At 50.5% G+C, this 138,348-nt stretch overlaps 6 protein-coding genes across 13 annotated transcripts; 5 read left to right on the top strand and 1 right to left on the bottom strand.

Moving 5' to 3' along the window:
- Positions 1–3,721: 3,721 nt before the first annotated feature.
- DYNLL2 (dynein light chain LC8-type 2) lies at positions 3,722–10,312 on the top strand (the record flags this gene model as incomplete). 2 transcript variants are annotated; one of them, XM_082776682.1, is made up of 3 exons in its annotated part: positions 3,722–3,877; positions 6,646–6,784; positions 8,456–10,312. In XM_082776682.1, the coding sequence occupies 2 exons, from the start codon at positions 6,653–6,655 to the stop codon at positions 8,591–8,593; spliced, it is 270 nt and encodes an 89-aa protein (XP_082632808.1). In that variant the 3' UTR covers positions 8,594–10,312. The 2 variants fall into 2 exon arrangements, with proteins under 2 accessions (XP_082632808.1, XP_082632807.1); XM_082776681.1 differs by lacking the exon at positions 3,722–3,877 and having other exon boundaries at positions 6,632–6,784.
- Positions 10,313–18,271: 7,959 nt separating this feature from the next.
- Positions 18,272–34,336, top strand: HEATR6 (HEAT repeat containing 6). Its single transcript, XM_082776671.1, has 20 exons — positions 18,272–18,520; positions 18,827–18,934; positions 19,327–19,467; positions 20,473–20,588; positions 21,295–21,409; positions 21,675–21,776; positions 22,129–22,266; positions 23,438–23,730; positions 24,118–24,295; positions 24,480–24,686; positions 25,242–25,341; positions 25,552–25,907; positions 26,847–26,969; positions 27,440–27,526; positions 28,339–28,473; positions 29,633–29,755; positions 30,557–30,681; positions 31,381–31,477; positions 31,904–32,108; positions 32,579–34,336. The coding sequence occupies exons 1-20, from the start codon at positions 18,341–18,343 to the stop codon at positions 33,127–33,129; spliced, it is 3,480 nt and encodes a 1,159-aa protein (XP_082632797.1). The 5' UTR covers positions 18,272–18,340; the 3' UTR covers positions 33,130–34,336.
- Positions 34,337–42,775: 8,439 nt separating this feature from the next.
- Positions 42,776–63,545, top strand: HNF1B (HNF1 homeobox B). Of its 4 annotated transcripts, none has more exons than XM_082776330.1 (9): positions 42,776–43,304; positions 47,470–47,669; positions 48,889–49,153; positions 49,544–49,785; positions 55,923–56,086; positions 58,808–58,940; positions 59,032–59,223; positions 59,851–59,969; positions 61,955–63,545. In XM_082776330.1, exons 1-9 carry the CDS (start codon positions 42,967–42,969, stop codon positions 61,994–61,996), a joined length of 1,695 nt encoding a protein of 564 aa, XP_082632456.1. In that variant the 5' UTR covers positions 42,776–42,966; the 3' UTR covers positions 61,997–63,545. The 4 variants fall into 4 exon arrangements, with proteins under 4 accessions (XP_082632456.1, XP_082632458.1, XP_082632457.1 ...); XM_082776332.1 differs by having other exon boundaries at positions 42,781–43,304; positions 48,967–49,153; XM_082776331.1 differs by lacking the exon at positions 61,955–63,545 and adding an exon at positions 61,638–61,942 and having other exon boundaries at positions 42,781–43,304.
- A 6,578-nt stretch (positions 63,546–70,123) lies between these two features.
- Positions 70,124–76,965, top strand: DDX52 (DExD-box helicase 52; the record flags this gene model as incomplete). Its single annotated transcript, XM_082776588.1, is given in 17 exon segments — positions 70,124–70,210; positions 70,372–70,573; positions 70,899–71,029; positions 71,222–71,407; positions 71,616–71,759; positions 71,959–72,070; positions 72,593–72,665; positions 72,818–73,017; positions 73,020–73,021; positions 73,319–73,373; positions 73,376–73,407; positions 73,915–74,037; positions 74,271–74,421; positions 74,798–74,873; positions 75,024–75,095; positions 75,693–75,785; positions 76,397–76,965. Coding segments are annotated over 17 exon segments (1,827 nt in total). The 3' UTR covers positions 76,485–76,965.
- Positions 76,966–78,564: 1,599 nt separating this feature from the next.
- SYNRG (synergin gamma) lies at positions 78,565–117,462 on the top strand. Of its 4 annotated transcripts, XM_082776623.1 has the most exons (24): positions 78,565–78,694; positions 82,708–82,748; positions 83,836–83,954; positions 85,902–86,032; positions 86,319–86,424; positions 87,046–87,157; positions 88,321–88,620; positions 89,355–89,576; positions 91,842–91,919; positions 92,639–92,835; positions 93,543–93,794; positions 94,626–94,762; positions 97,162–97,277; positions 97,448–97,510; positions 99,449–100,402; positions 108,887–109,483; positions 109,830–109,993; positions 110,717–110,770; positions 111,357–111,453; positions 111,738–111,886; positions 114,670–114,780; positions 115,232–115,267; positions 116,420–116,568; positions 117,356–117,462. In XM_082776623.1, exons 1-23 carry the CDS (start codon positions 78,594–78,596, stop codon positions 116,549–116,551), a joined length of 4,269 nt encoding a protein of 1,422 aa, XP_082632749.1. In that variant the 5' UTR covers positions 78,565–78,593; the 3' UTR covers positions 116,552–116,568; positions 117,356–117,462. The 4 variants fall into 4 exon arrangements, with proteins under 4 accessions (XP_082632749.1, XP_082632748.1, XP_082632751.1 ...); XM_082776622.1 differs by having other exon boundaries at positions 116,420–117,456; XM_082776625.1 differs by lacking the exon at positions 88,321–88,620 and having other exon boundaries at positions 116,420–117,456.
- A 4,725-nt stretch (positions 117,463–122,187) lies between these two features.
- On the bottom strand, positions 122,188–135,268 carry DUSP14 (dual specificity phosphatase 14). Its single transcript, XM_082776023.1, has 3 exons — positions 135,150–135,268; positions 126,135–126,228; positions 122,188–124,524 (listed from the first exon to the last, which is right to left on the bottom strand). Exon 3 carries the CDS (start codon positions 124,404–124,406, stop codon positions 123,810–123,812), a length of 597 nt encoding a protein of 198 aa, XP_082632149.1. The 5' UTR covers positions 124,407–124,524; positions 126,135–126,228; positions 135,150–135,268; the 3' UTR covers positions 122,188–123,809.
- Positions 135,269–138,348: the final 3,080 nt, after the last annotated feature.

The following is a 138,348-nucleotide window of genomic DNA, read 5'->3' as shown; positions in this document are numbered from 1 at the left end:
GCAGGAAACACTACCTGGTGGAGAGCAGTGTTCAGACAAGAAGCCTTCTATAGCTCGGCACAGTTTTTAAACCATTTGCCTTGGAGAAATGCCCAGGCTGCCCCGTGTGTGGCTGCGAGAGCTGCTCCTGGAGAGAGAAACGCGCCTGGGCTGGGTCCTTGTGCAGATGAGAAAGGCAGGTAGTAGAAACACTCAGTTGTCCCAAATTTTGAACAGTAACCCTTGAGAATGGGGCACTGATACCGACGGCAGCGTGCTGCTTACAGTGATAAAGCCCTCAGCATTTGCAGTGGCCGCTCCCCTCTGGACGTTTACGGGGCATTTTCTCTGTCGCTGGGATTTATTCAGCCTCCATAGCAGGGATTCCGGGGAGATAATAACCCACATTAACCGAGCCACTGAAAACTGCTTCACAAACACATTGATCAAAGCAGCCCGGGACTGCGAGCAAACCTCCCTGAGTGCGGCCGGCAGCACAGCTGCCAAAACCATTAACTCCTGGTAAAAATCAGTCATACGGCAGCCTCGGGCAGGATCAGGACAGGGGAGGACCCAGACTGAGAAGGTTTGGGACTGCAGTGATGAGCGAGACAGAGAACTTCTTCTGCTTTGCTGCTGCGGCTGTGTTTATGGAAGCTTTCTGGCCACCAGAGCAGCCGGTGGCTGAGCCCGGGGAAGAGCAGGGAGCCGAGCAGGTACAGGAGGCACGACGGAGGAGGTGGGGCGGACAGAAATGCTGCAGGGAGAGAAGACAAAGGGAACACTTGTCCTGTCGGCTCCTGCAGATGTGTGGTTTCATCGCGGATGTTGTCCTGGCTTTGGGACAAGGACAGAGGCAGAGGGGCAGAGTCACGGCTGGGGCTGGAATCGTGTCTGGCCGGGGAGCTCCCGGCCGCAGGCAGAGCCAGGCCGCAGCCTTAGATGGCGAGCTGCTCCTCGCAGCCAGGCCCTTTTCCTCTTAATCTCCACACAGCGCCTTATATAGTGCAATTGGAGCAATTTATAAATAAAGGCTTTTTGTCACGATCCAGGAACGCGTCTCCCCTTGTGGCATTTGAAGCACTTCCTCCAGGGAGGCCGGGCTCCTTCCCGTGCCCAGAGAGGCGCCAGCGGGTGGCTGCACGCTGACCCCCTGGGGACGAGGACCGGGGTTTTATTCCTCATCCCTTTGCAGCAGGACCCCTGTGGGGAGCTTGCTCCTGCCCTGTGGGGCTGAAGGTGCTGCGGGTGTCCCCGGGACCAGCTGGGTAGGGGGAGGTGGGTGCTGCATCGGCACCCACCGGCACCACGGGGACACCGGCAGGTCTAAAGCACAGGGGTCTGGGGTGAAATCTGGGGCTCCTGTTGTGCGGGACAAGCATCATCCCACACCTGCCTCTAGCCTGAATATCGGCTCAGCCCCCATCATCTGCCTCAGTTCAGGATTTACGTGATAAACTGCAGCTACTTCGGCCTCACAGCCGCCACTCTCCTGCAGCTGAGGATTAAGCAGAACTTCATGGCAATAGCAGGGGCAGGAACAGAGCTCTGCCTCTCGCAGCTCAGCTCCCTGCCTGCTAACGAAGCTCCTTCATTAGCAAGGGATGGGGCAGCCATACAGGCTGGGCAACCCGCCTCCACCAAGGGCGGTGGCGCCCGACCCGCGGGCCCGGCTTGGCGCTGCGGGACCGGCTTGGGGCTTGCTCAGGGCTCCTGGAGCAGAGCAGGGACCTTTCCCTGCAGCTGTGTGTGAAGCAGGGAGCCGCCTCCTGCCCATCAGCAGGGCTGAGTCCTGCTGCTGTCCCCATGGCCGGGCTCTGCTCCTCGTGGTGCTGCTCCTCTCCGTCTCGGCACGGGGCGAGCCGAGGCTCCACGCCTCCCAGCCGGGCGTGCTAATAAAAGAGATCCGCGAGACTCCGAGGTCTGCTGCCTCAACAGAGACTCGGCGGAGCTATAAATAGCCCAGCCAAGCACCGTGCACTGAACCTGAGCAGAGCCGGCTGCCCTCGCAGCCAGACGCCCCCGGGAGTCTCGCCGAGACGCGGCCCCGGAGCCTGCTGCGGCACAGGGGGACGTGGGGACATGGGGATTTGGGGACACCCGGCTCCCACCTCCTGCCCCTTCCTTCCAAGTGGCCCTGCTCCAGCAGATGACCAGGCATTGCGTTTCCCCCCTCCTCAGCCCCCAAATCAGCGTGCTTCAGCCCCTATCCGGCCACGTGGAGCCCCTGGAAACACGGCCATAAAAGTATTTAATCCCGCTGCTGCTGAGAGATGGAAGCTCTTGAAGGGTTGCAGCCACAGGATGCTCCTCAAATGGGAGCTCAGGGCAGACCCTCACTCCCTTCCGTGTTTTTTATTTTTTTATTATTTTTTTATTTTATTTTATTTCTGCTGGGCTTTTCCTCAGGTGGTTTCTTGGCACCTCTGCCCAAGTGCAATGGAGCAACCCAAATCGGAGCTGGCGGGCAGCCAGCCTGGCAGACGGGCGGCCCGGAGGGCAGCTGCATGCCCGGGGCACGTTTAGCGAGGGCAGGAGCCCCGCAGGGGGAACCCAAGCGGCCGAGGAGCTGGTTTCGTGCAGAGCATCCCAGCCGGGTGCAGAATCTGCCCTTCAAGGGGCTGACAGTGCCGTTTGGGACGTGCTGGGTCGCTCTCACCGGGTTTCACCGTGGCTTTCCTGCGGGGAAAGCAGAAGTGCAGAGCGAGGCGTTGTGGTGCCAGACCTCAGCCCGGGTTTCGGAGAGAACGGGGTTTTTGTTCTCCCCTTTTGTCCTCACCTTGGCTTTTGTGCGTACGTGAAACACGAGGAGAGCGTGACGTGGCCCTCCTGGGCTTTGCTGCCTTTGTGTCCCGGTGCCTTTTCCGGGGACACGGAGCCAAAACACCTGAGGAGCCTCGGGCGAGCAGCTCTGCCGGGCCACCAGTGTTACCAAAGGGCTCTCGTGTCCCCTCCCGTCCCTGCCCTTTATCTCCCAAATGTCACAGGGGACCGTGACGGCCACGGGTCACCCCAGGAGCTGGTGTGGGGACACTTTGTGGCCAGCTCAGCACTGGGGCTGGGGATTTATGGGCACGTGAAGGAGGTTTGGGGTTATATGGGCACATGAAGGAGGGCTGGGGTTATATGGGCATGTGAAGTGGGGCTGGAGCTGGCAGGGCTGGCTTGGAAACCCCATGGAAAGGCAGCGACTGTCATGGGACGCGGTGCTGGTGGCCGTGATGGGTCCCCAAGCCTTGCTGCCGGTGTAAATTTGGGAAAAAAAACAATAAATGAGCGGGGAGCGGAGGAACGAGCGTGGTGCTGCGGGGCCAGGAGTGAGGCTGAGCCCTGCGGGGGAGCCAAGCGGTGCCCTCAGCACCCTGGAGACGTGGACAGTGGGGTCTGGGGGTGTTGGGGTGCTTGGGGACACGGCTGGGTGGGGGACACCCCGGGGGCTCCACACCGGCCCCTCAGCACCCCCCGGGGCCGGGCTCAGCACCCTCCGGATCGGGCCCTCGAGGCCCCGCCCCCCCGCGCAGCAAAGCCCCGCCCCGCCCCGCCCCGCCCCGCGCCGGCCGCGCGGCATTGTGGGATGAAACAGGATGTAGGCAGAGCAGCGCGGGCGGACGGGCCGGGGCGGCGGGCAGCGCGGCGGCGCAGCCAATCGGGGCGCGGCGTGCGGCGCGGCGCAGCCAATGGGAGCGCGGCGGGCCGCGCGCCGCAGCGGGCGGGGCGGTATTTGAGCGCGGCGCGGCGGCGCGGCGCAGAGCGCTCGGCGCGGCGCAGGGAGCGGAGCGGAGCGGGCAGAGCCGCGCGGGTCCGGGCCTCTCCCACCTCCTCCTCCTACTCCTCGGCGCCGTGCCCTGCTGTGCTGTGCCGCGCTGCGCTCTCCCGGCTTGGCCCCGTCACTGTGAAGGTGAGCGGCGCCGGGGCTGCGGGGCTCCGTGTGCGGGGTCCGCCCGCGGGAGGGGAAGGCTGGGAAGGAGAGAAAGGGGGTGGTAGCGGCTCACGGCGAGGGAGTCCCGGTGAGGGGGTCCCGGTGCCCGCTCCGCACGCCCGGCACCGCCGCCGGCCTCGCTCCGGGCAAGGTCACCGCCGCCCCGGGGCTCCCCCCGGTGAAGGTCACGCAGCGCCCGGCCTGCGCTCGCCGCCGCCTCCCCGAGAGTCTCGGCAGGGGCCAGCCGGGGAAGGGCCGTGCCGGGCTGTGCTGAGCCGTGCTAGGCCGGGCCGGACCGCGCCCCCTTCCCCAGCCCCCTCCTGCTGCCGCGGAGCTGGGCTGGGGCCTCCTCCCGCAGCCCCCCTGCTCCGGAGGGGAGTTCTGGGCGCTGCCCGGGGCCCCATTCTGCCCTGCTGCGGGAGGGTGCTGGGCTGGAGCCCCATCCTGCTCCCAGCTGCTGGGGCTGGGCTGTTACTGCTGCACCGGGGCTTTGTGTCTCCCCTCCTCCCGGTGCAGGTGGCAGAGCCCCGAAGGCTGGCAGTGCTCCGTGGTGCAGGGACAGGGCGTGTGCGTGGGGCTGGCCTGGTGGGGACAGGGCCTATGGACCTGTGGTGGGGGCAGGGCCCTGCAGTGGGGTGCTGAGGGGTGGTGGGAGCTGGCCCTGCCTTGCACCAGGGGCCTGGCTGCCAGCCCCTGGAGGTTGCTGTGCCCTGGAGCAGTGGCGCTGGGAGGGCAGACAGGCAGGCACCTGCAGCCCTGCTGAAGGATAATGGCTTGTTCCTCTGCAGCTGCTGGCCCTTGGTGGCTTCCCTGAACAATGAGGAGGGAAGATGCTTTCTGCAGGTCATTCAGTGTCTGCTTATGTAATGGAAAATGCCCTCTGAACTGTGTGCTGGAGGCGTGGGAAGGCCTTGGAATCCATGAGAACTTGTTGGCCTTCCTTCCCTAAAGAGGCTTTTTCTTAGAAGAATAACCCACAAGTGAATTTCTGCTGCTTCCCTTTTCCTGTGATTTCCTGTGGGGTGGACCCCCTGAAGATCCTTTAAAGGACTTTCCAAGCCCCTGGATAGTGGAGCTAAACCTGTAGGCAGGCATTTTGGTTCTCCTGAGCGATGTCTTCACTGCCAGGGTTTCTCAGCCCCAACCTGAAACCTGCTGGCTTAAACCACAGCAGAGAGGGGAACAAAGTGGCTGGAAGTGCCTTTTCCAGAGAAGGGGTAGAGGCGTGTGCTCTCTGCTGTGTGAGCTCAGTTCCTGCCATTCCTCCTGATGCTATTAGTGCATGTTAATAGCGGTGCTCTATTAAACACTGCATCTAAACAGTATAAATTAAGGTTGCAGTAGAAGTCCTCAAGTGCAGAGTAAAGAATTGAAGTATTGTAATTGTAGGGCTGCAATTATGTAACTGGATTCTCTTTCTCTCTGGCTAGCAGGCTCCTTTAATTGCTGTAACAAAGCTACTCCTTCAGTTTTCTGGGACTGTTCCAGGAAGCAATCATTGCAGCAGATTTTCTTCACTCCCTGGTAAAGCTAAGAATGTGTAGTTTCACTATTGCAAAACATTCTTGGTAGTAGTGCTCAGACTTGCAGTGCTGTAGAGGTATTAGTAAACTTAATGGTGCTCTGCAGGCTTAATTGGAGGCACTTGTTGCCACCAAAGGCTTAATTTCACCCAGTTTAAATGCTCTCTGGTAGGAGCTGCTGCCAAGGTGCCAGCACAGGCCTTCACTCACAGTCCCCGGACAAGGCGTGCATCCTGGTGGGCCTGCCTGGGGTGGTGGAGTGGGACAGCTGACAGCAGGGCTGCCCAGAAGCCTTTCCTGGTGTGTAGGTCAGCCTCTGCTTGGGGAATTGCTGCAGGGTTGGGGTTGCCAAATCCCTGCTTTCTAGGATGACATGAACTGCACGAGGGACACTTCCCAAAGCTGAATGCTTCCCTAAAAGGGCTGTGGGAAGTCTGTGTGAATGGTTTCACTGCCTGGTACAAAACACCTTAAGTGGGTGATAGCCAAGGGGTTAAATGCTCAGCTCAAGTTACCTCTCCCTGGTTTCCTAGAGATGAGGGCAGTACCAGCATGCTGGCCTCTGGCTCACAGGCTGGGGGAGGAAAATGGGAGGCTGTTTTCCCTGGCTGTGCTTCCCCACGTGTTCCAAGGCTGCAGTGTAGTGTTTCTATTTTGTCAGGCCGGCTTTGTCCCGTGAGAACTGCTGAAGTCTGGGTTTCGGTGGCAAAGCAGTGGTGAGGTGAGGGAACGAGTGCTGTTCCCCATTCCGCCTGTCATTCCAGGCTCTACTAGCAGCAGTAGCTCTGGTTGAGGCTGAGGTGAAAGCAGTGCTAGTGCTGACATGCTGGGCACAGGCTGCCTGAGGTCTGCTCGCGAGGCCCTGAGCTTAAGATGCCCAAACCACTGGTGCACCTGGAAGGCAAGCTTGGCTGTAGCCTGTTGTCTAGGAGGGCTGTGTCTCCACACATCTCATCTCCTCCCACGCAGCTTTCCCTGCCTGTTCGATGCAGGTGCTGATGTTGGACTACCTGATCTAACCCCCAGGGCAGTGCCAGTGCTCCAGCTGGAAGGGAGATCTCGGCCTGGGGCTGCTGTGGGCTACCCTGATAAACTCCTGCTGGTTGTAGCAGGGGGAGTTGGTAGTATCAGCTTGTGACACAGCCTGCCACAGAGAGAAACCTCTGCGCAGGCAGCTTCTCCTTTCTGGGGAAGGGATTAACAGAATCTTATGTTCTGCCTTAGGTTCACCATGTCTGACAGAAAGGCTGTCATCAAGAATGCGGACATGTCCGAGGACATGCAGCAGGATGCCGTTGACTGTGCCACGCAGGCAATGGAGAAGTACAACATAGAAAAGGACATTGCAGCGTATATAAAGAAGGTAACCGAGGGGCGAGGGGGCTGCTCTGCCTGAGACTCACGGCTGAAGCTCTTGTGTGTGTGAGTCGAGCCTGAGTGGTTTGAGACTTCATGCTTCTTGGAAGGAGGAGATGCTTTTTCTGCTTCTTGCCACTATTCCCAAGAGAAAGGAGTGACTTCTCCAAGGTCAGAGGGAGGCTGTGGCAGAGCAGGGCCTGGTCTGCTGCTCTGGCAAGCTTTGAGCGAGCTGAGTGCGTGCTTGTGTGCTCTCCCACTGGATCTCTCAGCTTAGAGCTGGCTGCAGCCTCTCCTCAGGACTTGCTCCGCAGCTGCTGCTGGACTGGCAGTGCTGGTGCGGGGTGGGATTGCTCCGAAGTTTCCCTCAGAAGTGGGCAGCCCTGCATGAGCAGCTCTGTCTGCGTGTTCTGGCTCCGAGGCAGCGGGTGTGGAGGAGGACGCAGCCTTGTGCTGCCTGCCAGGGATGTGGAGATGCTGCTGTAAAAGCGGTGCAGGCAGTTTTGTGAAGAGGTGCCTCCCTGTTCTCAGGAACCTGTTGGCTTCAGGCTCATGCTTGTCAGCATCTGGGGAGCTGTTGGTTTCCTCTGTGGCCACTTCTCTGAATGGTCAGGCAAAGTGCTTTTCAAGGAGGAAGGTGATTATGTAGGCAATGCAGCCCTAGCACCAGGATTAGCTCCTGGGCCTTGCTTGTAACCTAACCCTGAATGTAAAGGATTCAGAGGTGTCTCCTGACTTCTCAGATCACTTTGATCTGATGAGGCAAGACCTATCTGAAAGCACTTGGGGCAATGCAGTCTGTAAAATGAGGGAATGCAGCAGAAGGAATCCAAACAGTTGCCCTTTATTTCCTAAGCATTGGGAGGAGGGAAGTGATTTGATGCACCTTCAAGCCCTGGCAAGAAAGCTTTTCTTTACTTCAAAGGTTACCTGCAAAGAGCTGAAACTGTCTTGCTGCTGTCTGAGGACTGAGTCTTGCTTTAATCTTGAACATCGAGTCTGTTCTTCTGGCTCTGAGGGGGAGGGAAGGGTGTTCCTGGGAGTTGTGTAGTAGAGGGAGGAGAAAACTCTTTAACCCTCCCTTACCTGCTAAGTAGAAGACTAAGAATTCTTGAGGGTCCAGAGTTGACCTTGCTCACCTCTGACCTCAGGGTTTTGTTTTGTGAATTTGCCTGCTTATTTTCACTGCCCATTTTTTCCCCTCCATGAAGGATCCCAAACAGCATAAGGCAGACTTCTCCTTCCTTTTTTTAGGTGACCTTTAAGCTCAAATGCCTTGCCAGAGCAGACATGCCAAAACCTTTTTTTATTTTTTGTGAGTGGGTTTGGAATGGGAGAGGAGAAATATTCCCCCGAGCTAGCCTATATGTGGGGCTTGAATAGGTCTGTACCAGGGAGAGCACTTAGGGCTGCTCGCTCTGCCCAGGGCAGATGTGTGCTCCACATCTCGGGAGATAATTTGCTTGCGTTGGATCCTGCAGAGCAGCCAGTGCAGAGGCCTGGCTCATGTCAGGCACTGCCTCACTCCACACAATGGTGTCTTGTGGCAGGGAATGTAAGGATGCTGCAGGTGGGAGGAGGGGCGTTAGTGTGCGAACAGAACCGGCAAAGAATTTGTGCTTAGAACTATTTTCATGTGGGCTTTCTTGGCCTTAACGCCTCTCTTCTGTTTCTTCAGGAATTTGACAAGAAATACAACCCAACTTGGCACTGCATTGTTGGCAGAAACTTTGGCAGCTATGTAACACACGAGACAAAGCACTTCATCTATTTTTACTTGGGTCAGGTTGCAATTCTTCTCTTCAAGTCTGGATAGGAAGTAGGAGCAAGTGAAATTCGGACTGTAATGCACTGATGGCTGAAGCCACGACTCCCTTTAACATGGCTATGCCGCTGCATGGACTGTATACTATATTTAATGTGTATATGTTGCAGTAAAATTCTACTTCTGTTTAGTTGCCTGGGAAGAAGGCGGCATTTTTTTGTTACTGCTTTTTTTGGTTGTATTGCACTAGGAAACCTGTAAATGCTTAAACAATGGCCTTTACGTGGGAAGAAATAAAACTATTCCACAACAGCTCCCTCAGTGGTAACTCCTTCTTTGAGGCTGGGAAAACTTTGGGCAGGCCAAAAAGCCCCTGACTTCCTTACTGAGTTTTACTAGACTGTTAACCTTGTCATGAGGAGCAAAGCCAGTGTGAGCCTCCGAACCCACCCTGCAGACTGTAGAGAGCTGGCTCTCCCAGTAACCTCAGTGCAGGTACCTAAACCACCTGGAAGCTGGTGGGGTGGCTCTTCTTTACGTGGCTTTCACACAAGTTGAACTCCACCTTGGACTGTGATAACCAGACGTGCAGCTGGCACCCTCAGTGTTCTTTCAGTACCCATCACTGTATTTTTGGCTCTGCTGAAGCGTTGACCTAGACTTGTAAGCACCTCAGCCTGGTCTAGAAGGCTTCAACAAGCACCCCTTGAGCTGCTGCTCGCTGCAGGAAGCAGCGTGCTGTGGCTGGAGTCTTTAGACCCTGGTGCTGAGATCTAAAGTTGGCCACACGGCCCACCCCTGAACGGAGTAGGATATCAAATTGGTGACTGCTGACAACAGCTATTTGGCATGTTCGTAGCCAGTTGTCTCAACACTGCCTTAACTTGATGCTCTCCTTTAAAACAAGCTAATCATGTGGAAGACTTGTAAGTGGCCACTGTCTCCTTTTTTTATTTCTGTAGCTGATAAGCTATTTCTGGAGGCCTGTCCTCCATGTTCTGATATCTGCTTTTGTTCTTAAAGCACAGTACCAAGAAGTTAAATTTACATGTGATGTTTGTGTGAAGGAAACTCATGTGACATCTGCTGCAATGGCAGAAAAACGTCTTGGTCTCCAATAGGTTCAGCAGTGATGTTGTCTTAGTACGTACTGACCCTCGGATTAAACTGCAGGAAGTGTTCTGTATCTGGGTGGGAGGAATCCTGAAGGACAAAGGCTGTGTGATGGCAAGTGGATACTTGGTGCTGTCACTGTCTGTTGGTTTAACTAATTCATAGACAAATCACTGGGCTTGGGAGCCTAACTCGTGTCTCTAGGACAAATTTGGTGTTGGTAACAAGTCACTGCTGGGGTGGGGGAAGGCAGAGTGAAGGGAGCTCTTCGTTGCGAAATGACTCTGGTGACCCAGGTTGACTACTTCCTGAAGTAAAAGTCCTTGTCTCTGTGCAAAATCCAAAGTATGCCTAATTTTGTAATATTGATAGAACAATGTTGTAACTAGAAAGAATGTAGCTGTCATTACTTCATGTTGATGGAAATGTCTGCACTGGGGTAATGTGCCTTGGGCTGTCTGGGGCACTCTTGTGGTCTTGTCTGTTCGGAACTCCACTCTTGATCTGAAAGAAGAATGTTTTGGATTTGTTTTTTCCAAGCATGAGTCTAATGTGAACCTGTTCACGGTCTCTTGTGGAGCAAGATACGTTCCCTTCATAACTGCAATGGCTCAAATACCATTTATTTTTTTCAAACATTAAAGGTGAATTGACACATTTCAACAGCCTCTGGTGTCTTCATTGCCTACTGCCCAAAGCACAAACTGCTCTCGTCTTGTCCCTGCACCAGGGAGCCAGAAGGAGGGGACTGAGGGGAGCGCATCCTCCTGCAGCCCTGCTGGGTGCTGCTGTGCCAGGTAACCTGGGTCTGGAGGCGTGAGGGGGGCAGCGGAGCAGCCGGGGTCCCCGCTCCTGTGAGCTGAGCCATAGACGAGCACGAGGCTCGCGTTGAGCAGCCACAAAATGAGCTGAAAGCAGAGCTCCAAAATAAGCAGCAGTGTGTTTGCTACACACAGGCAGTCTGTCTAACCTGCACCTGACAGTGCTGAAAAGCAGAGGCGGTTCCTATGTTTGGGAGGAGCTGGGAGCGCTGCTGCTGCTCCTCCCTCTGCTCCCAGGGAGCCTTTTAGCTGGCAGCGTGGCTGTGTGGGCTTAACCTAAACCGTGCTGGGGCTCTGCGGGTCACTTGGTGCAGCTCCAAGAGAGCACCTGCAGCCTTGTGGGGCTGGGGGAGTCACCCCCTCTGGCTTCCCTTGTAAAAAGTGGCTCAGGAATGTCCAGAAGCTGCTGATCTGAACATATGGTGAAAAGGAGGCTCGTGCTGGTGTAACTGAGCCCTGGTGGGACACCGTGCCTTGAACTCACACACACGGAGTAGGAAATGGGTTTGAGCTCCAGGCTGAGGACCAGAAGCTCGCACCTTCAGCGTTATGCTGGGGGGTGAAACCAAGCCCTGCTCACCTGCCCCTAACCCCTGCAGCAGATCCCAGCGCTGCAAGTCCGCAGCTTTCCCTCTGAATGCTCCTTTGTGCAGTGCTGGGGCTCTGGAAGGCGCGAGCTGCCCGAAGTCGAGCAGCACTTCCCTCTGCGCAGCTGAGGTTTTAACACAGAGCTTTGTGTCCCCGCTGCCTTCCCCCCGGGCTCCCCAGCAGCTGCCTGACGCAGCTTTTGGCTTCGACTTTTTCCATTGCCGGGCTCCGTGTTTTGTCTCCAGTTTCCACCACGTGCAGGTGTCCCGCATTATGCCTCGGAGTGTTAACCGTGGCCGTGCTGGGGAGCCTGGCAGCGTCCCCAGGGCGCCTGCTGAGCGTGGAGCTGCTTGGAAACATCTGGATCCGGGGCACCGAGTGGAAGGTATGTGTCTGCGGGGGAAACATCTGGAGAAAGAAACTGCTTCCAGATGTTTGGGCAAACTGCTATTTCAGTGTAAGCTCAGTGGATGTTACCACGCTGCCTTCCAGGCGTTCAGAAACGTCTGAGGGCAGCGGGCTGAGCTGCTGGCTGCTGCCTGTGGGCTCGGGACGGTGCCTGCAGACGTGTGCGCGCGCTCGCTGCGGGTTCATGGCTGGGGAGCGTCACGTTATTTCCTTGCAGGCAGAGTTTTTCAATTCCTTATATTTCTTCTAGGTGTGGCCTTGCGAAAGCAGCGGTTTGTGACGCTGAAGGGGCTCCTCTCTGGTAGCTGTGCTCCGTGTGTTGGTTGTTAGCTGGGATTCATTTCTCTTTGAGGAGTAAAGCAGCTGGAGGAGGTGCGTTATTCCCATGGCCAGGAGGAGCCAGCCTTGCTGCCTGCCTTGCTGGCACAATATTCCTCTTTCCCCCCGGGCTGTGACCACCTGTGGCTCTGGGAAGGGACAGAGTGACGGCGAGGTCCTCCCAACCCTGGCAGCCCAAGCAGGGGCCGGGCTCTGCAGCCTGCTCCTGTGGGAGCAGCGGGGCCGTGTGCCCGTGCTCTCCTCTCCTCCTGCCCTGCAAAGTCACTCTGCAGCAGCGGCACCGCAGCCTTAATCCTCCCAGGCACGTGGAGGCAGAGCCTGTGCCGGTAAGCCTGGCACCCAAAGGACACGTTCCTCTTCTCGGTGTTTTTGTGGGAGATTTGTGCTGAAACATGGAAATCTCCTTTATCTCGTGCTCCTGGTAAACCCCGAGGAGACGGCTGGCGCTCGCTGAAGGAAGCGGGGCTGTGCTGTCCCTGCCCACCCGGGGGTTCCCGGCTTTGTTCTATTTATTGAGCAGTGACTCGGACACCCTCTGCCAGGCGGTGACTCACGGCAGCGGTGCCTGGGCATGAGGCTTGCCTCTCACAGCCCCCTGTGGCTACGGAGCTGCAGGAGCCGGCCGTGTTTGTGCTTCCTCCCTCGAGGCAGCGGCTAGCTGAGGCTGAGCAGTGACTCAGTGCCATTCAGACAAGTAACACCTAGTCCTGGTCAGCAGCTCCAACAGCCCTTCTGCGAGTGACCCCGGGCACCGAGCTTACCGGGGTGTTGGTGCTGAGCAGGGCAGCGAGGGCAGGGCAGGCGGCGGTGTCACACAGCACCGTGCTGGGCCAGGTTTCCCCTACACAGCTCAATCCCCGTGCAGGGAAGGGAGCAGACGGCCGTAAAGCAGCACGCCCCATCTGGACCGTCTCAAACACGTCAGCTCCACGTCGACCTGGGCACTATCCAGATGTATTTTTTGGCTTTTGAGCCTCTGGCTTCCTTCTTTCCGGCCTCTCCTCCGAGGCCTGCTCCGTGCTTCAGGCACGGCCCCGCCGGGCCTGATACCGTCCTGTCCCTGTGCCTGCAGCCTGAGCAGGGGCAGCGCCAGGTCCTGCTCAGCAGGATTTGGCCCTGGGTTAAGCTTTGGTTTCATCTGGCCCTGCTGTGGCTCCTTGTCCCTTGCCCATGAAGCGGGCTCAGGGCCTCAGGGGAACAGCCCGGCCCTGCTGGGTGGGCAGAGGGGGTTATAGGAGAGGTGCAAGCGCCCCGTGCAACACCCCCCTGCATTTCAACATCTGCACGGCCTTTCCTTTCGCCGCCTTCCAGCCCGGCTGTGAATGGAGTGCTTTCAGTGGGAGGAGATTGCTGGGAGCCCTTCTCCCCCCCTTGCATTGGTTACAGCCCATAGAAACACGCAAGGAATTTGCCAGGGCAGTCCCTCGCGCTCCTTCAGACCCTGTGAAAGCAGCCTTTGTTCCCCCCCCAGCTCCTCGGGCACCTCCAACCCGCACATCTGGGATGGGGCTGGGGGCTGCGGTGCTGCTCAGGTGCTGCTGTGGGGACGGAGGCAGTGAGCCAGGTCCTGGGCAAAGCGTTCCCCGTTGTCCTACCTCAGCACCGAGCGCTGCCAGGACGCAGCAGAAGGACGGGCAGAGTTTAATGCCTCGCAGCACGCCCCGCGCGAGCAGAGCTTTAGCCCTGTGCTGCTTAAGCTGAGTCAGAGGAACGGAAATCCCGTCTTACACGGGCGTTTTTCCATGAGCAAGAGGTTAAGTGCTCCGTTCCAGGCTCGGGGCTGGATCTCGTGCCCACCTCGCAGGGCTCCCAAGGGGCCGTGTCACCCTCCACAGCCTCCTAGGGGCCGGGCGCAGGTGGGATGTGCAGGAGGGATGCACAGGTGGGGTGCGTGGGCAGGATGCGCAGGTGGGACGTGCAGGTGGGGTGCGTGGGCAGGATGTGCCCCCGCCGCAGCCTGCACACAGTGGCTGGCACCCGGCCCAGAACGCGGCTCTGGGGATAAATAAGTGCCTGTTTTGGTTTTGAGGAAAGCCCAAAACGCTTCGACGAGGACAAAACCTCTTCCTCGATCCGCTTTTCAAGGGCTCGTTTTCTCTAAGGGACCCAACTGACCGGGCAGGGAGCGACTGAGCGGGTCCGTCAGCCAGCTTGGAGGGGGCAAAGGCTGCAGAGGCTTCCCCCAAAACAGCGGCTGGCTGGGTTGAGACCTGGCACCCACCCAGCCCCTGCCATCAGGTCCCCGGGTGCTGGTGGCCCCGGTGACTTGCACGGCACAGAAGAGCCCAACGTGACTCAGCAGGCGCCGGGCGCCAGCCCAGGGCTTTGGCGCTGTGACCGTCCTCCAGCAACGCCGACACCTGCAATTCCGGCAGAGCCTGGGCTGGCTTAAGGCACCGTGTTACTTAAATATTTTATAGAAAATCATTAAGCAATTAAATCTGGCAGTTCTCGCATCCTATGGAAAGCAGCTCGTAGTCTGTGCAGTAAACAGGGCAACGCTTTCCGTTCTTTCTGGATGTCTTCTTGGAGTCTAACTCCAATCCTTGCTTCAGAATAACTATAATTATCTCTAATTGCCATTATTGTTTAACATTTTTAGCATTTGCAAGTGCAAACTGTTAGTTTTCCATGCAGATACAATCAGCAGCCAGGGTTCACAATGAAAGCAATTAAAATCCTGTGATTATTACAAGCCTGCTTGTCTATACAACAGCTTCAATCTGCATAACTTGCCAAGACGTAGGCTAGAAACTCAGACAAATCTAGCATTTATTTAGTAACCCAGCAAAGCTACTACCCCTTGCTGTCTCCAATGATTTGCATCTACGGCACTTTTTGGAAGGACAAGAGTGTCGAGGGGAGGGGAAAGAAAGCATTTTCTAGAATACATCCCTGGAGAATACACAGCGGAGATAAAATTATGCACATGAATTATGCATATGAATTATGATTTCACTCCTATTTTTGTTGGGATTAGCTCATGTTTGGTGTGCATCCCTGGCAGGCGGCTGCGGCCGGGCAGCCAGCAGAGCGCTCTCCAAGTCCCAGCAGGTCGCCGCGCTCTCGGCCCCGCGTTCCCCTCTGTTACTCGGCGCTCGTTTACGGGTTTATGGCACCTCTCCTGAAATCGTGCGAAGGATGAAAACAGATTTAGATGTACAAGTGAAAAACCAGCCCGCGCTATTTTGTGCAGAGGGGGAGGTGTCGCAGGCTCGCTGCCACCAGCCAGGCTCCACCGGTGTCCCCGGGGTCCCCGTCACCTCCTGCGGAGGCGGCACGGGAACGTCCCAGCCTCTGCCTGGGAAGGCAAAACCCAGGGTGAGGAGCACGAGCGGGATGCAGGGGCCAACCGGTACCAGCTGTGCTTCCAAATCACCGCGCCAGCCTCAGCTGCAGTTCCCAGCCCAGCCACGTTAAGCCGCTAAATAAGTCCGGTAGTCCTTCACCCAGAAATAGTTTTGGAAACCTGAGCCCTGGTTCTCAGGAGGGCTGGGTGACCTCAGACTGTGGCGTTCCTGTTTGGAAGGAGGTTTAATGCCCCTCGCTGGAGAGGAGGAATTAGCCAAATTAGCCAGATCACCAGGGCAGGTTGAGGGCTCAGGGAGCTGGGTGGGGGACCCAGCCTGGGCTGGATGCGGGCAGTGGGGTCCCAGCAGTGCGGGTGGGCACCTTCCTGCTGCTCGTGGGTGCTCTGCGTGCCGCATCCCATCCCCACATCCCACCTCTGAACCCACCGTGCAGCAACAACCCCGACTTCGCCAGCAGTCGCTTGCATGAGAAAACGAGATTAGGAAAATATTCCAAGTATCCGTGTCTGTCCTTCAGGGGCAAACAAACCCGGAGCCAGCGCTGTTTGTCCGTCAGCTGGCCCGCAGCTTGGGAAAACAGCTGGGGAGTGCAGTGGGAGACACCTTTGGCACCAGCGGAGATAATGCTGAGTGCTGCGCTGAGTCTGCACGTGCCTTTGGGGGACAGTAAACGTGTAGCATCTCGCAGGCAGGGGCACTCACTAAATCTCCATTCCTGAACGTCCCTGGGATGGAGAATCTGCATGTGTGTGCTTGCTGCCCTGGGCACGTGGATTTTTTCTAGATTCAGGTGTTCTAGCTGTTTCAAAATTATGCTGGTAAGAGGTGAAAAGTTGGGAAATTTGGAGGACTGATGGCAACAGCGGCATCCTGGGGAGCCTGGCAAAGAAACGCCCTGAAATTCTGATCTGAGTTTTGGGCCAGTTATTCTCCAAGGGCAATAAGATCAAGATGAATTCTCTCTGTTCTGCCTTTTCCAGGAACAGACACAGCTGACAGATCTGAAATGCAAGGAGGCAGGGAGGAATGGCAGCAGTTCCCAGGTCATCGTTTTATCAAAATCAGCAGGTATCTGCCATGCCCTTGAGCTCTCTGCCATGGCCCCTGTTCCGTGTGGCTTCCCCGTGGCAGCTGTCACCAGCCCTGCATTATCAAACCACCTGCCTGAATTTCAAGGAACTCATCCATATATTCAACAGGAATAGCAATTTCCGGGAGCTCTTGGGGGCCCGGAGATAAGAGCATCTGAAACGGGGATTTCTGCTGAGCTGTGCTTATGCTGCCGGAGCTGGAATTTCTCTCGGCTCGGATATCCGCTGGGGTGCTGCATGGAGGTGGGTTTCATTTAAGCCATAATCAGCCACGGTTCACAGAACGTTATCCCCATGGGAACTCTCCCAGGTCTGCGGGCCAGTGCAGCTCACCTCATCTCAGTGATTTTGCTCCCCTAACCCTGCCATAACCTTTCCAGCCATGGATTTATCCACATATTCTCACGGGCTCTTGCAGAGGACTGTCTTGGTGGATTCCCCACCACTGTCAGCGCCAGCTCCTGCTTCACGCAGAGGATCGTGCCCAGCACCAGCCCTTCTGGCAGTCAGCGTTTGCCTGGCCCCAGTCCTGCCACCTGGGTAAGCACAGACCCCGCTGCAAGCCCCGGTGATGCAGCCTGGAGGACGCTTTCTTTCTTTTGCATGTTTTTAAGCCAAACACAGCTCCTGAAATCAATAGAGAAGGAGATTCCCCTGCAGCCCGGGGAGCCGTCCTTTCCACATTCTTTCCCGGGACCTTCAAAGGAGCTGAGGAATCCAATTCCCACTAATTTGCTTTGAAAATACTGAGCTAAAATTGTAATTATGGCACATGGCATTGCAGGTGAGGAAAGAACCCACCAGATTTCAGGTACTTTGTTTTCCTAAGATATGAGCGTTGATGATTTATTAAGACTTCCAGTTTAAACAATATTATGTTGCTTAATGTTGGAAGGTGTTCCTACAATTAATGAAAATTTCATAGACTGACTGGGGAAGAAAGAGACCATTTTATGTCCCGTACCAGATGGCCTAACCCAGCTGCTCACTTTTTTCTTTGAACTGTGATTCTAATGACTTCTCTGTCCTTTGAAGTCTGGCTCTGTGCTGTCGAACCAGATGTATTTGCATGATAGTAGCAGAGCGTGTTTAACAGTGGCGGACTTGTGCTCTTTTCCCTCACAGCTACTGCTGGATACTGCGCAATGATTGCTCTTGTTTGGGGTTTTTGAGGGGCAAGTAAATGTGAAGGCTTACTAGGTGCTGGTAAGATGTGTCTCCATGTCAACAAATTCAGAGAAATTACTCCCTAAACTCTGGTGAAGAGGAATTACTTCAAGAGCTCTGCCTTTGGTTGCTTTATAAACCCATGTGGTGGTTTCAGTCCCAGATTTATTAGGGCCTAACAAAAGCAGGGGCTGCTGTCAAAACGCAAATTTCAGCAGCACTTTAAAAACAAAGGGCAACGAGGAAGGACGAGCTTTAAGTACGTATTAAGAAGCTTTCGAAATAATAAATCACAAAATAAGGCGGTGACAAAAGGAACAAAACCGAAGATGGTCCCCGAGCGTGGGTTTGGTGGAAATTTGCACCAAGCAGAGCTGGGAAGGCACCGCTGACATTCCTGGCTCTGAAATGCCAAACCCACAGGGCTGTGCCGTGTCCAGCAGCCCCCAGCTGTACCAGGGTGCACCTCCCGCCAGCGCTCGCTGCCTGGCAGAGGCCCCAATTTTGCTCATTTTCACACCAAAACCACTTGGTGAAGAACCCCTCAGAGCGATTCTGCCACGGCGAAGGCGGCCACGGGCTGCTCGTCATCACTTCGCCTCCCGCAGCACCGGGCAGCAGCGAGCTCTCCACAGGGCGACGGCTAGACCGGCAGCTCCATCAAGTCGCCCTGTCGCGACATGAACACGCGATAACGACGCGATCGCGTAGCTCTGCGTGAAGTTTTACCACCTACAAAACGCGGACACCCCCTGAGGGGTAGCCCCGATCGCTGCGGGCCGGCTGCGGGCGGGCAGTGCCCCCTGCCGCCCTCACAACCCGCCGCCCGCCCCCATTCCCCTCGCTCCTCCCGCCGCCGCCATTTTGCAGCCTCCCTCCCTCCCCGCCCGGCGCGGCCGCCATAGGCGCCCCGGAAGGGCCATGGCGTTGCCATAACGCCGCTGCCGGGAGGAGCTGAAGATGGCGGGGCCGGAGCCGGGCGGCTCGTTCCGGCATTGCCTGGCGAGGCTGGCCGCCCTCCGCCTTCAGCCGGGCTCTGAGCAGCCCTCGGGCGGCCGCCGCACCGAGCTGCACCTGCTGCTGGACCAGCTCATCTCCGACAGCTGCGGGCCCGCCGCGGTGGCCGGGCCCAGCCCGCAGGTAGCCCGCGGGGCACCCCACGCGTGAGCGGTGCGGGTGGGCTCAGAGCTTCCCCGGGATGTTTTTTTTTTTTTTTGGTTTTGTTTTGGGTTTGGCCATCGTTACCGGCTTTAGTTTTGCCCTGCTGTTCGCTGTTTGGGTGATGGGCAAGGGGAAGGGAAGGCTCCCGAGCGGGAGCTTTCCTCAGTCACCACACACATCGATGTCGGTGTTATACCGCCTGTGAGAGCCAAGGCTTAGCCGGTGATGTGGTTTCCACCCCAGGTTTGTCGCCTCTAATTCATAAACTTACGCTTTCTGTTCCAGGATGTTTGTGCTTTGCTTGTCCAAGCCTGCCAGCTGGTTCATCTCGATCAGGCGCATCTTGTCAGCAAAGTCTGCCAGCTCATCTACCACTTGCTAAACAGATTCCAGGTACAGAAAGTTTGGCCAGAGAGGCCTTTTATTTCTTTTTGTTTCTTTTACAGGGCTGTGGAACAGGCCTTCATGCAAATTCACTTGGATTTTTGCTCTGTCGTTCCTTTACTCTTAGCTGAGGTTCTGATCTGTGGCTTTAGCCTGGCTGACAGCTTCCTCGTGTAAAAAACAGCTCCCAGTCATAACTAATATGCCATAGGAAATACTCTTAATTATAAGATATTTGTGTTAATCTATCATTTTCTTAATTGTAGCCCGATTCTGTGATGATGTGTAATTTTAACAGCCAGATTACATGAGTCTGTACCCGTTAGGAGGGTAGATATATTGATCTTAGCACTACAGGATGATGCAATTTTCTTGACCATAATCCTTTTCTGTTATGGCAGGTGACATTTGATGAACAGAACTTGAATTTTCTCCTCTCCTACTGCATCTCTGCTCTTAAGCAGTGCAGCTCTTGGACACACGTAGAAGTTCTACAAGCTTTAGCAGCTCTTGTTTACAATAATGGACCTAAATGTCAGAAGGTGGGTTTACAAACTAGGAGAAGCTAACCAAGAAATACTTGCAACTTCTACTGTTTTTTTTTTTTTTTTTTTTTTTTTTAGAGTAGGGGAGGGTAATAGAAAATATATCATGTTCTCAAACCACTTTACCTTTTAGATTAATATTAGACCCCGTTTAAATTGTGCCTAGTACCTGTGGAAAAGTTGACATTCAGGTGTGTTAGGTGTATGTTGTAACAATCAGTAGGTGACAAGATTCTTCCCATGCTGAATGATGCCCTACCTGCAGGCTGCAGCTGCAGGGACCATCTAGGATCTGGCTTGAGCCAAAGGCACGCTGTGAAAGAAGGGTGTCAGGCTCAGTCTGCAGACTAAGCCCCCTGGTTTGTCTGTGCATCAGGCAGGAAGGATGTAGGGAGTTTCAAATTGCACATTACTCAGCAGGCTTCACTGAGGATCCGGAAATATATCCCACAACCAGATCAGGTCTTTGGTGTGCAGTGGGCTCAAAGCCACTTCAAAGTCGAGGCTCTCTAGTATCAGTCCGGGGCTTGCACGAAGCTCCTTATGGCTGCAGTGTGACTGATAGTGGTTGATACGTTGAATTCTCTTGCTACCACCAGCACTTGGCAGTTTGCAGAGCAGTTTCTGCTGTTTGTCTGGAGCACAGGGTAGTGATGCTGGCAGTGTTGTAGCTGCCAGCTTGTGTGGGTTTGTAGCCTAGAAAACTGCAGCAGTTTGGTACAGCAGTTGTTACTAACTTAGCTTTATGTCTGGGAAGAAGGCATAAATTGTGACTCAGCCTGAGCTATGCTCACGCTCAGTACTTTTTTAATACAAAATAGGAGAGCTTTGGAAATGCACGTTATCTGGTCATTTTGGTGAACATAATCTGTCTCTGGAATTTGAAATTGCAGCTGACAAATCTTTTTTTTGTAGCATGGATATATTTGGCTACCAAACAAAAGAGCCATCGGGCTGAGGGAAGAGCATTAACCCCTAGTGACTTTTGCTGGTTTGTTTCAGTATCTCCCGGATTTGCTGGGCAAGACGGGACTCCTGGTGCAGTTCAGTGATTCTGCTCAGCCCAACACGGAGCTCAGGACAGCAGCACTGCACAGCATGGCAAACCTGTGTCTCAGGTGCGTACCAGCCTTTGCAGGTGGTGGAGTGGATGCCTTAAAAGATGTGCATCTGACAGCACGGGCAGCTGGTCTGCTCTGTCTGCGCTAGGAACAGCAAATGTGGGACCCGTAGGCTGGATATGCTCAAACTTGAAACCTAAAACTTTAGTGCTTCAAGCTATTGTCCCATCTGCAGATAAAACTGTGAACTCTCAGATTTCTGGAAACAGTGTTATTGTGGGACATGCTTAGGGAAGAAAAGAAAGTGTTTTGTCTGGTCCTGCGGTAATTGCTGGGAGGTTGTGAGATCTCCATCCTTGGAGGTGCTTAGAACTTGAACGGACGTGGTCCTGGGCGACCTGCTGTCATCGGCCGTGCTGTGGGCAAGGGGCTTGGAGTAGCTGATCTGCAGAGGTACCTTCCAACCTCAGCTATTCCGTGATTCTAATTTCAGGAAAATCACTTGCAATATTAGGGCTGTCCTCTGAATGTTATCAAACATGCTTTGGTGGCTTGAAGTAACTAAAAGTTTTGGAAACAGCTGCTTAGGAATCCATTAGAAAGGAATTTGCTTAATGACCCTAAAGCTACTGCAGCAATGGCCAGCTCTTACTTTATGGTACTTATGGCAGCAAAGATTAAAGTGATGCAGTTTCCCTCTCTTCCTACAGTAAGTCAAGAGACAGATTATAAAGCAATGATTTGTCTCTTGCTTTAATTTTAGTGTGCCTGGACAGCCATACTTGGATGAGCCCTACCGAAGTGTCTGTTTCCAAACTTTCCTAAGTGTTCTGCAGTCTTCAAAAACCTCTGATGTAGATGACATCACCTTTTGTGTGGTAAGTGTGAGTCTAGGATGTTCTAATTAGGAAATTGTGCTGCTGGAATATTGGAATTTGGAATATTTGAAACTTGGAATGTTTTCAACTGAGATTTTGCTTAAATAGACTTTTTTTTTTTTTTTTTTTTGCTTTAATATGATATTATAAATAACTGTCAAAGTAACTATGTTGAGCAAAGCTTTAACTGCCTAGAAGGTCACCTAAGAGATGTGATCCTTCAGTGTTTGGGAAGGAAAAGTAATTCTGTGCTTTGTGCTTTCAGTTGCTACAGAATGCACTGAAAGGTATCCAGTCACTTCTGAATGGCGGGAAGATGAAACTGATGCAAGCTGACCAACTTGGATCTCTTCTTGCAGTATTAAAGGTAAATACAGAAACAGACACTGGAAAGTGCACGTTCCAGTTGCCCATGGAGTGCAAAACAGTATGGGAAGATGAGGAAGACAAAGCAGAGAAGCCTGAGCGTGGGGGGAAGATGTAGTGTGAAATACAAATTAAAAAGATGGGAGGCCTGTGTTTTTTGTTTGTTTGTTTGTTTGTTTTTGGACCTACTTGAAATCCTTCTGGAGATAGCTGTTACATAGCACGGGGAGAGGCAAGACGTGAAGGATGGATCACAAGCCAAAGGGAAAATTGATGAACACCTGAGGAAACATAGAGCAAATCTTTGTGCATCAAAAAGGAAAAGAACGCTAACGTTTCTGTTACTCTTCCAGAAGTGTATGTTTCACGGCCTGCCAGGACTGAGCTTAGAGGTGCCTGCAGCCTTGTACCCAGCCCCGTTACCTCAGTATGACAAAAGGTCGCCTGTCAAGCAGGAGCAGCCAGAGCCAGCTGTCTCGAAGACAACAGGGGTAAACTGAAATCGGACTGATTCTCCTGAGTACTCGTGTGCCTGTTTGTTGAGGTTGTATGTGCCTGATACGGTATTGGTGGCTAACGGTCTCTTTGCATTTTGGGCACGTGATACTTTTTTTTTTTTTTTTTTCTTTAAAGATATTGGTTAGAAATCTCTGCACTGAATAAAATTGCTTTGTGAACTCAGGTGACAAGAACAAATGGCTCTGCAGAGGCTGGTTTTCTTGACTTAAGCTGTGTGCATCAGATATTCGTCTGTAGCCAAGAATTCTTGGCCTGCAGAGGTGGAGTTGATGCTTGCAGACTAGCCAAAGTTTTTTATTTTATAAATTGCATTTTCTCTCCTAACATCTGCACAGTCATTTTGACTTTTTCTAAGGAAAGTCAGGTTCACCTAGAGACCAATACTTAGGGACTGATTTTATTTCTTTTTTTTTCTGCTTTTCCTCTCCCTAGCTGTTCTGCTTAATTCTTATACAGGTTATTATTTAACCCTGTAAATTTTTTTTCTTCCCTGTAATGTCTTTCAGGTAATTGGTAATCCAAAGTTAGGTAGTCATGTTGACTCATTTCTTCTTAGATGTTAAATAACTACTATAAATCCAACAGAACTGCAAAAGCACTGGCTGTTTTTATTAATTTTGTGCAAAATATGTTTTTTAAATATAATTTTTAATTGAAAATCTTTTGTTTTACTGATAAAAACTAAGCTTTGGTTTCTTTGAGAGTATTCAGATATGAATTGTTTATTTACATTAGAACGTTAGTACACTGATTTTACTGTTATTAATAGGCAGAATTTGCAGTCTCAGATGCTGATGGTGTGGTTTTTTTTTTTTTTTTAGACATGTACAATATTGTATATTTTATTGCATTTATACACGCAGTATTGTTGCACTGAAGATGCTAAATAGCTGTGATAGCTCATAGTAAAACTAAATTTCATCTAAACATAACTTGTTTAGAAACTAAAACTGTTATGTGTCGATGCCCTTATACAAAGGGCATGGTTTATTATATTGAACTCTGCTTTTGTCTGGATTAACAATTAGCTTTATTTTCAGAGGAGATTTTTCCCCTAGTAAAAGATTTACCACTATAAAACGTTTGCACATCTTTATAGATACTACTTCATTTTTTTAAAATAATCTATTTTTTTTTAAACAGAACCGAAGAAAAAAGTCCAAAGGGAAACAAAAGAAAGGAGAGTTTGCAGAAGAAGGAAGAGAAGATCTGTGTGATACAGGAAAGGAATCAATCCGTGGAGTTGACATGCTGAAACTGCGCTTGGGGGATGCACAGAACAGTCGTTGTTCAGATCCTCAGACGTGTGCATCGGATGCTGCGTGTGTGCCTGCTGGAAAGGATCACTTATCCTCACACTGTACTAGCTGGAAGAGAATCAGCAGCAGTGAGTCAGAATATTCTGATGCTGAAGGTGGAATACAGAGCAAAACGAGGTTATTGTTCATGTAATCATAAAACGTAGTAGCCAGTAGTGCTGTTTTTATAACAATTTAAGTTTATCACATTAAATCATACCTTTTGTTCCTGTGGGTCTAGTACCAATTTTACAAGTGTGCAGACTTCCTTTCAGGGGATTCCAGTGCTTTGTTCTTAATCAAAACTGTTGAAAAAATCACTTTTCCATTTATGTTGTGGTACAAGAAAAATGGAAGGCAGTAATTAATATTGGCTTGAAAGTAAACTTGTTCTTTCTGTTCCCTGTTTTGGTCTAAAACACTTCACTTACTGCTCTCACAGCCAGTCACTAACATGAAAGAGGTTAAATCCATTACTTTTCACTGCTGCTATTCCATTAATCTTTTTGTTTATTTGTTTTTAAGGTCTTATCAAGCCAAAGTTCGTCAAGGGGCTCTAGCCTGTTTCCTCTCTACTATCAAATCGATAGAAAAAAGAGTTCTTTATGGCTACTGGTCAGCGTTTGTTCCTGATGCACCTGGCATTGGCAGCCCCCAGTCAGTGTCCCTGATGACTATTGCTTTAAAGGACCCTTCTCCAAAGGTTAGACAGTTTTGAGTAGATGAAGCATTGTATTTTTCAAGTATTAATCTTCAGTTATTAATCTTACGGAGTAAAAATGTGATACTCATCACATGCTTGAGATGATCATTCCAGAAGGGCTATGAGAAAATAGCGTTTTCTCAAAAGATCTACTGTGGCTAACAGAAATGTTTTGTCATTTCAGACACGTGCCTGTTCTCTTCAAGTTCTCTCAGCCATTCTGGAAGGTTCGAAGCAGTTTCTTTCTGTTGCTGAAGATGCTAATGATCACAAGAGAGCTTTTACACCCTTTTCTGTAACTATTGCTTCTAGCATCCGGGAGCTGCACCGCTGCCTGCTGCTAGCCCTGGTGGCAGAATCATCTTTTCAAACACTAACGCAAATCATCAAGGTAATTGCACTGTCAGTGTTTCAATTGCTACCCAAGAGCTGATACTGGTATCTAGATTTCTTTTTGAATTAAGAATGCACAGAAGTTCTTGTAGCTGTTGAGGACCATGGGACAAGAGGGGCAAATACTGTCATCAGATCACAGAGCTTCGATGACTGAGTCTTTATACAAAGGCCTAGGGTCTCTTTTCTCTTTAGTGCAGTTCTCTTGTTCTGCATTTCTTTCATGTATTCTTTTTTTGAGGTGAATAAGCCTGTATAATGATTGTGGAGACTTAACCTGCCTTTGAGACTTGAATCCAAACTGCCATGTTAAGAAGCAAACGTTTTTTGTGGGCTACTGGTCTTTATGCCAGGTCACAGTACTTTAATAATTGTCGTAGGAGCCACGTTTGTAGCCAGTTTTCAAAGAGCAGCTAACTGGGTCATTTTTTTTTCAGGTGTCCTTAGATACTTAGCTGTCTAAATGGACTACACTGCAAACGTAGGAACGAATGTATTAGAGGCCAGGCTGAAGTTGTAACCACCACTCCATGTATGCTTTTATGTGTTTCAGTGCCTTGCAAATTTGGTTTCAAATGCACCATACAGCCGTTTAAATCCTGGGTTGCTGACAAGAGTCTGGAACCAGATAAAGCCATACATCTGTCATAAAGGTTTGTTCTGTATATCTGGAGTCTCTTTGCATGTTATTCCTTAATTCAGCATTGGTTATTATGCAATATTATAAATACATAAGTAAAGGTAGCACCATCAAGTTATATGTTATGATCAGTCTCCTTTGAAAATGTCTGAAAAAATTCTGAGGTATCCGTGAGATGCTAACAAGCTGCCTTTCTCTTCCCCCTCCCTGTTCTTTCTTGCAGATGTTAACGTTCGAGTTTCTAGCCTCACGTTGTTAGGGGCTGTAGTATCTGCCCAAGCACCTTTACCAGAGGTGCAGTTACTTTTGCAACAGCCCAGTTCTTCAGGGCTAAACAGTAGCGGTAGTGGAACCCCTCATCGTTTTAATTCTTCTGAGCAGTGGAGAAAAGCTCCCCCCTTGGAAGGGGAGTCTCCAGATAATCCAGCGGGATGTACGTCTCCAGAACCATGCTGGCTTATTCGTCTCTGTATTTCCATCGTTGTTCTGCCCAGAGAGGATTCCTGTTCTGACAGCGATGCGAACTTCCCATCTGGGAGCGTTTATGAGCCATCTCCTGTTCGACTGGAATCCTTGCAGGTGATGGTGAACAGTTCGCTACAGTGAGCTTGTAAAATGAACAGCCTGGTACAATATCAAATTGCCTCACATCAGCTGAGTCTCGTGGGTTGCCTTTGTTCTTAGCTCGCTCAGTGAGATGAGGTGAAAGCATTTGCTAGAGCAGCGTTTCTGATCTGTTGTGGCTGAAGGAGCAGTAGCATTTTGATTCTATGCCTGTGGCCGCAGCAAGGCCCTCCCAGGGTAAAGCTGCAGCAGTGAGTTCGGCTTGATTTTTGGTACTTTTATTATTTTAAAATCTTATTTGGCTTTAAGTGCTGGCATCTGGTGAAAGCTATGAGTTTTCCCCCATGCTAACTCCTCTGTACAGAATCTAAATGTAAAGGTTTGCTAGAAAATGGGGGTGGGGGAACATTGCAGTTAATGAACAGAGTGGAAAGAGCTGCAGGATGATGCTGCATGGCTAAAGTACCACCTGTGAACATTGAGTCTTGGCCCTGTTTTTCTTCATGTAACCATAGAAAACTATAAGATTTTTTAGTGTGCATCCCAAGTGTCTCATACTTCTGGAACAGTGGATATTTGTTAAATCCAGCTTCGCAGAACACAGCAGCAGCATTGCAGGGGATGCAGGATGTATTACTCTTACAGACACTCTTGCTTTTATTTTTTTATTTTTTTTGCTACAGGACACCTCATTTGACTTACGGTAAATAATTCATTGTGTTGCTACCCAATAGTGCTTTTGTGGCTCCTTTTTGAACAAGATCATGAAATCAGAAAGTTTTTAATTAGCTCTACACTTCTAGAAGTCGTGCTGTAAGGTGTATTTGTTACATCAGACTTCAGTATATGGTTCCTGTGTTGGTTTGCCTGTTTACATGCTGTCTGTGTTTCGGATGGTTTGGTGTAATAGAAGGAAAAAATGCTGAATTGAGTTTATCTTTTGGTTGTGTTTAGGTATTGGCTCTTCTTGTAAAAGGGTATTTCTCTATGGCTCAGACCTATTTGCTAGAACTTGGAGAAGTGGCTTGCAAATGCATGGAAGAAATGGATCCATCCATTCAGCTTCACGGAGCCAAAGTAAGAGTGTGAGAAAACACCAACGTTATTTTACCAAGTCAGTTTTGCCATTCCGTGTGCTTTGCAAATACAGATGACTAATGCTGAATATTCAGAGAGTTTTTCATGTAGCAGCACTTTGTAATGAGCTGGTACCTGCTGTAGCTCTTTGGAAATGCAGCACCCTGCCAGTTTGGGAAGTGCACCTTCTACTTCTAGTCTTGAATTCTTAACAAATGTTTGGCCTGTTACTCAAAGGAAATCTCTTTACCCAGCAATTTGTTATGCTGCTTTAGCTGGGGACTTTATGTAAGAAAGGCTTCTCCTCTAATTTCTTCACTAGGAGGGACAGAATAGAGTCCAAATTAATACTGGATCTCATATTTTTGTTCCTTGGGTAAATAAGTATAGCCCTAGATAAAGGTTACTGTAGTTCTGTGGTACTTGAGTCATCCTTGATAAAGACCTAGCTGCTTTCTGTCTCCTTGCAGCTTCTGGAGGAGCTGGGCACAGGTATAGTGCAGCAGTACAAACCCGATTCAGCTGTTGCCCCTGAGCAGAGAGTACCGGTCAGCACGGTAAGTGTGTGGGCTCCCTCTGAGATTGCACTCAGAGCTTCCTTTCTTGAATTCCCTGCAAAGTTACTGGCGTGGGAACAAATCAATTACAGGAAAGCAGAACAGGAGTAAATACCTGCAGCTTTTTAGGTACTGGATTTGTGTACACTTCCTCCATTATTTTGGCATTTATTTTAGGCTGTAGGTAAGTGATCTTTTTACGTGGTATTAACAGTGCCTCTACCTTTCCTCATCCCACTTCTTCCTGCCTGATGTAAGTCAGGAAGCTGGAAGACCAGTCCAAACTGCATGTGTCATTACTGCTCCATAAAGCCTAGATGTAGACATCTAGTGTTACGGCGTTCTGTGAACAACAGGTAATTTGAAAAAGTTATTTAGAGTACACTAAATCCTAAGCTTGTCACCAGTGACCCTGCCAGCTGAGAAACGTGTCCAGTAGTAGTGGTTTCCTGTAACTTGTTGTGAATGGAAATTGTCAGTGTAAAATTGTAAATGAAAATACCCAGCTTCGTGGTTTCAAGAACGGAATCGTGCTTCTGCCTGATGCAGTATAAGTGGGTGTATCCCCCTGAGAAGGAACAAACACAACTCAGCCAAGAAGTACTTTATAGCAGTACTAAAATATCTTAAATACTTCATTCTGGATGTTAATTGTTTTAGGGTTCCAAATAGTTGTAATCGCTGTCACGTGTGATTTTGCTACCTACTCTTTGTCTTCTAAATGACTGTAAAAAAAAAAAAAAAAGACAAACTATTATAGAACTTAGGCATAACTGCTGAGTTTTAACAGGTAAACCTGTCTGCTTCTGCAGGTTGTCACTTTCTGGACTATGATGTTAAATGGCCCTCTACCTGGTGCTCTGCAGAATTCTCAACATGCAACTCTTCAGACGAGTGCCTGTGATGCTCTGTCCTCCATCTTGCCAGAAGCTTTTGGCAGTCTGCAGGTAATGGAGCACTTCTATAAGCTTGGCATTTTTACCTACTGAAACTTTTCTTGTCTGCTAGATTGTATTAATATAAAGCCTTTAAAAATTATATGGAGAGGGCAGGGAAGCTGCCTAGAATATTTCTTGCGTTCTGAACAAGCTGTGACTATTGAAGACTGGAGAAGGCAATGTTGAGAGTAATTAGTCTCACAAACCAATTAAACTGTGGGTCAAAGAAGCCTTTTGGCCCTGCTATGAATACTCAGCCTTGGCTATTGATGCATGGGACGGAGGGCAAGAATTTCATCGCATGAGGGAGGGGTGAAGGGTTGCTGTTTTGCTGGTTAAGCATTTGAAGAGACAGCTGAGCTAACAGCCGTGGACTGATGTTCACCAATTTGCATGCAGGTTTTTTCTTTTGGCTGGCTTTTAAAACATTAAACTGCAGTGTTTGCCCTGGCAGAAGCAAACGAATATGCTGGCCCTCCTCTCCTTTTGCAACATGAAATATGCTTCTAAACATGAAAGCCTTGGCAGTGTACCACCACTGCATTGTGCAGCTCCTTTTATGTCACTGTGCCCTTCTTGATGGGGAGCGCTCTGCCAGATCTCATTTGCCCAAGAATTGCTAGTACAGCAGTATCTCTGGTATTCTCCATCTGGTTTCTCCAAGTACAGCATGTACCTCATCGCGCTGTACTTTGATCCTGTACACTCTCTTGTCCCTGTGGTCACGTGGGGTCAAGTCAGTGCCCACTCTGACCCTTTGCTCTGATGAAACAAAGATCTTTGTCGCGGTTTGGTAAACTGGCAATCTGTCCAGGATGAACTTAATCTACCTTGTTGTCCTTGTTTACGAAGTGACAGGAGAAAGCAACCGATCCAGGTTGTTTTACCTCTGATGGGCCATTTACCTTCTGCATTTGGATGATAGATAATATTTTGATTCCTTCATGGTATTATCTAATAGCAACAAGACAATTTTTTTTTTTCTGGAAGTGTTGTGGTTTTCTATGTGGCATCCAGAAATGCCCGTCAATTTACCTTGAAGAAAAGAGTGCACTCTGAGTGGTAGCTTCTATAGTTTCCATATATTGTGGTCTTTCAGAGTACTTGTCAGGTGTCTTTAAGACTTTTTTCAGTTTCTCCCTGTTGCCATGACTGCTTCTCATTTCAGAATGACCAGCAGATCCTGTGCATCACTCTGCTGCTTGGCCTGAACCACAGTGAGACCCCGCTGGTAAAAGCTGCTGCTGCACGTGCCCTCGGAGTCTACATCCTCTTCTCTTGCCTTCGTCAGGTCAAAACTTGTTTATTTTTTTTCTTATTTTGAACCATTTTAGAATGGAATTGATAAACCATGAGATATGGGACCTGAATTTGTTTGCAATGACTTGACCTTCCTTCTTGCTTTCGGTCTAAAGTATTTAACAGGACGGGGCTTCAGTTTTGCTTACAACTGACAAGTAAAGCTCATTTTGAGAGAAATGCTGATTAGCTTCCACAACAATTTGATCTTAGCTTGGTTGGGTTAGTAGCCTTTTTTTTTTTTTGCCATGTAGCCTTAAGTGAGTGATTTTTAACAAAAACAAATTATGCAGTAGCTGATGCTGCAATTTTAGTTCAAATATTTTGCAAGCAATATCCTTTATCGTGAGCAAAGGAATGAAAATGAAATGTAATGTACCATAGAAAAGAAAATTAAACAAGCAGCTCAACAAGGAGCTTGGTGAAGCAATTACTTTCTTAACATTGGGATTTGATGAGTATAAAATTGACAGTCCAGGTAATTATGTTAAAATCCAAAGTAACTAAAGCGCCAATGGAATTAAATTATACAGTGAAAGCTTTCAGCAAAAGCTACCTAGGAGAGTGGTGAGCTTGGTCGCCATGGTGGTTTAGACTGTTAATTGAAGATCAAACAAACCTGTACAGAAAGCACCGTAAACACATTACAAGTTCTTGCCTAAGAAAGAATATGTTAATAGAGGCAGTCTGTGCACATCTCATTTTCCCTAGAAGGGCCAGATGTGTATGTTACTAAGGAAATCGTGCAGATTTTTAAAACTTTCTAATCACTTTTTTTTTTTTTCTTTTATAGGATGTGATGTTTGTGGCAGACACAGCAAATGCAATTCTGAATTCCCTCCATGACAAGTCTCCGAACGTCCGTGCCAAAGCAGCCTGGTCCCTGGGCAACCTTACAGACACTCTGATTGTCAACATGTACGTCAGCGGGCTTCGGCCCACAGAGGTCCTCTCAGTGCCTGTATTCCCGTAGCACATAGAGGGCACTTAGTATCAAATAGACAAAATCTGTGGTCACTGCGTCAAAACTGAATGCTTCTTTGTAGCCACTCTTCAGCATGTGTAGACACTTGGGCTGTATTACAAATATCCCGTACCCAGCTGAGGTTGACTTCAAGTTCACTGCTTGATTTTGAGGTCTTTCTAATCATTAATTCTGGAGAATGCTCCAAGATTACTTTTCAGTTTTCTGTTTTTTTCCCGTATGTTACTTGGTGTAATTGCATGTTCCCTGGTTACTTTACTTTTGACATACTACAAAAGTATGAGTAACAAATATTTAACGCTTCCTCAAGCCAAAGGCTGGAGGAAGCCCAGCCCGCTGTTACATTTTTAACAGGAGAAATAGTTATCATATATTCCTGCTAATGAATTGCCTCTGAGCAATTCATTGCCCTCTGTCTTTTATTACAGACGTAATGCATTGCTAACAGGCTTTCTTGCATTGATAGCTTGGTTTTAAATTAATAAACATAGTGGTCACATGTAGTAAGGTCTGCCTTACATATTAGCCTTCTAAAGAGTGAAGGTTGTTCAAATGACTTTATAAAGGATTGTATCACATCTTTGAGAGTGGATTAACTGAGCCAGTCTTTCACAATGTAATCCTTCTGCTAGGGAAACAATGGGACAAAGTTTTCAAGAGGAATTTTCTGATCTCCTCCTGTTGAAAATGTTACGGTCTGCGACTGAAGCATCCAAGGACAAAGACAAGGTATGAGGGGGAAAGAGGGTGGAGGATTGTGGTGTAGTTAGCTCTTACATTTTCATTTAAAGAAAAGGCACCATTTGCTTGCTTTTAGGGTGTTCTGCCCCAACAGACAGTGAGCTGCTGGTCAGCATCCTCTCTTGAGGGTCGATGTGTGGGATGTTTCCCATGTCTGTGGCCTGCAGGGCACTTGATTTTGTACTTGTCCACAGCATGAGGATTGTTAATTGTTTTGGAATGATCATTTGCAGAGAATGATCTTTCTGATGGTATTTAGCAAGTTGCATCTGAAAAGACACCAGCTTAATTCCAGATGGGTTCCTTGTTGACTCTGTGCATGATTACCTAGCAGGCTTGTCAAAAGGCTTTGCCCATAAACTAAAAGCCAAAATGCTGTTGTGGGAACTTTTTTTTTTTTTTTTCCCCCTTCAGGTAAAGAGCAATGCAGTCCGGGCCCTTGGGAATCTGCTTCATTTCCTTCAACCATATCATGTAGCAAACCCCAGGTTTAAGGAAGCCATCGAGGAATCTCTTCAGGCCCTCATTTCTACTGTTCTGAGTGAGGCCACCATGAAGGTGCGCTGGAACGCTTGTTACGCGCTGGGGAATGTGTTTAAGAACACTGCCTTGCCACTTGGTGAGTAGACTGGTCCCCTGGGTTTGGATTTATACTGCAGGTGTGGTTTTAATTAGTCTCCGTTAGAAATGTGCTGGGGAAGAGGGGAGAAAGCAACCTGAGCTGAATCATGTTGTCATATCCAGAAGTATGTCTTTCCCAGACCTCTAGCCAGTGAAATAGGTTCAGATCCTGGAAGTGCTGATACAGTCATAACTCTGCCGTGTTCAGTGGGATGTGTCATGTTGGAAAAGAACAGGTTTACAGCTGTGATTAGATGCAAAGTGTTGCTTTTCCTCTTCATTAACACTCCAGATTCACTTTTCTAAAACTATTTTCTTTTTCATAAGCCCTGCTTCTCTCATTAGACCAGCATAAATGCAGTAAATATAAGCCCATTAAATATTTGGGAGATATATTTACAGTTTTGTGTATTTTGAGTGATTGAAAAGGGTTTGTGTTGTTGTTCTGTTTATTTCTATTACTATTAGGAGAGGCTCCTTGGACTACACAAGCATATAATGCACTTTCCTCAGTAGTGAAGTCATGCAAGAATTTTAAAATCCGAATCAAATCAGCCATGGCCCTCTCCATCCCTAGCAAGAGGGAGTGCTACGGACCCACTGAGCAGTTCTGCCAGATCTGGGATGCCTTGGTGGAAGCCTTGCAGAAAAGTGAAGACACTGAGGACTTCCTGGAATTCAAGTACAGTGCCAGCCTCAGAACACAGATCTGCCAGGCTCTGCTTCACTTACTAAGTCTGGCAAAGAGCACGGACCTGCCATTAATTTGGAGAACCATAACAGAAAACGGGGATGCAATCAAATCCTATGTCTTGCAATATATGAAATGTGGAATTGAAGAAAATGAAGCAGGAACGCGCACAGACCTGTGTGAGAGAGAGAGAAAGTTAAAAGGAGCTATTGAACATCTCAGTGGGATAGAGAAACAGGTGGAGGGCAAAGCTGGCCTGAGAGTGTGTGTTTATCTAGAAGGCATCTTGACGAACCATGCCAATGCCACTGAGTTAACAAAGAGCTAAACAGGAACACCTGTTTCAGTGGCTGGTAACTTGCACATCTGATTGCACACAGAAGAAACACACGGGTTGGAATTGTGCAGGTCATCCAAAAGAAAAGTTTCCTGTTGTTGGTGTTAAACAATTTGTTTTGAACTTTATTCATTCATAACACCTCATAAAACATTTTTTAAACTTCTGTTTTGAACGGACTCTTGAAATCATCCTCACTTGGTTTTGTTTGTACCTGTTACAGTGTTACCTCTGGGGAAACAAATGTCCTTTCTTTGTATGTTTTATAAAAACAGCCTCTTCTATGAGCTTACCTGAAAGCCTTTTGTTACTGTTGCTGCTATATTCAAAATCACATTTGGAAGGGAGGGATCTGGCAGAATTTTGTTTTTCTAAGCACTGCAATAAACCCGAATACGCCAATATTTGAATAACTGCTTAGAGCAAACATGCTTTGCCTTTAACTGTCTATTCCTGGTGTCTTACACCTGGCCTCCCCCTCCCTGCTGCCTTTGCTCCTCCTGTCTTCCCAAACCTCAGCTCTGTGGCTCCAGGTGGGTGGTACTGCACTGCCTAGGCCAGAAAACTCAAACTAGCTCCTCTGAGCTGATCAGACGCTGGAGTTTTCACTCTTAAACCAGCTACCGTCGGCATCTCTCACCTTTTTGTGGGATGTGTTGTGATGTTCTAAACCTCGGGTGGCTTTGCGTGTGTTGCTGAAGTTCTGTTCTTCCCCTTCCTTCAGGATTATGTGACTTTGTTTGATCTGTGCTTACTGCGCTGATAGCCGGCGGAGGACGGAGCTCTGTGATGTTGCCAGGGACAAATCAATACCTCCAGGAATTAGCCCGTCTGTGAGGCACTTGGGAGAGTTAAGTGCCTCTGCTGTCCTAACCTCTGCATGGATGTTTGAACAGAGTTCAGTGCAAGCCCTAGCTGTCATAAAAGCTCTTTGGGATACACAATTTGTCCGCTTTGTGTTTTCCATCCTCGCTCTTGCCACAGGTTTCAGTGGGCCTCAAGTATTTGAGTATCTGAAACCCCTTCAGATTAATGGAGCCCCGTCTAGGAGCCTTTTTCACTGGATGTGCCGAGAAGTGGCTGCTCCTCCCCGTGCAGCAGGAGCAGTCCCCGTGCTTTGAAGTGCTGAGCAGGAGCCTGGGCTGGAGGCTGAGGAGGAGTGTGGTAGAGCCTGCGCTCTGCAGCTGTGCTTTGTCACCGTTGACATCAGGATGGTGGCAGGGTTGCTTGCCACGGCTTGGTGGGAGCCCTAGAGCTTTGCTTTTTTATTAAAAATTGTGAGGTTTGTCTGCATCCCAAAACACCTCCTGGCATCTGAGACGTGGACTTGTGCTCTGAGCAGCCCTGTGCGAGCGAGGGGGGCAAAGCAAGAGCTGGAGCATCCCCCCTGCACCTGCAAAGAGCCTTCCAGGGGGAGCTGGGGAGGCACACGCAATGGGAGGGTGGAGCAAGGATTTGGGTCTAATTTGTGGGTAACAGCTAAAAAGCTGCTGGGTGGGCTGGGCAGGGGTTGATTACAGGGCTCAGCTGTGCCTGGCCCCAGCCCCTTGGCCTGTCTGGCTTCTGGTGGTGCCCGGGTGCAGCCCTGAGGGTGCAGGAGCAGAGCTGGGTGGTTTCTCCTGCCGGATCCCGCTGCAGTCGGAGGTCAGCGGTGTCTCGCTGCGTCCTTCCGTGTCCCCTGGTGCTGTGGGGAGGGCCCCGCTCGCCCTGTGCCTCCTGCTCACCGTCGGTCCTCGACCAGGGCCTGGCAGAGCACGAGGTGCTCGGTGCCGGCAAGAGGCAGCACCTTCCCCACCAGGGCCAGGGATTTATGGTGCTGCCTCTTTATTGTTGTGTTTACAAGCCAGGCGCTTTATATGTTTTCCTACGAATAGTTTCAAGGAGAAGGCAATTACCTTATCGCACGCAGCCTGATTTACAGCCGAGGTGGCGAGGGACATTGGAGCTCCACACGGGCTCTGTTTGAAAGGTGACCTGCCGCGGGGTCAGGGGCTGGGGGAGAACAAAGGGGGCTCCAGGGGCTGAGCCCCCCGGGACCTCCCGTGCCTGAGCCCCGTGGGCTCTGCCAGCTCCAGGACCTTTTCTTTTTTTTTTTTCCCTTTTCCTCACTGTGCCCCAGGAGCAGCGACCCAGCGCGTTCAAAGCTCAGCGCGCAGCTCAGGCAGCACAGCCCTTCCCTCCCCTTTATTTTTTTTTAATTTTATATTTTTTTTTGACTTGCATTACCTGGTAAGTGACCACCCAGCCTCCTACCCTGGAGCTCGCACAGCCCCCATGGCAGCGGGCACCCCGTGGTGGCACCAGACCCGTGTCTGCCCTGGGCCCTTGGCACACCGAGCTCCTTGCAGCTGCCCTGGGCTGATTGGGGAGCAACCGTGAGCTCTGTGCCACGCTCCCCCTCCACTTTCAGGCTTTTTATCCCCTTTCCAGTAACCTCAGAGCAAAGCAACCCCTGAGCTGCCCCCTCCTGCACCACGGAGGGGACCCTGCCTGTGCCAGCGCGCCTGGGGCTGGCCCCGGGGGGTGTCCGGGGGCCACCGCTGCCCCCTCCCAAGGCCGGGGTCCCCGCGGGGCTGTGCCCAACGCTCCCAAAACCGGGGGGCGGCCGGAGCGCGCCCCCCCCCCAGCCCCCGAGCCGCGAGGTGGCGCCACGGGCACGAGCAGCGCGGCCACGGGCAGCAGCCGGGGGCGCACGAGGGGCGTGGGGGTCCCCACTTCGGGGCTGTGGGGACGCGCGGGGGTCCCCCTTGCAGGGCGTGGTGGGCGCGTGGGGTGCAGGGTTCCCCCTTACAGGGCTGGTGGCTGTGCAGGGGGACCCCCTTTGTAGGGTGCATGGGGTGCAGGACCCCCTGCAGGGTGTGGGACCCCTCATAGGGTGCGGGTGCTGCTTGCCCGTGCCCCCCCTTGGAGATCCCCCTTGGGGCCCACGCTGGGCACGCCAGGATCCAAGCGGGGCCGCTGCGAGGGCGCGGGCGTTTTCCCGCGTGTAATAAACGGCACCTTTCTTCTCCCCGTGTAAAACCCCCGGGGTGGGGCAGATCCTTATCGCCGGGGCCCCGGGGATCACAAGCCACGGGGCGGCAGGAAGGCACCCGCTGCGGAGAGCCACCAGGATGCCCCTTGGGGTGCGCGGGTGCTCCGAGAGGCCCGAGAGCAGGAGGCCTGCCCGTGGCCTCGCTGCTCCTCTCCCTGCGAGGGAAAAGGGGGCTCTCGGCCCCTCCGTTGTTCCAGGGTGCCGGGGTGGTGGGGTCACAGCGGCAGTGCCAAGCACCGCGGGGCACGGGGGCTGTGGTAACGGGGTGGCTTCCAGTGGCAGGCTCAGAGGGCAGAGGCTGGTCCTCGGTTCACGCCCGCTGTCTGCCCTGTTAAAAAATGGCTCCGTGCTATCTCGCAGGCCGTCCCTCCCCGGGACCCGCTAATTCGGTGATTTTTATCCTGTCTGTTTTTCCTTCTCTCCCTTCCTGCCCCGCTGCAACCTCTGTCAGTCCTCCTCGGGGCGGCCCCGGGGTCGCCGCTGATGGATGGCCCCCAGCAGGACGAGACCCCGGGGGGCAGCCGGGACCCCGGGAACGGGCAGCACCAGGCAGGGCTCGGAGATCCCCGAGGAGCCGAGGCCACGTCTCCTCCCCGAGCCTCTCCCACAACACCGGTAGCCCTCGCTGCCCTGGGGGGTCCTGCAGCTCCCTGGGAGCCCAGTCTGGTATTTCAGTCTAGACGTGCTGGCATTTTTTCAGTCCCGCAGATTTCCGCGATGGCCCGGGCACGCCGGGTGCGCTGGCACGGGGTCGGTGCCAGGTGGGGGCTCCGTGGGGGCAGAAGCGCCGGGGGGAGACGCGGAGAGGCCACGGGGGGCCGGGAGAGGGAACGACCAAGGAGCCCGGTGCCCGCTCCCTTGGGGGCAGGAGAAAGCTTTGTGCCGAGAGTGGGGAGAGAAAACTATGCGAAATGTGAAATCTGCTCATAAAAACAGGCTCGCTGGGTGGGAAACTTGCCGCATCTTGCTTGAGCATTGGCCCGGGCCGCATGGGACCGGGGACGGGCTCGCATGAGGAGCTTCGCTCCGCAGCCGCTGCCTTCGCCGCTACCCGGGGCCGTGCACCCGGCGGGGTTGGGCTGGGTAAATACCGCGGGGAGCCCGGCTCGGTGCTGCCGGAAACGTCGCGGTGCCTCAGGGCTCAGCACCAGGCCCGGCGGCGACGCCGAGCACCGGGAGGCCGCTGCCCTCGGCCCCAGGACGGTGCCGTCGCTCGCCACCTGCCCCGGTGCGCTCCGGACCCTCCCAGCTCCGAGCCCCAGCCCCAAACCCGCGGACAAAGGCGGCTTTCAGGGACCCCACGGGGCCGGCCTTGCTTGGGCGGCCTCTGAAATGTGTGAAATTCGGCTTTCGCCGGGCTTCTTCCTGAAGCGGAACTGTTCTCAGAGAAACATTCCCCTCCGCCGGCCCTAATGGCTTTTCTCTGTGCGCTCGCATTAATGAACGCGAGGCCCAGCCTAATCGGAGGGAAGCCATGCAAGTAATTGCTTGAATTTTTAATTCGGGGTTATGATAGGGGAATCAAAGTCACGCTGCAGCCGCCGAGGCCGCCGCGGTTCCGCGCCATTGACCGCTGCAATTTTCTTTTGATTTTTGCCCTCCCCTCTCCCCCACGGCCCGGCACGGACCCCGCTGGGGGCCGGGACCTGGGGCCACCCCAATCCTGGGGAGAAAAGGGTCTGGGGTGGGCTCGGTGCGTGGCCGGGCTGGGGCCCTGCTGCAGCCCCCCCAGCTGTGCTTCCCCACCCTGCCCATGCTCATCCTCCTCCCAGGACCCCTGCCTGCCCAAAAGGGGCACCACCAGCGTGTGCCGAGGGGCTGGTGACATGGGCACGGCACAGCTGGGGGGGCTCAGGGGGCACCCAGGGACTGGGGCTCGGGCTGGGGGGGCCCTCGGTGCTCCTCCGGCATCCCCCGGCGGAGGCACGGCGCCGTTGCTTTTGTTTTCCCAGCAAACAAGCCCTCCTCCCGCGCTGGTTCCAGCTCGCTTCCCTCCTCTTTGTCTTAAAATTAATAAAAAGTCAGCGGACGAGGGGCTGCTCGATAAAGCAGAATGGCACGCTCAAAATGTGTGCCCCGCGTGGGGACACAGCGCTTTGGGAAGCAAGGATGCCTCCCTGCCCGGCACGGGGTCTCGGGACCCTGCCGTGACGGTGGGGCCGTGCCGAGGCCGGGCTGTGCCACGCACCACGGGGCTGCTCGGCCACACTCGGGGCCAGGGCTCCTCTTGGGGAGCCTCTCGGACATGGGCTCAGCCTCGTGACCCCCTGTTTGGGGTTTGGGCCGCTGTTGTGGTGTTCTTTGTGCCGCGATTCCTCGGGAGATAGCATTGTTTGCTGTGACACGTAAGCCCGGTGACAATATGCAAGGGCTCTGGCACTGATTTCATTTGCACTGCTCCGAGCTCTCCTAGCTCGCCCCGGTTTCAATGTCTTTTTATAGCCCCGCAGAACTTGTTTTGCTGTACCAGTGAAGCATAACCCGAGTGTGGGCTGGGAGCTGCAGGGGACACGAGTGTAGTTTGGGATGGGTGCTCGGTCACGTTCGCACCCACCCGTGCCACCGAGGGTCCCCGCTCCCCCGGGGGTGCTCACATGCAGCACCCACCTCCAGCTCGAGCCCTGGGGAGGCTGTGGGAAGCCCCTGGGCTCCAAAAAGGGGGATCCCAGCCCCGGGGACCCCAAAAGAAGGCAGGGGGCACGTGGCCGGGCTGTGAGCGTGGCACAGCACGGGGGGATGCCGAGCAGTGCCGGGGGGGGGTGGCTGTCTGCGAGGAGCGCCGCTGTGCCCCCCTGAGAGCACCAAAGCCCCTGCGAAGGACAGGGGGGCGAAGCTGGATTATGAAAGTGTTTCTTTGCTTTGCTTTTGAGAAAGGAGAACTTCAAAGGGGCCCATTTATCACCAGACAAAGAGAGTCGCGAGTTATTTGCAAAGCATAAGGGAGAAGCATTAATTATGGGAGTGCAGACAAACGCTGCTGCCGGCTGTCCCCCTGCCCACCCCTCCGCCACCTCCCCGTGCCCACGGGCTTGCGGCCGTGGCCCCGCTGCCACCACGTCCCCAGCTCCCCTTGGGAGAGGCAAGGCCGTGGTGGAAGCCAAACCCAGGCAGGGGAGGGTTGGTTGCGGGTCCCTGACCCCGCTCGGAGTGGGGTGTGCGTGGGTGGCACCAGGATCATTTCTACGCACTTGACCTGGCGCCTGGCTCAGCACCCCCTTGGCCACGTCTGCTCCCCTCATCTGGCTTGGTGGCCTCAGGGTTTGCTCTGCCCTGGGGACCACGAGCATGCAGCTGGTGGCCGGGCTGTGGAAGGGGACAGGGATGGGGAAGAGGACAGCAGGCAGGGCTCGGTGCGGAGCTGGGCACCCACCAGACCCCTCTGACTGAGCACGGTCCCCAAAATGGAAGTGGGAGCACAGCTTCATCGGCCACCTGGGAGGGAGAGGACGAGGAGCAAGCACATTTCCCTCCCAACCCAAAGCGCCAGCAGCCCTGGGTGCCCCTTGGAGGCTGGCAGCAGGGGCGGCAGTGCCTGTGCCACCGTCCCGGTGGCTGTCACCACCTCTGCACCTCTCCAGCACCCAGCGCTGGGCAGGGCGCACAGCTCTGCCTTTCATGTCTGAGCCCTCCCGAAACCACAGCTTCCCCTCGCCGCTGCGCGGGGATCAAACGCGGGTCATATTTAATAAAGGTGGGGATGGGAGAAGGCTACAAAACATTACGTCACCCTCGCTGTGGGGGAGGCGGAGGCAGGCAGGGAATGCGAAAATCTCGGCGCAAGTGGGGGCAGAGGAGAAAAAAATATCGGCGAGGGGACTTAATGGCCTTGTTTTGGTGGGAACTCTTTTGCCCACTGCCCACGAGGTCAGAGGCGGTGTGTCTGCACGCGCTCAGGCGTTAAATGAAACTGGAAGAAAAAATGAGAGGCATATACAAAATGCGTAAGCGCGTCCATGGCAGAATTCCCCCGGCGCCCCGTGAGTCACGGCGCTGCGCCCGGCTCGCCCGTCGTGTCGGAGAAATCCCCGCCCGGCGGCGCTGGGGACCGAGGACGGTCCCGGGGGCACAGCCCCCACGTCCCCAGGGTGCGTGGGCGAGGGTGGGCGCGGGGCTGTGCCGGGGGGACCATGAGACGTGGTCACAGGGAGTTGGGAGCAAAGTCCCCTGTGCCACAGCCCTGCCCACGCCCGACCCCGTGGGGCTTCAGGCTCCAGACCGGGAGCCTGGGTGGTGCTGCAAATGTTGGGGGAGCGGGTGGCGAGGCTGGCAGCCCCCCCAGGGCACCCTGAGCCTCCTGTGGCACACAGGCTGGCTGCCTGTGGGTGGTTTCAGGGGGCTTGTGGGCACCAAGCAGTGCGGCCGGCTTGAAAAATGGTGTGCAGGATGGCATGGAGGTGGCCACAGAGCCGGGCTGCAGCGGGGAGAGCTGTCCTCTGTTCCCAGCCCTGGTCAGCTCCACGTGAGAGCTCGGGGTGATGCTCACACCGGGCCAGTGCCTTCCCCTGGCTGGGAAACTATGTGCTCCCAGCCCCGCGGGGCACCCGGCGGCCCCCCGAGTCGTAATGACCACGATCTTCTGCTGAGAGGAGTTAATGAGCTGTGCCGGACAACGATGGGAACGGGCCGATTGCAATAAGGCTCCTGACACCGCTCGGAGGAGCTGGGCGTGGAGGAAGGGGGAAGAGCAATAGGGTGAGAGAGATGGACCAGAAAACAATATCCACTTCATTAGCCAGGTGCTTCCAAATGTGTGGAAATAGGACAAGGTCCAGGTCACCCACTGTGACAGAACATTATTATCATGCGATGCCATGAAGCTGTGCAAAGACCAAGTCAAAGCTCACTAGCCCACTTGAAAGAGATGAGGGGACCTTCCCGGAGCCCGAGCCAGGCTGTTCCCAGGCTGGGTCGGGGTCGTGGGCAGCTGGGCACGGCCCTGGGTGCTCAGCACGGCTCCTCCACTGAGCCTTTGGCTGGGGGGCACCGGGTCTAAGCCCAAATCCTGGTGATGAGAGCCTGGGATGGGAGACCTGGCGGGTACCTCCCAGAGTGGGGTCAGTCACCCAGTCCCCTGGTCCCTGCACCCCGTAAAGCCAGGGAGGCTCCCGCAGTGGGGTGCTGAGCCCCTCGGAGCTGCCTGGAGCTGGGCCGGGGCTTTTGGGGTCTTTTCAGTCCTCCCTTCCATAGCTGTGCTCAGCGTGCTGCGTGCCTGCGGAGAAACTCCGCAGAGCCATGGCACACACATCCACCAGCCGCCTCCCAGGCACGCAGGGAGGTTTCCTGCTCCATTTGGGGACACCCTCGACCCCCAGCCCTGCTGCCCCCAGCCCTTGGCTGCCAAGGTGCTGCGCTGCCCTCCTGGCCCCCGACTCCCACCCCCAGGCTGCTCCTGCACCTTTGGGGCCAAAAGTGCCCCACGGCCTCGTCCCCTGACGCACCAGAGCAGCTCCCAACGTGCACGCTCCTGCACACGGGCACAGCGTGTTCCTGGCTCAGGGCTTCTCCTTTCCCTCCTCCTGTCTCTGCTGGGAGCCACACAGTTCCCAGGGGCATTTTTTTCTGGTGGAATCCACTGGGAGCAGAGCTCCCTGCTATTACCTGGGGGCTCCCAGGGCTTTCTGGGACTCCCGGGGCAGCTACAGCTTTGCACACCCCGCAAAAGTCTGAATCTGGGCTGGAAGTGGTGGGACCGGAGCCCTCCTCCTCCGCAGGGGCTCACGTCCAGGTCCCAGCCAAGCCAGAGCCGAAGGGACCAGGCTGACAGCACTTTGGTGGGGCCGGGGGTGACGGGGGGAGGTTTGGGACATTTTCTGGCCCACCCTGCGGGGTGCAGGAGCCCTGCACATCGTGCTCGGTGGTGTGGTGGTGCCTCTCCTGCCCTCCCGTCTGCTTTGGGTTAGGTGAATTTGTTGAGCTTTTGGCACTCTGTGTGTTCACTGGGTGAGGACAGCACCTTGCGCTCAGGTCCCGGAGTTTGGGTTTCCCCCTCTGCCCACTCCCAGACCTGCCCCCTGCTCCCCCCGCCGCTCTCAGGGCTCCGTGGGGGCTCCGTGTCCCCGAGCACCCCATCCCCACACCGTCCCATCCGCTAACCCGCCGCGGGTCCCCCCAAAAACCCCATCAGAAGGGCGGCGTGTCCGCACCCAGCCCCTCCTGCCGGCCGGCGGCACCCCGACGGGACCCCTGCGGCGGAGAGCCCTGGGGTCCCGCAGCCCGGGGGGGACCCGGGGGAGACCGCAGAGTCCCGGACGAGGACGGAGGGGGCCCGGGGCCGCCGTCGGGGCGTTGCGGAGCGCGGCCGGGGCCGCCCCGACGGTGGGCACAGGGCTCGGCACCCCGACGGCCGCCGTGGCTCCGGCCCTCCCGCTGCCGGCCGCGCCGTCGGGGCTCCCCGGGCCCTCTCCGCCGCCCTCCCCGCGGCCGCTCCGCTGCTCCGGGGCCTCCGTCTTTGCCTCTCCGGGCAAAGTCCGTCCCAACGCGGCCGATAAGGGCCGGGCCGAGCCGAGCCGGGCGCGGGGGCCGGGCCGCGACGGGCGGGCGGGCGGGGACGCGGGGTCCGGGCGGCGGCCGCCCCCGCGGCTGCCGGAGGAGAGGCCTCCCGGCGCTGATTTGCATAAGGTATATTGCCTAATGGAGGCCGGCATGGCTTGGTAGAGGGCGGCCGGGGCGGAGCGGAGCTGCGGCGGAGCGGCAGGTGCCGGGGGCAGCCGGGCCGGGCCGGGCCGGACCGGGCCGGGCCGGGCCGGGCCGAAAGCGGGGAGAGCGGCGGGAGCCCCCGGGAGCCCCCCGGGACCATGGTGTCCCAGCTGAGCGCCCTGCAGCGGGAGCTCCTGGGCGCCCTGCTCAGCTCCGGGGCCACCAAGGAGGGGCTGATCCGCGCCCTGGAGGACATGGTGCCCGCCGCCGGTTTCGGCGTCAAGCTGGAGAGCCTGCCGCTGTCCCCCGGCGGGCCCCCCGACGGCAAGGCAGCCTACCCGCCGCTCGCCAACGGGCACGGCAAGGGCAAGCTGTCCGGCGACGAGGGCTCGGAGGACGGCGACGACTTCGACACGCCGCCCATCCTCCGCGAGCTGCAGACGCTCAACACCGAGGAGGCCGTGGAGCAGCGGGCGGAGGTGGAGAGGATGATCAGGTACCGCCGGGGGGGCGGGCGGGGCGGGGGCAGCGCGGGGACAGCGCGGGGACATCGCGGGGACACGGCGGGGACACCCCCGGGGACTCCTCGGGGACACCTCGGGGCCGCCGTCGGGTGGTCGCGGCCGCCCCGAGCGGCGGGGCCGGGGGTGCCGGGCTCCGTCCTGCATCCGCGCCGAGAGATGAAACATAAACTGCAGCACGTGGAGCCCGGGGCGTTATTAATTTATTTCTATAAATCATCAACAGAAAGATACACAAAGGGCCGCGATTAGGGTGAGCGGAGAGGCGGGTTATTCATTGCCCGAGTTGTAAACCAGGCGGGGAGGGGGGAAGGAGGAAACCCCCAAACCCGACCCGGCACGGCCCGGGGATGCGGCTCCGGGCCGAGCCCAACCGAGCCGAGCTAAACCGAGCCGAGCCGTGCCGTGCCTTGCCGTGCCGAGCCGTGCCGAGCCGTCGGGGCGCGGTGGAGCAGCCCCGGGCCCGTGGGGGCGCGGGCAGGGAGCGTGGCGGAGGGGGGCAGCGGGGCTGTGCCGCTCGGGGCTGCCCCCTCTGCGCACCCGGGGCCGGTGGAACCGCGCTGGGAGCCCCGCGGGGCCGTCCCCGGGTCCCTCCCGTCCCCAGGGGTCCCGACGGGCCGCGCTGAGCCTTTCCCCCCGGGGGCTGTGCCGCCGTGTGCCCCTCCGCCAGCCCCCAATGCCCGGGTGTTTCAGGAGGGACCGGGACAGAGCCAGCGCTGTGGTGGGTGCTGGAGGTGCCGTGGGTGCCGTGCTCGGTGCTCGGAGCCTGCCCCAGTGTGGGGCAGCCCCCAGCTTTTTGGGGACGGGGCTGGGTGGTGGCACCCGTGCCAGGGCTCCACTTGGCCCCACAGGGTGCTGAGGGGCACGGCACTGTAGGGCTGTTCAGCTGGGTGCCCACCCACCGGGCACCCACCCGGGCACCCACCCACCCCTCCTGCGTGCCGCTGGGTGCTCTGCCTGTCCCCAATTCCCCTCCGCCTGCCGCTGTGCCCGGCCCTGGGGTGCCCGGGTGGCACCGGGGGCGCAGGGAGGGCTCTGCCCCGCGTCGCTGCTCTCCCACAGGTGTTCCTGTGCAAAGTTTGCCTTTGGTGCAAACAAGAGCAGGCACATGTCCCTGAGGAGCCTTTTGCAAAGAGCTTGTGTTTGCTCTAAGAGAGCCCTTTGTACTTGGAGAGGCAGCCAAGGTAGAGGCGTCGGGAGCCATCGGTTTCAGCCCCACGCTGGGGCGAAACCCTGCTCTGCTGCCACCCCGCAGCCCCAGCCTCCTGGCCCTAGGTTCGGCTCGGTCATGGGCTGTCCCCGTGCCCCTGGGGGTGCTCAGCCCCAGGGCTCGTTTTGGGGACAGCAGCGTGCCCTGGGCTTGGCTGCCCACCTGCACTACGTTCGCTTGGGCGTCCCTACGGCCCGTTCAGGGGGCCCAAATGTCCTCAGCTCTGTGCCGGGGCAGCGTGGCACCGAGGGCAGCACTGAGCCTGGCTCCTCGCAGAGCCTGGAGAGTGGTGCCGGGGGTGCAGAGCCCGGCTCCGGGGCGAGATGCCCCACGGCTCCCTCCCGGCCAGGCTCCAGCGGCCCTGCTGGGTGCACAGGGCAAGAGATCGATCACTGCAGCACCCGAAAAAAATGGGGATGGTGCCGCAGGGGAACCGGGGGGAGTCCCCCAGGTGGGGAGGCCAAAACCCTCTCCGAAACGTGCCCGGGGCAGAGGGGAAGGGGTGGCTGTGGACCCCCCGCCTCTGAGCTCTGCTCCGCGCTGTGTGCACAGGGAGATGCAGATTAGATAGATCACCGATGTAGGGAGCCGGGTTTATAATCCATGTGTATAAATTCTTGGCATATTTCTCCGAGGATGTTGAGTGTATTTACCTGTTTTCAAGGCTGACAAAGAGGGCGAGCGGGTGGGGGGTCCTGGGGAGAGGGACGGGCACGAGGCTGGGTTGGGAAGTGCCTGCCCTGGGTCGGCGTTCGCAGCCGGGCTTCGTCCTGGATAATTCTGGGCAGGAAAAAAAAAAAAAAAAAAGCTTCTCCTTGATGCCAGGGGCAGCACAGGGTGGAGAAGGGCTGCGGAGCGAGGGCTACGAACTGCTTCTCCAGAATTACCAAGCGCTTCTGGGTCGTTGTTTTTCCTGCATGTAAAGTCCTGATGAAGATTGGGCAATTAATGAGGTTTTCATTTTGGTGACAGAACAAAAAAAAAAAAGGGTTTGTGTTGAATCAAAATGTTTTCCTCTCTTCCTTTTTAGGTTAACCGAAAAAAAAAAAAAAAAGGGAAAAGAGGCAAACAAACACTCAAACGTTTCATTTTGGGTCAAGTCCAAACATTTTGTTTAACATGAAACAAAATGTTTGGGTTTGGTTTCAGGTTGTTTAACCCTTTTGCATACGGTCAAATTGATTTGTAAAGAAAAACGTTGCTCAGAAATTAAGAGCTGAAAAATTGCTTTGAAAGTGTAAGTGAGAAACACACCAGAAATACCCGAGGGAAGCCCTCCATGAAGTTGTAAAATGAAAGGAAATTTGTGGACTTTTTTTCTAATGCTCACATAATTATTATTATTATTTTTTTTTTTTCAGCCAAAACGTTGCCAAATTTTATTTCAATTCGGAAGTCACGCCTGTAACCTAAAATCTCTCTCTTTCCCTTTTGGTAGTGCGCTCTGTTGCGCTGGCTCGGGATTTAGCTCTGTAAAAGCGATGCCCTTGGTGCAGCCGTGGGCCAGCCTGCTGTCCTGAAAGGGTGACGAGCTCTGTCCCATTAACTTATTAGTAACCAGTAATTAGTAGGATCAGGTGGGCATGGTGAGCTGCTGGGGAGGGAAGCCCACGTGCAGCCCCTCGGCTCGTGCCCTGCTTCGCTCCCTGCTGGGAGCGGGGCTGAGCGGAGTTCTCCTTGTGCGTGGCCCCAAAAAACACGCTGCCCTGTCTCCATGCTGCTTTGGTGATGTCTCGGTGGGTGATTTAATGCGGGAAGGGGCTGCAGGCTGTGTCGTGCCCACCTGGATAACGTCCATGCTGGGGGAGCCCACCAAGGGCAGCGCCGCTGTGTGCCCCTACAGCTCCGCGGGTCCACAATGCAGCCAGGGCCGTACTGAGGACACCGTGTGTGGGAAGGAGAAGGGTCTCCGGGTCCTCCTCCCGGTGAAAAAGCCCCTGGAGGCACCTGGACAAAAGGTGCCGCAGCCCGAGCCCGCTGCGCTCAGCGGGGCAATGGGCTTTGGGCACGGGAACGTCCTCCAAAAGGGTCCGTGCCCTCCTGCCCCAGGGCTGGGGAGCCGACGAAGTGCCCCTCCACCCAGCGGGCTGCTTGCAGTTGGGTGCTTTTGCTTTGGGTCCAAACAGCTTTGTTTTTGTGCCGCGTTCGGGACAAAAAGTAAGAAATCTCCTCGTTGGGTTTTTTCCCCTTGACAAGTTGAAGGATCCAAAATAACTAATGAATTGGAAAAGCATTTGGACGGTTATTCCAAGTACAGCCTTAGAATATCTCATTATTTGAGTGCACGACTGTGACCAGGTTTAGGTTCCACGCCGATTTTTCAGTTTTAAAGCAGTTCCTTTTAGCCCAGCGTCCTCGAGGGCTGCAGGACAAACCCGGGGGTCCTAAACCCGGGGCTCTTGGTGCAGGTGTGTCGGCCTGTTTGCCTCCCACTGCATTTTGCTTTCATCGGAGCTAAAAGAACGCATGCAGCATTTTTATTTTTGGCCATAATTTGGTTTGTTCCCTAAACTGGTGCCAGCTAGCACAAGGACACCAAAGGAACGCATATTTAGGGAAGAGCCATTTTGCAACTGGATCGTGCCGGAGCCAAATCCAAGTGTTGAAAAATATTCGAGACTGACTTAAAATTACTTGGTTGGGGTTTTCCATCCTGGGGGCCCCCTGGGTTTGCTCTCTTGCTTTGGCTTTCTGCTCCTCAGCCTCAGCCCGGGGGGGGATGGAGGCCAGCGGGTGCCTCCCCCGAAGGACACGGCCGGGGGATTTTGTGCCCTCCTAAAAGAGGATTCAGCCCAGGGCAAGCAGCAAGAACATTTGTCTACCACCAATACCAGTGGGTTTGTGGTGATCATAACAGGCTTCTGTTGAAGAAAAAAAAAAAAAAGGCAAATTTGGGGGAAGCTTAACCCTTCGTTTCCTCCACCCCGCAGCGAGGACCCGTGGCGGGCGGCGAAGATGATCAAGGGCTACATGCAGCAGCACAACATCCCGCAGCGGGAGGTGGTGGACGTCACCGGCCTCAACCAGTCGCACCTCTCGCAGCACCTCAACAAGGGCACCCCCATGAAGACGCAGAAGAGGGCCGCCCTCTACACGTGGTACGTCCGCAAGCAGCGGGAGATCCTGCGGCGTAAGTACCCGGCGGGGACGGGGCTGGGGCGAGCGCCGCGGGGCGGGGGGCTCCCCGGTGCTGGGAGAGGGCAGCCCTGGGCTCCCCCCACCCTCGCCAGGTCCTCCCCGACACGTTTATTATGAGATAAATCCATTTGGGCTGCAGGAAAAGCGGGTGGGAGCCCCCCTCGGTCGCAGTGATGCTGCCCCGAGCCCCTCTGAACATCTCGGTTTCTGCGTATCTGCGTTCCTCAGAGCTGGGAAAGCGACTGATGGTCGCACACCATTCGATCCGTTTCCCACCTCTGCCCCCTTTTTCCTCTCTGCGCTTCTCGAGCATGCTCGTTTTCTGCAACTCCTTGGCAAAAAAGTAAAGAGAGAGGAAAGAAAAAAAATAATAAATGATTTGTACCTGCAGCACGGTCTCGGGCAGTCGGAGTTACTTAAAACAGCCCGTTTTGACCAAGCACCCAGAGCAGGACTCCTTTAATCCCCCAGGGCCCTGTCCAGCATGACGGAGCCCCCCGCCAGCCCTGCTCCTCCAAAAGGATGCAAAATGCAGCAAGAAAAAGCGCAGAAAAGGGTTCAGCACCAAGCGCTGCCGCTTTGAAAGCGCACCTGGAGATGTGAAAGCAAACAGAGCCCGCTCCAGCCTGGGACTCTGTTGTCACAAGGGGAAAAGCCATTACAAAAAGAGGGAGAATTCCCCTGCAAACCTTGAGAATAATAAAAACCTGCCATTAATCTCCCTTTACTGCCACGGTGACAAGTGCCCGGCTGGACGCGGGGAAGGTCACCCCTGGCGCACACCTCGGGGGCGCGGGGCTGAGCCCCCAGCTCCCCGAGCCAGGGGTAGGGCGAGCGTGTGAGGAGGGGGCTCTGTGGTGGCCGAAAGCTCATTTTGGGGGGCTTCGGTGTGCCCTGCCTGGCTCCTGGCTTGCAAAATTCCTCCCGGAACAAGCGCAGGCCGGCAGAGCCCCACCATGAATATGCATGCCCTGCGCATGCCTCCCCATTAAACACCCGTCCGGGTCGGTCGTAACCCCGCTGCCCCTGCCTGCGTGCGTGGCCGGTGCCGGGGTGCCCCAAACCAGCACCAAAAAACACCGGGGCCGAGGGCTGGGGGTGGCAGGAGGGGGTCTGGGGAGCAGGGAGGGGTCCGGGGGCTGCCGCCGCGCGTGACGGTGACTCTGAGCGGCGGCTACAGGCCGGGTGACGTCTGCTCCTTTCTCTTTCAGAGTTCAACCAGACAGTCCAGGGTTGTGGAAATAGGACAGACAAAAGCAGTCAGGATCAGCTGCTGTTTCTCTTTCCAGAGTTCAATCAGCAGAACCAGGGGGCTGGCCAGCTCGACGACGCCTGCTCCGAAACCCCCAGCAAGAAGATGCGCCGCAACCGCTTCAAGTGGGGGCCGGCCTCCCAGCAAATCTTGTACCAAGCCTACGACCGCCAAAAGAACCCCAGCAAGGAGGAGCGAGAGGCGCTGGTGGAGGAGTGCAACAGGTAACGGCCGCCCCGCGCCGCCCGCTGCTCCTCTGCCTCCCTGCAGCCTCTCCTCCAAAAACCACGCGTGGTGCCGGGCTCACGGCTCGCAGACCCACAGCAGCCCCAGTGGCACGGTGTCGCTGGGCCACCAGCACTGTTTTCACCTTGCTTTGGCCCCCCCCGGGGGCAGCGTGCAGACTTGAGAAAGCTCCCTGCTACAGCTGGGGATGCCACGAGGTGGGAGGGTGGTGGGGTGGCTTTTGTGGCATGGATGCAGTCGGGAAGCGCGGGCAGGCACTGAGGGAGGGCTCAAACACCCCCAAATTCACCCTTCCACCCGAGTCCCCCCATGGATCGGGGGGCTCCCCAGCAGCAGCCTTGTTCCAACGTGTCCCCTCGCACACGCAGGGCCGAGTGTCTGCAGCGAGGGGTGTCTCCCTCCAAGGCTCACGGGCTCGGCTCCAACCTGGTGACGGAGGTGCGCGTCTACAACTGGTTCGCCAACCGGCGGAAGGAGGAGGCTTTCCGCCAGAAGCTGGCCATGGACGCCTACAGCTCGGGCCAGCCCCCGCACAGCATGAACCTGCTGCTGTCCCACGGCTCCCCCCACCACAACCAGCCCAGCGCCTCGCCCCCCAGCAAGATGCCAGGTAAGCCCCGGGGTGGTGGCGCTGAGCAGTCGCCGCGCTGGCCCCCGTTTCTCCTGGAGAAAGGGGTGCTGGACCCTTGGGGCCGTGCACAGCCACGGTGGTGATGGCCTCGGAGGGAGGATGGTCCGTGCTGCCCACGTCGGCCAAGGGGCAGCGACGTAGCTGAGCTCTTGGTGCAGTTTCCCAGTTGGCAAACGGGCCACAGACACTTCGGCTGTGGGGTGGGACCCTGCTCAGCACCCGGGTACGGGGACAGCCCGGTCCCTCCGCAGCCTCGCTGGGTGTGGAGAGGAGCGAACGCTGTCCCTGCAGCCCTGTGGCTGGGCGAGCCACGTGGCGAGGGCTGGCTTGCCATCCTGCTGAGGACAGATGGGTGTTTGCTTGGCTGGCTCAATTTGACGGCGTCCCCAAACGGGCTGGGCTGGGCTGGGCTGGACAGGGGCGGGGATGCGGGCGGGGAGGGCTGGGGGAAGGAAAACTGCCCCGGGGGGCACAGGGCTCGCCCTGGGGGCACCCTAATGGCACGAGTGGTCTGCGCCAAGCCCCGCGGCCGGGCTCCCCTCTGCCCCCAGTGTGTGCAGCCGGGGGGATTGAAGCAGGAGATAACGCCGCCGGGAGGGTAATCAGGGAGGGCCCGGCGGCGGCCGCAGCGTGGGGCAAGAGGCATTGTTGGGAGAACAATCCCCATTGTGCCGCTACCTGCAATCTGCACTCCAAAGCCGCCAGCCCCGGCAAACAAGAGCGGGTGGTGAGGGGTCAGCGCGGGGCCGTGGGGCTGGGGGTGATGCACCCCAAACACCCCCGGCACCCCTTTGGGGTGGCACCCACACAGCCCGGCTGGGGAGCCAAAAACCAGCCCCCTCTTGGTGCTGTCCCTGCAAGCCCCCAGCCTCATCCCGGAGCAGAATTAAATGAAGTGGTGTCCGGAGAGTCCCACAGGCATGGGGAGAGGGTGCTGAGAGCTGGGGACGGGACCGTCCCGGGCGCTGTGGGACTCCCAGGCAGGCTCCACGTGTGGGGACGCCCATGGGGCGCAGAGCACCCCACATCCCACGTCCCACCTGCCCCGCTGGCAGCCCCGGCTCCCGGCGCAGCTCTCCCCGCGGTGACCACGGCGTGACCCTGCCCCAGGAATGCCCCGCACAATGGCGGGACCGGGCGGACGTTTGCCCTCCTGTCACCGGCTGATTGCTTACAAGGTGCCCTACAAGCACATTGTCAGCAAAATCAGCTGTTTTCTGTGTCGGCCGCCGGGCTTTACAATACCGCACCAGCATGCAGCCCCGCGTTGTCATGGCGTTGTCCCCCCCGTGCATGCTTAATTGACAATTAAGCCGGGGCTTTGAACGAACCCCGCTGCCTTTGATGTGCCCCCGTCCTGCCAGCGCGCATGCAGGCGCCCCGCGAGAGCCTTTGTTTCCTTCTATTAGGGGACAGCAATTATTGCACCCGCGGGCATTTATCTCGGGGCTGCGGGGCCGTTAAGCCCAAACCTTTATTTTCCCACCTGAGCTTGGGCCAGCAGGAGCCGGCCGCGGCTATAGGGCCGATGACAGCCCATTCGGAGGGGCTTTTGAGCCGGGCAGGAGTGATGGCCACGGAGGGGTCAGGAGGGCTCGGCCGCGGGGATTTGCTGGCGGCCAGCGCTGCTGCGCATCGGCCTCGCCGAGGAGGAGGAGGAGGAGGTGGGCACGGCGAGGGCTGCGCAGGGGTTTTGCGGGCAGCTTTTGGAGCAGGAGGCTGGGATGGATCTCAGCCAGTGCCTGTGTTGGGGTCCATCAGAGCCGGTGGCATTCCGGGCCCTACAAGCTGCGTGGCAGCGGGCTTGCAGCCCCCAAAGCAGCTCCGGGTCCTCCGAGAGGTGCTGACCCCGTCCGTGGCTGCGCGTGCTGGGATTTGAACTGCCCTTGCACCCTGTGTGGCGCTGTCTGGAGCCCTCAGAGCCTCCTTAACAGCTTAATGACAGCGTGGGGACGCTGCCCCGCGTCCTGCCCCTCTGCCGGGGCAGGGAACGGTGGGGCTGGCTGCGAGGGGCAGCTCAGAACAGCTCCAAAAACCGGGCACCGGCATCGCCTGGGGGGTGCCCTGCCAAAAAGGGCAGGGTGACGGCCAGGGGCATGGGGAAAGAGCTGGAAAAGTCGGGCATCCTCCCAGCCTCTTCCTGGGGACTTGGAGCCAGGTCTCAGGCCGGAGTTTTTAACTATTTGGAGGTAAATACTTCAAGCCTATCTCGGAGGCTTCTCAGACTCTGGACTTTTCCCTTCCTATAGGGCATTATCAGTGATCTCGGTTCCCTGTTTGACTTGAAGGTCACTCAGGGCTTTATCTCGCTGCCTCGGTGCCATGCCATAGACTCTGGCTTATGCCATTTTTATCTTCAAGAGCCCCAAAGACAATCAGTGCATTGACGAGATTAGGTGACGTGCTGTCCCCGTCCCCCCCCCATGTTCCCACTGCATACAAAGGGCCCCGGGGTGCCCCGCAAAGCCCCGGCCCCGCAGCATCTCCCCCGCCCGCCCCATCCGTCTGGCAGTGCCCACACAGCAGACATCCTTCACATGCATGCGTATAATAAAAAACGTTATATATATCTGAATATACACGATACAGATTTTAGATATCTCTACAGACCTACGTACAAATATAAAAATAACTCAGCCCCACGCCTTCAGGTTCTCGGTGAACCGCGAGGGCAATTTGGGTGATTTTAATTTTTTTTTTTTTCCTTAAAGAAAAGCCTGTCCATAAAACCCTGGTCCAGAGGTACATCAGTTTATATCTGGATCTTTCAAGTTGCTCTTTGATAGCCGTGGGGTACGTGCTGGTTCTGGCTGTGGACCCGGTGCCAGCCGTTGTAATTCTTTACTGTTGTGCTCATTGTGCAGCTCGGTGGGTACGGTGTGCTGTTAGGAGCTTTTCCCGGTTTTATGGGGGGTAATTAGGGCTTTATGACAGCAGCAAAATGGGAGGGTCCAGTCCCAATAAACAGGTTTATAATGGATATAAACTATGCACCTCTGTAACTGAGCAAGATTAACACTTTAGGGACAATTTGAGTGGCAGCCCCAAAATCGGCGATTTGTGGGGTGTCGGCGAGGCTCTGGGTGAAAACACAGCCGGTGTGAGCTGCTGCCAGGGGTTGTGCCTCGGGATGTGCCTCGGAATGCTCTTTGGGATGCTCCTGGGGATGTGCCTCGGGATGTTCTGGCTCGGGGATGGGCTCTGGCACCCCGCAGAGCCGGGGGTGCCGGCCGCGGGGCTGAAACACAGGGTTAAGGCTACGGGAGCCAGACCCCGCGGTTTGTCTGGAAACATGGGAAAGCAGTAAAACGTTTCACGGGCTGTGCAGCTCGGGGGCCAAACAATAGCCGGGTCCCATAAACAGACTTTTATATTATGGCTGTAGCTCCAGTTGGAGGAAAAAAAAAAAAAAAAAGACTTTAAGGGCGCAGGCTCCGCGGGCAGGCCCATTAACTGTGATTCACGGGCAGGCTCCTCTCCGGGGCGGCTGCGCAGAGCTGGACGGGGAGAGGCTGAGGAGGAATAAATCTTGTGCTGGGGCTGCTTCAAGCACAGGAGAGCGGCGGGACAACAATCGTGCCCGGCTCTGTGCAGCCGCCTGGCCCGCCGTGCCATAAACCCTGAGCTTAGGCGGGACGTGAAGCCCCCCAGCACGGAGCTGTGCGCCCCAGGGGGGGCAGCAAATGGGGCCGGCCTGGTGTTAGGGGACAGATCCTGTGTTCAGAGCCACAGGATGGCCCCACCATCTCCCCATGGCCATGGTTGAGGTGGGACTGGGCAGGAGGTCAGTGGGGAGCAGAGCAAAACGGCACCTCCATCGCCCGGAGCGCTGTTGGAACTGAGCAGCATGAGCCTCCCGATGCCAACCAAAATCTGCTAAAATCCAGCCCGACAGCGAGGGCGTACAACCAGCAGTAATATCCATCCTGCTCTAGGAATGAAAAAATAAAAATAAAAAAAAATAGTTGGTGGCTTCCCAAAGCCTTGCAAGTTAGCTACAGCAGATGGGAAAGCCCTTACCCTGCCCAAGCCTCGGCCGCCAGACTACCCGGACCCCTCGGCGGTGGTTATCGCTTCTCAAACAGCAGTCTCGTCCTTAGGCTTGCAGGGAAAAGCTAGAAAATCAGCTTTTAACATCGCCTACTTTTTAAAGACAGCTTTGTAATTCTGTGAGTCTTGGCTGAAGTGGGTACGGCGTGATTTGGGGTGTCAAATTTTGTCCTTACTGAAAGCTTCGCAGAAGCCAAAAGGGGGGAAGATCGCCCTGGCACTTAGCAGACCTCGGCATCCCTCCCTCGTGGTGTCACTGCTTGAAACCTTACAGACCCTCACCCTCAGGGGCGAGGTCTCACCCGGTCCTGCATTTCTCAAACACGCCTCGGGTTTCTTCCGTAGCCAATTCAATCACTATTTCATCGGCGCAGAAACTATAATTTAATCTCCAGCCGGAGCCGCCTGCGCTCCTCGTCTATCTTTAAGACCATTGTGAGAAGAAAGGGCTTTATTTTATCTCCCCTCCCATTGTTTGAGCAGCGCTGCAGGATCTCAGACCGGCAGCGGCTGAAGCACACTTTGCACGAGGCCGGGGCCGCGGGGAAGAATGTGGTGACAGTGCCCCGGTTGAGTAATGTTTACCCTGCTCATGGCTGGGACGTCCACTCGTACCGGCAAATATCCACCTGCCAGAGGACATTCTTGTATTATCAGGGATAAAGGGGTTTGCTGGGAAATGATCAGGAACCAGACATCGCGGGGAGATTCCTATCTGCGGGACATGTTTAACCAGCTGACGTTGAAAATTTGGAGGCAATTAAAGGGTGACTTTTCCGTGCTTTTGGTGATGGCAGCAGGTAGCCTGCGGTGCTCTATCTGCTGCTTTTGGGGCCTCGCGCACAAAGCGGCCAGACTCAAGTTATTGGTTATTTCAGATGTTTCTTCTTCCTTAACTCAAAGGTTTTTAGAGCAGCCCTTGGAGCATCCCTGCAGACCTGCAACCTGCCAGCCTGCATGGAGCTGCCTCTGAAGCTCCAGGTCCTCGGGGCTTTGGCCACCGTGCCAGCAGGGCTCCTGGCACCTGGCAGAAAGAGCCCCAAGACCCCAGGACAAAGACCCTCGACTTGTCGACTTTGTCGACTTTGGAGCTGTCGGTTTGGGGACAGGTCCTCAAGGTGCCCACGCAGTGGCTGGGGTCACCATTCATGCCTGGCTCTGGCTGGGGCAGATGATGCTCACAGAGGTTGCTGCTGGTGATTTTCAGTCCCAGGAGAGATTTGGGCCCTCGCTTCGATCTCCGGGGAGTTCAGTGAACCCGGCTGCGAGCCCGGTGCTGGGCTCCTCGTAATGAATGGCTTCTCACCAGAGTTGTCAGGGCACCCGTGTAAAAGACGCTTTTGTTTCCCGCGGGTTTTCCTCAGTTAATTATTTGTGATCTGTAGATGCCTTTCCATGACACACGGCTGATCATATGGTTATCAGTGCAGGGCTTTTTAGCCAAATTAAATAGATTTATATTGAAGACCTGCGCTCAAGCCAGATTTCACTCCTTGGCGGTGTCAGGCTGCGCTCTGGTTTGGAGGTTTGCATTTCTGGTCCCTCTGTCCTCCTGCGGCTCTGTTAATCATGCACTTGTCAAGAGCAAGTCGAGAGGGAAATGGGATGCAGGAGAGGCTGAGAAAAAAGTGAGGGCAATCGTCGTTCGGACACGGCGGAGGTTGCACATGGGTGTGCACCGTGCACGAGGGGCGTGGATGGGTGCAGAAGGGTGCCTGTTGTGGGCTGGATGGGTCAGATGGGGGCAGCCCCTTGCTGCCCCGTGGGCATCAGGGATGGCTGGGTTCCTCGGGGAGCTGCAGCACTCTCTGGGCGCTTGGTATCCCTCAGCTTCATTTTCCCTGGGCAATCTCAGGAGATGGGGCTGGGGACAGGCTGAAAAGCAGCACAGGAGGAGGGGGCACCTCGCCTGCTGCCCCCCTCCTGCTCATCACTCAGGGGGTTCACACATCTGTGTGCTGCATCCTTGCACTGCACACCCTGGGAGGGCTGGGGGGCTGCACGGGCGGGGGGTGCCCTCACCGGGGTGCCCGCGGGTGATGCCAATGCCTGGTGCTGTTTTGCAGGGGTCCGGTACAGCCAGGCGGCCGGCGGCGAGGCGGCGTCCTCGGGGGCCATCAGCCACCACGGCAGCGGTGCCATGGTCACCACCAGCCAGGCGGTCCTGCAGCAGGTCTCCCCGGCCGGCTTGGACCCAGGCCACGGTTTGCTCTCTCCCGACGGTAAAATGGTGAGTACACCTGGCCGATTGTGGCGGCGGCGCTGATAAGATAAGAGGGCCCAGCGGGCAAAGCAAACACGCTTTCCCCGGGTTTCACACGCGGCCCGCGCCAAACAATGGGGCATTGTGGGGCCGGGGCCGTGGCGCGGGCGCGTGCCCGTCCCCAGCGCCCGCCTCGAGCGCGGAGCGCGGCTCCGTGGCCCCGCATGTTCCCCAAACACAGCCCATAAACCTGACAGAGCCCGCTCCGCTCCCATCGATCGCATGCCTCGCTGACTGGCTGCGCTCTGGGTGGATCACTGTTTGCTTTCCCCTGCCGATGACACGGGCGTTGATAAAATGCTCATTCATTACTTTTCCTTAAGCCCTCCCGGGTTCGGAGCTTTGTTGGGAAGCTCTTTCCTGCCCGGCCGTGCCAGGACGGTGCCAGCCCCCGGTGCTGAGCGTGGCCGTGTGCTGGTGCTGGGCCATGCGGGCAGGGACAGGACGGGACGGGACAAGATGGGATGTGATGGGATGGGATGGGACGGGACGGGATGGGACAGGAGCACGGCGCTCCCTCGCAGCGGGCTGGTGCAGCTTTGTGCTGCCTGGCTGCCCCGCGGCTCTTCCGGGAGGAGGTTTTCCTGCTGAAAGTGAAAGTCACGCATGGCCCTTGGCAGCGGGGCCAGCCCTGCTCTGCCCCGGTTTTCACTTCCATTTTCGCAGGACTGTCCCTCCTGGGCCATCGGCTGTGCGTCCCCACAAGCCTGCTGGCTGTGCGCTCCCTCCTGCAGCCTGGGCTCCTTCTTCTTGCAGCTCCCTGCTCTGTCTTTCCCTCTGCTCGCCCCCACAAGGGGCTCCTGGCAGTTCCCTGCTCTGCCTTTCTCCCCTCTCTCCCGCACCAGGGGCTCCTTGCAGCCCCACGGCTCGGGTGCAGCTCTGGGGACGCCCTTCTCTAGGCAGAGGAAGCGCTGCAGAGCGATCCCAAGCCCCGCAGCACACTCCCTTGCCATGCGCCCTGAGCACACCCATGCCTCCCTCGGGGTGTGTTGAGCCTCGTAACCCTGAGCCTTGAAGTCATAAAATGAGTCACGACTGAAGGCAGCAGCAGGCACCGACAGTGCAGGGTGGGGGGCGAGAGGACAAAGCCGTGTGAGGAGCGCGGTGGCGCAGAGCTCTCGGCACACCCCAGCCAGCTCCTTCTGCTGGAGCCCCTTTTTTTTGGGGTGGACAGGAGCCCCCCGGGGAGGGGAGCTTCCCTCACGTGGCAGAAGGCTGCTCGGAAGTGCAGCGGGTTCCAGGGGGGGAAGCAGCCTGCTAAAGGCACAGGCGGGCAGAGCCCTGCTGAATTATCCCCGCTGCACAGCGCTGTCTGGGGCTGCTCTGGTTCCCCAGCAGCTCTGCCAGCTTATCTCTGATCTTTAAGCAAGGCTAGCTAGTGCTTGCAAGTTATTTAATAAAAATATGCTGTAGGCTGTGGTTTCTAGTAAGTAAACATGTGCCTTTAATACCCCGCATGAAACCAAAAGCTGCCAAGGAAATTGCTGCATCTGAAGGCAGTCGTGTTTTAGGGAGGAGTGCTACGGAGGGTGCAGACAGCTGTGGTGTTTCCCTCCTTCATGCTTTTGTGTTGCTCCTGTAGCCCCAGAGAGCCCCCTGCAATGGTGCAGTGCTTGGCGGGTCTTTTCCAGTCCTGCCCTCTCCAGGTGACCTCTTTTGGGAGCAGCTCTTTTGCCCAAAATCCCCCTGAAACGTGCCCAGGCTGCAGGTGAGCGGCTCGTGCACTGCGGCGTGGTGTGACCTGGCCTTGAAGAAACTCTGAAAGTGGAAAGTACTGGATAAGGAAGCATGAGTCACCCTCGTGCTCTGGAATTTATTGATGTTTCAATCGCAATGAGGCTATCTCAAATTCAATGGGCAAAATAAACAAGGCGCTGGGACCGGTGTCGAGGAGTGTCACACGGAGAGCCCAAAGGATGGCTCCGAGACCTGGATCGAAGCTGCTCGGTGCAAGAGGTTCCATCAGAGGGGTTAGGAGAGCTCAGTAAAGCAGCGACTCAATAATTCAGCAATACTTAAGCACTGCTGTGCCCCCGTTTACACCAGGGACTGACACAGCCCTCCCAGCACACTCCAAGGATCTCTGAGTGTGTCTGACCATCACACACCAACCCCAAACCCAGGGAGCCGGCTCTGGCCACCTCACCAGCACTGCCCATCTGCACACTGTGGCTGCAGACCCTAAACCAGGATTTTTTTCCATCAAAGTGATGACTAAGAAGATCACCCAGGTCCTTTTTTGTCTTTTCTTGTAAGATTCCCAGGTTTATATTTCCCACTTCCCTCTACAACCGTGACGGCTGGAAGTTAATGAGTGCTGAGAGTCCTCAGTTGTCCCCAGCTGCAGGAACTTGGACCTGGCCAGCACAATGGCAAACGCCTGGGACGCGTCCTGTGCCCGGCGCTGTGCTCTGCTGGAGCGCTGGCAGCCGCTTCCAGGGGAGCTTTGCACTGCTGCTGCTTTGCTATTTATTAACGCGGTGTTCAGGAGTCCCAGCCAGGGTCTGCAGCCCCGGGGCGCCTCACTGAAAGGTGCCCAGTGTTGCCACAGCCTGCTTAGCTCTTAGGGGCTTTTTCCAACCCCACCCCATCCCTGTTTTTGGGGTTGCCGTGTCCGGGTGGCATCGGGGAGCCGGGAGCAGCCCTCGCCGTGTGCCTGATGACTCTTTCTGTGTTGCTCCTTGGCAGATCTCCGTGTCGGGCGGCGGGCTGCCCCCGGTGAGCACCCTGACCAACATCCACAGCCTGTCCCACCACAACGCGCAGCAGTCCCAGAACCTCATCATGACGCCGCTCTCGGGAGTCATGGCCATCGCACAGAGTAAGCACACCCCCGGGACACCTCCGCACCCCCTCCCGCGGCACGCTGGGGACCCCGGCGCTCACCGTCCCCGCTCTGTCCCTTCCTCCAGGTCTGAACACCTCGCAGGCGCAGAGCGTCCCGGTCATCAACAGTGTGGCCGGCAGCTTGGCGGCCCTGCAGCCCGTCCAGTTCTCCCAGCAGCTGCACAGCCCGCACCAGCAGCCGCTCATGCAGCAGTCGCCCAGCCACATGGCCCAGCAGCCCTTCATGGCCACCGTCACCCAGCTGCCCAACTCGCACAGTAAGGGGCCGGCCGGGCGGCTGCCCTGGGGAGCACCTGGAAGATTAAATTGATGGGAAACGGGTTTCTGCCTCCTCTTGCGTGCCCCTGCCCCTGATTGTGTGCTGCTCGCTCCCCTGGGTGCCAGCCGGGGTGGGGTGGATGCGCCCGGCTCCGTCCCCTTCTGCCCCCGTGCCACCCGCTGTGCTGCATCACCCGCACTGCTCCCGGGCTGGCCGTGCTCCCTGCCAGCACTTTGTGCAAAGATTATTTTTCCTTCTGGATTCACGCAGCTACGAATTGCTTATTGCTCCGGTCTTGCTGGAGGAGGTGGTCAGCAGAAGCCAAACCTTCCCCTTCTGGCTCCCCTGTTGTCCCGGCACTGCTCCAGCACCTGGCTGTGCTGAGCTCGGCCTTTTCACCCATCCTTTAGTCCACGGTGTTTTCCCTGGGTGAGCTGGTACCTGAGAAAGTAGCCATTTAGAGGCGCACAGCAGCTTCCTCCTACTCGTTTTATCGTGTCCCTGTCCGCACAGCATCCATCCCCACGCACCCCTCTGTGCAGTGCAGGGTTTGCCTGCTTTGCTCCTCTTCCAAGGCTCTGGGTGGCTTTTCCGTGACGGCCGCTTGTCCCCCTTCTCTCCGCAGTGTATGCACACAAGCAGGAGCCTCCCCAGTATTCCCACACCTCCCGCTTCCCCTCGGCGATGGTGGTGACGGACACCAGCAGCATCAGCACGCTCACCAACATGTCTTCCAGTAAGCAGGTAATGGCCAGGGCTGGGATAATTCGGGGTGTTTGCTCCTCGGGTCCCACCTGCGCTGCGTGTCCCGGCTGAGGACGAGCCCTGCGGTGCCAAACACCTTCAGTGGGCTGCAAAAAAACCCTATTGCAGATGGCAAGCGTGATGGGGACATGTGTGATAAGTGGCCGTGATGGAGAGTGAGCACTTGGCTGAGGCCATGCTCAGCTACACGGGGCTGGGGCATCCTCCGGGGGTTTGGCTCCAGCCCTTCGTGGCCGGGGTGAGCTGGGATCGGTTGGAGCTGGGTGCGTGGCGGCCCCAGCCCCAAACTTTATCTGCCCCGTGCCGGCACAGGACTTATCCCAGCTCAAATCAGGTGCGCGAGGCCTTCCTCAGACAATGGCCCCTTTCTACCAGCCGGCTCTGGGGACTGTGGGAAATATGCGGCCCTTATTGATTGCTAGATAAATAAGAGAGAGCCTTGAACTTGTATGCAGATAAACTTTCTTACCCAGTTTTGACAGTGGAGAGGAAAAAAATGCCTGCAATGAGCGCAGAGTAAATACAGCGTGGGATTGCTGCGGGACCTCCCTGCGGATGCTCGGCACCGCTCGGGGGGCAAAGGAAGGGGCTGGGGGCACCGCGGGGGCTTGGGGTGCCCGGGGTGTCCTACAGGGGAAGGCAGAAGTGTGATGGCACCGGGTGCTCCGGCGGGGCTCGCTGCAGGCTCCTGCTCTCCGTGGGGCGAGCGCTGCCCTGCGCGTGGCGGCGTGGGGGCGGCGAGGCGCGGCCGGGCTCCTCGGGAGCTCCATTTCCTCCGCGCGGCCTTATCGGCCCATCTGGTGTGCGCTCAGCCCGAACTCCCCCTGATTAATCGTGCTCTCCTGCCACGGGCTGGCTTTGATGCCGGCTTGCCGAAACGAGCCCGCCGCACACAGGAAATGTCCCTCGCATGGGAATAGCGCCTGGGCAGCCCCGCCGCCGGGCTGCGGTCAGCCTACCTTGACGTGGCGCTGCCCGGGGCTCGCTCGTTTTCCTCCCTCCATCCTGCCCTCACGATTTAATTAAAGCAGGAGAAGGGCTCTCCGTGCAGGAGCGGGGAGATGGGGCCGGGACGGGTGTGAAACGCCACCAGCGATGGCCGGCGTGGCACCCAGCCCTGGCAGGGTTTGGGTTTTGGTGGTGGCCGTTTGCGCTGCTCCTCCCCGAGCTGTCCCCTCCGTGCAAGAGGGGCGCGCAGCTCTCGGTTCCTCTGACAACGCTCGAGGCCGAGCCACCATTTTTATTACGTGAGCAAACACCTGATAGCCGCAGCCCGTCCCTAATGACATGTCACGGGAGGCTCCTGGCGTCTCCTTATCTCCGCGTTACGATGTTTGCTGTTCGCTCCAGCCCACAAGGTCACCCGCGGCTGCCGGCCCCCACCCCACCGGTGACCGGGGGACCCCAGGAACGGGGCAGGGGCCATTAGAACAATCGCTGAAACAGGCCCCTTTTTTTTTCCTCTTAGAGTATTATTTTGGGGGTGGCAATATCTGGCTCAATGTGCTTTCAATCTGCTTTACCTTTGGGGGTGCTGCAGGGCTTGCTTGGGGTTTGTGCCACCAAGCTGGGGGGGCCTGGAGGAGGTCCCCCCGCGGAGCCCCTGCCCTCGCCCTCCCGTCACCGCGCTGCTCTCTCCCTCCCCAGTGTCCCCTGCAAGCCTGGTGATGCTCCACACCTCGCTGCCTTTGCACATAGCAACGGGAACTTTATTTTCCACAACATCCCGCGGGCGACCCGCGCGCCGAGCCGCAGAGAAGCCCAGCGCCGCAGCGAGGAGCCCACTGCCCCGACACGGAGCCGGAGGCTCAGCACCCCGCCAGGACCGGCCCGAGCCCCAGCCGTGGGCACTTGCCCAGGGACCGCGCCTCTCCTCCCCTCCGCGCAGTATTTCCGAGATGTGTCTTGAGGATTTTTTTTTTATTTTTTATCATTTTTTTTTATTTTATTTTTTTTTTCTGAAGTATTTGCCTTCCAAGAGGCCGTTGGCTCTCCCGAGGAAATAGGAAGGAGCTGCCCTGAGAGGTGGCAGCAGGGGAGGACGGATCGTATTTAAGTTACACTCCTCTGCCCGACGGACTGAGAGGGACTTTGGGTCTGTTACTTGGCGCTCGGAAGGAGGAATCGTGTGAGCTGTTGAACTGAGCCAGTTAAACTGTAAATATAGGTACAGTCTGCTCCATCCTCACCTGTCCCCACTCCTATACATAAAGATTTATATAAAAGAAGTAAATTTTGTCCAATGGATGTAAACTACTGTAATTAAGTGCAATTCCCCCATCTGTATATATTGGTCCTGAACCTCTTCTCTCCCTTTTTTTTTTTGGTAAAGGTCAGAGCTGAGTATGCTGTTGGTTTTGTATTTCCCTTCTTCCTTTCAATGAGCCAGCCCACAAGGAAAGCCCTGTGCCTGTGTGAGGACACCGGTCCAGCAGCACCAGTCCACACGTGTGTGTCCCCCCCGGCACGGTGCTGGTGCTGAGCAGAGCCCCAGCAGCTGGCTGCTGATGGCAACCCCAAAAGCTCGGGGGCTGCCTGATTTGGGGGGCACAAAGCTGGGCTGCTGTGGGGTGGGGAAGCACTCAGCAGCCCCAGCCACACAACCACACTGCCGGGAAGCTCAGAGCACCGGCGGCTGCCAGGGGAGCCCGTGGCTCTTGTGCTGTGCGAGGGGATGTGGCGGCAGGAGGTGCTGGTGGGATCGTCCTCAGATGGGGTTTGGAGACCGTCTGCCTCTCCTCCTCTCCATGGGATGCTGCTGGGATGGGTGCCCGGTCACTGCCTCGTCTCCTGCCCAGAAAGCAGCCAGTGTAGGTGCCTTATTTTCCGCTGCTGCTGACGAGCCTGGCTGGCTCCTCCCTCAGCAGTAACCACGGTGCTCTCGCTGTGGCAGCGTCGCCTCCGAGAGGTGCTGAAGAAGCAGGCTGGAAGAGCCCTGAGTTCCCACAGACCCAAATTGCTCCCTGCTCACTCTGGATTGAGGGCACGGGATGTTTCCTGCACCCTGGCAGCCTCAGACCACCAGTCCCAGGGCTGCCTCCCCCTGCCTGCGGTGGCTCCCAGAGCTTCGAAGGAAGATCTCCAGCTTGTGGCTCAGCCCAGCTCCACGGCGAGGACACGTCCCAGCTCTGCACCCACTGGTGTGGTTTAGGTGCCCAACTTTCCAGATCTGTGGGAGCCTCACACGGCATCGTCTCACTTCCCACGGGACAGAAGCACCTCCGTGCACACATCCCTTCGGAAATGGATCTCATGCTTCCCAGTTGTTCATTTTTTTTCTTATCTTTGCCACATGTGCCAACCGCTGAGGGTGCTTTAGAGAGGTGAAGAGCAGAGGAGGTGCCTGTGGACGGCTGATGACTGCTCAGAAAAACACTGGATGCTTTCTTTGGGGCAAGAAAGACTTTTACTGTGTGTCTGTACAGTGTCTGGCACGGTGGGACCCTTTGCTGGGACTGACGGGAGCTGCCCTACGGTGAATAAGTCACCACGAATTGGAGACCAATATTCAGAATGACGTCTAATTTAATGTATACCATAATTAAACACCATTTCTTCCTACTCGGTGCTGTGTGATCTGTGAATCCTGTCGCAGTGGGAGGTGCTGCTGGGGTGGACGGGGGGGCAGTGGGGACCTGGGGCTCCTGCGGTATGGGCAGTGCCACCCCGCTGCCTCCCTGCGGTTCTGGGGGCCGAGCCCACCAGCTGGGGAGGCAGGAGGGTACACAGAGTTTTGCTCTGAGGTTTTTGGGGGTCTGTGACTGCCAAGAGCTGAGGCTCGGAGCACACCGGTAGCAAAGGGTGGCTCCTCTGCAGACACGGTGCAGGGCTTCGGTTTGAATTGTGTTCAGAAGTGCCCGTGTTTGGCTTGGATCCTGTTTCTTTTCATCATTTAAGTGTGGGCTGCTGTGGGAAGGGCCTTCAGCACAGCGATGTGGTGCTTGCGTTTAGGGCCGGAGCAGGACACCCCGATAGAAACCCTCATTTGGAGTTTCTGTGATTTTTTGCTGCCCCAGATCAAAAACTGGGAGCGCAAAGCTGGAGGAGGATGGAAGGCGTGAGGACTGCTTGGTCCCTTTCACAGGGAGCTGGAGGAGACGCACTTTTAGCAAAGTTTGCAGAGAAAAGATGCGGGATTTATGCTGAGAGATCCCCACTGTCCTCCCTGCTCAGCAATTCCCTTTTGATACAGCTGAGAGCTGAGGCTCCAAGGGGGCAGCGCCTGTTGGGGTGTGATTTCTGCACAGCTTTCTGGCAGATGTGGGCTGAGAGGCACGGGGCTTGGGGTGTGAACAATAAGGGTAAAACATCACTTGGTAAGTGGTTTCCTATCAGCACTGCTCTGCAGAAAGCCCTGCAGAGAAGGTAAGAGAAAATCTCTGGGGGTGGAGGCTCTGAGGGACAACCCCACGGGAGAGGGGCCGGGTGGTGACAGGAGGGAGCAAGCCAAAAGGAACTGGGAAACGGGCACGGGGCACATCCAAACAAAGGCACAGATGGAGAAGGCAGCAACCATGGAGCTGAGAGAGTGTGATAAAGCAGGCAGGATAAAGTCAATAATATGAATATAGCACAAATGATTAAGAAGAGAAAGTGTTTACCGAAGAGGTGTGAATGCACGAAGCTGCCAAAGAGCTGCTTGGGTGCTGTCCCCCACCCCTGGGGACCAGCAGGCCGGGAGGAAGGCAGCGTGATGGTTTGCAGGATGCTGTGGGTGCTCTTACAAATGTGATCACTGCAAGGGGAAGGTTTCCAAGATGTGGGTTTAACCTCCAGCCGAGGGAGGTATTGCCCCAAACTCCCTGAGCAGCCTCTGCTGCCACTGCCTGGGGCTGGAGCCCTGCCTGGCCCACACCTCGCCCAGTGCCCCCGCTCCTGCTACACCCTGCGCTGCTGGGAAGTACCACTTGGCTGGGAAATGCCACTTAACGGCAAAGGAGGCTCCTGCAGGGCGTTTTTTTTTTTCCCTCCTGTTGCTGTTGGGGCTGTGTTTGGCGACAGTTGTCATGTAGCAAAGCGCAGACACCTACCAGAAGCATGGCAAAGCTAAAAATTAAAAGTAAAAATTACTAGCAGTGCAGTTTTACAAGGCTGGGTGATAATCCTGCAGACCAAAGCTGTTTCACAGGGGAATTCCAGCACGTGAGGCTCCATGGGCTGCCACGAGGCTTTACAGGTCTGCTTCATACCCGTAACAGCACGCGGCCTCCTTCATCTCAGAGTGAAGCCGGATCACTGGAGGTAACTTAAAGTGCAAAGGAAAATCCCTCCCTTCCCGATCCCAGGACTACCAACTCCAGGCTGTTTTGGCTCTCCACAGCACGAGGACCGCTTGCTGTGTTTGTGCTCCTTTCCCGGCCAGGGCACACAGGCTGCAGGGATGGGGCTGGAGGGACCCCAGGGTGTGGAGGTGGGATGCAGGAGGGCTGTAATTGAGCGTGGCTTCTCCTTTAGCTCCAGAGGAGAGCGCAGCCTGCTGCCACCTGCCAGAGACCCCTGCTCTTTGCACTGCAGCACGCTGCCTGCGAAGCCGCTGGGTCATACCCCGGTTAGTGCCGCCCTCGCCGCGTTATGGCTTTATCAGATGGCGAGCACGAGCCCTCTGCGTGGGGCTGTGGTGGGGAGCGGGGCTGCTGGCCCTTATCACCCCTGTGATCGTGGGCAGGACAGAGCCAGGGAAACCCTGACCATGGCCAAAGCCTGCATGCCGGAGGGTCGGGGTGCCCCAGTGCTGAATCCTCACGTGTGTGACCCCTGGCCCTGAGCGGGTGGCTTGCTAGGGAAAGCCCCAGCATCCCTGCAGAGGAGCTACTGGCCACGGAGGCAACAGGATGGACACCGAAATGCAGAGAAGCTATTTCAGCAACGCCAGAAATGCTGCTTGGCACACACGTAGAAGCAATGCCAGGTTGCACAAGAGCGCCTGGCTCAAAATGTGCCGTCTTTCCAGACTTGCTCTGCCAGTCCAGCCAGACGGCCGCATCCGCTGGAAACCTGGGCAGGAAAACCAGGGCTGTGCACCCCGCAGCCCGGGCACTGCTGCCCCGCGTGACGCTCGGAAAGGAGCCACCACCCTCTGAAGTCCCTGCATGGACTTGGTTGGGTGGCAGCAGTTTGTCGAGCACGCCGGGAGGACGGTGGGGATTGCCGGCGCTGTCTGCATGTGTTGCTGGATCCCTGGGCGCAGGTATGTAGAGCTCGAGGGGTTTTTGTGGCAGGCAGGAGGCAGCTCTGGCAGCATGCACTGATCCCATGTCCCTCCAACGTGGAGTTTCTGCAGTGGATTTGCAGGAGGTCTTCAAAGCCTGTGAAAATGTGCAAGGGTTTGATGGGGAAAGACAGGTTGTGAAGATCTCTGTCAGCAGCCGGAGAAAACATCAATCCCTGCTGCTCCAGCATGTCCCCCATTGCTCATTTTACCTGAGGACCTGCAAATCCGGGGGCTCCTTGGTCTGTAGACACCTTGGAAGCATTGAAATGCCAGCAGGTCCAGCACAGGGCCAAGGAGAGGTCTGCTCTGCCACCAAGGGCTCAGCAGAGCCAGGAATGGGAGCACTACAGCTTCAGGGGAGAGCTCTGACATTCGCCTTTATTTCTTCAACCCAGGGATCAAACTTACAAGTGAAAAACCTCAACGTGCACCACAGAGCTGCCCCAGCCCAATATTGGTTTTAATGCAGAACCACACAAAATGTGAACCTCAGAATTTTTATCTTCTCCTTCCAGGAACTTTGGTTTTTACTCGTATATCCTGCAAAATTAATTCTCCTTTCTGTAATTAATATGATGCTCAAATGGATTCTTAATTACATATAAATCACAAATCTACACCCTCAACTGCTATGCTTTTCAAGTAATAAAAGAGATCATTTGTCTTCCTCAGATGAACAGAGACCAGCTAGCACACCATTTCCCCTTTTATGAAGAATTCATTTGCTTTAGAAAGAAAGTCCTTTAAAAAAAAAAAACAAAACATTGCAAGGATTTCTTGAATAGGGGATCAAAGCTCCCACACTGCTGGAAACCATTTTTGCTAAATAAGATGTGGGTAAAGGGGAAAAAAAAAGTAAAAGTTTTTTGGTAGTGACTGGGATTACAGCACCCTCGGGAGGGACAAGGATGTGGGGTCAAGAAGTTGTGACCAGGTTAGCAACACAGGGAACAGAAGGAGGAGACAAAAGAACAGAAAGTGGAAATGGACAGATGAATGAGGGAGCATGTTTCTTTGCCGAAAGAGAATAGATGCAACATCAATTCATACTGGGAGCTAAAGGACAAGGGCCTGTTAATGGATTGGGGGACACAGCAGGGATCAGAGGTCACGAGTGCGCTCAGCCAGGCTAATTGACTGTTATGTGCATATTAGTGATGATAATTTAGTAGGATAGTGGGACGTGGGGAGCAGATATGCAGAAGTGCCACTGACAAATGCTGTCCTGTGTTACACCAGTTAAAAAAGCATATAAAAAAAGACATACTGGCCTCAGTGGGCTTTCCTCTGGAGGGGATGCCACAGCTATAGGTGACCATTCCTGACTGTGCATGCAGTGAACTAAATCACTGCAGTTTCAGAAGTGCAGAACTAAATTCTGTAGTTTTTTACTTCGTTCCTACCTGTGGGGCATGGCCCCGTGCCCTGACTGACATTGAAGAGAGACGTCTGATGAACTCGTGGGGACCCATCCCAGCACCCTGCCAGCAGCTTTGGCTGCCCATGCTCCTATCCTGCAGTGGCTTTACACGAGCCAGATATGGGATCAGTTTTGGGGGTCAGGAGGGGTTTTGAACAGAATTATGTGGAGCCAAGACCCAGTCCAGCAAGCTCCGATGATAAGACAGGACTGTCCTGGTACACGATGCTGCTTGAAATGCTTAAACCCTGCAACAGCAGTGGGCTGAGTACCCTGTACACCCCACCCACACACCCTGCAAAACCCTTGCTGGTCATCTGCTGTCAGCGCTGACTTGGCAATTAGTGCTGAGTAATTGATAGAGCAGCACCAGGGAAGCAAAGCTAAGCCCGCTGCTGTGACAAGAGCACTTTTGCTTTGCATTCATTCAGATTGTTCTGACTTTGTATTTCACCAACTTCTCCCTTTTGCCCTTTTGTCAGGGCAGATCGACCTCGTGGAGAGGCGGCTTGGTGCCAGGAGTTGGGAACATGCTGCTGGTGCTGCTCCTGCCAGAGGGTCCCTGTCCCACCTCGGTGCAGAGCTCCTTTGCCCAGCCACAAAAGCACTTCCCAGTCGATTGATGAAGAGAGCATTTCCCGTTTCCTCACTCTTGAATCTGCTGACAGCATCTCTTGGGGAGTGATGGATACTGGAGGTGATTTATAGTTCTTTGTTACACAAATTCCTCCACATTCTTCCCCATCCTTGCACAGCAACCATTAGCCACCTCTCCCAGCAGAAAACCAAGAGCCTCAGCCCAGGATTGGCCCTGAAGGACGCGGCTTCGTCTCTCTTCTGTGCTGGCTTTACTCGCTTTGCATGCACAGGTGGCAGCAGCTGGGCACGGACACCAACGAGGGACACAGCAGTGGTGGAGCTCTGTGCCCACCCGCAGTTTCTGTGCGTCTGCTTCCACCCCCTCTGCTAGGAAGTCAGAAGTTTGGCAAAGGAAAAGTGCTATAAATCAGGCAGATACGGACTGTGGGGAGAATCTCGTTTATGCCATTTTTCATCTCAAAGCTCGTAATTAAAGTAGTGAATGTTACAGGAAGAACAACCGTTGCCTGTATGTCTTGGGGCTCTCAGACTTCGGTAATGTAGATGTTTGGCCCTTGAGAATTTTATTACATGAAATAGTTTTTGTAATGCTGATGTTATGTTGCTTAATTGGATTTGTTTGTTCTGCCTCAAGAACACCAGGCACGGTATCAGTAGTTTGATCTGATACAGAGTACAAGGAGACTTACCTTTACTACTCTGCCTCTCAGTTTATCATAATGAATAAATAGATTAATTAAATGAGTTCTGATCTTTCTCTGATTGTACTGAACAGCTGAGCCAGTTGCTCTCTTGCTCCTATCTTTGCCTCTAAAATTATTTCTTTAAGCACAGTTGCATGCATGTGAAGCTGTATTGCATCAGTGTACATCAAGGATTAAACAAATAAACTGCATGTGCCTGACTTCAGTTTAGTTGTCACTGGAACTCCTGAGGTGCTTCATGTCAAATGCACACAGAAATCTTTGTCAGCGTGGGTCTTAAAATGGGTCTTAAAATCAAGAGGCTAGTGAAGATTTGAGCCCCCCATATTTTTGACTGCAATGGATTTAAATCAGACCAAGAGAAACATTCTTAAACTTTCACAGAGCAAGGCAGAGCCACTTGTAGCAGATCACAAAGGGACTTCCCAGTCAATTGATGAAGAGAATGTAAAACCAGGGACGATCCTGACAATGAAAAGGTCAGAACATGTTAATAAACCACTGGTTTTCCTCCTCAGAAATACCTAGGGCCCAAGTTTACATCCCTGGGAGGCAGCGTGTTTGTGCCCAGCGGAGCTGATAATCTGTGCTTGCTGGCACTGTGATTGATAGAAGAGCGATTCCCCCGTCAGCCCTTTGAGACCAGCTAATGATACTGTAAATCATGAAAGCGCAGACACGCACGAACAAAAACTTCTTACAAAAGCTTTTGTCCTTTCATTTAAATGAGCTGTGCCTTTAAAATAGGTGCAGCAGTCAGTGTAATTAACTTGCCATCAGGAATACACAAAAGCACAAAATGCCGCGATGAGCCTATAAAGATGTAGAACAGTTTTACGGCTCATATACCAGATTCGGTATTTCTGATCCGTTTACATATCACGCAGGTGACTGAAGCCTTGAGCGATGCTTGAAATTGCTCCAGGAAGTAAATATACGGGTTTCGCACAGTTTTCCTTATTCCCCCCTCCCACCCAAAGTTGTGTCGTGCTTGTAAGTACTGAGGGAAAATGTGCACGTGGTTGGATCACACTTAGAATTATGGGAGAAAAAAAAAAAAAAAAAAAAGAAAGAAAACAAAAAAAGAAAACAAAAAACAGGCGGGGCCTGGCGCGGCCTGGCCGGGCCCGTTGCTATGGGCCCGTTGCTATGGGCCCCGCGCCCCGGAAGTGCCTTGTGCTTCCGGCCGGGCGGCAGCATGGAGGCGCAGGAGCTGTTCCGCCGCCTGGGCGCCGGGGCCCGTTTCGATGTGCGGCGCTTCGGGCGCGACGCGAGGCGCTTCGGGGTGCGGGGCTCGGCGGGGGAACCCCCGGGGGAGCCCCGGGGGTTTGGGGCCGGGCCCTGGGGCCGCTCCCGGCCCGGCCCGGCCCCGCGGCAGGGCCCGGTCCCGCCGCGGCCTGGCGGCGCTGGGCGCCCCGTCAGCGTTTTCCCCTCTGCTGCCCGCAGGTGATAAAGGGGGGCGGCGGCGGCGGCTCGCCGGGGGGCCTCGACTTCTTCGGGAGCAAGGAGGGAGCCCCTCAGGGGTCTGCGGAGCGAGGAGGGTTGCAGGAGGAGGATGGAGCAGAGGAAAAAAGCGAGGAGGTGCCGGGGAAGAGAAAAAGAACGGCAGAAAATGGAAGAGGGAAGAGAAAAAGGAAAAAGATGCAAGGTATTTGTGTACGCGTACGTGTGGTGGAGTGCCTTGACAGAGTTTGTGCTTCTTGTTTGAGTTTACTTTAAATCTGCAGATGCTGTAAGTCACTTTACTCTGGGAAAAAAAAAAAAAAAAAAAGGGACTTCAGGGTACTTCAGCTGTGTTGTATCAGAGCTGATAATCGTTTGGGCCATGTTACAATATTAAGGCATGGGGATGTGATTGCTGTTCTTTAACTAAGGTGCGAATGAGACAAAAATGGTTTTGAGTTGTCCTTCTTTACCATGTATTTTTTTTACTAGATTTCACTAACAGAAAGTTTGTTTCTTCAAACCTTTAGAAGCAGCGTCAATTCCAGAGCTGTCAGAAAATAATGGAATAATGTGGATGTCCTCGCTGGAAGCAAAAATCAAAGGCACGAAAGACAAAAAACCTACTGCGGAAAAGCTTGAGCGCTTGAGAAGAGAAAAGGTAGGACCCCAGCATTCTAACGTAGCCACTGATTATTCGCTTTCTGTGGGTGTTTCATCTGAAGTCGGTGCTCACTTCTGGCAGTTCCCCTTGGGAGGAGGGTGACTGAGTCTGGGAAAGTAATCAGAAGATTAATCCGTATGTATTTAGTTTTATGCTGTGAAAATAAAGAGTTTGCCTCCTGCCTTTCAGATAAACCGCTTCAGAAATCAGCACAAGATTAATGTTCAAGGTACAGATCTTCCTGACCCAATTGCCACGTTTGAACAACTCCAAAAGGAGTACAAAATCCACCCCAAAATCATGGAGAATGTCCGAGCTGCTGGCTTCCAGGTCCCAACACCAATCCAGATGCAGGCCATTCCCGTCATGCTTCATGTAAGCCTTCTGGTATCGCGTGTCGTTACAGAGACATCCAGTGCACCATGGTTCAAAATGCCCTTGTCATAAGACTTTTTTTTATCTGTGCTTTTACTAAGGTATTTGGGGTTGGTTTGTAGCATTAATCTTTACATGCGTGTGACTTTTTTTTTTGGTTTTATGTTTGTTTTTTTTTCTAGTAAAATAATGCCCTTTTCTCTTGTAGGGGCGGGAACTCCTAGCTTCTGCTCCTACCGGGTCTGGAAAAACACTGGCATTTTGTATTCCTCTCTTAACGCACCTGAAACAACCTATGAACAAAGGATTCAGAGCTCTGATCATAGCGCCTACCCGAGAACTTGCTAGCCAGGTGTGTGCTGTGGGGAAAGGGTTGTCGTATTTATGTACTTGTACGTTTATAATGCTAAGAAGGCTGGACAGCTCTCTCTAATGCTGAAATCTGGGTGATGTTTGAAACTGTTCCTTCAGGAATGCCTGTTTGTTTGTTTTTTTCTGGTTTCAAAGCTGATCAGCTTCTGTAAATGTAGTCTGTGTTGCTGTCTTCTCAGACACATCGGGAGCTGGTGAAGTTGGCTGAGGGGACAGGCTTCAGGATACACATGATCCAGAAGGCAGTTGAAGCAGCGAAGAAGTTTGGGCCCAAGTCATCTAAGAAATTTGGTAATTGTTTTCCCTACTGAAATGCGTTCTGAAAACATAAGAAATGTCCCTGACTTTTCTGGGTTGTGTGGTTGTGAGGAGATTGGTTAATACCACCCAAGTCATGTAATCATTGCTCAATGCTTAAAAAAAAAAGGTAGATTTCATGGAAGAAATAGGAAGTGAGGCTGACAGAAGAACTTTGCCAAGTTGTAGGCTTAATAAAAGGCGAACATCACAGAATATAGGGCTCTGAAGGAGAGCACGGTAGAATGATTTTTGTATCTAAACTATTCCTGATTGATTTTAAGAACCACTTACATAAAGTCTTGAGGTGAGAGAAAAATCCACGACTTTTTTGCAGTATCTTCTGCTGCTTAAATACTCCCCCAAATGAACTGCAACAATGAAGTGCCTTGTCCTAACCCCAAACCAACAAACCTCTGTCAGATTGGCTTGGAAAATGATTCTTAACATTCTTTTTAAAGTCCACGTCTCATCTAATGCTTTGGTTGTTTTTTTTATTTATTTTTTTCCCTTTAGATATACTAGTTACTACTCCAAACAGACTCATTTATTTGTTGAAACAGGATCCTCCAGCAATAGACTTGACCAGGTAGGGAGAATCTTTATCATATTCGGCTTTGCTGCTAGCTTTGCCACTTAAAAGTGTATGTGTGCGTAATTCTTGTGTCTTTGATGACTGTTTAGAACTTTTGCCTTCTCTGCAAGCGACTCTTACTGAAAAGAAACCCTCTTTGTTCCTAGTGTGGAGTGGCTGGTGGTGGATGAGTCCGACAAACTGTTTGAAGATGGGAAGACGGGATTCCGAGACCAGCTGGCCTCTATCTTCCTGGCGTGCACGTCCCACGTTGTGAAGAGGGCCTTGTTCAGTGCAACCTTTGCACGGGATGTGGAGGAATGGTGTAAACTCCACCTCGACAGTGTTGTTCTGGTGTCTGTTGGAGCAAGGTAGGTGTGCAGTTGTGCTCTGTCTCTCTCATGCTTTTTTCCTTTCTTGGGTGACCTGTTTCCTTTCTTCGCCTCACCAGCCTGCTTGGTGTATGTTGTTAACCTTAGTACTACAGGCTCTTTGTCTCAAGATTTGTTTACGCGTATAAGATCTCTCTCGCACACTAGGGAAAATGTTGTTTGCCCATTCTTTTGTCATCAAATAAACTTTGGGAGTGTGTACTGGTGAAATAAGCCATGCAGTGTTTCTCACCCACCAGGTAAAATACATGTGTATGATTTGTTTTCTGGTTTCAGAACTCTGCAGCGGAGACAGTAGAACAAGAGCTGTTGTTTGTTGGATCTGAGACAGGAAACTAACGGCAATGAGAGAGCTTGTTAAAAAGGTATTTTGGAGTGATCGAGCACATCTTGTGTAGTTCTGAACCAAGCCATGTGTCTGTCAGGAACATGTAATTCCCTAGGTCAAAGGCTTCTATGTGGTATATGCTAAAGAGCATCCAAGACTGTATAAGAGGAATAGAAATTACTCTCCCTGTGAAAACTGAGAGGGTTCCCTCTTCTTGCTTATGTGTTTGAGTCTTGGGAGCGTTTTGTATTAATGGTCTGCTTAATATTAGTTGGCAGTGAGTAGGATTGCTTACCTAGGGAGGGGAACAAAAAAAAGTTTCTGTGGATTAAAATGCAGCCTGATGATTAAGTGAAGACTGACTCAAAAGTAGTGGGGTTGAACGTGCTTACATCTGACTCCCAAAGATTTTTGCTGGTTAGAAAAGAAATAGTTATTCTCTAAGATGTAAAATACTGGGACTAACTAGGTCTGTAGTGACACAGTCTGCAACCAAGAACAGTAGAAAAAGGACGTGAACCTTATACAACTTATTATTTTGCAGGGTTTTTCTCCTCCAGTCCTTGTTTTTGTGCAGTCTATTGAGAGGGCTAAAGAGCTTTTCCATGAACTGATTTATGAAGGCATCAATGTGGATGTCATCCATGCAGACAAAACTCAGCAACAGGTGGGAGGATATAATTTCTTTTCTTTTTATTTTTTTATAATACTTGACAACACCTGTTTTTTAACCTTTCTTTCTAATGTTGCTGCAGGTAAGTTTGACAGTAATTTATTGCAGGTTTTGGTTGAGAGGTTTGGTTTTGCTTGTTCACATGACACCTTTTAGGAAATAAGTTCATCTCCTTTCTTGGACTTCTAATCAGACAGTTCCCAAGTATGTTTCTTTTCTTTTCTTAGAGAGATAACGTAGTACACGGTTTCAGATCTGGGAAGATCTGGGTGCTCATCTGCACAGCCTTGCTAGCTCGAGGGATTGACTTCAAAGGAGTAAATATGGTCATTAATTACGATTTGCCAACGAGTGCAGTGGAGTACATCCATCGGATAGGTGAGTGCTTGTTCACAGAGTGTGTCCTTTTTCTTAGTTCTTAAATCTTTAATGGAGATTCTCCTGTGCAAAAGTGAAAATCGTAGAACCAAGACTCTGTTGCTATAGCACTAGCTCACTAGAGCTAGTTTTACCTGGCCTCAACTTTCAGTAAAACTGAGTTCCTTTTTTTTTCAAGCTTCTATGAATCTTGGACACTTGATTCTTTCAGATGTGTGCTTTTGTGCAGTAGAAACAATCTTTGGGGATCAGCTGCTTCGTAGTATGCTTAGTATATTAACATCATATGCTGGGAGGCTGGGGCTGTGAAGAGGAATAGAATAAAGAAAGGTATTTGAAGTAAAATCTCTTCTACTCTGTTAAATTTGTTTGACAGGTCGTACAGGAAGAGCAGGGCACACAGGAAAAGCAGTCACTTTCTTTACAGAAGATGATAAACCTTTATTACGAAGGTAAATCAAAAATGATACAGCAAAAATCCGTGTTACGTTTTGTATAGTGTATTATTGAACCGTAGGGTTCTGTCTGGTCCATGGGACCTTCTTCTCTCTTCTCCCATCACTTACTGCCAGAGTTAATCTCTTCCTTCCTCTCCTTTCCAGTATAGCTAACGTCATTCAGCGAGCTGGCTGTCCTGTGCCCGGCTACATAAAACATTTTCCCAAACTTCAGAGGTACGTTCATTTGAGTAGTTTACGATTTGTTGTCCATTTCAAAAGCTTGCATGAGGGGTGCTTGGGATAAAAGGGTTGCAAAAAGTACAGTTCACCTGCAAAAGGAATTTTAGATGGGGGTGGTGTTTTAAGCAGTTAACTCCAGGAAAAACATATGCTCCCTGAAATATGCCCTAGATTGCCTAGGCTCACAGTTAGGAATCAGACTTCTGACACGTTGAAAAAGTTACCTTAAAATGGTGTAGGGATGTATGCATATAGATAGATTTGTAATTAGTGCTTTGTAACGCTTTTTTTTTGTGCAGAACTGATTAACTTGTAATAGTTTTCAAAGTTAGAAATCTGTGTATAAACATAAACCCTGTGTCTTAAAATAAAGTTGGAATATCATGGAGATGAAGTCATGGATCAATGAAGATATGGTAAATGTCATGGATAAGTAGCTGAACTGATCTTGGAATAAACACTGACAATACCTTCAGACCTGTAAATCCCTAACAACCAGTACAGGTTTTCATTGTCTGTTTTATTTACTTTGAATATTAATGTTTGTCTGTTGAAGACACTTAATCCTTCTTCACTAAATATTGTTCTCAGCAAAGAAAAGAAGAAATTCATTAAGAAACCACTAACGAGAGAAGCAATTTGTACCACTCCTCAGTGCTTCTTAAAAAAGAAGAAAAGTAAAAAGTAAGTTTTTTTTTTTTTTTTTTTTTTTTCCTCCTTTCGAGATGGCTTTTCTACAGGAAAGGCAAGCGAGCTTCCTCCGCAGTAACCAACATCTTGTTTGAACGCACCACTGAGTCACAATGCTTGTAGTGATGGTGAAGTTTTAGTGTCAGTATCTGCTTACTGGAGCTTGGATAAATGCCATCAGTTCACCTTATGTGGTGCCACATGAGGCGGCAGCATTTCAGGCAGCTCTGTAACGAGCTGAGTTTCAACCACCGGCTGTAAAGCCAGACTTCAGACTAGCAGTCCTAGCAGAATGCTAGACCTTACCTGCTCCTCTTCTGGCTAAGGGCTGGCTTTCTTTTAGTGCATGAATTGTTAATACAAAAAATAGATCTTAAATTGTAATGACTAGAGCTCCCAGAATAAGGCTGTCTGGGGTGCAGCAGTTCAGTGTGGTGGACAGTGGTTGTGAAGAGCACAATTACGCGTGCTGCAGACTTGCAACTGAAGGATTTATGTTCAGTTGCAGTAAAACATAAAAAGACTGATGTCTGGGATGTTGCTACGTACTTTTTTTTTCCATATGCAATGTTCAGCTGTCTTAATCTCCAATGTGTTTCTTGTAGGGGAACTGCAAAGGAGAACATTAAGGAAAAAAAGAAAGCTAACCAAGTTACAGATGCTGGGAAGTTAAAGACTGCTTCAAAAAGCTGAGCTGGGACTTATGCCCCAGTCCATGTTGAAGAACAGAAGAACAAAGGTGATGGCAAAGGGGAAGGGAAATGTTTACGTGCAAGAAAGTATCTACTGAAATGCCTGCAGAGGATTCCTGAATGCTTCTTATAGAAGCTGAACAATGTGGTCTTGCCATAAATACCTTATGTTTCTGAACGATAGTTCAAAAATAACATCCGTTACTGTCACTTAGTTTTGCATTGTTAGTTGGAAATACTGTTAGTTTTGTGGTCAGGTGATCCCTAATAAATTTGCAGAAGACACGGTGAACTTTTTTTTATAAAACAGACAAAAAAAATACACCACCATGTATATAGGTGGAAGTAAAGTCTCCGTTCATACTACTTTTGAAATATCTAATAAGCAAAAAATGACTTTTTTTTTTACGTGCCTGTAACTCCAACTAACTTTGTGTTATTTCATATTTAAGCCTCAGAACAGAATAAATAAGGTCATTGAATACTTTAATACAGAGACTTGTTTATATAACCTTGATGGGACACGTCTGCATACATTATTCCTCATTCTGCTGTGTAAAAAGGTCAGGCTCCACCTACCTCATCTGTGTTCTTAATCCACCTTGTCGTGTCAGAAGTCCAGTAATGCAGGAATGGCTTCTCCTTTGCAACTATAATTCTTTAAGCAAACAGTCCTGTTAGTATTGTCTTGTTTTCTCATACTTAATCCATTTTGGAAATGGATCCCAGCTCTGTTTAAATCACTTATAGCAGAGTACTCTTAATTGTTTATTCAGACAAAGCTTGCTAAAATACATTAAAGTTTAATAAGAAAAGCTAAATTGCTTTCACTTTGTCTGCAGGATTGCACCTTATATTTGGGTTATACAGGAAACACCTTCATTTTGACATCTATGAATGAATTTGCCTGTGTATCTAAAACTTCAGTCATATGTTCTCATAAATACCAAGTCATTTGCTGCAAGGTAATGATGATAGATGGGATGTGGAATATATATTACAATTTGAGTAAGATTGCTTGAAAAGATACTGCTAACATATATAATGCATGTGCTTATTCTAGTAGTGGTGGGAAGAGGGAAAACAGCTTTTGCTCATGAACATCTTTTTCTTGCCTAGCTGGGTGTAATTCCAGTTGTGTAGAAAGATGATGACTCTTTAGGGGGATTTGGTTATGAAATGAAAGCTTCAGCTCTCACCTAGATGTTTTGCTCAGACTGGGTTTGATTTTAACGTGTTTTCTGACCCTAACCAGTAGCATATTAAAGCTTAAGCACTATGCTGCTTAGAATTTACTCTGTGAAGTACTGAAAAGCTGTCGTGCTGAATAGCTTCTTTGCCTGAGGATAAAGAACAACTCCAGGACTTCCCTGCTTTGTAATGTATTTTAGCAAGCTTTGGCTGAACTTATTAAGGGAGATGAGCAGCTTCTGCCCAGCTGTGTGACTGGCTAGTAAATCATGCAGCACCCCAGCAAGCAGGCTTTTATTTTTCAATACTTCTGAGGATTTTGGCTGGCACGGTTAAAAGGTAATAAAGTAACTTTTCCACTGCCCTCCCCAGGGCTGGTTGGTGCAAGCCTGCTTTTGACTGCATTAAATAGAAAAAGCAGTGCTGGTAGGGGAACATTGCGATGGCAGCTGGGGAAGCCAGCTGGAGCTGGCCTCCCTGGGTGCTGCTGGGGTGTGAGGGGAAGGCTGGCACTGCTTTGTTTTCATGGAAGCACTGGTGCTGCCTTTCACCCCTTTCCCCTGGCAGCAGCGTTTCGCCGGTGCCGCCGCCGCTCCTGCCAGCAGCACAGATGGCAGGCGAGGAGCTATGAAAACACCTCAGGCGTTTTAAAACGAAGAAAAGAGCGAGGGCTGCCCCTTCCCGTGCGGTGAGACAACGGAGCAAGAAGGCGAGGCCGGACCCCAACCCCACACCAAACCCCAGCGAGGGCGGGCACCCAGCGGGGGCTTCCCGGGGCCCGGCCCTTCATCCCCGGCTCCTCCTCATCCTCCTCCTCCGCCCCGCTGCGGGCCGAGGGCGGGCTGAGGCTGGGGCCCGGCCCCGGAAGCCGCCGCCGCCACCAGCGGGGCCCAGCTGGGAGCGGGGCCGGAGCGGGAAGATGGCGCTGCGGGCAGGGCCCGGCGCTGGGGGAGGAGGCGGCGGTGGAGGCGGAGGGGCGCCGGGGGGCGGCGGGGCGCCGGGAGGAGCGGGGGGAGCCAGGTCGGTGCTCGGCGGAGCCGGGCTGAGACGGGAGAGGGGCTGCGGGGAGGGAGGGAGGGAGGGAGGAGGAGGAGGAGGAGGGGGATGAAGGTGAGGAGGAGGAGGGAAGTGCTGGGAGAGGGGGGTCCCCGGAGCCCCCTCAGGTACCTCAGCGGCGGTCTGGGGTACCTGGGCAGGAGGGGGTTTGGTGCTGGGGGCGGTGGGGGAGCCGGGAATGGTGTCAGGAGGAAAAAGCAGCAATAAGGGGGAGGTTTTATTGTGTGGCGGTGGGTTTGGGGAAGGGAGGGAGCCCTGCGTTTTGCTGTCTTTGAAGACTTGGTGATGCAACATAGATATATATTGAACACAGGCTCCTGCGTGCTGTTTATCCCTTGTCCTACTTTGAGGGCGGTTGGGTGAATTCGTCTCTCACAAAGGCAATTTGGGTGGGTTGGGTCACCCCGGCTGCCTGGAGCCTGCAGCGTGTGGGAGCTTCTGGGGTCTGCCCTGTGCCCCCAGGGCTCTGGGACCACCACTGTGGGTATTTATTTATGTGCTTTATCTCTGTATTTTGGAAGGAGCAGGCGGCTATCTTGGTATTTCCCTGTACCTATAACTCTGCAACACTTCTTGTGAGGGGCTGGACAAACCCTGTAACCTCTTAGAGCAACACTGTCTGTTTAGCGAGTAAGAAAGTAGCAAAAACGTCAAGCCACTGTAGGCTTAGAGGAATAAAAGCAGTGTGGAGTCATTGTTTCCCCTTGCTCCTGTTCTGGTTTCTTGGAGGAAGAAGTCTGCAGGCAGAGATTTGTTTGGTGTGCTGGGGTTTCTTTGCTTGTTTCGCTTTCATTCCTGTGGGTTTCTGGGTGGAAATACAGTGAAAAAGACACTTGGTGTGCAGTGTGTTGGTAGGCTGAGGCTTCACTCATTGGGAGCGAGAGGGTTTGAAAATCCAGTTGTAGACAGAATGATGTTGTGCGTAGTTTGGAGCTTTGTAAGTGCGGTATGAATACAGAAGGGAAGTCGCTCCTCCCTGCGCTCCTGCGTTTTGACTGAACCTGATTTTTGGTTTTGATATTTAAGATGCTTACCCGATAAGAGTTTATGGGTTTATATCGCTGCTTTAAGAGCTCTGTTCTAGTGTAGTTGCTTCACTTTCCTTGTGCTTATTCTGTTTTGTGCACACTATGTGACGTGTGTTACGTTTTTGTACTGAGTGACCTAAAGTATTGCATCTAGTTGCATCAACCTAGCCAGTGGAGAGCTTCCACTTCTGAGAACAACAGCGAAGCCTGCAGCTGCAGTTAAATCCCCTTTGGAAATAACAAGGAATAAAAACCCTTATTAAAATAGATCAGTTCACTACTATCAAGTGTGCTATTTTAAACAACTGGGGTCACGAAGGTTTCCTTCAGTCTAGAAAGTGCATTTGGTAATTCTGGAGCGTGCTGGCAACCAGCAGCGAGTGCTCTTCAGGCCCTAAGTGCTGTACTGGTCCTTACAGACCTATTTCAGCATGCTCCCCCCCTTTTTTTTCCTTTAAAGACTGCTCTGTTGTCATGTCATCTCCTTATTCTTCATTCCTGTCAGTGTTGTTATTTTGAGGCACCTGGAATTCAAATGCCTTCTTCAGAAGAAAGCTGCTGCTGCTGCTACTTTTATCAGTATAGTTTATCAAGTTCTGTGGCTTTCTGCAGTGCTTCAGTTTTATCTAAGAAATGTCTGAGAGTTAGCTTTCTTTTTCAGCGATGCTAATCAGCTGCTTTAACCAGATGTGTGGATATACTTTTTCTTTTGCATCCCCCAAAATTAGTTTAGAAATAAAGCTGCTGTTTTTTGTGTTTAAAAACTTGGTAGGGATTATGTACATTTGCATGTGGACGATCTCTAGACCTGAGACGAATCCTGGCTGCACATGGGGAGAACTGTGCTAAAGGAGCTTGCTTTGCCACTTCTGTTAACTACCTCTTCTTCCAGTGCCCTCTAATTAGCTGCAAGGTTTTTTGTTTGATTGGTTTTTGTCTTTTTTTTTTTTTTTTTAAACTGAGACTTATAAATAAATCAGGAGCTCAGTAGGAAGGGATAAATATTTAATGCTCTGTACCTTATTTGCTTCCAACAAGCAGGGGTATCTTGCCATGCTTGTTCAGTTTGTGTTATGTTTACTAATTTGGAAGAACTCTTCCTTGACCAGGTTCCTCAACAAGAAGGGGCAACAAAAAGTGAAGAACATTTTTTGATACTTGTAAGCTTTTCAAAATTAAAGTTAAATAGTTTATAATTCGGAAGAGACAAAGAAAGGTATTTCTTAAAGAAGCCTAAAATTGCTGTACTTGCAGATCTGGCATATGACAGGAGCTTTACACGTCTGACATTACCTGCATTTTAAGAGGCTCTATGGCCCAGATGGCGCTCTGGGGTTGTCAGGACACACACAAGACTATTTCCATGGCTGAAAACCAGTGCAGGCAAAATCCAGTTAATTCACTGGGCTTCAGCCCTTCGATGGAGAAAAGTGTTTTCCTGAGCAATATAGGAGTTCAGTCCTGGATCCCGCTGTGAGTTTTAGTAAACTGTTTGTCTTCATAATGCTAGTGCTTCTACTCTGGGGAGCGGATCAGAATGAGCGACCTGAACACCAGTGAATTGAGTAGAACTTGGTCGCGGTTTAAAGTGAATTGAATCCAATCCCAATGATCCCATCATTTGTTTTGAGGGGAGGCCGTGTATGTCTGCCCAGCGTTTCAAGCAGAAGAACCTAAAATTGTCGTGATTAAGGGCGATAAGACCTAGACCTGCTCGAAGACATAAGCGTATGTTAGCTGTGGAAGGAGAAATTAAAACGTAGCGTGGTGATTAGGGTAAAGGAAAAGCCAAAGCATGACGAAGGTTCCAAGTTAGAGGATGAGATGAGGAGTAATAGGGGTTGTCGTGGTGACCACGTACCCCGCTGTCTGTGTAGCGAGTGGCTGCAATTAAATCACATGTTTAACCACGAGCTAAATTCCTTATTTTGTCTTTGTATTTATATTGCACAGCTCTTTCATAAAGACAAATCTGATTGGCTTTCTGATTTCCTGCAGGTTTTGCAAAACTGGCTGCAGTCAGCCATGGTGGCTATCCTTCCTTTACTCTCAGGCAGTTTCTTTTAAACCCACCGTCGTGCTGAGGGCTATCGAATATCGATAAAAGCGTTTGTCTCTGCATGGTGTTTTGATGTAATAGCTGGTTGGGACACTGGCTGAAGTTCCCATTTGGTAAATTATTGCTGACCTACGCTTCTGAGTCGCTTGCAAGGGAGCCTTCGAAGCCAGGTCCCTCCTTTTTCAGTCTGGCCGCACAGCACGTGCTGCCATGTGAAAGCGAGGACTGAAGTTTGCCATTATATTTTTGGTTGAATTTTTAACAGTTCTTCCCGCAGGTGTGCTTGGAGCTTGATACTGGAATGAATATTTTTTCCCATATCACCGTTTTACTTGTAAATTAGAGAAAGTAGGAGCTACGTTACATTGTGCTGCACCTATTTCGGAGGCAGGAACATGGTAGGGTCTCACGGGCGGTTTATTTTTCTGCAGGAAATTGTTACTGAGGAGCTGAGGGCTGCTTGCTGGTGCGGTTAATGGTCTTGCTGAATCAGATGCTTCCACCAGGAGATGCTTATTCATTCTGCAGTGCTCCAAGGCCTAGCCCAAATTAACAAACTGACCTCTTCCCAACCTGCGTAGGTGCTGAGAGCTCTTCTGTGGGTGATGTGGATGAGTCAAAACCATCTTAGTGCTGTTATGGAGGATAAAATCTTATCCTCCATCGCTCTGCAGCCTGGGTGGTTTCAGGGGATCTCCAGCAGGGGTGCTTTTGTGTAATTTAGTGGGCGTCTCATCTGTGAGACCAGCAGCAGCAGATGGATGTGCTGACCAGAATGGGGGAGATTTAGGCTGGTGGTGTTGACATGCAGGTCGAGGTAACTTTTTCGTTCATTTATATTTGCGCTCAAATCACAGACTTTCATGTACCATTTTTTCCTCCTCTTCCAGCTTCATGTTTCCTGTCGCAGGTGGCTTGGGCCCCCCTCAAGGTATGTGTGAACTTAAAGTTGTGAGCACTGAGTTCATTACTTTGTTTAGATACATTAACCAACTTCAGGGAACTTCTACTTAATGATGTTGCTCAGAAGAGGGATTATGAAGTGAACTCCTTAGCTGTTTTTTTTCCCCTTCAGTTCAATACTGGGAAGTTGAATCTTACAACTCTATTTATAAAACTTTCTGTGCAATGTCAAAGTAGTAGTGTTACCAGAGTGCAAGGTTAAAGATCCAGAAAAACTACATCCCTGGTTTGTTTGAACCTGAATTGGCCTTAACGATTTTTTTTTATTCTTATTATTTTGAGTGTGGCGTTTAACCTCTTTCTGCTTCACCCACCAGCTGTGTATACCCATACTGTGTGGGTGTTGCAAGGCCTGGTAAATATTTACAAAGCTCAGCAAGACCCCGGGACAAGAGTCACAACCTGTGTGAAAGTATTAATACAATAGGAGAGCCACAACCTTGAATTGCCTTTGTTCTCATTCACGTTGCAGAGCTGTTTGTTTAATTAATGGAAAATACAGGGGAACTTGAAGGGGAAGTGGCCGTTGTCGTATTAAAAGGGTCAGGAACTGATTTATGAGTTACTTCTGAGTTCGTTGTGGCCCTCCTGGAGTGCTTTTGCATGGGATGCTCAGTTCTAATCGTCTCGGGGGGTGCTGGTAGCAAGTGTCTGCTTCTTCTTAGTGCAGGACTCCCAAGGTAGCAAAATGAGATACGAAGATCCTGAAACATAATCAGTTTGTCTTTATTCAGCAAATTAATAAAATCCGTCTTGATTTGTCCAATTTCGTTTAAATTTATCCTTTACTGACAAATGACAATTTGTCATTTGACAAAAAATGACAAATTACTGACAAACCCCAAAACATTTCTTCCCTTAGGCTGACCAGTATCTAGCTTAAGGAAATCCAGTGGCTGCCTGCAGTGCAGCCTGTTTTTTTATTTCTGAATCGTTCCAGCAAGCCTGAGATTTGTTTGCAGTTGCTTCGCTGTGGTGGTTCAGTTTATACACTAAACAAAATGCAGAGCTTTGACACTAACTAGGTGCTTACTTTGTGTAATGTTTTATTACAGGGATGATTCCTATGCAACAGCAAGGATTTCCAATGGTTCCTGTCATGCAGTCCAACATGCCAGGCATGATGGGAATGAATTACGGGTCTCAGATGCCTCCCGGACCTATGGCCATGCAGGTGTGTGGCAGTGAAACACGACTGAGATGAGGTGCTTTGCACGACTGAAAGGTGGCAGCTGGCGCTGTCTCCTTCTCACAACTGCAGGGAGATGAGAGGGGAGAACTTGGCTGGAAGCCGGAGCGTGGGTGTTAGTTCGTAGTGGGATGTCATAATTGAAATTATTCTCTTTGAAGATATTTCTGGTATTTAATGAATTCTCCAGGTTTCATTGGGATCTGGGTAGGGAGAGTTTGGCAAACTTTACTCACTGTTGTAGAGTGGAGAGAAATGCAAGGATGGCATCAGTTAAACTTAACGTGTCTTGACTGTTGTAGTCCACTCAAAGTTGTCAGAATCTGAACTTTCATTTCATTATACGTGTTATGACATCAAAGTGTGATAAGAGAAGCATGGTTTCTGAACAGGAAAGGGAAAAAAACATCAGCAAGATCTTGAAAAGCTATCAGATGCCACCTACTCCAGAGTGTGGTTAGCAATACTATTGGGTTGTTAAATAACTATAATTCAAAACTCCCACAGCACGTCCCTTCTGCCTTTTTAATTTTACTTTGTGCTTTTTCTTTTGCTTTGGTTTCACGTACTTACTGCTAAGGTGACATTTTGTGCAGGATTTTAACTGAGACCCTTGCAAACTGTTATGAAGTGACTGTGTGTGCAGTCCAGTCATGACCAACTCACTGAATTTTTTTTTTAGCCTTTTGTAATTCAAATGCTGTAGTTAATAGAAATATATATTTTAAATGTAAGTGGCAATTCATAAAATTTATTTTAAAATACCTTGTTATAGGGAACAAAGGGCCTCATAAATGTGCTGTATTTTCTCACACCAGTTTTCCCATTTTTCCTAGCTCCCATGTTACTTTTTTTTTTTTCTTGCTTCAAGCAACATTTTCTTTATTGTTACTAATTAGGGAATAAGAACAAAGCATAAGTAGCTAGTACAATATTTTCTATTTTTTTTAATATTTTGTTTTCTGTTTAGTACCATCTGTTCTTATGTGCGAATTTGCACTTTGCTGAAATTTAATGTATTGGTGTGGCTTTGTAACCAAATTGCTGTGACAACCAGAATATATTGCATCTTGCCATCTCCTTATGCTCCCCTCCCTTCCCACCCCCACCTGGAGTTTATTACATTAATTTTGTAAAGCTTATAGTGGGAAGATGTTTTTATGAGAGCTGGTCTAAAAATAATAGCCTTTATTCTCTTCCTACATGTTCTGATACCAAACACAAAATGACTCGTAATAGAAATAACTTAATTTCTGGCTCCTTCTATACTAGGCAAGCCTTGTTGCTATAACTATATATCAGCAAATATTTCTCTTATGCATGCAGTTTATTCAGACAAGTTTCTTCTTGGCTATTGCTGTATGCTTTCTCCCTCAGTTGGTTCCCTGGATAAGCTTTGTTTGCAAAGTGACCAGACCAGGTCTTGCCAGCATCTGTTACTGGTTAGGAGTGCGCACCTTTAGCATGGAATTCAAAAAGTATTGTGCAATCACTGAGAGCAGGAAACAAAACTTAATAAATAAATAAACAAAAGTAAACCCGTAAAAACAAACAAACAAATAAAAAACCACACGTGTTTTTAAATAAAAAACATACGTGTAGAATGCCTGTAATGTTCCTTCCTTTGAGGTAGATATTGTGGATCTGGTCTTGCTTTTTACATTTGACCAGCAGGCCATCGCACTGTCTAAAATCCTTTAAGAACTGTAATCATTATTGAGAGGGAAGAGTGCCATCTACTGAGTGACCATCGCTTAATTCAGTGACAGTTCGTGCTCAGAGGCTGCTCATCCAGCACTCCTAATGCTCTTAATTTTAGGAGACCTAGCTAGTTCATAATCTGACACGGTGCATTTGTCAGTGGTTTGCCTTTATTTGTGAGCAAGAAAAAAAAAAAAAGATGTAGGAGCTGTAATATGTCTTTTGTTGTAGGGGGGCATGCCTTTGGGTCCGATGCCAGCAGCTGGAATGCCTTACATGGGCCAGGCTTCTTTCCTGGGAATGCGTCCAGCAGCCCCGCAGTACACCCCTGACATGCAGAAGCAGTTTGCAGAAGAACAGCAGTAAGTGAGACTTTATTTACTCTTGGGAAATTCTTTTTTTAAGAGGTAGATATAGTCTGGAAGTATAGTCCACACAGCAAAAATATTAATGATAGCTTCTCTAGTAAAAAAGTCAATTTAGGGGTATAGAATATTTTTGGCTGTCGTACAATTCAGAGGATAACTGGAAATGTGCGCACCAAGCCGTCTGAATTTGAGACAGAAGTAGAAAAACTGAGCAGAAGGTTGACTTGAAAATTGTAATGAAATTATTTTTTGATTTTTCTTTCTTATTATTTTGCTTCAGAAAGAGGTTTGAGCATCAGCAGAAGTTCTTAGAAGAAGAACGAAAGCGGCGCCAGTTTGAAGAGCAGAAGCAAAAGTTGCGGCTCCTGAGCAGTGTGAAACCTAAGGTATGGCCTAAATAATAACTGCAATGTTCATTTCTTCAGTTTTATTTTTTTAATGGCTTTTATGGGGCGCTCTTTTTTGGCTGGCAAGCAAGCAAGTGGGGAACTTGCATGAGACATCAGATTAGATCTTTGAAAGCATCTGGAATATTCAGTCCTTTTTGCTCTTTGTATACTGTAAACAAAAGCTGGCGTTGAAAATGAAATCAACGTTTGAAAAAATAAATTTAAACCAACCTTGCATGTAACGTTTGGAAGACTGAGGCTTCTAAAACAGTGTTTGGTGGCTTGTTTGTTAGCTTTGTCCAAAGTTTTGAACACTTCCAGTGAGCTTAAAGACTCGTATCTGCAAGACTCCAAATAGTCAAGTGAGGTTTCTGTATTGCTCCTGTACATAAAGCACAGGTCTTAAACTGAGCAGTGCTGTTATTGTGTAGTCTGCAAAATACATGCCTTCTAAATATGGGAGCTGATGTTAATATGCTTCAAGTAGGTGTTGCGGGAGGAGGAAAACTTTAATCTAACAGCAGGCATTGCTAGATTTTGTACTGAACAAGTGTGGACATTGAAAAGAAAACTGAGTTCTGCTCTGAATTTTTCAAAACATGTTCTGTCGTGTTTCAGGCAGGTGAGAAAAGCAGGGATGATGCACTGGAAGCCATTAAAGGAAATTTAGATGGTTTTTCTAGAGATGCTAAGATGCACCCAACACCAGCATCACACCCAAAAAAGCCAGGTTTGTCATTTTTCCTATCTTCCAGCTGAAAATAAAACTCATATTTGAAATCCTCAGCAGGAGGAACTAATTGGAAGAAGTATTAATTTGGTGGTGTAAAGTGAATTAATTAATGTTTTGTAAAATAATGTGTCATCCTAGCAACTGCTTACTCACTCAGGTTATCAGGGTAAAGTATTAGATTTCAGCTTTTATTAGAAGAGTTGATAATCTTCAAAAGAGAGTGTAATATGAAATGATTAATGTGAAATATCATGGGAATTGGTAATGGATGTTCAGGCCAGTGATAGTAACTTTCTTTATCTTTCCATTATAACTGATATAATTGAGTTCTTTTCTCTTCAAAGCATTAATTAATGTTTTGCAGAGTGCTTTTGAAGCTGAGAAATGCCATATGTGTTAAGAATGATCAAAACATTGTATAAAAACTTCAAAGTACTGCAACAGTACTTCTGTACCATTGCCTTGGTATGGTCAAACCGAAGCCTTTGGTATTCTCTCTTTGTATTAGTACAATAATACCTCTTTGGTATTAGTACTTCTTAATAATTATTTACTAAAGATTTACTGAGGGTTATAATATAGCTTGCTCTATGCCTGAAATGAAGCTCATCTAGATAAGTTTTGTCCCATGTAAAATCTTTCTCTGCTGTGGATTTACTCTTTGATAATTCTGAAGTTACAAGTGTTTTCTGACATTTTCCCATGGTTTGTTGATTTGCCCACCCTATAACAGTTCTGCTAAAATGGGTAAATAAGGAAGGGATTGAGCAGAAAACTGTCTAAATGAATATACATTTATTTTGTCTCATAATGCATTTTGAATTTCTGAGGATGTCCAATTTGAAATATCACCTCTTGATTTATTCTGACCCCGTCTGTTTAAAACAAATAGAATACTTCGATAGCCAGTGTTAAGAATCAAGCTTCAATCAAAGTATTTACATTTTAAAAGTCTGGGAGAGAAGATGCATGGTTGGAAGTGGCTGCTCCGTTTTACCTCATGTGTTTATGCTGACAGTAACCGCTGTTCTCATCTCTGTCAAGTTGCCATTTCTTCTCACCCATTTGTTGTGATTAGCTAGTATTTGCCATTTTTCCTACCTTTCCACTTAAAAACCTTCTTCCTCATCACTTTGCGTTGTGTTCATTGCATTTTACAGATCATCCCACATCATCCCATTCTGCTGTATCTGTTTCCCACTCTGCTTTTCTCGATGATGAAGAATTTAGTGATTTTATACAAGGGCCTGTTGAAATCCCCAAACTGGTGCCTCAGCCTGCCTCTCAGCCTTTTCAGCCTTTCCATTCTGGTACTGAGGTTGGGCAACTGCTTTCAGAAAAGGCTGTGGGTCAGCCTCTCCCTCCAGCCCAGACTCCAGTGTTATCCATCCTGCATGGTACAATTGGGCAGGTTCCTTATTTTCCTACCTCTGCATCTTCACCCAATATCCATAAAACAGGTAACTCTGAAGTATATATATTTTTTTTTTAATATCAACTTCTGTCATAGAGCTATGGAGAGCCTTTGCGTTTTTTTTTTTTTTTGTCTTTCTGAAAGATATATATACAGTCAATTAAGTAGAAACCTGCTGATCCACAGGGAAAGATGATTCGAGTCCCCTTCCTGCTTCCCTTAGAACTGCACTGTAAAAGCAAGTCCTGGGTGGATCTGAAGATGGCTAAATATGCATCTGTCTGATCTTAAGTGAATTAAGTCTTGTGTACTAACGTCATCTTAAGTACATGTAGTAGAAGAGTTGAAATGGTGGTATAAAAAATAACTTACGCTGATGTGGAACACTTATGTGCTTCCTCTCCTGGAGGCTAAGTGGATGTTGGTAAGATTAATGTGAAGAATTTTGCTTATGTAAATATTGGACCTGAGCCTTAAATCGTGCTTTTGCTACCAATGCACAGATGATTATGCAACAGTATTCCTAATACAGAAAATAGTTTAATCTATTCCCAACTCATTGCTTCTTGTTAGTTGAATTTGTTATATATACATGGTAAGTGAAAAGCAGAATCAGACCATAAAAGTGTTTGAACAGGGTTGGTGCTATTGTTCTGAGATGGAGCAGGTTTTCTTCAGCATTTGTCAGTGGTACCAATAATACTTTTGTCTGAAGGTGTGGAATTACAGTCTGAGTGATTAATAACAAAATATAAATAATTCCTCCTGCTGTTTATTCAGGCTCTTCCTTGGAGAAAGTCTTAGATAATGGCTCAAATGAATCTGAACAAGAGCAAACCAAACTTAAAACATCTGAAGTTGGGCACAAAGCCTCAGCTGCGAGACAAGTTCGCCCCAGTCTAGGCATCAATGACTGGGATGTTGTAGGTGGACACGAAAGTGGTACCACAGCTGCAGAGGCGCACAAGGCTTCAGAACAAAACATAGCAGTTGAAGAGTGTGGTGAGCAAACGAAACATTTGACAGAACTTAATAAGACGCTGCTTGAACGCTAACACTCTGTACACTAATTCTAAGACCAATCCTGCATAATTTTGCTCTGAATGCCTGCTTGAATAATGTCAGGGCCTCCTGCTCTATGCTAAAAGTAACAGCTGTGATTTTGCTTTGAACTTTTCCACGTGAGTTTACTGCTGTGATCACTTTTAACACGTTTGTTTAATCAGGTCTTCTGTTTTACAATGTTCTGTCCTCTTTCTTGGAGAATTAGAAATGTTATGTTTTTATTTAAAGATGGTCAACGTCATGGTTATTTTCCATCTTTTAAATTTGAAAGGATAAAATCTTGTTAGCTTAAAGCTCTTAGCTCGCTTATACTTATTTGCCAAACAGTTTGCCATTCATATGTATTACATTTCAAACTGTGTTTTAGAGATAAACATTTCAAAAGCTGGACCAGCTTTAGTTCCAGCTTCGATTTTATTAAAGCTGACTATTAAACGTTTGGTTTTGTTTTATTTCAATCAAAATAAATGCAAGGTTGTCTGGTACACCTTGGTAAGTGCTCTGATGTTATATTCAAGGGTTACATGAAATCTGAGCTCAAGTGTAGTCAAGTATGATAAAAATAAATGTAGCCCTTTTTGTCATCTCACTTTACTGGAGGGTGAAAGGAGACAGAGAAGTGAGAGAAAGCTTCTGGTGTGTAGATAATTGAATTAGGCACTTTCCCGAGCAATTGTTTTTTGCCTAGAGGTACCATGACTTTTTATTAATAATCTTGTATGTTCCTCTTCTCAGTCACTGGGTATGTTGCTTTCAAATATTTTCTTATCCAATGAGTTTTTGTTTGTTTTAATATTGGATGAAGTTAAATGGTTTGAATAGACATTTTTAATAATGGAGGGGCTTTTTAATACACAGTAAATTGCTAAAGGTGACTTTAAAGAGTCTGCAGAATGAAATAGGAGCTGTTCATTTATTCATAGTTCAGTCAATTGCATTGTTTTTGCACAAACTCAATACAATTGGAGAGCAACAATAGTTAAGAATACGTCTAAAGGTTGTTAAGGGTGTTCTGAAAGATGAGCTGAAGTGCTTTGTGAGGAACAGAAATTCAGTAGTTAAGTGATAAAGTTGAAAAATGGCAGACCTTTAGCCATCTGGATATTATCAGCATTTTGAATAAGACTCACTTATCTATCAACTAAATATGACAGAACTCCTTTTTATTTCTCATTATTTGATTTGTAGGGGCTGAATTTTATCAGAGATTCAAGGGTGGGAAGCAAGAATTGGATAAATGTCTGTGCATACATGTCTGTGGAAGAGTGGTTAAAGCTGAATAACAACAATGAAATTGGAGAAAATAGGAAATTTATTTTCCTTGGGTGGAGAAATGGAAGGAATTGGTTGTTAAAATGTACGTGGAGTTACAGGATGATTAGAAATTAGATTGCAGTCAGGAGATGATCCATGTGGAAGTCGAGGTGCACTGGGAAAGAGTGAGTAGAAAAGACCACGAAATCCAAAATTATTTTGAGTTTCTCATGTTCCATAAAAATGAGCACAAAATCTGCTCAGGAGGAGCTAGATGGGATGTAAATGCGAGACCAAGGGGAAGAGTTAATGTAGTGGAGAAGGAAGCAATCAGTTCACAGGGACGGAGTTGTGGCAGGTCACACAGAAGCTCATGGCAGTGAAGGCAGCTGTGATGCCTTCCGGTTCTGAAGTGTGGGAGCAATGAGGCAATGGTTATGTTTTTGGGAACATGGGAAAAGATCTTGCTGAGATTCAGTATAATAGGCTGTTTGTGGGTTTCCCCACTAAGGATTTTCTGGAGGAATGTTGTGAATGGTTCTTATGCTTCTGGAAGGTATTAATTTATTCCACAAGTAGTCCTAATAGTATGCAGCTGACGGGAAGGTTAGTTTGATATTGCATTGCTGCTGTTAAGCAATTTTAAGAGACAACGAGACCTGAGCTTCTGTACAACTGGAAATTCGGCAAATGAGGAGCTCCTTATTTCATTGTGTATATAACTGTATTCTTGCTGTTACCCCCAAATCATTCTAGTTATGTCGAAATACGTATTTCTGCAGTGGCTGTTTTTCCTCTGAGCACAGTGATTCCTATCTGAAATCTTTGCCTGAAAAGCTAAATGATGCCGCCAAACTATGATCTAGTCTCAAAGACCTTTATACTCTGAATCTGTCCGTCTTAATACAACCGTGCCTTTCTTTTTCCTACTAAATGGAACGCGTTTAGGAGTTGGAGTATTCCCTTCACAGGACCCAATTCAGCAAATGTTGCCTCCTTGGATTTACAACGATAGTTTGGTCCCAGGTAAATGTGAAAGTGGGCATTTAACTAAGTGGGCAATGTAAGGTGTGAATGTTTTGGTGAGCGTACGTTACTGTTTATTGGTTTTAAGCATTTTTCTTCAGTTATCAAACGAATCCTGCATTTCTGATATGTTACATTTATGGTGGCTTCATCTACATTTGAAGAAAGGATTTTCTTCAAGCATGCTAAATCCTTAACCTAAAATTTCTAATGAAAGCAGATTATGTTAGAGGTCGCTGTTGCTAATAAGACTGCTTTCATGGGCAGTCTGTTTCTGGCATCTCTTTTAATTGAGGAGGCCCATTTCTTAAGGCTGTTTATCTTATACATGCAAATTACTGTAGCATGCATTTTCTGTTTACCATGCTAATATTGATTACACTGAGATTTAAATACATAAAACTTTTATAAATATATTTTTATATGGATTATCCTACAATTTTATTAAAGAAACATGTTTTGTAATAAAGCACTAAATGTATTTTGTATAAAGTATTTCTTCTTTGCTTGTTTTAAACTTGTGCATAAAGATCTTCCAATAACACATTTAGATTAGAAGTGATGATGGCATACAACACCAGAATGTTGCTGCCTTACCTTACACTTTAGAATGTTATTAATTTGATATAATGTTGAGTTTGAGATAAAGTAGAAATGCAGTCTTAAACTTGCCTGAAAACAGCAGTTGTTACTGCCTAATGCTGACTCCCTCTTAACAGAGCTGTATAAGAAAATTTTAGAAACCACTTTGACTCCTGCTGGAATAGATACAGCTAAGCTGTATCCCATCCTGATGTCATCTGGATTGCCCAGAGAGACTCTTGGACAAATATGGGCTTTAGCCAACCGTACCACCCCTGGGAAGCTCACGAAAGAAGAGCTGTACTCCGTCCTGGCTATGATAGCAGTAACACAGGTACGTCTAAGGCTTAGGGGATTTGTGCAAAAAGGTAATTCACTTAACTAATCTGCCGTAGACTGACTGCATGTTAGCACAAAGGGATGGTGTGCCACAGCCGTAAAAAATAAAATAAAATACTACTTTGATGAAGTCCAGAGGAGAAGCTTCCCCTGTAACTTCAGTAGGACTGTAATTTTAGCCCTTGCTTGCTACCTCTCTCCTGAGCCAGTGGAGTGTGAATTTTAGTCTTCAATTCTTTGTCAGCATAGTATCATCTCTTACCATTTATTTCTAAATACCAGCCTTGTATGAAAACTAAGAGGAATGAAGAATGAAAGAGCAATGAAGATCTCGTGGGAGTGGACTATATAGCACATGCCAAGTTCAGCATAGCTTTGCTTGCCTGTGCATGCTAGACTGATTTACTAAAAGCTAAACAAAAATGCTGTCAAATGTCTCTGCTCACCCAGGTGGGTATCATCGACCTCGGAGTAACTCCAGCCGTCAGGGTGTTGAATAGGATTCATTTTGTTTATATAGGCTCTTGGTCACATTTTTCCATTTCAGAAGATCTACCTGAAGCTGGAGCAGAACCCTGCTCTTTCATGGTTTCAATAACTTTAATGGTTTCAATAATACAAGCTAGAGCTAGGAGTGAGAATGCAATATGCCTTTTTGCTGATGTGTTCTATACAGTTGTCTTTGCTTTTCTGCCTTTGCAGAGAGGAATACCTGCAGTGAGTCCTGATGTGTTAAACCAGTTTCCAGCTGCCCCTGTCCCCACTTTAACTGGATTTCCGATGCCGCTGCCTGCCACAGTAAGCCAGCAGCCTCTGATGCCCTCTGGACCACCACCTGTCTCCATGCCTCTTAGCATCGGACCAGCTGTGATAGGAATGAACATAACGGCACCAGCGGGTGGAGCTGCAGCACAGCCTTCGGGAGCTTTCATGCCATCCTACCCACCAAGTCAGGTTAGAGCTCGCTCTGTTTTGTGGCAAATACTGTCCTGGAAAGAGAATTAGCCTGAATGTTTCAAAGCTGTGTAATGACAACAGGCTTTAAGTAAGCAGAACAAAAAAAAGCTGGAATCCAGAATGTGGCATCTAAAAATGTGAAGTCATGCTGCTGTGAATGTCCTTTTATTCTTTCCATTTCTTTCTGGTAGCATTATAAGAGGTACAACTTTCTCCATTACAAACTAATTGAATTGAAAGAGAATTTTAGTTAGGACTTCGTAATGCACAAAAAATGGAATTTTAGGTTAAACTACATGATAGAACCTATCAGATTACAGAATAGTTAGAAATAAGAGTTTTTGGGAGAAGATGCAAACTATAAAAACTAAAACCCTCTTTTTTTCTTTTTTTTTCTTTTTTTACAACATTGTAAATCACGTTGAGATCAATTTTTCTGTTTTGCAAATATGGTTCATCTTTTTGGTGGTTTTGCTCTATGTATCTATCGATTTAAGTTACTGACTGATTTAAATTATTAATAGTTATCCTATATTAAAAGATTACATGGCTACGATCAATAATACATTTAATGTGAAGGGAATAGAGTTCCTTACTCAGCTGTTCTTCATGCATACTATCTGTAATCCTATACACCTTGTATGTGTTGACTGGGTGAGGTACAGGTGAAGTGGAAACACTGACCATACTAATTTTGCTTACTAATGTTGAAAGGGTTGTAGTTTTGTTGATTTTTTTGGAGTGTATCACGTTACTGATCTACTTTCATGTTATATGACAATTTGGAGAGACAACAGTATATCAATTTACATGTTATTTGTAATGCAGGTAGTAAAACCAGAAGATGATGACTTCCAAGAGTTTCAAGATGCTTCAAAGTCTGGCTCACTAGATGAAACTTTCACTGATTTCCAAGGGGATGGAGCTGGCTCCTCCAAAGCAACCAGTTCACAGCATCGGAGCAGGTAGCAGATCTTTTGATTTCCACCCCTTCAGTATTTTAGAATTCTTTTAAGAGATGAAGTGCTTTCCTCTTTTGTGGGTAGCTTTCTAGCCTGTAATTTTCTTCTGTCACATGACTTCTACTCTGACAATTTCTTCTGAAGGTTGTTACAACTACAATTAGGCTTTCTGAATCAAAAATGACATTTGATGTGCCATAGGTGGTTGGCCATTCTTTACCATTCCAGTCACCATGCTGAGGTAAATTGCACATACAAGGTGTGGGGCTAGGTTTTCAAGTGTTTACACTACTGCACAGGCAATTGAAAGTTACTTCATACTGTGCATTCGGGCAAAAATCTTACATAAAGCTATTCAGAAAAAAATACACAAGGACAGGGGGGTTCTGCATTTAGTGTTGTGTGCTTCCATTAATAGCTTGACCCAGTGTTTGTTGGAGTTGACAGAAACCATTTGCTGACATCAAGGTCTTTTTTCAGGCCCTGAATATGGACCCTGGAATTCATGCAAAAAGCATGACATTGTACTCTTAAATGACAGAGAACTTTAGTGGACAGGGTTTTTGTTATTTCTCTGGCTAGCATGTACGTTGTTGATAGCTGAATATAAATCTGAATTGAAATCTTATGTAGACTTAAGCAATCTTGGCTCTTCATCTGGGAGACTGCCAAAATGTAATTCTGGCTCAGGCAGATTTTGTACAATAAAATATGCATGCTTGCTTCCTTTGAGAGTTTAAAATTGATCTTCCAAAGTTCTATGATCACAAAATTACAAAGTGTTTACTTCTACTGCATGTGGCAAAGTTTTGTGTAGCTCCCACATGTCTAATTGTAGACATACAACTTTTCCATGTACTGAACTATCTCTTAGCTGCAAATAGAACGAGTGTTTTCCAGGTAAGTAGTGATTACCGGTTGCTTCCTCAACAGTGACATCAGCTGGGGATACTAAAACAGATCGTTCAGTTACACTGTGCCTAATGACATTCCATGTAAGGAATTTAATTTTGCTGATGTCAATCACTAATGCCACGTGTAGTTGAAGGCGCTCTATTTTAAGTATATCTTAATTTGCGTTAGACGTCATTTTGCAATTAAAGCCATTCTGTTAGTGAAAGTTTTAGCAGAAACACAGTTTTTAAATTCCACGGTGGGAAGTAGGGGATCGTAAGGAAAAAAAAAAAGTGTTTCATTGCAGCAGTTCTCTTTATTCTGTTGTAAAAGCATTCGTTTTTGAACAAAATGTTACAATGAGCTATAATCTAATTGCTTATGGAGCTTTATTTTAAAAAAAAGCCATCTGTAGAGTACAGATGATTAACCATTACATTTGCCAAGATTGCATATGTAATAGCCTGTTTTGCAGTGATGTGAAATTTAATTAAATTACCATAAGCTATATTTTTTTTGACGCTGCTCTGTCTGCAAGCATCACAGACCATCATTAGCACGTGTGTGCAAGTGGTAGGTCTGTATGTTGCTTGTAGGCTGCTGATAAGGAGATTTAAATGGCTCTGGAAAGATTCTTGCTTCAGGCCAAAGAATGCCATAGAAATTCATTCACGTTTTCAATGTGTATAGGATTGAATGACATAAACTAGAGGTAAAATGCATCATTCATATGTAAAGGATGTTGTTCTGTAGAGCTGCCAAGGTCTGATAAGGAGGCTTTTGCGGAGGGCAAGCAAATCTCTCACAGAGCATCTTCTAAATCTTTCAGCAATTGCTAACATGGTGTTAGGTTATTATGGCAGTTTTACTATATAAAGTGTGTTTATGTGCAAAAAGATTTGCTTATGTAACTATGGAATAATCCTGATGTTGCTGAATAGATGGTTACCTAAACGTGCTGATTTGCACTGACAGAAATTCAAAGTTCTCTTTTACTTCACTTTGAATAGTGGTTCTGCTTTATTCTCTTAATTTTGCGATATAATATAATCAGAAGTTGATAAGCTGGGAAGCATGGAGCTGGAAAAACTTCATGCAGTTTTGACTCTACTATAGCTACTTCTACCGGAGAACAGTCCTTACACTGCCTTGGACACAGTGCTAAATGAAACATCAGTGATTCTTGGGGTATGTCTATCCTCTTGTAGGCTAAGAGTTCCTGTGGTGGAAAGTTTTGGAGTTTCTTGCTCACGCTTTGTTACAAATCAAAATCAATAAAGGTGAAAATTGACTTCTGGCCTACAGAAATGCAGTTAGGTGAGATAAAGTGCAAATTCTTCCATCAGTTACCCAACAGCAACTACCTGTTTACATGCTCTTACTCTTGATAGATATGAGGTAGTTTCCATAATGCTGTAGTCATAAGAGGCTCCTTTAAATAAAACCTGGAACCATATATTTCTTCTGGATAAATTAAGGAACTTTGCTTTTATCTCTTTTGTTTTTAGTGTTCCTTCTTTACTAATGCCACTCCCAGGTAATAAGACACTCTCATCAACTGATAAGTATGCTGTGTTTAAAGGAATTGCAGCTGAGAAGCCTGAAAGTACAGCTACTTTTGGAGGTAAAAGGAAAAATATGCAACTACTCTGAACAATGTATTGCAATGTTTCATATATCTAGTTTCTGGCATTTATTAAAATTTAATGTAAAAAGTCAGAGCAATTATGCCAATGTAAAATTTACGATACAAGTTCATAACTTTATGCAAATTTCTTTTCTCACATTCACTAGACTGTGGGGACAAGTATAGTGCTTTCCGTGAATTAGAACAACCATCAGAGACCAAATACATAGGTAAGCAGTATGTATTTTTGGAGATGCTTTAACATATTTTCATGATTTTTTTTTTTTTTTTTGTAGTTCTCTATGAACTGTAGAATTTCCATTGCTAGGATTCCAGAATAATGGTCCTTCTGCTCCTCTGAACAACTTGACAGGAAGTATCAATATACTCTCCAAACAGTCTACAAACTGTTTCTAGAAGATTGGCATCTTTTTTGGATGCTTCTGAGGCTCATTTTAAAATAACAACATAGCTGGAGTTTGTCTGTTTTAAGTAAGGAATCACATATTCTTAGAAGGCAGTAGAGTAAGATGCTTCTGGACAAAATTGCAACGTTTTTCTGTAGTAAGGGCAGAATTTAAATCTTTCACAGTCTTTGCTCTAAGAATAAATATGGTCACTTGTTTTTAAATTTGTGTTTAATTTTTTTTTCTTGATTGGGAAAAGTAAAACCTAGATGGCATGTGAGATGCAATATCTGCGTAATTACAAAAGCAGTCTCTCCCTTTCACCAGCTTACATTTCTAATGGAAAAGTTTGCAATCCATCAGTAAGTGTAGTTTGCTGTGATGTTTCATTTTTGGATGAATGGATAGCAATTTCACAAACACTTATGCTGTTGATGGGCCAAGCGAATTGGTTTGGAGGGAAGGGAGAATGGAATAATGTCAGCTATAGTCATGGTCTTCTATTACCCTTGTAAGGAGCAGTCTTAAATTTTGGTTAAACTAATTTAAAGGGTAATGGTGTATTTCTAAACTTGAACAAAATCTGTTTGTTGGATGCTTGTCATAAGTTATGCATAAATACTTTGAAATTACAAATGATCTCTGTAAATATATGCTGGTGAATGGGTTAAACAACTCAACATTTGTCACATTATTTTTCATGTGCAAAAGAAATAAAAACATGTAAATAGGAAGAAAGCTATAAAGTTACTACACCAAAATATTTAATGTAAATCCAACGAAAACATTGTTACCTAGTGTTTAAATAGGTTTAAATTATTGCAGCACAACCTTACATTCAGTATATAGTTTCTGGGTATTTTCACATTTTATGATTAATTATGCTCACTTTCATGTGAAAGTCCATCTCCAAGCTCCCTACTCAAACTGCAGGCACTCAAAACAGAAGTTAGATGTTTGAGTTATTGCATTTACTGAAGTTCTGACACTGTCAGAAGGAAAAAATGATAGATTAAAATGAGAGCTTTACAAGTGTTCTAAAACAACCTATCAGGATGACAGCCTGGCATTCTGTTTTGCTTGTGGCTTGTCTCTTCCACCCTTTGGGTTCCCCCTATGCACCATTGGGTAGGTTTGTTTGGCCGGCTGTCTTCTTTTAAGCCAGTTTATACTTTCAGAAGTCGAGTTGGTCCCTCCTACGTTCCCCTTCCAGTTTATAAGCTGGGCTGCTTTTGTCTCAACATTCTGCTGACATCCCATGAAGACACTACATTTGTGCAGAATGTCAAAGGGAGGGAGGGAGAGCTGCTTCTGTAAGAAAGCAAATGCTATATTGGTAGAAGTCAAATTCGGGGTTATGTTTGTTGCTTGGCAAACGTGAGAAGGATGAAGTGGGGAAAAAGCTTTATGCAGGAGCTGAATGAGACAGCTGATCACCTTTTGAATCTATTGGTCATGGTGTGTTTTTATATTAACTCATTGTAAAGGGAATTTAATCTAACTTTGAGGCTGTATGAAAGACTTTTTTTTCTTTTTTCCCCTGGAATGACTGTTAGAATCGCTGACCCTGAAACTTGTGTGGTTTATACAAGTTGAGTTTGCAGTTCTACGTGCATCTTGAGGTCTTAATTTAAATAGTTTGCATAAAATCTTTCTGACATTGCATGAAATAATTTGCTTGCTTGCATGGTATGGGTATGATGTATTTGTTGTCACTGCAGTATCTTACTACTGTGTTGTTTTTCATTGTTCTTCCGTCAGGAGATAACCTTGCAGAATTCAAGTCTGCAGCAACCGATGATGGCTTCACAGATTTTAAAACTGCCGACAGTATCCCACCATTAGAGCCGCCTACAAAAGACAAAACTTTCCCTACATCCTTCCCTTCTTTACCTATTCAGTCAAAACAGCAAACACAAGCTAAGCCCTCTTTGAATCTAGCAGACTTGGATCTTTTTTCCTCTACTGGAGAAAACAAGCAGCTCTCCTTCCCGCCTGCATTTAATGCATCAAAATCGTCCTCCTCCTTTCCTCCACCACCACTTCCATCTACCACTGTGCAGCCAGCACCTAGCAAAAGTTCGAGCTTAGCTGATGAGTTTGGAGAGTTCAACCTTTTTGGGGAATTTTCTAATTGCACATCAGCCAGTGGACAAGATGACTTTGCAGATTTTATGGCTTTCAACAATAGCAGTGGATTTTCTGAACAAAAATCAGACGACAAATACAATGCACTTAAGCTAGAGGCCAGCCCTGTTCCTCAGCCCTGCTCATCTGCCAGCACGGTGAAGAGTGGGCAGAATTCAGCCACCTCTGCTACGCCCACCAAATACGATATCTTCAAACAGCTTTCTCTGGAAGGCTCTGGAGCAGGCTTTGAGGAGGGGAAGGACAACACGCTTTCCTCAGTGAAGAGCGACGATGATTTTGCTGACTTTCACTCCAACAAGTTTTCTTCCACGTGCAGCAGCACAGATAAGTCCCTGGTGGACAAAGTCGCAGCTTTCAAGCAGGCCAAAGAAGACTCTGCGTCAGTGAAGTCTCTGGATCTCCCGTCTATTGGCGGCAGCAGTGTTGGCAAGGAGGATTCTGAAGATGCGTTGTCTGTTCAGTTTGACATGAAACTGGCTGATGTGGGAGGAGATCTTAAGCATGTCATGTCTGATAGCTCTTTGGATTTGCCAACAGTTAGTGGCCAGCATCCACCAGCAGCAGGTGAGGAATTGGTTAGATTGCTCTGGTAACGTAGGTGGTGGAGGTTTCAGTGTTCTGTGTGCTGAATTACAGAATAATGCACTGGTCTTTCAGTAGTGAAAGGCTTCTAAATCCGTGCACCTGCTAACCGACAGCCCCTTAAAAGGGCAGTATTTATTTTTTTTTGTCTTAGGTGACTAGAGATTGAGCAGTTTGAACTCGATTCCAGTTTATTTTTGAGACCTGACAACATCGTATTACTGGTACCTGTTAGCAACCGTCACTTAAGGGATCTGCGTGGAAAATTTTCTAATGCAAACGATGTCATTCCGTTTATATTAACAAGATAAATGGCAGAGAGTCACACTTTAATTTATTGGTTTCAACAAAGCATTTGACTCGGGGACTTAACCCACTCTGTGCTGCTAAAAGGGTAGGCAGAACACTCATTTGTGCTGTTAATGAAAAGCTGTCTAATCAATAACACTAGTATATTCCCGTTACGGGGGGGCTTAATTAGCGTAGCCAGTATTTTGCAGGACTACAGGTATTGTGTATACTTCTTAGAGTTAATACCCTCATTGGAATAATTGTGCAAAGGGTCTGTAAATGCTAGTACCATGATTGATAGCTTTTGGACCTAAATTTAAAACCACGGGACTTTTTATTTTATCCTTATCAGGCTTTCACCTTCTTTAATTTCCCTTTATGAAAGTACTCCTGAGAGAATGAATTAACCATCTCCAATCTGATTGCATATCATAAAAACAAATTTCCCAAGTGTCCTGCTTTTTCTTTTCATATGTACATAGGAAGATAAGATGTAGTTAAATGTTCTGTGGCCTTCAATAATACGGGAACCATTACTGTGTTCTAGGGACAAGTATTATGCAGTCAAAGGCTTTTCTGAACGGGGGAAGCATACAAACTGCAAACGTAAAAGCTGTTACTGCAAGAATTGGTAATTTCCAGATGAAATAATTCTTCCATTTTTGCAGATATGAGTAGAGAAAATATACAGTACTGTAATTTTGCATTATATGCTATTTTTAAGTAGGGGAGGAAAAAATTGAGTTGGCAACTTTGACATGGAAGATACTCTATAACAGGGTACAAAATATCAGGAATAATTTTATTAGCAAAGACATTTAATTTTCATATTACTGCTTGGTGAAATTCCAAGTCGAGTGAGCTGTCAAAAACGTAGCACCTACAGTGTATTCTTGAATGTTTACTTTGGTTTTGAAAGCACTTTTTTCGTAATATTTTTCTAGCCTCTTTTGGTGGTAGCTTGACTTATGTAGCTCTTCTACGGTACGTGAGCTTTTGCCACAGAAATCAGTGATTAATAATTGCCATTTGTGGCAGGAAAGATTTCTTTGGGTCGTTTAAAGGGGTTAGCCGATCATGTGCTTGTTGCTAAACTTTTGAACTTTGAAGTATTAATTAGAAGCTATTTTTATTAAACTCAAACAAGTCTGTATTCTCTTATGGTGCCAAGCTAGATGTTTTTCCACAAGGAGGGTTTTACTCCACTGAATTCTGTTCCAATCTCCTAGCGGAGCGTGCTCTTGGACTATCTGTTACGAATACTTCTGTGCTCATGTGTTCCTCTCTGTATGTTTGATGCATTTCAAGCTATGAACTGCTGATGTTCAAGTCCTTTTTTATTTTTTTAAGTTTACCTAAGTTAAAAAGCAGATTTTTTTTTTCCTCCATTTTCTTCGATCTGTAAATCTAATGTCAAAAAGGGACAGTATCCCTTTGTAGTCCTCAGTGCTGAGAAATGGCAGACCAGGCACTGGGAACCGTTAGGTTTGCAAGCAATATTTAACACCCAGAGTGAACCAGAGCAGCGGGGTGGGGGCTGTTGATAAATAGTAGACTTTTCTGCTGTAGTGATATAGAGGTTTTTATCCTTTGGCTATTGAGATTTCACGTTGTGTAGCTTTCGGACGTGGGCAGGTAGGTTGCTTGTGCTGGGAATTAGCGAGAAGACACCTAGCTGCCTCCCATGCAGCTGACCTTGGCCTAGAGGGAAGCAAGTTTTTCAGTTTTGCTCTCCGAAGGGGATACTGTCTCTTTAAACTTTGCTATAATTCTTTGTGTGGAAGGTAGATTATACTAATGTTGCTTGATTTCTCTTGCATATACTTCATATAACCCTTTGAGCACTGCCTGCATGCTGTTAGTTCAACCGGGCTGCTTCTTTTAAACCAAATTTATGTTTCACTCCAAGACTAAAGCATTTTTAATTAGCATCTAGTCATGTTATATGAACCTAATTTGTTCTGCCAAACGTTGCAGTGGGAGCGTACCTCGCCGGGGGTATTCTCAAAGGGTTATCCAGTTTGCTGCACTTACAAATCTGTAAAGTACCTTTTTCTTTGGCATTACTGGAGATCTCTGTATATTTTAATCAACTTCAGGTTTTTTGCTGCTTTTCTAATGTCTTATTTCAACTAAACATTTCCTGTGTGAATGTGCCTTCTCAGATCTGCTTTGATATCTCTCTTCTGCAAGTATTGACCTGCATGCTTTATTCTGATAACACCCTTACGAGCTCCTGTGTATCACTATCTTTTGTGATCTGTAAGTCCTGCTGTGTTAATAAATATTATCTTGGCATATTTTGAAAATGTGGGGGTGTGTGATTTGTTGCTGGATTGCAATCATACCTCTTTTTCCTGCAAAATACAAAGTTTAAAGTTATAGTATCCCCTTAGGCTGGTAGGGCAGCGTGCGGGCGAGCTTCTCCTCTGCAAACCTCTTGAGCTGGGTGCTTGGACCTCCCTCTGTGCCTTTCTGAAACCTTCAGTGTCAGCTAGACAAAAACTTTTTTAAGAGAGGATCTTGAAAAGGATCAAATAGACCAGACATATGGTGGCAGGGCTGTTTCTGTGCATTGGTTTTGAGGGCACGGTGGTAGTTGGAGCTGAAGACAAATCCTGGTACCTCTGTCCCCAGGTCTCCTCATCTGTATTTCCCTGCTGCTAGCCCAGGTTGTAAGAAGACTTAGTGAAGAAGGCCATTTGGAAAATGTGTAGCTCTTTAGGCCTTTATGAGTAGGAGACCATTAAACAGTATTTTGATGTTTATTTAGCTAATCCAGAGTGAGTTAACTGGTGCCCTAAAGTATAAAGGGCCCTGCTTCGTTCTTCTCTGTTTTGAAAGTCCTAGCTTACTAAACATGAAAATTTTCAAACACAAATGACAGCTGCAAATCTGTGCCACAGCACGGTGTCACTTCAAATTCTTCCAAATCCTGGGCCACCAACAGTTTTGGATTATTGTCAAATTAGCAAACAAGGTTAAAAGCCAAAAATACTTGAGATGTGGGGTAAAGTTCGAGTGTTATGCCAGTGCAAGCCGGATTTTTGTAGTTCCTTGCCCCAAAGCCAAAAACAGGCTAAAAGCCAGTTTTTTCTTCTTTACACCTCTCTCATTCTACAGAACCCGTACATTATGTCTAGCCCTAAAGCTTTTTAAACAGAAGGCTTGAACATAAACCTGAGAGACTTAATTCTGCAGGGCTTGTGCTGTTAGTATTTGTTCAGCTAATCATACCTGGAGGAGGAAAGTAATGTTCACGACTGCTTTAATACATTTTTGTCCAGGCTTGACAGTCAAATTCACATGCTTGCAAATAGAAGAGATGTAAAAGACTTGTTTATCCTGCAAAGGTTCCCACCGAGGGAAGGTATCTGTGGTCTTCTGAAGCCGAGCAAAGGGCACAGAGGCACCAGCAACTCCTTGCAGCTCTGTCCTGGCTCCTGAAGGGTCGAACTGAGCTGGCTCCTGCTTCCCATGCACGTTCAGAGGGTCTTTATTCTACTGTGAAACAACGTTCATCATGATAACAGGAAAATAATTAGCAAGGGCTTTCATTCCACAAGGTTTGAAGGGTTTCCTCTCCTTTTCCCTTCATTTTAACGTAGCTTATGTTCAGCACTCTCGATGGTTCCACCTCAGCAGTGCTGGGTGCTGCCTTTCAAGGGAATTGCACTGGGGCAATTGAAGCTGTTGTGGACTTCAGCAGCTGAGAAATGGGCTTTGCCTTTCTCTGATTAGTGGCAGGCAGGACACAGACAGCAGCAGTACGAGCTCTCTTCTCGTCCAATTCTCATCCTGGCCCTTCTCGGGGGTCTCTTCCCTGGAAGGGGTCCGGAGCTGGTGCCTGCCACCCGTCAGTCTCGGGGCTTCTTGCTGGTAACGGTGCTGGTGTAGGAGCTGGGCTGGGTTTTGGGGCACTGATGTTGTGCTGCTACGACCAGAAGCAGCATCCTGCATCACCCGACCACCCCAAACATGGTGCGAGTTGCATTTATTCATTAGAGTTGAATATAAACTGAAATATTGAAAAGTGAAACCCTCCTGTGTTGGCTATAATTGCTAAGTATATGATACAATCTTGAGAATTGCATTTTTTCGTTGTTGTTAAACTAACTCACTCTGTCAAAGGTTTCTTTACATGATTGAACCGTTGACATGGAAGACTCCAGCTTGTAAATTGCCTCCAGGCATAACTTGATCCTTGATAGCTGCAATACATTGTTATAGTTGGCTCAAATGAAGGATGGCAAAGTCTTTTGTAGATTAGATAATGTATAAAATGGTGTTTTACCTGTATCTCACCCTGTCAGTATTCTCCCAAACTCTGGTTGGCAGCTCCTCACGCACCGCTCAGCACCAGCAGCGGTACCAGCTCTAGGTGATCCTCAGGCAGGCTGAACGTGGAGCAGGGAGCACGGCTTTGGTAGTTCAAACTAGGTGGGAAGGAAAGGGTAAATATTTCAAACCCTCTGCACTGGATGAAATACGAACTGGGTTTTACTTCTAAAGCTTTCAGAAACTTCCAGCGCTCCAGCACAACTGTGAAGATCACTCTTTCCATTCTTGGTTTGCTAGAAAATATTTTTTTAAGGAAAAAAAAAAAGTGGTTATGTGATATTTGAATGGATCCAACTTGGATTTTTATGGACGCGCACACCCCCTTCCCTCCCTGACCCCTCTTTAAGCGGTTTGGGATTCCATGCCCATTGTATTTCACGGGGTGTGTGTTTGTAGTCACGCCAGGGCTGGCTGTGCCAATTCCATGCGGCTCTAACTGCACTGGCAGTAAGAGCACTTAGATTTTTATAACAAAACTCAAATCTCATGTTTCTGAAAGCTACCAAGGTTACTTAGGAATGCTGTTTTATTATGATATAGTTCACTAAAATCCATTGATGCATCCCTTTCATATTTGCCCTGCTTCCACAGGGCAGTCTGCTGCATGTTCTCCAAAAGGTGCTAAGAAATCAATTTTAACCTTGCCAAAAAGGTTGCATATCCTCAAAGGAAAGCATTTTCTTAGAGATTTGTATGGATTTATTCTTTGCTCTTTTTTGGATAAGATTTAATGCTTGCCATCAGTTCAGATGCTGTTTGTACAGAAAGTTTCCTGCCGGAGGAAATGGCAGGAGCTCAATAGCAGGTGTCTTTGCTAAATGCGATACTTAGACTTAATTCTTTTTTTCCCACATAATCACGTCTCGCTTTGAAAAAAAATATTCTGATGCGCATGCATCTTCTTATATTTTGAATTGCCATAACAGCAAAATGAAGGTTTTATTGCATCCGAGGTTATAAATGCAGCGTTTTAACTGGAGCGGTTTTATTCATTAAACGTATCTGCGGTCTTTAAGAAAAAGGCTGTTGCAGGAGCAGTGCTTAACAGCGCTTAATAAAACAATCTTGTGCCAGTAATAAAGATACCCACATCATAAAGAGTTCTCTAGGGTCAACCAAGAAGTGCTTTTCACATGTAAACTGCTGCCTCGCTTATTAGTCTGGTGGCGAGTTGCTCTGCTGCCTGTCGAGGGAAGAGAAACGCTCCCCTTGTCGTTATACAGCAAATGTGCTGAGAGCTTAGGTAAGCCTTTCGTCCTGCTGTAGCTATGGCAAAGGTTAGGATTGTGCTTCTATACAAAACTTCTGACTCATGACAAATACAGTTCATGGCCTAGCTAAATATAGCGTGGGTTTTTTTGCAATAGAATAAGACTTTTTTTATAAAACCTACTTTACCTTGAACTACAGTCATGCAGAACTTTGTATTTTTTGTACTTATTAAATTGTTTGGGGACTGCTTTAGCTGTAGACATTTTGTATTTGAACAACATCTTTCCTGTAGTAGAATACTTTCATAAAAGTTTATTCTCCAGAGTAATACTTCTGCAATCAGTGAAACAATCCAAATAAAATGCATAGACTAGAAGTGTGACGTTTTATCTCAGCCCTTAAACCTATAGAGGCGGGCTTCACGCCTGCATGAATTCACATAGAGAATGGTAAATATTAGCTTGTGAATAACAAAATCCTTTTCTGCCTTCCCTGCCAGGATTACAGGGGAAGCGCTGGGAGCTCAGGGCTCCCATCCGATGCTGTTACTGATTCTGCGTGTCCCCGAGCCAGGATCGGTCAGCAGGAATGCAGTGACCTGCTCCTTTAGGATGGAGCTTTCAGCTCCAGCTCTTACCGGTTATCAAAGAAAGCATTCACCCGAGATTTTGCAGATCTTCATAGCAGGATCATCACTCTTTCTTGCCACACCTTGGTGAACGCTGAGACAATAGCAATGCTTAAATCTGTGCTGGGTTTTGAAGTCAACGCAAATTGAAAGGGAAAGGTTGCTTAGTACGCTGTGGTATTTTCAAGATCTCAGGATTAATTACAGTTGGCTAACATTTTGGAGGTTATTCTGGCACTCTTTAATGCTAGTGAAACTCTCATTTAGCTTCTCTAAACAAAACCTTATATTTGAGAGCACAAGGTGTGGTTTCTTGTGATAAATTACCGATCCCTTGCAAGTCAGCTCCTTTTTACCTCAGAGCCTTGTTTCTGTTCAGTTTTGCCCTGAGCAGGTGATTTCATCTCGTCTGTTTACCCTTCTGCAAACTGCTTGCTCTACAAATTTAATATTCGAATGGCACTTTGAAATGTTGCTCTGTATATTCAAGGTGCTAATGCTTATTACTGACATGCTGTCAGCTGCACAGGCAGCAGCTGCGTGAAGGCTGTCCCTCAGGACACTCCGATAGGTGACACATTGCACGGAGACGTTTCGCTTTGTTGTAGTAGCCGTCAAGCTCTATCATTATATCGTATACTCGTTGGACTTTTTAATTAGCCATGGATGTGGGTCGTGCCTGGAAAGCAGCCTGAAGCACGGCGTGCGCTCCCCTCCCAGTAAAATGAATAAACGTCAGTGGAATATTTTGTTAAAACGGCTTAATCCTCAGGTGGTGCAGCCACCCTGAGTGAAGAGGGCGGCTGGGACGTCGCCGTGGGTCTGCCCTGGCTGTGCTGAGGCCAAGCTGTGCCTCCTGCCTGCCAGCCAGGTGAGGCCCTAACGCTCACAGGAGCCTCGGCACGGATGATGCTCAGGGAATGTGTTTGCTTCGCCTTGGGACCGTCTGACCGTAGGCCCTGAGCAGCGGCTGAGCGTCTAATCCAAGCTGACAGTCGCTAATGCTGGGAAACAAATGCCAAAGGTAGCCCAGCAGGGCTTTTTAAAACTGCTCAAATGAAAACCATCTAGCCCCTGGCTCTGGGCGCCTTCGCTGCGGATCAATCTCAGTCGAAATGTGAAAGATAAGTTGTGTGAGCAGCAGGCAGAGCCTGGCAGGAGCTGGGCACTGCGTAGTCCCCTCAGCTGGCTTTAATGTAAGCAGCCAGACCGTATCTCACACCCGCTCACGGCAGTGAGAAGAACCTAGTGGCCCATATAATTGCTGGGTGAGTACGAATGTTTGGACCTTTCTGCAAAATAATTGGATTTTCTCTATCCTTAAATGAACAAACAGTGTGTAAATGCTAAACCGGGATCTTTGTGATATCCATTGTTTCTGAAACTTGTAGGTTTGAAGAGTCGGTCATGCGGCACCGCAGTAATTGTGATAAGCTTTAACGCGACTTCTTAAAAATTCTTGCAGCATGTCTTTATACATTATTTGCATCAAAGCATGAATATAAAATGGATTAATACTTTATTGAAGGGGATGGGGAAGCTGACCAAGCTGTCTATGTGGTTGGTTTGGGTAAGGTGAAATAGCAACTCTGACATCTCATTGAGTTAATGCTTACATCTTGCTTATAGATTCAGTAGCCAGCATCAGAAAACTGAAGTAGTGACGGGTGCAGTACGTATTGTCTAAAAACATCTTTTTTTTTTAGTGTTTCTTTGCTATCTGGAATGGGATGGTGACTTTCAGCTTAAAATATAAGACACTATTCAAAGGTTGAGGCTTGTATTTAGTAAGTAGAGAATTTTTGTATTAAACGCTTAGGTATTTTTTGGATTATTTTTGTGCAAACTAGCTTAAGCCTCATTGAAACAACAATGCACTGTGTTTGTTTCTGCAGTTCTCTGAGACTCTTAGCAAGTAGCTATTATTTTTAGACAGTGTGAAGAGATTAACGTTTGAACTTCAGCTTCTAATTGTAGGGGTTTCTTCTTCTCAGATATAGATGACTTAAAATGTGCCCCGTTTGGAAGCTATAACAGTGGGTCTGCAGTCAGCAGCCTGGCAAGCTACGACTGGTCCGACAAAGAAGACATTCACCAGAGCAAGAAGTTCTCCTCCTTTGTCCAGGCTTCGGGAAGCGGATCCTCTGCAGCTACCTCTGTTCTTCAGAAGAAGGAGACTTTGTTTGGCAGTTCAGAAAACATTACCATGACAACCGTTTCCAAAGTGACAACCTTTTCTAGTGAGGATGCATTGCAGGATGTTTCGTTTGCAGCCTTTGCAAACTTTAAGGACTCCGGACCAATATCCAGCGGTCCAAGTGATGATGACATTGGAGACTTTGGTGATTTTGCAAGACCTTCATCAGAAGCGCAGGATGCAGCAGCCGACACAAGTCAAGAGGCAGACTTCCTTGCTAGTGGCATCTCTTCTGAAATGCGCAGGGAGTCCACGGATGACTTTGGAGAATTCCAAAGTGAAAAGCCAAAAATTAGCAAATTTGACTTCTTGGTGGCAACTTCCCAAGGCAAGATGAAATCTAGTGAAGAAATGATCAAGAGTGAGCTGGCTACCTTTGACCTGTCTGTTCAAGGTAAGCCTGCTCAGAGCAGAGCAATCTCATAAAGCATGTACTTATTAAAGGCTATTTTTTCTAGTCAAATTATAAATTAGCCAGTGGGGTTTGTTCTAAAGACTACTGGAAACAAGCTCCTTATTGATTTCTATGACGTTTGGAGTAGAGTTCTTCGTAGAAATAAAAAGTTGTTGTGCCAAAATTTTGTAAGCATTGAACTGGGGAAGCTTGCACCAGTCAGTGAGTAAATAGCAGGGTTTGTTCTTACGGAGGCGTAGTGCATCCCTTGATACCACTACGTTCATTTTAAGTACTCCCTGCCTTTGAGTGGAAGAAAAACCTTGTTTATATCCGAACTTTTTAGGGTCTCATAAAAGGAGTTTAAGCCTAGGTGACAGAGAAATAAGCCGCTCTTCACCTCTACCGGTTTTGGAGCAGCCGTTCAGAGATCGTTCAAACACCCTCAGTGAGAAGCCGGCCTTGCCTGTCATCAGAGACAAATACAAAGACCTGACCGGGGAAGTTGAGGTGAGGAATTGTCTGGAAAATCAGCAATGACTTTCATTGGCGTTGTGATATTAAAGGAGTTCTGTATCCCAGCTCTTTGGGACTTCAGCTGTTTCCATTTAGGGTGTATTTCTAAGACGGAACCTGGGTAAGGTTAGGTGTTTTGATTTTGCTGTTCATAAAGAAAGGGTTCTTTTCTTTGTCTTCTTCTTATGAACAGGAAACAGTTCATAAAGGAGGTTTCTTCTTTAAAGCCTTGTGGCATGGAAAAAAATGCTGGTGTCTGAATCATTTGACCTTGCAGTCCAAGCTTGTAACTGGAAATTGGTTATGACTAAAATCTAATCCTAGTTTTGGCACTGAGACTGTTGGCTTTGAGAAATGGCTTAACTTTTTGGCTGTGTAATCGTTATTTCTCTCGCTCGTATTAAGAATAGGATGGTAAAAGGACTTGGATTAAGTTCTGCTAATCCTCATTTCTGTAACGGCAAACCTGTAACAAATTTGTTGGGAGTGGGTATGTGCATTCTTCCTTTTGAAACTAGTTCTAACTCCCAGAAATCAAATTTTAGAGGTCAGATGCAAAGAGACTATTTTAAAAATTAGGAAAAGGTATTTTAGATTTTTTCATAGCTAACCTGCAAATGAACTCTTTAAATACCTGTCTTCTGTATGTCTGTTGTGGTAGGAGAGAGGGAAATGCATGTAGAAAGAGGATTCAGACTGTCCTTTTCTTTCAAATAGGAAAGTGAGAGATATGCGTATGAATGGCAAAGATGCTTGGAGAGTGCCCTGCAAGTAAGTGTATAGCCTCTGAAATCGTTTCCTCCTTAGTGTAGGTACAACTTTATTCAATGTTTAAGACTGTATAGGCATGGAAAGGGTGTGAATCAGCCCAAGCAGAGCCCAATAAAATATGTTGTTTGGGGCATTGGTATCAGCACCTTGCTCTTCAGCACCGTATTTTAGAAATGGGCATATTTAATGTGGCTTGAGGAGAGGTCATTGATTTTCTGGTAATGTGTGTCAGGTATTTCACAGCCAGAGTAATTTTCCTTAAAATTTCTTTTTGCTGTCTAATACTCAAATGCAAAAAAAATCTGAATGCTATTATTAAACTAAATAGCAATGCATGCATACACTCAAAACTACTGTTTTAGTAATGAAAACATTGGTGGGAATGCACTAAGGTTTTAAATGTTCATACTTTTACCCTGATCTACGTAGACTTACAGCATGAATGTACAAAATCGTGAGACTGAATATAGCAGTCATTTAATTTGCCTCCTTTTTTGTGTAACAGTTTCTGTTGGTGACAATTTTGTTTGTAGTAATTATTTTAAGGTAAATAACACCACCTTTTTATGAATCTTACTTCCACCAGGTCATAAAGAAAGCAAATGATACCTTAAATGGAATAAGCAGTTCATCTGTTTGCACTGAAGTTATCCAGTCTGCTCAAGGCATGGAATATTTACTAGGTATGTTTTAATTTAGTGCCTCTCTTGCATTAAATGTTCTCCTATACTAATGTATAATCATTTTTCCCAAAATTGTACTTTTTTTTTTAGCTTAATCTATGCCTGTATTGAAAAGATGAGCAACAACTCTGCTGCTCAATAATGTAACTACTACTTAGAAAAAACAGTCCATGACCGCCTTTAATGTGCTGTGCCTATTTTGTGCTGTTTTTGAGCCACAATTTCAGGAACCTTGTTCCTGCAGTGAATTCATCTGTGTTTCTTTGCTCTGTTTTATTCAACAGGGGTTGTTGAAGTCTATAGAGTAACAAAGAGAGTTGAACTGGGTATCAAAGCAACAGCTGTCTGTAGCGAGAAACTCCAACAGCTGCTGAAGGACATCGACAAAGTATGGAACAACCTAATAAGCTTCATGTCACTTGCTGCTTTAACGGTAAGGCCAAAAATAAGTTATCTCTTTACTAGCAGAAACCTCATAATTATATGTAAAATGACTTCATGGGGTGTCCTAACTTTCTTTTTTTTTTTCCTCTTGCAAAATGGAAATACACTTGTTTGTGAAATCTAGTTTAAAGCTCTGTGTAAGAAAACTTACTTATGTGCAAATACTGTGTTAGGTTAGTAACTTAAAGATGTGATACCCTGTGTGTCTGTGGACCTCTCTAACAAGGGAAAATTAGTGAAATTTTATAAGCCATTATGTGAAGCCAGAATCGTGTGGATTTACCTTGTCAGTGAAATATCCCTGCAGTCAGTTCTAATGCTAACAGTACAGGAGCATGCCATGTAGCAACACAGGAATAACTGACCCGTTTTCTTTTCTCTCTGGATTTTGGAAATGCCTAAGTTTGTTTTGGTTCCCACTGCAGACTAAATAGTTCTTCCTCCTCGCAATAGAACTGCCAAAAAAGACTCAGTTGCTCTGAGACAGTCTGGTAGGAGCTTGAGAGCTTTCTGCATAGACACACGGAGAGATGGTGGGGGGCTGTCTAAGCAGTGGTCTTTAGGTGAGGGAGCACCAGATGGGAAGGGTGCTCAAAGGAACAGTGAAAAAGAGGGACATGTGGGGGCCTGGTACAGAATAGATGCAACTGGAAAGCAAGAAAATAAACTTGCCATTAAATATCTTTCACTTAGTTCCTGCAGCATTCACACAGAAATATGTGCAAAATTACTTCCTTTAACCATGGTAGAACTCATATCCTTAGGGAATCATCCTTATGAAGGTGCTTGATACAGTCTTGTGTAATGGATCTCTTTAATTCAGTGTATAGCTGAGGAGTCTTCAATCCCTAGTATCAGTGCTTCACATCAAGCACCCATAACTAGATCATTGCTCTGTTATCTTCTCCCTGAACGCTTTAATTTGTGGCTTCCTTCCTGCAATGCAGCCGTGGCCACTAAAGATCTTTGCTCCTCAGCAAGCAGCTGGGTATAAACGAGCCCCCAGGTACTTGGTTTCTGCCTCAAACAGCCACCTTGAGCTAACCGTCAGCCCTGCAAAGCAGGCATTGTGGCAGTCCCTTTTCACACACCTCTTGCACACTTCAAACCTCTCGTTACACGCAGCGATGCCAAGCAGGTGCTTTTGGTAACACCCAGTGTTACACAAGGCCTGTCAGAATATGAAATTTACACTGCCAAGCTATTTTACTGCCTGGCAGGTGAGGTTGATAGACGAGGATTCATCCGTTTGAAATCTGGCATTGTTGATGATGACAATCTAAAAAGCTACCAGGAGTCTGTCTTGATTTAAAACAAGTAGATTAAAATTTAGTTCCTAAAGTACTTTTCCCTGGTAGATTACAGGGATTACCTTTTAAGGTCTGTGCTACATTCTCCTTAGCAGTCCAGCTAAATGTTAAGCATGCTTGGAGCTGCAAACAGCTTCTCAAGCATGTGCGGTGCCTCGGAAATTACTGAAGAGACTCCTGACTCTGATACTTCTCAAAATCATCCTTTTTTGTTTCTCTTCTCCACGTGGAATACCGAACCATGTGGAACTGTGCCTTCCCCCGGTGTCACAGATCCCACACGGTGCAGAGGTGCCAATTAAGTGCAGAGAAGTAGCCCAGCTCAGAGGCACGCTATTGGAAAGGTTAATTTTATCTTTTAAAGGATTTTGTTGCAAAGTAATTTTATGCACAGCCTTGTGGTTTTTCATTGCAAATTACAGGACGACCTTCTCATTTGCTTCACTCGTGCGTTTGGTAAACAAATATTAGAGTGTGTTTATTAATTTGATTGATCTACTTAGAGATTAAAGGGCTTTTTTCAGGATTCCAATTATTCTCCAGCCATTCAGCAGGGGAGTGTGATCAGCATACCTAGCCTATGGATTAAGAAAGAGTACATGTGCTTTATGATCACACATTTTGTTTGTTTCTTGCATTTCTAGTCATTATTTTTAATTGTGCTACTGCCTTCAAGCAATAAATACTTCAACAGCTTTATAGCTTGCATATGTAAAGCTTTCTGTAACCGTTTATCTTGTAGCTGAAATTTAAGATTGTGTACCAGAAAAGTTCATTATTTGCAGGCTTATTCTCCCAATCTTTGCCTCTATTGGACCTGAGCTTGTCTGGCATGAGATAGCTGGTGACCTTAATTCTTACGTGGTTTGGTTAATCTTAATATCCCGTTTGGTACTGCTGTGCCATCCTGTAGATTCAGGAAAAAAACCCTTCAGAAAGAATAACAACTGCCCTTTTTGATCAGGCAGTAACACGGAATTCAGGACAATAAACACAGATACGGACACCACTTCAAACACTAGTGGAAGCTGTGCTGGCCAGCGCCTCGTTTCCTCGCAGCTGCACAAATAGCTGTTGCATACCGCTGTTTATCTGCATCCAGTTCTTAATACGCTGCAGTTGAAATGTAGCAGCAGCTGCCCGGGCTCTTCCCTCAGAAATTTCTTCCCTTTTTGATGTGGGAACATGGAACTTAAGAATTATTTCCTTTGTAGTCTAACCCCTTTTCAAGAGCTGGAGTGTTATAAATTAATGCTGATGGAGACTGCGTTGCAGGACTGCAAATACATACTAATGGCTTTGATTAAATCATGCATCGGTCTGAGAAAATATAACGTCACCTCTGACTTGTTGCCTGTGTGATGCCATAAGTCTCTGCTACAACCAGAAAAATAATTTTTATCATATCTGGATTTTTTTCAGTCATTGAAAATGCCTAAATTTTACTGTTTCATTTCTTTAGCCAGATGAAAACTCACTGGATTTCTCTTCTTGTATGCTGCGTCCAGGGATTAAAAATGCCCAAGATCTTGCCTGTGGAGTGTGCCTCCTAAATGTGGATTCAAGAAGTAAAGTAAGTATCGTGGCCTCTTTCATTAAACTCATTTTTATTTACAGTTTTGACTTCCATTTAGGCTTGGGGTACATTTACAAATTTTCATGGCTGTAATTTGTAACTGGAAGCAAAGGCAGAATCTGATCAATAGATGGGACTCAGACCAGTCAGTGGCCTAAACTCAGTGGGCTTTGGGTGTGACATGGATGTGGAGAAAAGGGTTGAAAAGTTAAATTCTTCATTACAGGAAAGAACTGGAATACTGAGAAAAAAAAATACATATACAGATACAGATATAAATCTTTTAATGACTTTCTTTTATGCAATGCATCTCTGTGGATTGCCAGGAGGGGACTATTGCAATTAGTAGAGCTGGGAGGGAATCCCAGGATGTGTACAAAGTAATTATGCCAACCAATTAATGTATATCGGCAGTTTTGCTGACCTTTTGGTTTCAACGTTATTTCAGAAAGAAGAGAAACCTGTGGAAGAGCTTCCTAGAAAAGTATGAACCTGTAAAAAATTCTTTATAGAATCATTCCTAGTTGAGTGTGAAAGGCTGAACTGCAAACTGGCCTTCAGCTGTCATTCTCAATTGTACCAATCATGAATCCTTTTCTTCTAGTCATTTTTTGTGACTGTAATACCTGATCCGATCAACTAACATGCTCTAGAGCCTCCCTTTTGTCTTGTCTGCATGCTTGTTTCTTGTGAATAGCTTTCTGGTTTTGTGCTACTTCTGTTGTGTGGTAGAAAACTCACCGCAGCGAGGTTCTGAATTTGTAGCTGTCTGTGTGTCTGTTGCAGAAGGGTGGGGAACTCTAGGGTTTTTGCTACAAGTATTGCCTTTTGGCTATATGGAGTAGGCAATGGCATTTTTAGAAGTCTGTGCAGGAAATCCAAAGTGTGGGAAACAGGTTTAGAATATTTTTTAAATAGGTAGCTGTGAAGCACTGGGAATGCTGCTGAAGTAGAAACAGCTGTTAACTGTTCTCTTTCTGAACTGGAAGAAAAAAAAAATCAACATTATCCCCAAGAGTCTAGATTTATTTAAAAATAATAATAAAAAAAATTCGTTTTCCCATCACATCTAAGCAGTATCTCCTAGCAACATACATTGAGATGCTTTAAGCTTGTTCATGGCTTCATGCGCTCCTATTGTAAAGCAGATTCAATTACCAGAAAAAAAGGGGACCAACCTGAGCCAGCAGTATGGTAGGATAATGCTAATATCAAGAATTGCACCTGCCTAAGTTATGGCAGAATTTGACCCTGTAAAATAAATGCGATAGCCAGCAGAACAAGGTTTTGTTTCCTAGAGGACACGTGAAACAAGATGAGTTAGTTACCAGGTGTCAGATGAGAGAATACTCCTCGAGTGGCTCCCTCTCACACACCGTGTAGCAGACTAAGCACCATCAGGTGTGGTGGCTGAAGGTTTTGTCCACCTGCAAACATTTCTGCAGACTAAACTGAAATATTTGCCTGCCTGCTCTGCTTCTGCAAGTGGAGATGGCTCGTTCAGAGTGAGAGAGCCCAGGTTCTGCCATGCTGTGCCATCTGGGGGTGAACGCCTCTGCGATAGCCATTTTCCACTCTGTTTTATATCCTGGAGAAGATAAGACTGTCATACTTGTTTCAATTCTTGTTATTCTAGGCCTTTAATTCAGAAACGGATAATTTTAAGCTGGCATATGGAGGACACCAATACCACGCCAGCTGTGCAAACTTCTGGATCAACTGTGTGGAGCCAAAGCCTCCGGGTCTCATTTTGCCCGACCTGCTCTGAAAGCGGTCACACTGAAGGTGGAGTATCGGGTCTGAAAATGCACCTCGCTTGGGGTCAATGGTGCGATAGAGTAAGTGGAAAGGCTTCTTTGAGCCGTGGCTAGGGTTTGAAATGCTTTGTTTTGATTTCTGTACAACAGTGGATTAAAGCCACTCTCGCATATGGAAGTTCCCCGTGAAGAATTGTACTTGAAATGGCTGGGTTTCAGAAATAACCAGAAAAAAAAAGGTGGAGTGGCACAAAATGTGGCGTTTCTTTCTCAATATGAAAGCGGGTAGGTCTTTGTGAAACAAACAAACAAAAAGCCAGTCTGCTGTCCAAGTGTACAGACCTCTGTGAGAGGACAGCACCTAGTTTCCAAGACAAACTGAAATACTAGACTGACTTGCATGGAAGTGACACTTAAAGACTACATATTTGCAAACAAATCTTTTCTTAATGTTTTGGGTGGCTGGATCATGATATTTTTCTTTAAATATTTGCTGCTACATTATTACAATGCATACAATGCACATGTCATGGTAACTTCCAAGGCAAAATGAATTACTGACTTGGAAGGAATTAGACTGTAGAGAGCCATTGTTTATTTAAATTTTCAACTGTTCTGAATTGTAAATTATTATGAAGTATTCATATGCTTAACTGGTTAGTACTGGGGGTTAAGAACATGGAAAAATTGTTTAAATTTTCTCTATCATATCTGGACTCTTTAGTACGGGCAACTGGATTTTAAAACTAGAAATCTTTGCCGTTCTGTTGTAAATACTGGCTAATGTCTGCTCTTGGACTTGTCCTGGACTACAGGTGTGGTTTGTTACGCTTCTGACACTGTGGTAGTTGTGTGGCTGCATCACTGCTGAAAACTGGACTCCACTGATACTGCGCGTCTGCTCCTGTATATAGTCCCTTTTATAGTCCCTTGTGTGTTACCTGCTTCCCCTGATGGGACGCATGCATCTAACTTGTGCAATCCAGTGCTGTCTGTGAGAATGTGTTTTCCTGACTCAGAACTGGCAGTGCAAGGAGGCCCTTAGCTCCTACTGCAGGTGGGTGTGATCTAACGCCGAAAATTGGGCTTAAGCAGACTGCTTTTTGAGGCAGGCTGTCATTTTGTTGCTTATGGTAGGTACACCTATCTGATAGGAAGAGATTAGTATGACAGACCATCACAAAGTGTTGCCCATAAACTTAAAGTAACCGCTTCTTTCTTTCAATATGATGACAGTGCCATCAGCTGCAGTGATAGTTACAGAACTTTAACCCACTGGGAGCTTCGTGGCATTATTTTAAGAGCCTTACCACTATACATCCTGTTCAGTTTGCTTCATTCTTTAACTTCAGTTTAACTCAGTTCTCTAGAAAATCTCTTTTCTCCAAAGATATCAACAGCTTTTTCAAGCTAGTCTTGCCTTCGTTGCAAGTAGCTGACGTTGACAAGTAATTATTTGCTGAAATCAAAATTACAAAGAGGAAAATTGCCTTCTCTTTGGTGGAAGAAGATAAGGTCAGGGAGCACTTGAGCAAACTGGACTGTCACAAGCCCATGGGCTGTGATGGGAGGCAGCCACAAACCCTGAAGGAGGTGGCAGATGTGACTGCAAGGCACAAGATTACTCTGTAATCTTTGCTTGGGCTGACAAACATCTCATGGGGTTCAGCAGAAGAGGACCTGGGGTGCCTGGTGGACACCAAGCTGAACACGAGTCAGCAACGTGGCCTTGCTGCCAAGAAGGTCAGTGGTATTTGGGCTGCATGAGGCAAAGCATCGCCAGCAGGTCCGGAGAGGTGCTCGTTCCCCTCTGCTCTGCTCTGGTGAGGTCTCACCTGGAGCGCTGTGCCCAGGGCTGGATCCCCCAGTAAAAGAGAGACCTGGACATACTGGGAAGAGCCCAGTGGAGGGCCACCGAGATGCTCAGGGGACCAGAGCACCTCTCCTGTTATGAGAGGCTGAGAGAGCTGGGATGTTCAGCCTGGAGAAGTGGGGGCTCGAGGGGATCTCATCCATGCCTATAGACACCTGCAGGGAGGATGTGAAGGGGATGGAGCCAGGCTCTGTTTGGTGGTGCCCAGTGCCTGGACAAGAAGCAATGGGCACAAATGAGCACAGGAGGTTATCAGGAAACACTGCAGGTGTCACAGCCCTGGCACAGGCTGCCCGAGGGGCTGGGGGTTCCTCTGGGAGAGCTCCAGCAGCCCCCTGGATGTGGGGCTGTGGCCCTGCTGGGGCTGGGGTGGCACCAGAGGGACCCTGAGGTCCCTGTCAGCCTCAGCCAGTCTGTGATTTAAAAAAAAATAATAAGAAGAATTAGCTATACTACACAATTAATTATGCCAAATTAAAGAATCTTGGCTAATAAGAGTGTTAGGTGTCCGGCCCCTTGTTTACCCAAATTAAAATAAATCTTTCTCCTGCCTGAAATTAGCTTATTCATAAATTCAGCAACTTGTGCCTCCAGTTGCAAGCTCAAGCTAATCAAGTGGCAGATTTTCAATAGTGCGACAGTGACTGCTTGCCTTCTGCTGCCCAGTAATTATCAAAAAAGAGGAAAAAAAAAAAAGAAAAAAGCAGTCAGTCTTTGCTTGCTCTCTGATTCACATATTAGGTGTGAAATAGTTCCAGTAGCCTACACCATAGCTGTTGACCACATCCATCGGTTTCCCTCGTAATTAGGGGCTGCTGGGGACCAGCGGAAGTGTTCCCACTGATGGTCGGGGGCTGCGCAGCACAGTAAGCCAGCACTTGCCTTTGCACGCTGAGCTACAGAAGCACTTAAGCATTGTCTGGCTTCAAGCAAATGCCTCGCCTTGCTGCTAGCAAGGGGACTTGTCGAGTGGTTTTTGTATCTGGCTGACGCAAAGGCTGCTGCTGCTTATGAAAATGCTATATTGGGAAAAGGGAATTTATTGTTAGCACGGGCTTCCACCACAGTTCCTGAACACTTAACTGGGTACGTGTTCTTTTCTAATTAAAAGAGAATGCCACACACACAAAAAAAAAAAAAAGGCCACAATGTGAAACTTAAAGCAACCAATATTTCAAATGCAGTAGGAGATGTGCTGTCATAAAAGCCTTTTCCAGTGATGTTTTTCTTGCCACGTACTTATTAAGCAAGTTCCCTCTCTAAGCTGTAGCCGGTGTGGCTTTTGGCCCATAAAAGTAAGGAATCGACATTTACAATTATAATTGCAGCAGAGCTTACTGAAGTATGACACTGCTAGGCACTTGCTCCCTACAGAAGGGAGAGCAGCAGGCAATATTAATGTGTTCGTGACAAGCAGGAGCCGTTGTTCTGAACACCTTTACGTCATGGGAATACATCAAATGTTTTACATGCAGATCCCCTTGATAAAGGCGTTGCACAACGAGGATCATTTCACTCCTATACCCCAGTCATTAAAATGACTCACTGTTGCATTCAGCATCTCCTCAGCCATCGCACTGCTAGCCAGAGCCCGGTGTCCTTGCAATCTGTATCCAAGGTTACAGTATTTTCTACAGTGCATTGTACCAGACCATGTTCCCCTGCCTCCTTTGCATACAGGCTAATGGCCATGCTGCCTTCTGCTTTGGCTGTGCTGAATTTTATAAATACAGCTCCTCTTGCTGGATGTACTCTTTCCTTAGGAAAAAAAAAAAAAAAGAAAAACTGGTTTTCTTCTTCCTTTTTTTTTTAATGTGTGTGTTCTCTGGAGCTGCCTTGGGATTACCTATGAAAAGTGATTTTTCTATGTATTTGTGTATATTTGGAGTTGTAAGAGATTGTTCCTTTGCTTGATTTAATTTATATCATTTTGCCCAGTTGTGTTCCTGATGCTTCTGTGCTATCTTAGTGCATTTTGGCTTTTCCTCGGTGGCAGGAGCGCTCGGGAGCAACCCAACTGTTCCAGCCTGTGTCCTGCCCGGCCGCTGTCACGTTTTGTTTCGAGTACCTTCGCGAGCTTGTTGTGTTTGCTGTGTAGCAGCTGGGAGGTTATTTGTGGCGTGGGAATTGTTACATCCTGCTCTTGAACATTCCTCTGAATTTTCAGCTCCGGCAGCAGCTTCCCTTCACCTGGGTTTGCTTTCAGCAGCTCCTTGAGAGCGGTGCAGCAGAAACGAGGGGCGAGTGGAGCTCGGTAAAACCCAACGAATGCTGTTTTCTAGTTAGCTTCATGTCAGACTAATTAAACTTGAAACAAAAACTGCCTTTTCAATAAAAGCTGCTATTGTACTAACTGCTTTTTCTGAAAGATTTTTTTGATCTCCGGGCCGGTATTTAATTCCAGTTCTCAATGTTAAAAGATAAATGTCATAATTTTATGAAGAAAAGTGGTCAGAAAACGTCTCTTCATATTGTGATTCCTTTTTCTCCCCCTTGGGGAGATGCTATTTGTCTTCCAGAAGCGGTTTTGTGATTAGGTGTTGGAGCTGTTTCAGTTTGCGCTGTGCTGGAGTCACTGCAGACATTTTAAATCCAAGGAGGAAAAGTGTTATTAATTGACTTTGTAGTCAATTGTTCGCTCCCTTAATTCTTGCAGTGACTTACAAATCTGTTGTTGGGATTCAAACCTCGATTTCAATAAAGAACCCGTTTCATTCCCGACAGAGCCATGGAGGGGCTTGTTCTGGGGCGCAGCTGGACAAAACCTGGCCCTGCCTGCAGGAGCAGAGCTGCCACCGCGCTCCCCGGGTAGCATCAGGGCTGAGAAACATCCTCTGGCTCGGGAGAAACTCAAAGAGCTTGACCAAAAGGGCCTCACGTGAAGCTGTGTATGCAAAGTCGTCTTCATGGCTCATATCTGCAAGATGCCTCCCCAAATAACATCCAACCACTCTGAAACAATCGCAGGTGGGCGCTTTCCAGAATGGGTAGTAGGAGGAACGAGGTTTCCCTCGAGCCCAGCAGGTGTGCTTACCGCAGTCTGAGCTGTGCTGTGCTCTCCTCTTTGGTCTCTGTAAGTTTAAGGATGCGTGATGAAAAAATGGATTTTGAGGGGAAAAACACTCAGGTAAATACCTGCTCTTGGAACGAGGAATTTGTGCAGAGAAATACCAGTAAGTATTAATACCGAGGCAATTCTCCATAATATACTCTTTGCTGGGTATTTCTTATTAATGAATTCTTTATTTCGTGATGTGCTTTATCAGGCAATTATATTTTAAAACAATATTATTAATAGTATAATATTGTTAAATTATACATGGTCAATTTGTAGGTGTTTAATTTGGAAAGTAGATTTTTTTCCCCTCCAATATGTCATGCTTTCAGAATGTCTGCAGACTAATTATCAGTCTTCATTTTTAATCTCTCGTTCATTTTCTTGCTTACCATTGTCCTGGTGCAGTTTAACTGGGGAGGAAGATGAGCAGAATGCAGTTCTTACATGGGCAGTCTGCTTGTCACTGCACTGCCAAGAGACACAACCAGCAAAACCTGACCAGGTCACAGCTCATGGCAAAAAAAACTCACTCATTTCAGTGGGAAAAAGACTTCCTCTGTCGGTGCAGGACTGCTCTGAGATGCATCCACTGATGTTAGGAAAAATGGTGCTAAAGTACTTTGGCTTTTTCAATTGCAGTTCTGTCCAAGTGCACCCTAGGTAAAAGAAGGGTTTCCAGGTGGAAGGGGCTGTAGTTGCATGTAGGAAACTCCTTTTGGACCTTGCAGTATCGAGGAATTTGCAGTAACTGATTTTGGAATAGCCAAAGGACTTGCCTGGCTGTCCTGATGGTGATGGTCAGGAGCTGCAGGCCCCCTGGATGGATTGAGAACAGATCAGCCCAGTGACTGGCACAGATCACGTTATTTTGCTCAGGACTCGTATCAAGCCCCTGCTCAGGATTACACCGTGTTCCCACTGTTACTTCAGATACATTAGCACAGTTCTGAATAGGAAGCCAACACATGTTCTTGTTTAATCTTTATTGATTTTTTTTTTTTACAAGTATAGAATCTCATTTAAATCAGATAGCTATCTCAGCATCCAGCAATCTGCGTACTCCTCCTTCTGAGATGCAGCAGAGGACACAAACGTCTCACTGAGGAAGGGGCTTGCTTTGTTCTGGTGATGTGGTAACGAAACCCGGTCCCTGCTGTGCGCGGGGAGAGGAGCGGTGTTCGGCTCGCAGTGGTTACACCACAGGAAGGTTTCTCCCACTTCTCAGGTTGGAATCTTTCTCCTCGCAAACAGAACAAGGCAAAGCCTTCTCCATAAAGCCATCCTCATCTGGGAGGTTTCACAGATCGCCTCTTTGTGCAGAATAATTCTAGAATGCAACATAACCTTGAGGACATAATGAAGTGTTTTAGAAATGGGCTAAGGCAGATCACGACCGTACTTAGAGCTAAGTAATCAAGCGGATTTACCTACTTCCAATTTACTGGTTGATTGAACATTAGAAAACACAGCTCAGCCCTTTTGGAAGGTGGCCATGCACACAGTTTCCTAAACGTTTCTTTGGCTGGTCAGTGCGGGAAGGGTTAACCTCCCACGTCTGTCTTGAGCCACACATGGACAAATTCTGTTTACTTTCCACCCACAAAAAACACCAGTGGTTTTCAGAAGTGTTAGTGTACTCCAGGACTATTGCCCCGGCATGGAATGAGTGAAAAAGGACTTTGTATTTATTTTGATTCCAATCTTTCAGATTTTATTTTACTTGTGGCTGACACGGACTGACTTCACTCTTTTTGACTTTTAATACAGATTAAGAGCTGACTAAAGATCTCAAACACTATATACTGAGAGTCACTACAGCTGTTAAAGAAAACACCAGCACTAGCAACACAACTCCACTCCTTCCTTCCTGGCTCTTGGTAAAACCCCCTGCCCTAGAGCAGGACTTCTCTCGCTCTGTGCTAGCGCCGCTCCCTAGCCACTACAGGATTTTGCAAGGAAGCAAACAAGCTATTAAAGAAATATCCAGGCTACCGCATCACAAAGCGCACTTTGTTCATCAACTCTGCCAAATGCCTCTTAGGCCTTTCCTCGTAGGATACTAATAAACTGACTAAAAAGAGAGGGAAGGTTTATGAAAGGAGAATAAACTTATAAGGAGACCTCGTTCTGCTAAATCAGAGAAATATGGATGGGGAATCCCTGTAGAGAGAAATGCGTCGAAGGGAACCGTTGGCCTTGCAGGTTAGTGAGGTGAGAATCAGTTGAGGTTCTGCTGTATGGTAAAGAACCAAAGTTGGCTGTAGAAAGAGAAGGGAATGTCTCCAGTCTGGCCGACTCCGAACAGCGTGTCCCTTCTGTTGTGCTTCCTGCAGTCCCATTAAATTCCCCAGTAAGGCATCAGGGGTCTCCTCTCTCTCTCATAAACGTCTGGGATGATGCCATATGGTGTCTGTACCATTTTAACCGTCGTCTTCCCAAACAGCTTCCTCTCGTAGTCTATCAGTTGCCTCCAGAAGCCCACGTTGGGGCGTATAACGGGGCGCCTCGATTTGACCCAGTTGTATGCCTCGAACAGGGACACCTTGTGGTACTTCATCAGGTAGGCGATGCACAGCGTGGCCGACCTGCTCACGCCGGCCGCGCAGTGGACGAGGGTGGCCCCGTGCTTCCGCGCCACGCTGTTTATCTTGTCGGCCACGCTGTCGAAGTACAGGGAGATGGGGGCGTTGGGCATGTCAGCCAAAGGCACTTTCACATATTCGAACTGGGGCCAGTTGAAGTTGGGAATCTCGATGGTTGCGTTGATGATGCAGGTGATCCCCCGGGACAGGAGCAGGTGCCGGTTGGAGGCGACGCTGCCCCGGCTCAGGTACAGCGAGGGGGTGATTTGGGCGATGCCCCCGAGGGCACCTTCAGAGAGCATTCGTGGAGCCATCAGAGTTCTCGGTAAGGAGTTGTGGCTTCTGGAGGTCATGGAGGATCTTGGCACTCACACTTCCATTATGGGAAGGGATCCAACGGGATCTTCAGCCAAGGGAAGGATTGTCTGGCCTGGCGGGGCTAGGGCAGCGAGAGCTTCCACCGCTTCGTCACTGCAAAACACAAGCAAGGCCGGGTGAGCGGGCGGCCGTCCACCAGGACCACGTCTGTGCAAGAGAAGGAAAACCCCACTCGCCCCGCTGTGGGCTCGGCAAACCTCGGCGGGGTAAGGTTGTTCTGGGTTTGTGCGGTGCTTATTACCAGGGGACAGATATTAACAAAACAAAACAAAAAAATCTTCCAGCCTAATTGGGTCCAATTACTCGTCAAGGGCTTAGGCAGCCTACCTGTGGGCCCGGACAGAATTTCAGCCAGATTAGCGCATGGAAGATTGGTTACACCTTTTTCGCATTCAAAAGCAGCAACTTCACAGCTGGCTGGAGTCCAAGGGGATGGTGAGAGGCTCAGGCTGGATACAGATGCCAGCAATTTACCCTGCCCTCTCCCCAGTGCCACCCTGCTTTTTTTAGGTATACGAGAGGCCCTGCCAAAATACATAAACATAGGAAAGTTGCTCATTAGAAAAGGCGGTGAGTCATGTCCATCTCGATCGCTAATCGGCTCTCCGCGAGGCTGAGGAAGTGTGGAAAGAGTGACCTGGTTCTGTCAGAAGCCGAGAGTAAAACCAAAGCAGAGGTAGGGACAAGGGAGGCTCTTTTCCTGCTGCCGTAATGACTGACGAATGTTTTGGAGAGAGCCACGCTCTGCACAGGCTTGGGTTCGCCTGCTGCGGGCCCCAGGAAGGATGAGATCTGGGCACTCCTGCTATTTCAAAGGCCGGAGTTCAAAACAAAATACCTGCTTTCATCTCCCCTACTCCTTTAGGACTTCCCCAAAGCCAGCGGAGAAGCTGTAAGCATGGGGACGAGCCCCGGAGCGTTAATAACTTGCGAGTCACTTCTACCTGCGCCGTCTCCAGCTGGGACTGCCCGGGGGGTGCGGAGCTGCTGCTGCACCTCCCAGCCATGTCTGAGCCCACCCGTGGTGCCCTCGGGCTCCTTGTGGAGGGCTCTGGGTGGTGCTGGGGGGCAGAAGGTGCCTGCCCCCAGCAGTCAGCTCCGAGGCTCGGAGCCCTCAGCGCTCCCAGAGCAGCGCTGCCTGCCCCAGGGGACCGTGGTGGTTCCCAGAGGTGCCACCTCTCCCTGCTGCTTTCCCTACCTGTTTTTTCCTTCCCTGTTTCCCAGGGGAGGCCGAGGTGGGTGCAGAGCCAAGCTGGGCCCCCCCAAAGGGCTGAAAGGCTCTGCCTGCAGCTCGCACACCCTGGCACCACGGCGCAGCGGGCGGCCCGGGCCCTGGGAAACGCCGGCAGGTCTCAGCAGCAGCCGCTAGCGCTGCCAGCACATTTTTGGCATGCATGTGCAGTATGGTAACTTAACGAGCATAACACAGTCTCCTCTGTGGCTTGTTCCCTGCTGGCAGCTACTTGAGCAGCTCCTGAAACCGTGGGCCCCAAGTGCAGGCGCTGCGAGGGTTCGTGCCCCGCCAGGAAGATTTTTGCTGCAGCTGCGAGCGCCCAGGTTCCCCTGCAGCCCCCCCCCCCCCCAGCCACCCCGCCGGAGCAGCGGTGAACGTGGTGTTTTTCCAAAGGAATGGAGGTCTTGGAGCATAGGAAATCCCTACCCAGAGGTCTGTTACTGACAGCACAGGGGATTTGGGCACTTACACTCCGAAACAAGCTGCTCCAGATCACCGACTGGCACCCGGACGCGGAGGGCTGCTGATGCTGGGATGTCCCGCGGTGTGTGTCCAGCCCTGAGCTGGGAAGAGAAGAAAAGGTGGGAGTTAACAGGCTGTGGGCCCAGCCAGGATCCCAGGAATTCACTCTAAGTTCTCCTTCCCTGCACCCAGGACACCTGGGAAGTGTTTGGGGTTTTCCTCTTCCATCACAAGCCTTACAAACATACCCTTGCCTTCAGCAGCCACCAAGCTCTCTTCTACTCCCAGAGCCCTGGGGTGGGTCTGCATTTCTTCAGGCAGTGCCCGAAGCTCTCTCCCCTGGAACCCCCCCTGCGAGGGCTCTGCTTCGAGCTCCCTGTCCCCAGCACCGCGCCAGCAGGAGAGGCGCCGGGATCGCAGGGGAAGCGTGAAGGGGCAGAGCTGGTGCCAAGAGCTGCAGCATCCCTCCCCGGGGAAGCAGAGGGCTGGGGGAGCATCCCCTTCCTGTATTCCTCCAGCTCGCCCAAAATGAACAAATCCCAGAAGCGTGGGCGCAGCACGGGAACAGCGGCAGAGCCGCCCGCGGGGACGCGCTGCAGGAGCCCACGCAGGGAGAGCGTGAGCAACGCCTGCCCCCGGAGCAGCCCTGAGCAGCCAGCCCCGCTCCACAGCTAGCCACCGAGCCCCTGGGGACAGCAGGACAGGGCTCAGCTTCCCTGTGCATGGCCAAAAAACGAGGAAGGAAATGACACGGAGCGAGGGGAAGCGGGCCTGGGGCCGCGGGTGCAGGGCAGCGGTGTGCACGCTCGCTGCGGTGCTGCCGGCAGGCAGGGCGGGCCGGGAGCTCTGGTGGAGCTGGGAGCAGGCAGAAGGCAAAGCCAAACAGGATTTTGAGCTCCACGCCTCCCTCCGGGAGGGCTGGGAAGCCTCAGCGTGGAGGTGACCCGCAAACACGCTGCAGGTTTCTCTTACAAGGTGCTGAACCCAGATATTCGTCTGCTCATTTGTCACTGGTTCAGAGAGACCACGCACGGCACCTGAACAGAAACATCGCCCGAGTCCTCGCGGTGCCACGAGCCAGCAGGGTGGTCAGGGTTCAAGTCCCATCGGGTCCCATTGGGATGTGGCCTTAGCAAACAGGAGGGCACGGCTCCACAGGTTGCTCAAAAGCCCCCAGGCCCACCCGCGGGGCTCACCCCACCTCTGGGAGCACCGTACAGCGCCTGAGCCCCCTCTGCCAGCCCTGGTTTGATCCACGGGTGCCAGGCAGTGGGGAGAAGGGAGCGTTTTGTTACACCAACAGTCCTCGGGCACAAAGCGTCGCCGTTGGAGGAGATGCGAGCCTGAAGGCAGCCTCTGCTGCATCCCAGGCCCCAGCCAGCCCTGGTCAGTGCGTGCTGCTGGCCCCGTGGGGCTGCAGATGACAGCCGTGTCCCCGCGGGGTCCTGCAGCCCCAGCTCCACGTGGTGCTGGCGTGATCCTGCCCTCCTCACCGTGATCCTGCCCTCCTGCGCTCCATGCCAGGGTGCGTCGCTCTCCGGTGCCGTGCACATTTCCTCCTCAGCCCAAGGATTTATATTTTGATTAAAAGACGAGATCTAACGTGTCAAAAGCCAGCAGGGAGAACCTTTTGGTCTTAAAAACGTTAAGATGGACGAGGCGGATGGCCTCGGCGGGGAGAGCAGGGTTAGGTTTGGCAGCGGGGCTGTGACAGCCGGCGGCGTCCCCGCCTGGAGCCGGCCGCGCAGGCGCTCGCTGCAGCCCCTCGGGGGCTCGGGGCACTCGGGGTGCCTTGGGAAGGGCCTCGCTGCTTTCCATAACGCGGTTCCTGTTGGCAGGCACCGACTTATCCGGGCATTTGCATGTGCCGGGCTGGGCTTGCTCGGCAAACTCTGCAGCCGCCGGGGCTGGCAGCGAGCTGCCCGCGTGTGGGGGCACCGCTCAGCCGGGAGGAGCGGCACAAGGGATGGCAGCGCCAGCCCCAATCGCAGCAGCAGGGCACCGGGTGGTTTTGGGGCCAGCTGGGAGCGCAGGCAGGGTGCCCGCAGGCCCACGTCTCGGCTACGTGCCACCTCCCCGGGGCTGGCTGGAGGGGCTCCGAGGGGCTGATCGCGGCGTGGCTGCTTCAGGTGGCGCTGAGAGGCTTCAGCTGCCCTGGGAGCTGCGTTTCCTCCTGATGCTCACGCCTGGCCCCAGCCAGCTTCTGCCAGAGGCTCCCTGCATCCTGCTGTTTCGCTCCCATGAAATGCCTTTTGCCTTCCTCAGGGCACCCCGTTCCTCCTGGCATGGCCCCGCTGTGACCCAGCGCTGCCCCTCTCTGTGCGGCGCTTCCCAGGGAAGGAGCCACACGGCTCTTCCCAACTGCTGCTCCAGGCAAAACAACAACAAAAAAGCAAGGGAACCAGCTGAAAAAACGAGCCACCCGTACCTGTGTGGCGGTGCTGGGGCAGCAGCAGGGTCCCCAGCACGCAGAGCTCCCCGCTGCCAGCTCAGCACCGGGGTTTTTTGTTCCCTACAAGCACGAGGAGAGGCTCGGGGTGCAGCAAGGCTCGCTGGTGGGCTGGCTGCCACCAGGTGCTCCTGCCACGGCACCCTCATCGCTGTGCTGATTCCAATTAACAGGCTAATTAATCTTGCAACAGCCCTGACCCACAGCAAACCCCTTCCAGGCTCTGCCACACGCTTCCCCAGCCACAGACGCCGGCTGCTGCTGCTGCTCCTCCCGCTGGGGACCCCAAGTGGGGTCCTGGGGCTCCCCAGCCCCGGTGGCACGGGGTCCCTGGGGTCCAGGGACCAGAGGGTTCTGCTTAACGAGGGGTGGGGGAAGTGATTGGGTAATTACAGCCCGGAGATAACCCTGGTCTGCAAAGCCTCCAGCTCCCCTCAGGAGGGGTTTGTGGTGCTGCTTGCCCAGCCCCTGCTGCAGCAGGGACCTCGCTTCTGCCCCAGGACTGGATTTCCTCAGGATCTCCTCGCCCGGTGCCTCCAGCACACTGCGTCGCTGCATGGGATAAGTCTGGCGAGCTCGTGTGGCTGTTTTTGCTGTACCCAGAGGCTGAGCTGTGTGGTTCCTCCGTGGTGGATCCCCCAGGACGTGGGGCAGGTGCCCTGCCGCAGGGGAGCCCGTGAAAGCTGAGCCCTGCGAGGCTGCCTGTGCCCAGCTCCGTGGGGCAGCTGGGTGAGACACCAGCTTGGTTTCCTGATGGCAGAGCGGCTCCTCTCGTGGTGAGAGGGGTTGCAGAAGTGATAAGATAGCACCTGTGTGATGGTTTGAATATCAGATGCTCTGCTCCCTCAGAAAGGCCACTGCTGGCAGCGCTCGTGGGTCTTCTGGCCCAGATCTTGCATAGTTGGGATTTCCTCCTCTCGCTTCAGTTCCCAAAACACAGCTCTGTTAATGAAGGTTGAAATTCCCCTGGGCAAACGTTCTCGGTCCCTGGACCTCCTGAGAAAGGCTTGGAAACACCCCTGAAAGCCCAGAAGGCTGAGGCAAACGCAGGCAGAGGTTACAGTGAAGCACGCTGCGGTCTCTAGGCCGTGAGAGGGCCTCGCTCACTGGGCTTCAGACAATGAGCTGGCAAGCCTGAACTTCATGCCTCTTATTCTGGGGCTGCTGGGTGCCTTTTCTCCGACTTCTTTGTTGCTCTGGATGATTTTTAAGGGCTCTTTTAGCTTGAGAGCAGAGGCACTGACTTGTTCCTAAGTGACTGGAGTGAGGCTTGCAGCAGGTACCGCTCTGTGTGGCAGCAGCGTGGTAATAACACACCCGGCACAGGTACCAGCATCTCCCCGGCTCCCTCGGGGCTGGCTGAGGTCCTGCAGATGTTTCACTCGGTGGCCAGATCCCCGGAGGGGTGGCTGGGCCTGCTCCAGCCTCTGCTGCTGCCCTCGGTGTTCTGCTCTTCCCTGAAGGCCTCAGGAGGGCTGCGTGGCGCTGGGGACAGCAGGGACACCGCGGAGCAAAGCGGGTGGCAGGGCCCGAGAGGTGTCCCGGCGAGTTGAGTGCTCGGGGAGGACCAGGGGAAGCAGGAGCCGTGCTTTCCCCACAAAAGGCAGAGGAGCAGGAGCCCCCGGTTTCTTTCCCGGAGCATCATCTGGGATTCGAGGCAGGTTTGTGGGCTGGGTGTATGAAATGTCAGTGCTGAAGCGAGCTTCTCCCCCTTCCCAGGAGAGGTAAAGTTATTCATTTTAGAGATGACAAATGCTTTCTAATGCTGCAGTAAAGAGAAGAGTCAATATTGCAGGCGCTGAATGAATGAGTCTGCTCAGGGCTCTTCCTAGCCAGGCTGAACAGAAAATTGCTTTGGAAATGGTCTCGGAGAACGGCGTTTAAAATAAATTTCAGCAGAGAGCACAAACTGCAGCCATTCCGGGGTCAGGCCTCGCTCGTACCGCGTCCGGGGGAGCTTGAAGTGGGTTTGGGGCCATCGGGCAGCGAGGATGTGCTGAACCTGCTCCTTCTTGCTCCTCTTCCCATCCCTCGGCAGCTGCTTGCTCCGCTGCCTCTGTCTGTGGCCGTGCTCCTGGAGCTGTGGGTGCCCCAGGCCCCTCTCGGGAGCGTGGCTGAGAGCCAGCAGCGTGCCCCCGTCACCGCAGGGATGAGCAGTTTGGGTTGGGAAGGGGAAATGGGAAGGGCAGGGGGAGATGTGGCTGTGACAAAGGCTGTACCTCGCGCCTGTGGGGAACCCCGTGCCGTGCTGGTTCCTACAGGCAGGCCGCGTTACCCTCTTGGGCAAGCGCGGGGTGGAAGCTGTCAGATGTTAAATCAGATAACAACCTGCCTCCCGAAGCTCTGGGCAGGCCTGGCTGCCTGCACAGCACCCAGCACAACCGGGTGCCCCGTGCACACAGCTGCCTTCCCAGAGGCTCGGTGCTGGGCTCCACGCACAGCTCCCCTCCACGAGAGGCTCGCAGGGCTCGGCTGCAGGAGGTCCTGGGCTCAGCAACCCGAGGAAAGGCATTCGGCCAGGGTAATGCACTGAGCGAACGTGTGAGGGGTTAACGAGGAATAGCAAAAACATGGTGGTGTTCCCAGAGCATCAGGGCATGCCCGCGGGTTAACTGCTGAACGCCCAGCGCTGCTCTGCCCCTTCTGCTGCTGTGTGTGGAGGCTGCCAGGCCCCTGCTCTGCCAGCAGGGACGCAGGAGGCACCTCTGTGACTCAGGAGCAGGGAGGAAGGGTTTGTCATCAGCACCTGGGTGGGGCTGGATGGGGCAAGGGGTGAGCAGTGCCTGCCTTCACCCGGCTGGGCGCATCCACGCAGCCCGGCTCCCCTGTTTGCTGCTCTTCCAGCACTGAAACAGCAGCAGGAAAAAACAAAAAAAAAAACCAAAAAACCAACAACCCACAGGTGGCTGAGGCTCTGGAAGGCTCTGAAGGAAGGGCTGCTACCTGCTCCAGCAGCCAGGGTCCCTGCTCGCTGCCTGCTGCTCCCGCTGCCTGCACGCCTCTCCCTGCTCGCTGCCGTCTCCCACGTGAGGCTGCCTGCCCACGGGCGCCTCGCCGCTCCCTGCCGCCTCCTCCTCGCCTCTGCTTCCTCTCCTTTCCTCTCCCCTGGCAGCTGGGGCCTGCCAGCTCCACGCAGAGCCCTCGCCGTGGGGGAGCCCTCCCGGCTGCTGGGGAGGACGGAGGTGGGGAGCCGCTGCGACCCGGAGCGCGGGGATTGATGCGCTGCTGGGCGATGCAGCTGCTCTGCTCGGGGACAGGTCTCCCTCGGCAACCAGCAGGCTGATTTTATGCATGAGAAACAGTCTTTTTTTTTTTTTTAAAGGGAAAAAAAAAAAAAAAAAAGCTGTCTGTTATTTTGGAGCTCCTGGCGTGATCCAACGCGCTGCGCTCGGTGTCTGCTGCTCGGAGCAAGAGGCGGGGGGCTCCCCTGCAGGGCCCAGGCCAGCAGCGTGGCCATCTGCACCTTGCTTAAAAACTTGGGTTGGGTGCACGAAACCTCCCTAAAAACCAGCGTGAAGCCTTGAGGAGGCGTGAACCGGCTCCTACAGTTGTGCGCGGTGCCAGGTGTGCCATCAGCTGAACGCCAGGGACTGCTCTCTATTCCTCTGCTCTCAAAGCAAGCGGGGAGAGATCCCCTGCTCTGAAGCGCACGGCTTGCTTGGCTCCAGGTGAAGGCACCTGGGCTGCCCGCGGAGCTCAGAAGCTCCCCAGCTCCCTGCCTGGCCCTGCACAGCCCCAGCTAAGAGGGACACCACCTCCTAGGGACACCACCTCCTCAGAGCTCTGAACGACACGGGGCCGGGCTGGCTGCTCGCAGGACCGGGGCTGCTCGGCTCCTGGATGCTGCTGGAGGCTTCGCCTCTCGTTGACGCGGCAGAGCTGTGCGCTGGGGGAGCACCTCTGTGCTTGGCACTGTTCCCGCTGGCCCACTTCAAAACCCATAAAATTGAAGGCAGCTGTGAGTTCGCTCCCTGGAAATCGTGCGGTACTTCCATGCTGACGCTCGCCCGGACCTTTCTGGGGGCTCTGCCAACTGGTGCGCGCTCCGAGCCTTCCCTGGGCAGCACCAACGCTCCCTGGTGAACCCGACTGATGGGTCTGGGGTGGAGGGATTGGAGGGATCCCCCTCAGGGAAGGGCAGCAGGGGCTGTGGCCTCATCCCAAGGCCCTGCGGTGGTTCAGCAGGGGCTGTAGGAGCAAAAAGCACGAGCTGGAGGCAAAGAAAGCGAGCGGGGCTGGCAGCGTGCTGGCTGTGCCCGGCCTCCTGCCCGCAGCAGCTGTAAGGAATGAGGTCACTTTGTGAGCACATCAATGGGGTTGCTTAGGGTAACAGGAAGGGAGGCCGATTTTAATCAATTAGCTGGAAATCGAGTTTACATGCAGCAGCAGGCGCTCCCCATGCGAGCAGCCCGGGGCCAGCACCCCCTGGGCTGCTGGTGCAGAGCTCGAGGCCCCGCACGCTCGGATTGGTATGGATGGGCGCTCGGCAGAAGGGACAGCGAGCGAATTCCAATTTCCCTCATGAATAGGGACGCCTGGCCCGCTGAATTACTGCTCAGCCTCCCGCTCCCAACAGGAGGAGACACGCAGCCGCGCTCCGTGCGGGGGGCTGCGATGTTTACAGGGGGGAAAGCCACGGCTCGCTGGGGCCCGCGATGCCCCGCGTGGATGCCGGGCAACCCAGCCTGGCCTGGGGAGCTGGGGCACGCAGAGGCACCTGCTGAGCTGTCCTGCGGGGAGAAATACCCCCTGATGGCTGCTCTTGTTTTCTAAAAGGGGAGAGGAGTTGGGCAGGAGGAGCTGAGCGGTCAGGCAGGCAGCAGGGGGTGCCCCGTGAGCCTATGGTGCCGGGTGCGAGCTCGGCTGCCCTCTTCCCGCTCGCTTCCCGAGCTGCTGGAGGCCTGGGGCCGTGCTCCGGGGATTTCCCTCCTGTTTCCAAACGCCAGAGCCTGCTAGGTGTTGACGTTTCCGTTCGCCTTGTGGTTGCTCAGCGTCTCTTTGAAGCCGTAACTCAGCGTGCACGTGGCCAGGCTGGGGACTGGCCATGGACGGGGTTGGGAGGAGCTCCCACACCGACCTGAGGCACGAACCTGGCTGGCGAGGGGAAAACAACCTGCCCACAGGAGGAAGCGGTGGCCGCATCTTCCTGGGGCCTGGCATGGTGGTAGGAAGCTGGGAAGGTTTCTCCATGGCACCGCTGGGCCTTCTGGGCTGCTGCTTCGCTCTCCTCGTCCTGCCTTCTACCTGGACCCCAACTGTGCTGTGCCTGGTTCAGAGCTATTACAGCCTCCCCAAACATGCTCAAGCAGCCCTCTCGTACAGTGTTCCACACTTTGTCTTCCCTCCCATTAGATCCAATTTTAAGGACTATTTCCCCCACAGCCAGCGTATTTCTGAACACAAAACCAGCCTGAGCTCTCCAGCTCTGAGCCTTCACTTGGGTTCAAGCACTGCATTGAGCCCTGCGACTCTCACCATCGTCCTGCCCAACACGGAGGAGCTGCAAGAGGCAGGAGCAGATCCCTTGGGGTTTGGGTGAAATCCCTGGGATTTCACCTTTGTTTCCAGAGGGAGTGGGGCTGCTCGTGCCCTTGCCTAAGGTCCTTAACGTGGCAGGGGCTGTGCGTTGGACACAGGTTGGTTACAACCTGCTGTGCTGCTGCCACCCTTCTGATCTTCACCGGGGCTCTGCCAGCCAAGCCCTGGTGGCAGAATCCTGCTGGTGGGACCCGGCATGAGCTCTCCAAACCGGGGACTGGTCTCCCACCGCTTGGGAACTGGGGTTGTGGCACTGCGAAGGCAGAACCAGCCCCGTCCCAGCCCCGGGGAGCAGCGGCACGCCTGGAGGGAGACGGCGAGGCCCAGGGGGAAGGAATCCGCTCCCTGCCAGGGCAGGGACAGCCGATCCGGTGTATCACGAGCAGAGACAACATTTGGCCAGCGCTAATCCCTCCGCCTCTCCCGTGGCGGCGGCGTTAGGGATAAACCGAACTCGCAACGTGATATTAGGGCATCCGTCAGGGATCAAGGACTCACCCGCTGTCCAGTCGAGCAGGTTGCAATCCCCGCCGGCCGCCCGCAGCCACATGCCAGGCATTGAGCAGCGGCTCCAGAGCTGAGTCAAGGGCCGCGCACGCAGCCGGCGGGGCTCTGGGGCCGGCTGTAGGGCAGCGGGGTGCCCTAAGAGTGGGGTGCCGGGGGGTGCCAGCACCCCCATAGGCACCAGGCAGGGCTGGGGGTGCCCCACAGCACCCGGTGCCGTGAGGGAAGCGCCGAGCCCTGGCACGGAGCTGGAGGGGGGGTCCCGCTGGGTGCCAGCAGCGGGGTTTTGCCTTCTCCCCCTTCTCCCGGTGCCCCCTCAGGCACGGTCCCAACCAAGCCACCCTCTGGGGACCCTCACCGGGGGGGGGCCCCGCGATCCGGCGGCGCTGCCCGGCCCCGGGGAAGGGGGGGGGGGTGTGGGGGAGCTCGTTTGGGGTCGGGCACCCCCCCCAGCTCCCCACCACCCCCAAACCCACCCCACCCCACCCCACCCCACCCCACACACACGCCTTCTCGCCCCGCAACCCTCACCTGGGCTCCGTGTGGGGCTCGCTTGGGCTCCGTGGCGGCGGGCAGCACTTTTATCCGCCGGCTGCCGGCTCCGTCGCGGCGCTGCCACCTGATCACGGCGCTGCCGGGGCCGCCCTCCGCCTCTCCTCCCTTCCCTTCCCTTCCCTCCTCCTTCCCGGCCTCCTGCCCGCCCCCCCGCCCGCCCCCCGGTGGCCGTTGCCCGGTGCCAGTTGCCCGGTTACGGCGGGGCCGAGCCCGCCCGGCTCTGCCCCCCCCCACCCGCCCCGGGCGGAGCTGATGGCGCCCGGCCCGCCCCCCCCTCAGGGCGCTGAGGGGAGTGGGGACAGGGGGGGACGCGGAGGGGTCCCCGTGGGGGTGTCGCGATATAGGGACATTACAGTGTGTGGGGACGTTACGATGCCATAAGGGGACACAGCAGGGTCCTTGTGGGGTGTCACTGTGGGGACATTACAGTGTGTGGGGACTGTGGGGACATTACAAATGCCATAAGGGGACACAGCAGGGTCCCCATAGGGGTGTCACGATAGGGACATTACAGTGTGTGGGGACACTACACGATCTGTCAGGACATGGTGGGGTCCCTGTGGGGACAGAAATGTGGCAGAGTCCGTGAGGGGACGCAGCAGGTCCCTGTGGGGACATTACGGCGTGTGGGGACATGGTGGGGGCCCTGTGGGGACAGAGATGTGGCAGGGTCTGTGAGGGGACACAGCAGACTCCTTGTGGGGACATTATGGCATGTGAGGACACTGCAAATTCCATGAGGGGACACAGTAGGGTCCCTGTAGGGGTGTCACGATAGGGACATTACAGTGTGTGGGGACATTACAAATGCCGTAGGGGGACACAGCAGGCTCCTTGTGGGGGTGTCACTGTGGGGACATTACAATTTGTGGAGATGTGGTGGGGCCCCTGTGGGGTCAGAGACGTGGCAGGGACCATGAGGGGACACAGCAGGTCCCTGTGGAGCTGTGACAGTCTGGGGACATGACAGGGTCCCTCTGGGGTTGTGGCAGGGTCTGTACCCCCCATCTGGGGATGTGATAAGAGCATGTGTGGAGCACAGTGAGTTCCCTGTGGGGACATGCCAAGAATAAGTGTGGGGCATGGCAGGGGCCCTGTAGAGATGTGGTGGGGTCCCTTTGGGGACGTTACGGAGTCAGTGTGGGGACATGTGGGAGTCCCCGTGGGGATTTGACAGCCTAGGGGCTTGACAGGGTTCTCGTAGGGACGTGGCAGGGTCCCCCTGGGAACGTGACAGGAGTATATGGCGGGGGCCCTGTGGGGATGGGGATGTGGCAGAGTCCCTGTGGGGACATGATGGGTATATGTGGGACATGGCAGGTCCCTGAGGGAATGTGACCATGTGGGGACGTGGTGGGGGCTCTGTTAGGGGTGGGACGTGCTGTGTCCCCATGAAGAATTTGCCAGCATGGGGGGGGACATGGCAGGGTTTCTCTGGGGACCTGGTGGGGTCCCCATGGGGAGGGGACAGCGTCAGGATAGAGCTGGAGCTGAGCCCATGCTTTGGGGACTGGGACCTCCCTGCACACACAGAGCTGGACAAGGGGGGGCTGAGGGGACACCTTGGGCTGGGGTCCCTTCTCTCGCAGCGGGGTGGGCTTTGGGGAACTCGAGGTGAAGCTGGCGGGGTCTGCGCCCCCCTGCCTTCACCACCATGTCGTGCTGGGAGCAGCCTGTGAGCTCAGCTGGCCTGACACAGGGGAGGAGGAGGAGGAGGAGGAGGCAGCAGCCTCCGCTTTAACCCCCCGGCTGCCAGCGCCTGGCCAGCAGTCTCCAAAGCATTGCCACCCTGGCTCGGTTTTGTTCGTTTTCTGCTGCTGTCGTCGTGTGTTTGGACCAAAATAGCAAAAATCCCTAATAGGAAGCTTCCCTTACCTCCGAGCCCTCTGGCTTTTATCTCACTTCAGTAGGTTTCGTGACTCAGCAGCCCAGATGGAGCCGTCCCTCACAGCCTTCAGCACCAAATCTGTTTATTGCTCCAGAGGCTGTTTTTCCAAGAGCCTCTCTGCTTTGTAACAGCCAGTGCTCTTCCTTAAAACCCTGCCTCTCCAGCCAAGGAGCTCATCACATTCAGCGCGGAGGTGGGTGAGGAACAAAAATAGACAAATTAAGAAAACCTCAAAAGGCCAAAAACCGAAAATGTAAGGATTTCGGCTCTGTGAGCTGGAGCTTTGCTCTGCCTCTGTCTTGCGTCAGATTTGCTCTGCTCTTCCTCTGCCCCTGGAGCCACACCACGGGCAGGGATGGACCCCGGGGCAGCAGGTCCCCTCTGCCCGGTGCCATGGAGCCGTCCCTGGCGCTTCTGGCAGCCGGGGCTGGCTCTCAGCATGCGTGGACACAGCTGGGGTTGTTTATTTCCCCTAGCATGGGAATCACTGCACGCCCTTCCCTGGGTCAGAGAGCAGAGGGCACAGCAGGGTGTTAGGTCGTGGGTAGGCTGTCGGGGTACCCCTGCAGGTTTCGAGGTGTTTCCCTCTGCAGATGGCTCGGAGGTGAGATCTCGGGTCTGCCGAGGAGCTGCCAGACGGACTGACCTTCCCTGGCTGTCTGCTGGGGGCTGTGGGACTGTGCCTTGGAGCCCTCACAGCCCAAATCTGGGGGGTGTCAGCAATGGGCAGCACAGAGAGCCATGAGGATGTTTTTTAGGGGTGGCAGCCTCAGCGCCTCGTAGTGTTCGTCCAAGCACCAAGCAAACAACCCCCCCGTCTCCCCCTTGTCCTCTGACTGCCACAAAATGAGAAATGCATTCCTGGGCAGAGCCGGCTGCTTGTCACGGGTGGTTCTTAACTACTCGTGCAGCGGTGGATGGATGCTTTTAGTGCCGGTGTAATTTGGGCTTTTAACCTTCACCCTGCCAGCAGCTCTGTGTTTTCAGCATGGGTTAGAGCAGGCAAAGAGGGAAACTCTGGAGGCCTTTGACCCAAGGATGCAGCAAATGAAGCGGGTACGGGAGTTAAAAGGAAACATCATCTCCTCCCCGCGCTCAGCCCCTCTGCAGGGTTTGCTCATGGGCGGCTCTCACACGGGCAGTTTCAGCCAGAGGGGAGCATGCCACCAGGCACTCCAGGCCCTGCTTGTCCTTGGTCCCCACCAGAGACGTGTTCTTCTGCTGTCGTGGCTGTGTGGGATGGTGGCAGCTCATGGGGGGCTTCCCCTCCTTCCCCTAGACACGTAG

The sequence above is a fragment of the Aythya marila genome, assembly GCF_965140915.1.
Source record: "Aythya marila genome assembly, chromosome: 20".
NCBI classification, from domain to species: Eukaryota; Metazoa; Chordata; class Aves; order Anseriformes; family Anatidae; genus Aythya; species Aythya marila.
The sequence above is the reverse complement of the archived record's forward strand: the minus strand, read 5'-3'. Positions and strand labels throughout refer to the sequence as shown.

Excerpts from the sequence above, each read along its gene's own strand:
- HEATR6 (XM_082776671.1), top strand. The coding sequence starts at position 18,341 with ATGGCGGGGCCGGAGCCGGGCGGCTCGTTCCGGCATTGCCTGGCGAGG. Across the intron at positions 18,521-18,826 it reads TGGCCGGGCCCAGCCCGCAG|GATGTTTGTGCTTTGCTTGT; the intron begins GTAGCCCGCGGG and ends TTTCTGTTCCAG. Across the intron at positions 23,731-24,117 it reads GGAATACAGAGCAAAACGAG|GTCTTATCAAGCCAAAGTTC; the intron begins GTTATTGTTCAT and ends TTTGTTTTTAAG.
- HNF1B (XM_082776330.1), top strand. The coding sequence starts at position 42,967 with ATGGTGTCCCAGCTGAGCGCCCTGCAGCGGGAGCTCCTGGGCGCCCTG. Across the intron at positions 49,786-55,922 it reads GCCCCCCAGCAAGATGCCAG|GGGTCCGGTACAGCCAGGCG; the intron begins GTAAGCCCCGGG and ends GCTGTTTTGCAG. Across the intron at positions 56,087-58,807 it reads TCTCTCCCGACGGTAAAATG|ATCTCCGTGTCGGGCGGCGG; the intron begins GTGAGTACACCT and ends GCTCCTTGGCAG.
- SYNRG (XM_082776623.1), top strand. The coding sequence starts at position 78,594 with ATGGCGCTGCGGGCAGGGCCCGGCGCTGGGGGAGGAGGCGGCGGTGGA. Across the intron at positions 92,836-93,542 it reads CTATGATAGCAGTAACACAG|AGAGGAATACCTGCAGTGAG; the intron begins GTACGTCTAAGG and ends CTGCCTTTGCAG. Across the intron at positions 97,278-97,447 it reads AAGTACAGCTACTTTTGGAG|ACTGTGGGGACAAGTATAGT; the intron begins GTAAAAGGAAAA and ends CACATTCACTAG.
- DUSP14 (XM_082776023.1), bottom strand. The coding sequence starts at position 124,406 with ATGACCTCCAGAAGCCACAACTCCTTACCGAGAACTCTGATGGCTCCA.